This window comes from Aphelocoma coerulescens, chromosome 19 (genome assembly GCF_041296385.1).
Source record: "Aphelocoma coerulescens isolate FSJ_1873_10779 chromosome 19, UR_Acoe_1.0, whole genome shotgun sequence".
Lineage (NCBI taxonomy): Eukaryota > Metazoa > Chordata > Aves > Passeriformes > Corvidae > Aphelocoma > Aphelocoma coerulescens.
The window spans coordinates 36,350-158,480 of NC_091032.1; the positions used below are offsets into that span (position 1 = coordinate 36,350).

Consider the following 122,131-nt stretch of genomic DNA (forward strand, 5'->3'; position numbering starts at 1 on the left):
TCATAGCTTCACAACAGAATTTCAGCTTTAAGCATCTCCTCTCTCTCTTCCCTCAGGTTTTCAGCTCTTCACAGCAATAAAAGGGTTAATCTCCCCTCGGCCTTGCAGCTTTGCAGCTGGAATGTTGAATTTTTCTTATCACAGTGGAGAGGGGGGAGAGCCAAGCTGCTCCGGCTGCCCACGGAAAGGCAGTGGGGGGGGTTCCACGGCTGGAACAGGCCCATGACTCCAGGATGGCCGTGGCCCAGCCCGGCCTGGCCCAAGCAGGGCCTGGCCGGGCCCGCTGGCCCCCGCATGGGATCCGCAGCCACCTGTGCCAGCACCAGAAACGAGAGAGACAGCTGGGGGGGAGTCTGTCTGTTCTTAAATGTGGATCACAGAGGTGGTCACAATTTTAAGTGGCTTAAAGAATTGTCCATATTCAAACTGGCCAGCTGATAGGTTCTATCAGGTCCCAGAGGAAGCTGTAAGCACCCCTTAGCAAGTACATCCCTTCCAGGACAATGCTTGCTAACCTATGACACCCTGTCAGTCCATTCCCTAAAAGCATAGAAAAGTCAGGGTTTCCTTTAACTGATACCATTGAAATTGTAAGGCAAGGGCATTCTACATCAGTTTGAACACAGACAATTATGGAAAAGGAATTTTTCCCCCTGAATTTAAACCCCTTTTCTCCTAATAACCCCTCTCTTTTCTGGCGGCACTGTGAAGGGACTGACAAAATGAAAGGAGAAAGGTGAAAGTTTCCCCCTGGCACCCCACATGCTGCCCCACCTGCTCAGGTGCTGCCCCTTGGCACGAGGGCTTTTCCCTCGGCATTTTCTTGAAGCAATGCTCTGTGCCCAGATGCATCTGGCTGCTCCCCAGCCCCTGCTGGATGCTCCAACTATCGTTCCTGGAGGGACGCTTGGGATATCCCCATTGGCCTCTCTGGACTAGCAGCTCCCTGCACAGGTGTCCCCGGGTAACCCTCTGAAAGCAGCTGGTCACACCTGGAGCTGCTGCACCTTGGAGCGGGGCGTGAGGTGGAGAAAGGTCCTGTTTGTTGTTTGTTCCCTTAACACAGCCCATATTCTGCCCCTGAAACAGAAGTGGTGGAGCTGTGGGGATGATGGAGCGGGAGCTGCGGGCGGTACCCGCGGGGGCGGGGCCCCGGGACAGGCGCAGCACCGGGGGCTGCGGTTCCGCCCCTGCCCTCCCCCGTGTCCGCCAGAGCGCGCCCCGCGGCGCAGAACATGGGGGTCGCTCTCCTTTGGCTGTCCTGTTCCTGCTGTGCCAGGGGCAGCTGCGCCAGGAACGAGCTGTCCTGAGTGAGTGATGGGGAAAATCCTCTTGGCTTGGGCAGCTGTGGAGTCTGCGTCCGAAACTCCGCACTCTTCGCTAAGACCATGTTGAGCCACCACATGAGCGGCTCAGGGTACTGGGCTTGTTCAGGTGGGTAAGAGATTGAGCAGAGAACTCTTTAGGGTCTGCAACTTCCTCCCGAGGGGCAGCTCTGATCTCTGCTCTAAGTGACCAGTGATAGGACCCGATGGAACAGCTGGAGCTGTGCCAGGGGAGGTTTAGGTTGGATATCAAGGAAAGGCTCTTCCCACAGACGGTGGTGGGGCACTGCCCAGGCTCCCCGGGGAACGGTCAAGGCCCCAAGGCTGCCCGAGCTCCAGGAGCGTTTGGACAGCACTCTCGGGGTGCACAGGGTGGGTTTGTTGGAGTGTTTGTGCAGGGCCAGGAGTTGGACTCGATGATCCTTGTGGGTACCTCCCATCTCGGGATATTCCACGGTTCTATTCCATGACTGTTGTCAGGAAGAGGCCGGCTTTAGCCGGGATTCTGTGCCCCCACGCGACCCGAGACTGTGAATATCGCAGTCCTTTGCCCAGCGCGCTGACTCAGTCTGCACGGCTGTTCATGAGCCTGTCCCTTGGGTTTTGCTCCTCGTAATAATCCCGCAGCGGGGCTTGGGGCTCGCCGTCTTCAACATACAGCTCTGTTTGTTTGAACCACAGCTGTGTCCCACCGCGGCCCCAACGCCCGTCCCCCCGTCCCCTCCCTTCCGGGGCGGGCGGCGCAGTGCGGAAGGACGCGGGAGCAGGAGGAAGCGGATCCCGCCGGCTCCGCGGCACCGGGCGGGGCGGGCGGACCGTGAGCGGGGGTTGGGGGGGGGGGGGGATGGCTCGTACGGGCTCGGATGCCAGGCGAGATAGAGCGGGCGCTGCCAGGCGTGTCCCGCTGCGCTGTGTGGGAAGTGCCGGCCCGGCGCTGGAAGCCCCGCGGCTTGGCCGTGCCCTGAGCCCGCCCGGGCGCGGAGCGGTCGGGGAGAGGCCGGAGCGGGAAGTGCGTGTCCGCTCTGGAGGTCAGGGAGCTGCCGAGAAGGGAGGGCAGAAAGCCGCGCTCCGGAGCAATTCTCCTTCGCTGAGTTTTCCCGAGCCTTAGCACGGAAAACTTGGCTGCTCTCGCATTTGTTTATGGTTTGTTACAATATGCGCGTTTTGTGGGTTTTTATTAGGATCTCACTCGTGTGTGGCTGGCGGGCGGCGTCACCAGTACGACACCGCGATGTTTCAGCCGCCGCAGGGCAGGGTTTAAATCCAAACCAAACCCTGCTTTGGTTTAAAAAAGGAAAAAAAAAAAAAAAAAAAAAAAAAAAAAAAAAAAAAAAAAAAAGGAAAAAAAAAAGCCGAAAATATGTTGCCGTTTTTGTACGATCCTTTAAAATATATAACCTTCTTTTCTTTTCTTCCCCCCCCCCCCCCAAGAAGAAATCTGATTTATTAAGTACTGGGAAAGAAATTGCTTTAAACTAAAAGAGAGTGGGATTAGATTTAGGTATGTTCCCTGAGAAGGTGGTGAGGCCCTGGCACAGGCTGCCCAGAGAAGCTGTGGCTGCCCCATCCCTGGAAGTATCCAAGCCCAGGTTGAATGGGGCTTGGAGCAACCTGGGACAGTGGAAGGTGTCTCTGCCCGTGGCAGGGGGTGGAATGAGATGATCTTTAAGGTGTCCCTTGCAACCCGCCCATTCTATGAACGGCAGCAAAGGGTTGATTCAAAGAGATAAAGTTTAAATAACAGATATGGTGAAGTTTTGGACATTTATGAGGAAATTGGGGAATTTCTCTTGTTTGTAGGGCCTTAAGGACGAGTCAGACAAGTACCTGCCAGGAATGACCTGGAAAGAATCACTTCTGCTTTGGAAGAAAATGTAAATCTGTAGTTCAATGTAAATCTGTGGGGATCAATAGACCACACAGATTTATTAGTAGGTATATCTGTAGATCACCATGCATCTGCATCAATAGATCTGTAGGTCACTAAATGTGAATCAGTATATCTGTAACTCATTATAAATGTCTGGATCAATAGATCTGTACCTCACTGTGAATCTGCTTGGATCAATTGATGTGTAGCTCACTATAGATCTGTCTGGATCTGTGCAAGCTACTCTGGTTTCACAGACACATCTCCAGTGCCTCCTGGTGGCACTTGCACCTTCTATTTCTCCCCTTTCACTCCTAATGCGCTGAACCAACAAAGCAAGACCCACCCACAGAGCTGCACATTCCAAACATGAGTTCTGGAGTCAGACCAGTGGATCCAAGTCCATGGCAGGGGCTGGAATGAGATGGTCTTTATGGTCCCTTCCAATCCTGTTGCCTGGGAGAAGAGACCAACCCCCACCTGGCTACAGCCTCCTTTCAGGTAGTTGTAGAGTGATAAGGTCACCCCTGAGCCTTCTCTTCTCCAGGCTAAACAACCCCAGTTCCCTCAGCCGCTCTTCGCAGGGCTTGTGTTCCAGACCCTTCACCAGCCTTGCTGCCCTTCTCATCCAGTCCAACTCCTGGCCCTGCACAGACACCCCAACAATCCCACCCTGTGCCTCAGAGCGTTGTCCAAATGCTCCTGGAGCTCTGGCAGCCTTGGTGCCATGACCATTTCCTGGGGAGCCTGTTCAGTACCTGACCACACTCTGGGGGAAGAACCTTTTCCCCTGACACAGCGCCAGCTGTTCCCTGGGTCCTGCCACTGGTCACAGAGCAGAGGTCAATGCGTGTCCCTCCCCACACTCCAATCTATAACCTCCCTGTACAAATCTCTTCCTTCATTTTCCTCTGCCTCAGGTACTTCTGTCACCAGTCCAGGGATTTTCTCTCTCCCAAGGCTCATTTTCTAGCTGGAGGCTTTTCTGATCCTCCCCTGACTTGTGTTCTGGAGAGACACCTGTGACCCAGGTGTGGGACATCCCCTCCCAGAGTGGGGTTCCCAGAGGATCCCCACAGTGAGGGATGGTGTCCATGGGGTGCTGACTGCTGTGACCCACCTGGGGACAGTGGGCACAGCTGCTGAAGGCACCTTCTGGAACACACAGAGATGATGTCACAGTCCTGTGCAGAGCTTTATCAGGCAATAAACATTAACATTCCTCAGCCCCAGCTGCCAGAGTGTTGCTGGAATGGATTTGTTACTTTTATGAAGGAGAAGATGAAAGACTGGTGGGAGAGAAGGCCCCAATAACCTGGATACCACCTGACTGAACACCCACATCCTCCCATAAAACTTTACCTCAAATGAGAGTGTTTTATACCCAGCCCTTTGTTGGTTTTGTGTGATCCAGCCTCAGGAACCAGGATCTGCAATTTCCCCTATTTCACACAGAACAAACATTATTCCTGCCATAAACTCTTTGAGGCAGGGCTTGTGTTTTATTTGCATTCATTTGTCCAGCCTCTTTTCCAAGCCAGCTGTCTCCTGACATCATGTACTCACAAACCCCACAAGTGCCTCTCAGAGATGCCAGTCCCTGACTGATTTAACTGATAGCTTTTTTGATGCTGCTCCTCATAGGGAGGTGCAGAATCTGGGACCTCAGCAGAGGCAAGGCTGCCACAGGCCCACCAGGCTCAGCAACACTGTGTATCTCCAGTAGCTGCACATCAGCCCAGTAGCTGCTCCTGGATCTTCCCCGTTGGCCCCTCCAGACTCCAAGATCTTTCCAGCAATTGGCCAGGCCCCTCTGAGCCTCTGGCAGTCAAATCCTCTCGTTTTCACATCCTTGTGCACATGCAGACTCCTGGTTCCCAAGGCTCTTACCAAGCTGGTCAGCTCCTCTGGCTGGACACTCCCTGTAATCACATCCCCACACACCCACGCAGATCTGCCCCTGGTACTCGAGCTGTTCGCCTACAGTCCCACACTGGAGGTGGGGGGGGGGGGCTCTCAGACTTCCCTTCAGAGGGAATAAACAGTCTCTGACCCAGGAGAAGATTTAGGAGTGGAGGTTAATGAGAAGCCAGGTCACAGTGTGCTGATCAGGATCACTCTACCCAGTGAGCTCTTTACATGGCACTGGCCACTCTTGTCCCCTGGGCCTTATTTTTAATCCTGTGTTTGTTCCTCTCCAAATTCCATCAACCCCTCCATTTCCCCACCTTTGGTTCTTCCCTGAAACTTCCTATAGTAAGTGTAATGGGATCCTGAACTTCCCTTCCCCTACACTTCAGAATGTTTCCTATAAACCTATGCAGGGAGAAAGGGAGAAGAGAGAGGTTGATTGGAGGGACCTTAAAGGTCATCCAGTCCCACCCCCTTCCATGGGCAGGGACACCTTCCACTATCCCAGGTTGCTCCAAGCCCCATCCAACCTGGGCTTGGACACTTCCAGGGATCCAGGGGCAGCCACAGCTTCCCTGGGCACCCTGTTCCAGGGCCTCACCACCCTCCCAGCCAAGGATTCCTTCCCAATATTCTATCTAACCCTGCCCTCTGGCAGTGGGAAGCCATTCCCCCTTGTCCTGTCACTCCAGCCCTTGTCCAAAGTCCCTCTCCAACTCTTCTGGAGCCCCTTTAGGCAGTGCAAGGGGCTCTGAGCTCTCCCTGGAGCCTTCTCCAGATGAACACCCCCAGCTCTCCCAGCCTGGCTCCAGAGGGGCTCCAGCCCTTGAAGCATCTCCATGTCCCTCAGAGGCCTTTGTTGACTGGCAATGACAAAATTTAGGTCACATCTTCAATGTGCATGAGACGTCCAGAGTTACTGCAGGACACTCCCTCGGCACAATCTATTTTGCTCCTGGAATGCAACAGGAAGAGAATCCTTTGTGTGATGTTCTGTGAATTCCCCTCTCTCTGGTGATGAGTTATCTCAGCTGGTGACTTACCAGGCTTCAGACCTTCTGCCCTTCCCAAAAACAACCTGTTTAACAGTTGGATTTCCAGAGTGTATAACCCTTTGTTATTCCTGCAAGTCCCTGTTGTTCTCTGTGCCTTTGTGTGCTCACTCACCCACATCTGCTGACTTCATTCAGAGCTACCACAAGAGCTCTGCTGAAGGTCTGAGTCAACAAGAGATAAGGAGCAGTTTTAGAGCACAAAAAGCCAAATGGTATCAGGCAAGGGGAATTTAGCTAAATGATCAGGCAGTGGGTTCAGACTAATCTTAAATATTTCTTTTTCACCAACAAATATGCACCACACTTGGTACAAGCTTCCAAAATAATAAAAAACTCTTCCAGAGCTATTAAAACCCAATGTGGCTTATGAGGAAACTGTGACATGGATCCTTGGAAGTGTCACAGAAGTGTCACTGGATGTGCCTTTCTGAAGGATCTGGAAATAAGAGACTCTCCATGATTAACCTGTTTCTCACAATTGCCCCCTTCACCCTTTTCCCCTCCTCTCTCCCAGATTAAAGAAGTTCATTTCCCCCCACCTGATGTGCCACAGACCCCTCACCACCTCTGTCACCCTGCATTGGATTTTCCAGTTTTTTTCACAGGTATCTCCCAGGAGAGGGGTTGGACATCTACCAGAAGATATCAAAAAGTCAAAGTTGTCTGGGCTAAGTCACCTGAATGACTATTCCCAGCTGGGAGACACCAAACTGTGGGGTATTTGCTATTTAAAGCAGACAAATGCTAACAGGGATATTGGGATTCACTGTGTCACCTCATCCACTGAAATGGCAAAGCAGAATATTTACTGATCTGGTCAAAAAGTGTCTCACCATGACAGGAATGAAAACAGTAATAAAATACTTTTATCAGCAATTCTGATTCCAGTGCCTGATAGTGCAAATATCCCAGACAGAGGAGAAGATGGGATTTGTCTTTCAGATTCCTGGAAAAAAAAAAAAAAAAGTTAAGATCCTGGAAAGATCTAAAGATCTAAGAGTGTTTCTATCTCGACGCTGATATTTTTTATCAGAACATGCAAAATATTTAATGCAAATTCTCCTTGGCTGTGCCATTGCTTTTACGGACTTTTTATTGCTTATAAACCAAATCATGTCATCGCTGATACTTTCTCTGACCCTTTAGTTAAAATGTTACCCCAAGGACAATCATATCTTTGTGTGCTCAGTTTTTGCTGAGTACTCCAGGATCCTTGGATTTGCATGAGGTGGGAGCAGAGGCCCACCCAGCGATAAGACCAACTCCATCAACACTGCCTGCAATCATTCTGCATTTTTGCCATGAAAAGCATTGAAATTTCCTCCATAAAAGCTTCATTTGAAATTAGCAAAAACTTCTGTTCTTCTGTTTCCTAGGTGGGGGCAAGTCAGAAATTCACTGATATTAAACAAAAAGACAAAAAGAAAGGTGACTGAGCACTGGAATGGACTGCTCAGGCTGTGGAGTCTCCATCCTTGGACACATCCAAAAGTCATCTGGAAATGGTCCTGGGCACTCAGGTCCCAGGGAGGTGGGACTGGATGACCACCAGCATCCCTTTCAACCTCAACCACTCCAGGATTCTGTGAAGAAATGGGTTTGAGCCTTCATATTTTTGTACATTTGAAAGGAAGAAAATTTTTTTGCTGCAAAACAACTTCTTTTTCTGCTCACCTCAAACGCTGTCTGGATTTATCCCTTTATGGAAAATTAAAAAAAAAAAAAGAGGGGAGGAAAAAGCAAGGGTTAACAAACATTCTGAAATACAGGAAGAATATGGGCAAACCAGGACATGATAATCGCTGGATGGGTGGGAAGAATGTCATAGGTTAGCAAGCATAAGACACAGGTTAATGGGAATAGAAGCAGATAAACACAACATTTCTGGATAGAAGGGATACAGGAGAGGGATTAGAGGGTAATGTGGGCGGAAATTGGAAAGAAATGATGGGATTAGTATTTTAACAGGATCTAAAGCTGGTTGGTTGAGAACACAGGTGGCTAGGCCGCCCACCCTAACGCTAACCTTAACTTCTGCCCTCCTCCATTGCCACTGCTCTACCACTATTGTCTCCATCCTAGGAAGCACCACGGTGAGATTGCACTGCACGCAGGAGGTCCAGGTCAAGGTCATGCTCAGGCAGGCTGGAAAACACCTTTCTGAGGAGAGAGGTCTTACCACAATGCAATTTTGCATTCTTTCCCAAACTGCATTTGTGGCCTGTCACCATCTTTGGAAGGACAGCTTGACTCGCATGCCCTTGCTGCCCTCTTGAGTGTATCTGTAGGTACTTCTGGCCATGACTGCCATTTTGAGTGTGGCATGATGCAATTTCTGGTAAACACTTGCCATCCTGAGAGTGGCACTATGAGTTTGTTCCAGGTCCACCATCTTGAGTGTTATGGCACATGACTTTCTGTCACAGTCGCCATCTTGAGAGTGGACTGATGCCAATTCTTGGCTCCTCTACTGTCTTGAGCACATTGCCACGTGACTTACTGCAGCCAAAACCCAATGGCACTCAGCAACAACCCTGCTCCTCCTTTGGCTCACTGCAACCCTCGTCCGCCACTGTCACTGCAACTGGGTCCTGCGCTTGGTGCTCCTAGGCACCGTGCATGCTCCAGGGCCAGCAGGAGGCTGCGACAGGCATAGGAAGCGCCACAGTAACACTGAAAGATCACTGTGCGTGCCCACATTTTTTAGTTGCAGTACTTGTTTTTAGCTGCAGGTGGCATCAGCAAGTCGTTTAAGTCATGGTACATATGCCCGTTTATTACCGCAGGCCTGGTTCCTGGGGTACATCACCGTGTCCCGCAGCCATAGGGAGGAGGAGGAGGAGAAGATCCAGCAGGCAGGAATTGTGCAGCAAGATTGATTTATTTAATTATTTTACAAACTCTTTTATAGACTTTTTTCTTCATAGTCTAATTGGACAAAGGACCAGCCCCCCCCCCTTGGGGGTGATTGGCTAAAATCCTAAAACATCCATTGTCAAAATATTTTCTACTAGACCATAAACAAGACTTTTCAAGGTTGCAGGTGCCTTGGTTGTTTACATTCCCTGCCACCTCTTCTGTGAGAGAGAAAAGGCTCTCACGGACTTAGAAAATAGCAAGAAAATTCTCGCTAGCAGCATTTTTGTATCTACACCTGTTTGTCGTGGGTTGACACTGGTTAGGCACCAGCACCACAAAAAATCTATTCACTTACTTGCCCCTACTGTAGCTAAGCAGAGAAGAGGAAATTGAAACTTCATTTTTATGAGGTGAAATAAGGATTATTGAGGAAAACGGAAAACCTTCAAGGCAAAACAGGCTCAAACATACAGTAGAATAAAGACTATTTATTACTAACAGAATTAAAAGTGAAAAGAATAATGAGAAACCAAAGCAAGCTTCCAGAACACCTTTCTCTTCCAGTACCTTCCTCTTTCCACCAAACTGCACAAGGGAAAAAAACATGGGTTTTGGTCAGTGTTTCACTTCTTAAGAGTTTTTATGTTTAAGGAAAAGAGTTTCTCCTGATGTGCTGTGGGATTCTTCCCACAGAAGATAGTTCTCTGCAAACTTCTCCAGCGTGGTGTCAAAACTTTGTCACAACAGTCCGCCCGAATCTGCTGCAGTGAAAAATATCCCTCCCGTGAATCTTGCAGTCTTCCCACACTGCCTTCATGGGTCATAACAGTCATGGGGTTTTAGTCTTTTAAGGATGAGCTATTCCAGCCTGAAAGCAAAGGCTATCTTCTTCAATCTCTAAAAGCCTTTCACGGCATCTATAAGCTATGGCACCTTCTTTTCACGAGCTGCATGTGGATTTCTGCATCCCCCATGTCCTTCATCTCATGAATTATAGGGGAAACAAATTACTCTATTATAGTCCTCACCACAGCTTGTAAGGAGAATTTCAGCTCCAGTGCTGGGGGTGCCTCCTGTCCCTTCCCCCACTGATCGTGGCACGGCCATGTTGGCCTCTTCTCACATGATCTCACTTTTCCATTCTCTCTGACTCGGAAGAAAGTTGGTATCAGTTAAGTTGCAGCTGAGAAGTTGACCTTGTCTGGGCTCTGCGTCAGGAAAGACTTGTCCTGTCTCTCATTGTCGGCTGCATGCTTTTTTTTTTTTTTTTCTGATTCAGCGTGAGCCACGCCGGCTGCGGGGAGGGGCCCACCGGCCCTGGCTGGGCTGCGCCAGCTGCAGAGATTGGCGCTGCACGGTTCGGGCTGCGCAGCTGCTCAGGGCTGTTCTTGGCTGCTTGCAGCTCCGGGTGGTTTTCTCCCGGCAGCCCGGCCCCGCACCGCAGTGCCGGGTGGGGTGGGCGGCCCAGGCCTGTTCCGGGATGGGGCTCGGGGCCCCCTCCCCCGCCAGCCCTCGACGGGGAAGCAGGAAAACGGAACTTCTCGCGTTTCCTCGTCTTTAAATATGTACGTCACGGAGGCATTACCAGCTTATTTACCTGGTCTAACGACCTGTCTTATCAACCACAGGCTCTGTGCCGGTCACAGAAGGTTTTTACAAACGGCTAAACCACACCATTTCTTAGTTGCAGTACCACTTTTAGTCTGCAGGTGACACTACTGAGTCATTGAAGAGTGTATATGCACAGTATCTCGTGCTTATCACCAGGTGGCAGCAGCGATTTAAGTGCCAACCAAGATCTCAGCCTTTGTCTTAGTGACACACAAAAAAGCTCTGAATACACAGAGCTATTTCCTGTTGCCTTCATAGAGATCATCTTTTCACCCATTCTCAAGCCCTTTATTGTTTAATTTACATATACAAAAGTTACATTTGTATTTTCAAGCCCTAAATATCTTGATTTTCTTTTTGAATTTTGAATTTCTTATACTCTAAGATCCTGCATATAAAACAGTGGATACAGGGTTGTATTTGGAAATAAATTTTTATAAAAATTTATATATATATATATATATAAAATATAATAAAAATTACCATTTTTAACTACCCTAACTACTGCCCTAACAATTACCCCTTACAACTACACCTAACCTAGCAACTCAGTGTCTCAGGGGCAGTTCAGAGGCAGCTCCCAGGAGTCCAAAGCCAGCCAGTGCCATAGCTACTGGCAGCTTTCATCTTGTAACAATCCTCCGACATTCACAATTTTAGGAGGCAGAATCCCACTTTTAGCCCCAGGAGCATGACAGCTCTTTTCCACAGGAAGGAAAGCCTTGCAATGCACTGTCTCAGGGGCACTTGAGACACAGTCCCTGGGAGTCCAAGGCCAGGCAGATCCTGGCAGCTTTCATCTGGGAGTAATCCTCCAATGTTCACAAATTTAGGAGGCAGAATCCCACTTTGGGACCAGGGCACCTGACCACGAATGATGGCCCTTTTCCAGAGGAAAGAAAGCCTGGCAATCCAGTTATCTCCTGGGCAATTGAGTTCCAACCCAAACCACTCCATGATTCTATGATTGGTAGTGCTGCAAGAAGTCCTGTTGAACGGGTTCAGGGATAGAGGTGCCACTGCATGCCAGTAACTGCACCATCATCCTGGTTCCTGTGGCTGGGCATGGATCAAAGGGCCCTTCCTAGGTTTGGTGAGAACACCCAGAAAACAAGTTGATCTTTCCTCCTGAACATTCACAGCACAATACAGAAATGAAGTTGACACTAACATAAATGAAGGTTTTATCTGGGTCTGCAGCTGTCATGAGCTCCACCCATTTCCTGATGCTCAATCTTTTGGTCAGTGCCTGGTCCCAGTCCCCCACACTCTCCTCCCTGCCCCCACCCAGCACCATCCAGGATTGAGGGTCACCACTGAACACAGGGCAGCAGGACAGTTCAATTCGAACAGCATGGGCATAGCCCTGTGAAAAGCCTGCTTGGTCATAAACACCCAGGATGTGTATCTGGAACTGCACACCAGACCCAGAGCCACAGATGTGATGGGCAGACATTGAGCCAATGGTATTGGCCACTGTTTGTTCTAAGGCTACTTTCACCACGTTAGTGTGGGCTCCGGTGACTTTACCGTCGTCATCCACACCAAAAAATAAATATCCACCCTCAGTGTTTGCAAAGGCAGAGACATATTTAGGAAGGTTTTTTCTTATTTATTACAAGGTATTCTTCGTACTGTATTCCTTAAATTCAGTATGTGTTGCCTCTGTGAAAGCCAGAACCTCCCCAAATAGCACTTCATCTCTCTTTCTAAACCTGGCCACGGCCTCTTGGGTATTGTGCTCCTGGATGTTCAGAGGAGTCTCTCTTGCTCCCCCATCAAAACTCAGCTGAGCTCTCTTGGGGCTCAGTCCATTCTCATTGCGGCACTTGGCAGAGTTTTTCCTCCTCAGGAATTCAGGGGCTTCTCTGGAAGTCACAGGATAAACCAAAGTGCCGGACCTATAAAACAAATCAGTGCTCGAGCTGCGGAGGTGCGGCTTTGTGGCTGCAGCTCCCTGTTCCGGGCTCCACAGCTCCATGTTTTAACAAAAAACAGCAGGTGACTCCCTGCTGCATCCATGCAAAATATTCAGAGGCCTTTGTTGCTGCCAATGCAACCCTGAGGCTCGTCTCTTATGTTAGTGTCACAAATGCCACGCTCCCAGAAGCAGTAATTCCTGTCCTCATTCTCCATCCTCACTATTCGTCCTCCTGAGTTCAGCAATGCACACACTGCTATGGAAAAGACCTTTTGTTCTGTTTTCTGATTGCTGTACTTCTTCCTTCTGGAACTCTTTCCTAAAAGAATTAACTACAATCAATAACCAATAACTACATCACATCAGGATAGCTTGTGTTCAAATCAATCAGCAGCTGCCCCTCCTGGCTGGCCATCCTGATCCTGAAAGGATACATTATTAAAAACACTTAATGATTATCAGAGAATCGTTACAGTTAGGAAAGCCCTTTGAGACCATCAAGTCCAACTGTTCCCACAGCACTGCCAAGGCCACCGCTAGCCCATGTCCCCAAGTGCCACATCTACACATCTGTTAAATCCCTCCACAGATGGTGATTCTACCACTGGCCTTGCAGCCAGAGCTGGACAACCCTTCCACTGAAAAAACTTTTCCCCAGTATTCAACCTAAACCTCCCCTGGGACAGCTCGAGACTGTTTCCCCTCATGCCACTCCTTGTTCTGTGGGAGCAGAGCCCAACCCCCACCTTGCTGCACCCTCCTGTCAGGGAGTTGTGCAGAGCGAGAAGGTCCCCCTTGAGCCTCCTTTTCTCCAGACTGAGTTCCCCCAGCTTCCTCAGCCGCTCCTTATCAAACGTGCTTCGGACCATTCCCCAGCTCCATTACCCTTCACTGGACATGCAAAGAAGGGGACACGCACGGTATCGGGACCAAGAAAACCTGGGAAAAAAGGAAACATTGGAAAATGAAAGTGAAAATGAAAATCATTTATTGCAAGGACAGTCAGGTCCGAGCGGGCTGGTGCGGAGGCCGCGGGTTAATGATGGGAATTGCTGGGGCGCTCTGGCACTGCCCTGAAGTCACGTCCAAAGCACATCCCCGATCCCCGCAGCCGCGGCCGATTCCTTCCGGCCCCCGCAGCCCCTGCGGGCGAGGAGCCCCGGGCCGCGGGCAGAGCCGCCCGGGTGGGCGGGGACGGCTGCGGAGCGGTCAGAGCCCGGGGCCGGGGCCGCGGGCAGAGCCGCTGCTGCACAGGGCGGAGGGGCCGCCCCGGGCTCCTCTTCCCACCCGCCCCGAGCCGGCCCCGCCGGGCGCTGCTGCCGCCTCGGCTCGGGGCCGCCCCCGCCCGCTCCGGACAGCGCCGAGCACCGGCAGGGAGGAGAGGGTGGGGAACCGGGACCGGGCGCGCTGACCGAACTTCCCGGGGAATCGGGCTCCTGGCCGGCTCCGAGTGCCGGCACCGGGCCCCGTTTAGCAGAAACTTCCCTTGCGTTCCCTTCCCTTCTCTTCCCGCACTGCACAGCCCTTCCCCACCCCACCCGGCCCTGCCCGGCCGACATCGTGCTCTGCATCTGTATTTCAAATAGTTTAATTTTAAAAATATTCTATTCAGTGCTAAAATAACTTTCCACTTCCACGCGCGGCCGCGCCTTCGGCTTCACCAGGCTCGATCACGGACTCGGCGGGACATGCAGTGGCGGCGGGGAGGAGAGTGGGGCTGGGGGGGGCAGCGGGTATTGGGAGGCGGCAGAGCCCCAGGGCGGGAGCACTTCCTGGGGTTCCTTCCCCTCCTACCCTGCCGCTTCCTTCCCCGTCCCGGGGATAGCGGGTACCTAGGCCGGGACAAGGACCCCCAGCACAGGGCAGCGGCTCCCCCTGCTCTGCCGGCTCCCGGGGTCTGCAGATCCCATGCAGCTGGAGCTGTGCCCTGCGGCAGAGCCGAGGCCAGCCAGTACCTGCCCTCCGGGAGGGGAAAGCGCTCCCCTCTCTCCCAGCATGAATGGCTTAAACTAGCAGCTTATTGCACAGCGTCCCAGTGGGTCCTTGCTGGCCTCCCCTCACTGCCCCCCACACCCACCACCACCTCCTCCCACAACCGAGTGGACACATCACCTGGAGCAGGTGGAAGGTGGCTCTCCCGTTCCCAGCACCCAAGGGAAGGGCAGGCACGGGAGCCACAAGCAGGCAAACAGCATCTGCCAGTGTCCTGGGGACCGTGGAGAGCAGGGAGCCCTGTGGAGAACCCCCCCACGCATGCAGCCCACCCAGCAGAGAACCCCCAGCTCTAGGGCAGGGAGCAGGGAGAGAGGGAGCCAATAAATAGAGGCAAATTTGCAGGTACTGGCAGCAGCCCCATCCGTTGGGCAGGGCAGCGCAGGGCAGGGAAGGGCGCACTGGATGCAAGTGGTGGGAGCCCCAACGCTGGGGAAGGGGCAGGCTGGAAGGAAGCGCCGGTCCTGGGAGGTCCAGGTGGCTCTGCAAGGGGCTGGCGAAGGTGCCGGGCCAGGCAGGTTAGCTCTCCGAGGCCGTGTGGCACACAGAGTTCTGGTCAGCACAAAATCTCTTCAGAGGCGGCGCACCGGAGTCCTCCTCCTCTTCAGTTACCTGCAAGAGCCAGAGGTCACAGGCAGTGACACTGAGCGACGCACACCTAGACAAGGCTGTGACACACCATGGGGACACCCCAGGCTGTCACCTGTGCACAGACCCCAGGGCACCAGGAATGGGAACCCACTCCAGCCCTGGAGCCTGCCAGAATTGTTACTTTCCGACAGCCTCACATCATTCCCTCACACTTCACTTGATCTGAACCAGGAAATAGCTCAGGAAACCAGGAAGGTTCCAGGAGCTCCCAGGGGGCACTTCGGGACTGCAGAGCAAGTCCCTCCACCAAGACGTTCATGCTACAAGGAGCAGCAACAAGGGTAAAAGGGCCAAGGGCACATTTAGAAGTGGTTTCAATTCCCCTCCCCTTACCTGAGTCTCAAGGGGGACTGGCTCTTCCTTTGTGAGAGTGGGAGGCTCATCTGCCACTTCCGAGGAAGGCAGGGAGGGCTCTGGGGAAAACAGGTGGGTCAACAAAGATGCAGACCGAGCACCCAGCTCAGTGCTGAGTCAGGACAGAACGTCCAGCAAAAGAAGTGCCCACTGCCCTGTCAGCTTCCAGCAGTGCCAAGTCTACCCACCAGACCACCAAGAACCCTGCAAGAGCCTTCCCTGAACCCACACATATACCTCCTCCCTTCCCAGCCCAGCACCCACCTTCCAGAGTCTCCTGCCCCAGGGTGGGAGGCTGCGAGTCGTCCGTGCGGAAGTCAGACGTGTGGGCAGGACTCATGGACTCACTCTGCTGGGGACTGGGGCTGGAGTTGGGGCTGCTGTCCACCTTGAGCTGGTACACGTCAGACAGGGAGCTCTGGTTGCTGTTCTCATCTGCAGAAACAGCACCTGGTGAAGAAGAGCACCTTGACCCAGGGGCACAAGCAGCTGAGGGCAGCACTGCAAGCTGGGGTCTTGCTGAGAGCAGAGCACAGTCAGAGAGTTAAAGAGGGGATTCACTGTTCCACATCAGCCCAAGGAGGGCTGTCAGGCACAGGACTGCCCTCCAGAACACAGTGGGAATCACATACACAACTGGCCATGGGAGAGGGAATGCTCCTGCCATGTACCAGGGCTTTGTTCCTCCTCTTTGAAGCAACACCAGGATTAGTGCTCAGCACCTGTCTCCCAATGAGGAGGCAGGCCTGGCACACACCTTTTCAAACTGCAGACCTGCAACATAACCTCACCGCATCTCCTGGAAATGCCAGCACACTCCTGATTTTCCTTAGCCACACGAAGAGCAGAGGCTGGGCAGGAGTGTACAGTGTGCTCCAGCAGTGAGTCCGGCGCTGCCGGAACCTCTCGTGACTGTATAGCGCTCGGACCAAGAGCAAGGCCAGAGACATCCTTTGCCCCTTCACACTAAGGTCCATGGAGATTAACTGCTGGAAAAGCAAGCTTGGCTGCAGGTGGCTACTAGCCTCTCCCCAGCAGAGACTGGAAAGGGGGGAGCAGGAAACCCTACTCCTTCAGTTGGCTGTGAAGCTTCCCACAGAAGATACCAGAAACAGCCCGTTAAGACTCTCTGATAACAAAAATGAACAGTTTGGGCAGGGACAATCCAGAAGTGGATCAGCCCAACTCCCAGCTACTGTAAAGCCTTGGAGTCTTTCTCCACATTGAAGGGAGCTCAGCCAGACCCACCTTGGAATTCCAGAAGGAGGGAGGAGTTGGCAGAGGTGTCAGCTGGGAAGCCATTGGGTTCTCGGACAGTGCTGCTACTTGATTTGGATTTCTCTTTCTTGAGGACAGAAAGAAAAGCACAAACACAAGGTCAGAGAAACACAGGCTGCTCCAGAGGAGCCATTCCCCTTTCTGTCTCCAGAAGCCCAGAGGGATGTGCTCAAGCTGGCCTTTTCCCTTGGCTTTGGGGGCACATTTCTAAGTGAGAGGCAAAACTCCATCTGTGAAGGGACTAGGTGGAGCTTGGGTGGGCTCGGGGGGGCTCAGGGCACCTCAGTAGGGCAGGGGGGGCTCGGCGGGGCCTTAAGGGTGCTCAGCAGGGCTGGGAGGGCTCAGCAGGGGCTCGGTTGCTGGCTCGGGGAGGCCTCAGCGGTCGACTTGGAGGGGACTCAGGAGGGTTTGGAGGCGTTCGGCAGAGCTGGGGGGCTTGGAGGTGGCTCGGGGGGCTTCGGTGGTCGGTGGGGCTGGGGGGGCTCGGCAGAGCTGGGGGAGGCTCAGGGGTCAGCTTAAGGGGAGTTGTTAAAGGGGCTAGGCTGGGCTGTGAGCGGTGGCTCCCGGCTCGTCTCCACGCGCGGTACCCACCTCCTTACTGTCCGCCACCGGCACCCACTTGAATATCCGCAGGGACGTATCGCCCACCGTCACCCACTTCTTCTCCCTGCCAGACACAACGCTGACAGGCCGGGCCGGGCCTGCGGCACCGTGGCAACAAACCCCGCCACCCCGCCCCGCTCCGGTTGGCCCAGAGGAGCATCCATTCAGCAGCCCGCCGCACGCGCCCCCGCCCGCCGCGCTGTGACTGGGCCGCACCAACCGCCCATCACGGCCACTTCCGTCCCCCCCGCCCCGCTCCCATTGGCCGCCGCCCCCCCGCCCCCGCCCGCTGGTTGGGCGCGCACTCCCGGGTCGCACCCCGCCGCGCGGTGATTGGCTGCGCGCGGGCTGCGGGCCCTCCCCCCCGCGGGCCCGCCCTCACCATCTGCGGACGCGCTCGATGGCTGCCATCACCTTCTTGATGTCATCCTTGGCGCGGCTGCGGGTCTCGGCCCGCACCGAGCGCCCCGACATGGCGCGCGCAGCCCCGCAGCACCGGCCCCGCTGCACCCGCCGCCGCACCCGGCCCCGCGCACGCGCCCTGCGCGGCCCGCCCGCGCGCTGCGCGTCCTGCGTCACCACGCCGGACACGCCCCGGTTGCTGCGCCTGCGCAGGCGTACCCGCCCCTCCGCGGGCGCGGAAACGACGCGCAGGCGAGGCGACGGTGCGCCGTCATCTTCCTTTGGGGCAAGTCCCGCTCCACGCCCCCCTGAGACCACCCTGAGACCCCGGGCCGGGGGAATGGGGCCACCTTAGGTCCGCTGCACCGTTACAGCACTGCCCCGTCCCCTGCAGCAGAAACCCCAGCATTTAGCATCAAAGATTGAGCTTAGGCAGCGCCCCTGGAAAAAAACCGACCCAACCAAAAAACCTACCCCAAATCCACAAAAATCCCATTTCTAAGCTCAGGAAAACTCGTAGGCACTGCCTTAGCAATTACTCCCATGGGATATTGATGATCCAAGCCCGTGGGAGAAAACAACACAAGACTGTGACACTGTGAGTCCCCACTGTCCCTAGCCCAGCCCAGCCCAGCCCTGCCCCGCCCGTCACAGAGCACACAAGGAAGGACTGGACACTCTTTTATTACTGCTATTCACAGTTATTAAAAAAAAAATCCCCAAATGCAGAGCGCAGCTGCTTCCTGCTGTACAGATAGCTTAGTGCTTCTTGCCATAGATGGCAGCCAGCGCTTTGCGAGCGCTGGAGATCTGCTGCTCCAGCCTCTCCCGCGTGGCTTTGTTCCCAGTTTTTTTCAGCATGGCCTCCATCTCCTCCACCACAGCGCGGTGCCCGGCAGTGTTGTGGAAGACACAGATAGCACGGTCCCCACAGGACACGAGATAGCGGCCGGTCGTGTCAAAGGCAAGGTCGGCGATACGGTGGCTGTGCACGCCAAGAAAACGCTCCTCCTCCTCGCCGCGCCGTGTGTTGTACACCACGATGTCTGTGCCACCTGCCACAGCGACCGTGCGGCTGTCAGGGGACAGGGCAACACGGCACGGCTCCAGCACCGCACACTGCCCTGTCAGAAGCAGGTATGGGTCCTGCTGCTTCTTGTACTCCACATCTGTGTCCCAGAACTTCCACGTGCCATCCTTTGACACGGTCGCCATCCTGCAGCCACGAGAGAGCACGGTGAATGCATGGAAAAGGGGCGGCACCTCTTACCCTGCCCCACCCATGAACCAGGAATACTCTGTGGAGAGAGATCTGTTCAGAAGGGTGAGTCTGTACACACGTACAGTCTGCATTCTTTCCAAAGCAAAAAAGCCTTCCACTAGACCAGGCTGCTCCAAGCCCCTTCCAGCCTGGCCTTGAACACTTCCAGGGATGGGGCAGCCGCATCTTCTCTGGGCAACCGGTGTCAGGGCCTCACCACCCTCACAACCAAGGCTTTCTTCCCAATATCCCATTTAACCCACCCTCTGTCAGCCTGAAACCATTCCCCCTTATCTTGTCACTCCAGGCCCTTGTAAATAGTCTCTTTCCCATCTTTCTTGTCAGCTCCCTTCAGGTCTTGGAAAGCCACAATTACATCACCTGAAGCCTTTCTCTTTTCCAGGCTGAGCAATCCCAACTCTCTCAGCCTTTCCTCACAGCAGAGCTGCTCCATCCCTCTGATCATCTTGATGCCTCCTCTAGACTCATTCCAGCAGCTCCATGTCCTTCCTGTGCTGGGACCCCAGAGCTGGAGGCAGCTCTGCAGGTGGGGTCTCACCTGAGTGGGGCAGAATTCCCCTCTCCCCTGCTGCCCACGCTGTGGGATCAACCCAGGGCACGGGGAGTTTCTGGGCTGGGTCATGTCCAGCCCTCACCCACTAGCACCCCCAGGCTGCTCTCCATCTGTTCATCCCCAACCTGGATTGATACTCGCGGTTGCCCTGGTCCAGGTACAGCATCAGCATTTGGTCTTGTTAAACCACATGAGATTCCTATGAGCAGCGAATACACAGGTGGCACGAGCCAGATTTGGCTCCCCAGGGCAGTGTTTTACTCCCCACAGCTCAGTGATACAGCTGGTACACCCTGGAAGAGATGGGCTTACATGTCCTGAGGGTAACTCAGAACGGCTAACACACACATACCTCCTTGAGTCGTTGGAGAAGGAAAAGGATTGTACACCAGCAGTGTGGCCTTTCAACTCAAAAGCCCTGGTCACCTCCCTGAAGTCTCCGTTCTTGCCAAAACACACCTCCCACACCTTCACATCGGGGGTAAAGCCACAGGATGCCACAAACCTGCATGAAGGAACAAGCAGAGACTCTCGAACAAGGAGTTGCCCCTTACACAGGACCTGAGCAAGGCAGGGCCGCAGCTCTGCAAACCTGTCCTGACTCCTGCACTCAAGTCTGGTCAGCTGAATTTCCACTTTTCCCTGAAACCTGGCTGGTAAAGGGAACACTAAGGAAGGGCACCAGAACAACTCAGGAATGAGAAACTCTCTGGTCAAAGTAAAGGAGCTAAATGCTTTTGATCCCCAAACTCCTCACACCAGGAGCAAGGCAAATCATCCTGTAGCTGCAAGTGATTTTCCCGATTAACAGATCTCCTAGAAATAAAACCTTTAATTTTATAATTAACCTTTAAGAGGTCACAGACAAGTTCAAAGTGCTGTTTTCTTTGCATAGGCCATTTGCTCTGTCCCACCTCTGCGACCTGAGGCCAAAGCTGTTCTCGGGTTACCAGAACAGCAGCACTGAGGCAGGATGGCAACACATGAGTGCCTGAGCCCACCAAAATACCTTTTTAAACTGTGGAACCCTCAGAAAATTGCATTACAATAAAACTAACTGCCGATGGTCTGAACTGGTGCTATCTTGTGCAAAGGAGCAGCCTGGAATCCTGCCTGTCACTCACCTTCCACAGGGTGAAACTGTGGCATAGGCATTGTTCATCTGGTTTGTGTTAATGCTGGCCAGGACTTCTCCCTTTGGGCTCCAGATCAGGATGGTGGTGTCACTGGATGCTGTCATGATAAACTTCCCTGGGGAAAAAAGGCAAAGATCAGGAGAGCCCCCAGACCTAACACTGCCATAGTCTTATGGAAGCCCCAGGACAACTTCTCCCCGCAGCTGGAGAAAACCAACGGCAGCACCAAAATCCAAGGAGTGTCAGCCTCCTGGGACAGAGTAAAGAGCAGTATCAGAAGACTCAGTTCCTGGTTATGCCTCAGTACTCCCCTGGCTCCCGAGCAGACAGCAGGCACTGAGCCCACGTGTGCCCTATGCTCAGGACCCTGAGCCCCACATGCAGAACTCAGCACTGGGCTGTGCCATAAACAGGCACAAAGCACACTCCACCTGACCTGCATGCCCAAAATCAGCTCGAGAATAAGCACCTTTCAAGCTGTGGATTGCAGGCAGGCAACTGAATCCCAGTCACACCACCATGATCCATGGTTGCTGGTTGTGCCCATGCTGGACTCCTGCTTGTTTCCCACTTCCCCTTTGCCATCTCAGCCCAGGCAGGGAGTTGCCTGTTTACCTTCCAACTAAAGGCAAACCTTGTTGCAGGTTTAAGTTTTCACTTTCACAGCTCCAGTCTCAGTTAACATCTTCCCTGCTCTCCTATTACAGAGGTGAACTCGTATCCACCTGCTTCCAACTGCCCACTGGCACATACCTGACAAATTAATCCATCAAGCCCTCGCTGCTAACACATAATTTCCACCCACCCACCCCCACCTCTGTTCTAGATGATCCCAGAAGTTCAAGATAGACCATTTGAACTCACTAGAGAGATTTCTGACTGGTTAAAGAGAGACTGGCGGCCCAGAGAACAGCGATCCTCTCAATATTGAGACCAGACCTCTTTGCAACAGCATCCCTGAAAATGTAAATTAAGAAACTGTGCATATCGGGGAGCTGGTTACAGGGACATTATCGGTGTGAAAATGACACCTTTTGGTTCAGTCACTAGTAAATTAAGTAAAAAAAACCTAAGAGACTACAGAGTTCAGTAGTGGTGCTGTACACAGCCTTGAGAATGCCAAGAACGCCAACACTTTGAATCCAGTAGCTTCACAAGGAAATCAAAGCTGATCTGGAGAGGTGAGCAGCTCATTTCCATACCTGTCTCTGCAATCCCTATGTTAATGACAGGAGCCTTGTGCTTCTTTGGGAAGTCCCCAGAAGTTGCAGTGAAGGTGAAGCTGCCATCATCCTTCTTGGTCATCTTGTAGACACGAATAGTCTCAGCATTGGCCAGCCAGACAATGAAAGCCCTGTGGAGGGACAGGCTCTGAGCCTCAGCTCAGCCCAGGTCACTCAGGGGCACCTGGGAAGAGGGATACGCTGGCAGGTAAAAATATTTACAAGGGCAGCAAGTTCTCTCCCTGTGTTGGCTCGACTGCAATACTGAATGAAAAAGAACAGAATTTATTACCCACACCAGGAAACGAGATCACTTCCTCTCTTTCTAAAAGAGGCCACTTCAAAAAGTCAAAACACACTTTTCCACCAAATTTCCCACCCAGCAAGAGCTCCCCCCGACCACCGGAGAGGCTCAGCAGCACATTCCAGCTGCAAAGTCAGCTGGCAGAGACCTCAATAGACACCTTCCATGGGTACAGCAAGCTCGGGACTAGGATATTTGCCCTGAAAACCATATTAACCCACCAGGAGCTGGACTAGATGATCTCCAGAAGTCCCTTCCAACTTGAACTACTGTGATTCTGTGATTAAGTGCCAGCTGCTTTCAGGAAAGGCCACGGATCAGTGATACCGTGATGACCCAGTGAGAGATGCTGCCTGCACCCATGCCAGAGCAACACCACTGATCCCACCGCAGCTTGGCCGTGAGACTGGTGGCTCTGCAGGACATCCCGGTGCCGGTACAAGGTCCGGCCGTACCGTGAGTCGGGGCTGAGGCGGACGAGCTCGGCGTGGTCCAGCCCCACGTTGGCGCGCAGGCAGCGGTGCTCCCGCCCCGCCAGGTCCCGGGTGCTCCACAGCCGTACCGTGCGGTCCTCAGAGCATGACGCCAGGTACTTGCCGTTGCTGCTGAAGTCCAGGCAGGTGACCGGGCTGCTGTGGCCCTGCGGACAGAGAGTGGTCAGGGAGGACGAGGGAGGAGGGTGGGGAGGGGGAGAGGGGGGTGGGAGACGGAGAGAGCGGGGTGGGAGGGGGACGCGGTGGGACACCAGTACCGGGGTAGGAGGCGGACAGTGGCACCGGGGGGAGAAGGGGAACACCGGCACAGGCGGGACACCAGTATCGAGAGGGACACCTGCACCGGCCCCGGCAGGACAACGGCACCGGAGGGGACACCGTCACCGGGGAGACACCAGCCCGGGCATCGAGGGGGACACCGGCCCCGGGCACACGCGGTACCTTTAGGGCAGCTACCAGCAGCCGGTGTGCGAAGCTGTGCTGCCGCTGCTTCTCCCTGCGAGCCCTCGCCGCCGGCTTCGCCTTCCGAGCCTCCTCCGGCCTGGCATGCCCGTTCGCCCTGGGCCCTGCGGGAGTGGAGGGGCCGGTGGGTCCGGTTCAGCTCCGCTCCGCTCCGCGCTGCCCGGCGCCCCACCGTCCGCACGGTACTCACCGTCCTGCGGGGCGACGGGGGTCTCCCGCGGAGCGGAGCGATGCAGCGTGGCCGCCAGCAGCAGGACAAGGACGAGGAGGATGAGGACGATAAGGGCGCCCGGCAGACCCGACCCAGCCAGCGCCGCCGCTGCCTCCATGTTCCCGCCGCCGCGTCAGCGACCGGCACCAGGAGGGGGGGAATTCTCGTGTGCGCATGAGCAGCCCCAGTGATCCACGTAGGGCGGCCCCTAGTGGTGGACTGTAACCCCTCCCCGCCTCGGCCGTCCACCTTTCCAGCCACGGACACCCCCCAGCTCCTGTTCTCACCCCCTGCCTCCCATAAAGCCCCCTCAACCCCCCAGACCCTCTTCTAACACACCCACTCCAGCTCCAGCTCCCCTCATCCCACCCCCAGCTTCTACGTTCCCCCCAGGCCCTGCCCGCATGCTCCCCAACCCCTCCAGTACCTGCTTCCCCCAGCCCCGGCCATCACCCCCCGCCAGCTCTTACCCTAACCCCGCCACCACCAGCCCCTGCCCGCACCTCCCTTCACCCATCACCCCCCCCCCCCCCAGCCCCGGACCACCCCCTCCCCCCAGCCTCTCCCCTCACTTGCCCCCAACCCCGGTTTCCCTCATCCCCCCGAGCCCCTGGCCCCCTCCCAGTCCCGGCTCTCACCCCTTCCGGTCTCACCCCCCTCACGTCCTGGTCCCCCTCCGCCCTTCCCGGCCGTGCCCAGAGCGGCCCCGGGACTGAAGAACCACAAGGGGTCCGTGGGACAGCAAGTTCTTTATTGCAGGGGTACGGGGGGGATGGGGGGGGACAGCCCTCGCGCAGCCCGGGCTCCCCACGCAGGTGCCCGTAGGACACCCCGGAGCAGTCAGGAAGAGGAGGAGGAGGAGGCGCCGGGGCGTCCCAGCGCCGCCACCGCTCGCGCCGCCTGTTCGGGGACACGGGCCGGGTCGCTGAGGATGGAGGTGGAGATGCTCAGCTGCCGCAGGGAGCTCAGGACGGCTGCGGGGACAGGGGACAGGGCTGGAAGGCGTGACCCATTCTGAGGAAGACGGCGCTGCCCGGCCCCGCTCCAGCCCCCGGAACGGTGGGACTGTGCGCTCCCGTAGCCCCAGTAGACGCGGTGAAGGGAAACCCACCCAGAGGGGCTTTGGGGAGCGCTGAGCCTGCCCTGCCAGGACACGGGGTTAGGGTAGGGCACTGCCGGCTCAACTGGGGCGTGGGTGTGACAGGAGCACGGGAAAGCACTGAGCACGAGCCCCAGGACATTCCACAGATCAGCCCTGCCATCCATCAGGACACCCCTGTCCTTTTCCCCTGTGCCTTTCCCTCAGTCCATGCCAACCCAACATGCACGGAGTGCCACAGCCAGACACAGGGCCACCTACTTGGCCGAAGCGCTGGGAGGGAGCAGTGCTGGTCCAGCCAGGCGAGGGATGTTTGGGTGAGGCTCTCCATGCTGGCTGTGGACACCATGCCATTGAAAGACTCAAAGAGGGGCCGGATGATGATACTGAACTGGTGGGATCAGAGGAATTAAGGACCAGCTTTGCCATGACGATGGTCTTACTCCTCCCAGGTGTGGGCATCACCCTCCTATGGCAGCAGGACAGACTTTCTTGTCTGGACATGGAGCAGAACTGCTGGGGCTGCAGGACGGGCCATGGAACAGGCCTGCTGGGTGCCTTCCCAGCACAGCACCACACCTGGCACTAGCCCCAACTGCTGGGATGATGGCATGAGTGTCACCTGGGTAGTCGGTGGAAGAGATGCAAAACCCCTGTCATGGCTGGGGCTGCCAGAAAAGGTTGCCAAGACAGAAGACATCTCTTCCAGAGCAGGTCAGGGAACCAACTAGCAAAGTGCTCAGGGGCAGGGCAGGACACCAGTGTGTCCCATAATCTACCAGCCTGCAGGGACCAGCCTGGTGATTTTATGGAGGCAGTAATCCACACAGATATCTCCACCACAAGCATGTCCTGGAGCCCATGTTGGCTTTATGATACCCCATGTCTTGAGGAAGGAGCTCCCCAGCTCTGCGTCGGAAGTCACCTCTGCCAGACGTCCTGTGCCGGATGGGACCATGGGCAGCAGTGCCTTTCATCCCTCTGCCACATGGGATTTCACAGACCTCACAGGCTCTGCCAGTGAGTCCCAGTATGTCTAATCCCTGCTCACAGAGGAGCAGATCCAGCCCTTTACCCACGGGTTCCTTGGCCCTTGATCCTCTCCACCCCTGTGTTTCCAGGGTATGCCATGCAATCACCAAGACCAAGCCATCATGTCCCTAGCTTTGTGTCTGGACCTTTCCTAATCCATGGCTACTGCCTCTCAGAGCCAGTTCCCATGTCATCAGGGGCAATTCCCTCTGTAAGCTTAGCTCCACTTCCCTTCTCCCTGAGGACCATTTATCCAACTGTTTTTGATCCTTTGTAGCAGAATATCCCTCCTAACCACAGCACCTCAGCGTGTTGCTACCATGTGACCTTGGCTGGGAAACATCTCCCTGGGGTCTCCAAAGCCCTTAAGTCCTCCGGAGCTTGAGGGACCCCAAAGACCCAGTAGTAGCAGCATATGAACCAGAGCACCTTGTGTCTGGTGGAGGGTCAGAGGGAGCAGCGGGCACAGGCCCCAAAGGATACGATCCAGAACTTCCAGTTCTGCAGTGTGGAGGAGCGAACGTACTCGTCGAACATTCTGCGCATGTGGTCAAAGCGCTGGCGCGTGATGGGCACCCCTGTGGCCGGCAGCTGCTCCTGGCACAGGCTGTGGGGCACAACCAGTGTTGTGGGGCTGTGTTTGGGAGGCTGAGAGCCACGGAGGCTCAGCAGGAGTTGCCAGCCAATGTCCCCCTCCCAGCACAGGTGTTGGGACCTGGCCCCACTCCAGGGGCATCAGCCCTCCTGCAGAGAGGGTTTGAGGAGGGACAGTCAGCTGGGAGGTGTTCCAGGGAGACCTCCTGTGTTCTGCTTCTGTCCTGGCACTGCTTCTTGCCATGCCTGGCAACCCCAAAGCAGGCAGTGCTCCCCTATCTCCCTCCGCCATGGCCCCCTTACTTGATGGAGCCATTGAGCTCCTCGATCTGCTCCCGCAGATGCTGCGCCTCGTCCTGCAGAGCTGCCCGCTCCTGCTGCAGCTTGCAGATGTACTCGGCTGTCTTCTGCAGGGTGGTGGCCTTGCTGACCTGGAGGGCCATGGGGTGAGAGGGGAAGGGGGCCCAGACCACCCTGGCACAGCCGCACTGTGCGCCTGCTGTGTGCTCCAGCCTCCCACACCATAGGCTGGGGCATAGGGGAGGAGCTCTGTGCTGTGGGTCACAGCAGGGATGCAGTGTCTCCGGGTGATACGCCATGTCCCTGCATGCCCAGAGCTGGCCGTGGGTGCTCACCTTGATGCTGGGCTGAGCACTCAGTGTGCTCACCAGGCTGTGCAGCATGGTGAAGCCCAGCTTGATGTTGAAGCGTCTCTTCTGCTCAGCAGAGATGTGTGTGATGCGGCGGCTCTCCAGCTGCAGGTCAGCACCGTCAGGCACCTCCCAGCAGTGGGGACAGCCATGGGCCACCAGCCCCACTGGGGACAGGCTGGCCCAAAGCTTTCAGTGAGGGTGGATGGTGTCTTGGGGGCGAGGAGGAAAGGAGGGTGCATATGGAGCTGGCAGCTCCTGCCATACCTTGCTGGACTCGGGCCTCCCTGGATGGGACATGGGGTGGTGCAGGGAGATGCTAGTGCCCAGCCTTGCAGTGGGTCCCGGGGAAGCCTGGCTGGGCTTGGGCCAGTCACTGCCTGAAAAAGGGAAGGTGCTGCTATGAAGAGAGGGATAACAACAGCACTCATGACAAGGTGACACCAGGGTCCTGCACTGGGATGGGCAGAGAGGGGCATCCCACAGTGCTGCCCTCACCCCAGGACAAGCCACCCCACTCAGCTGATGGGGATGCTCCACTTCAGCCTCCAACCACACATTATCCCAAATCCCACTCATTTTACAGCTGCTCAGAAATGGGAACATCTGGGATTTGACATTTTAAATTCCCATCATTTCTTGGGCTGCAAATCGCCTGGAAAGAGTCGTGAGGGCAGCAAGGTTGTAGTGTTCAGCACCAAACTGAACTGGGAACAACACCAGAGCCTGGTTTCCAGCAGCCGTGCTGGTTTCTGCGGGTGAAAGCGGATGCTTCTTGCTCCAAAACCAGGCTTCGGGGTTTCAAAACCACAGTCTGACATTTTGCTCCATTTTTGTCTTTTCCTGTTTCTGCTTTTGCTGCTGGAGAAAGAGGCAGGTGAAGGGGCACAGAAGGAACCCTCCGTGCTCAGCTGCATAAATGGAAATAGCTGGGATTGAAATGAAAATTCCCACAATGTTTGGTCCAAGCTCTCTGCAGGAACCCCAGTGCCCTATGGAGCTCCTTGGGGTGCTCCAGACTCACCACAAGCTGAGGTGGGGGACAGCTGCTCTGTCTTGGGGACTCGCAGGGGGCCCGGCTGCGTGCCTACTGTGTGCAGCACCACTTGGGAAGGGCTGGAGCCAGGAGCCAGTCCTGGGCTCATCTGGGCCATTCTGGAGAGGAAGGTGGCAGGGACTTTGGGGACAGTGTTCTGCTGCTGGGAGAAGGCAGAGGGAAAGGGATTTGGGGGATCAGCACCCAGGTCGGCCATTGCGCAGGCACTGGCAGCCAAACCCCCACGAGGGGATGGGGAAGGGGGATGTGCAGCCCCATGCCACCATCTGCAGGGGCAGCCCCAGCCCCAGGGCCCCAGGAAAGGGGTGCTGCAAGCAGGATGTCGCTCACCTCTGCCTTGGTTCTTTTACAGGACAAAAAACTCAGGCAACTCCTGCCACCCCCAGCCACCCAGCCACGTGCCCCCTCCTTCCCTCCATATCTGTCCAGCCCACAGCAAAGTGTGACCCCCAGAGCCCATCTCCATCCCTTCCCCAGCAGCAAGGAGAAGGCAATTCCCAACCCAGGGGGGTGGTTGAGTGCTTACCGGGGAGACAGGGGCCGTAGGCATGAGTTCTGCATCCATCGGGCGAGGGGTATCCAGCGCCAGGTCCTGCTTGGCTGAGGGGGCAGGGAGCAGATGGGTGCTGCTGCATGGGGCTGTTGGGGCTGGGGTGGCCTTTCCTGCCCCAGGGGACAGCCGGCCCCTTACTGCACCAGAACTGCTGGATTGCCCCAGAGAACAGGGATGCACCTCTGGAGGGAGGAGGTGCCTGTTCTCTTCACAATAGGGATGTTCTCAGGAACCTTGTGCAGGCAGGGAGCCCCAGCTCCTCCTCAAGCAAGCAGAGGGACATGACAGTGCCCATCACACACCCATGGGCAGCATATCAGGCAGGACACCAGTGACCCTCTAACCCATTGTGCCAACAGGGCCATAGAGACCAGACTGGGGACACAGGAACTTCCCATCTGTGCCAAGTCCTGGGGCTGGGCCTTATCTCCCTCTGAGGCCATTGAAGCCAGGGCGATCCCTCAGGCACGGCTTCACCCCTGGGTTTGGAACTACCCCATTATGGGGACCTCCATGTGCCCTGCCCAGTATTCCCTGTGTCCCAGCCCCAGGGAGAAACGGGGTCCCTGCTCTGATCCCCACAATAGCATGCCCCCCACCTCACCCCTGTGTCCCCCCACAGCCCCCCAGCCCTGTTACCTGCAGTCAGCAGCTGGCTCGGGCAGGGGTTGGGCTCGGGCAGGTGAGACAGGGGGTGTCCTGGCAGCCTCCTTGCCTTGGTGCCACTGGGCTTCGCCTTGGGCCGCCCACCCCCACCCTGGGGCAGCCCCTTGTGGGGGGCAAACCTGGGGTTGCCCAGCAGAGCAGGGGGCAGGAGCTGGGAGGCAGCAGGGCTGGGGTACCCCTGGGTTCCCATGCCTGTGGCACAGCCCAGCCCTGGGATGTAGGGGGTGAAGCAAGGGCTTGAGAGACGGGAGGCAGGGTGGGTGACAAGCGAGGGGTCAGGTGAACTGGCGTAGGGGAACTTAGAGCGGGGGGCGGAGGCAGGGGAGAAGGGGGGTTCTGGGCTCAGCAGTGGCGCCCGGGGGCATTGGATTGGGGGGACATAGTGGGGTGCTGGTGGCTCCAGGCTGAGGCACTTGCCAGGGAGGTCGTACTGCAGTGTGGGCTTGTGTCGGACCTGGGGGCTGAGGCTGCTGGGTGCCACGTCGGGGGGTTCAGGGGGCAAGGGGGCCAGGGGCTGCTCAGAGCCCAGGAAGGCGCTGTGGAGGCTGAGCTGGGAGGCACCACTGGGCTGCAGAAGACATGGCAGGGTCAGGGCAGGTGACTGGGACACCAGTTAGCTGTGGGCTACAGGCTGGGATCCCACTCACCTGGAGAAGGGTGCCAGGTAGGAGCTGGGCCTCAGGGCTCACAGGCAGACCCTGAGCACCCATCAGGGACGCCCCACTGCTGAACAGGGGCTCGGCCGTGGGCAAGAAGCAGGATGGATCCTGGTAGCCTGGTTGTGTCTGAGATGGGGGTGGCCGGTGGCTGGTGAACATTTCTGCAGGGCCAAGTGGAGACACAGTGACCGGCATAAGCAGACCTGCCCAGAGAGGAGGAGGACACCCTGGGGCATGAGGGGTGGAACCACACCCTGTTACTGGCACTCTGCACTTTTTGGGGCCAGGGCAGCTCCAGCAGATTTGCACCCAGGGCCGGCATTGCCACATGCATAGGGGCAGGAAAACCCACCTGGAATGCCACCCAAGTGTGGGGACCCCATCCCTGACACCCAGCTGAACTCCACGTGCTCCAGCCCCAGAGCTGTTTCCAGGGGTATGTGTTGCTGTATCAGCCCCAGGCTGGGGCAGGGACTATGACACCCTGGCTGGAGGGGCAGCCACAGCGGAGGGGCCGGACAATCAGGTCACGGCATTCCCAAGCCACGAGGGTGGTCCTCTGGAGTGGTGGCAAGTTCTGTGCTGCCCGCTCCAGAGCTGCAGTGCGTGCAGCCTGCGGCTAACCACATCCCATGGCCTTCCCGAAGCCGAGCCGCGTGACCCTGCTGTGACTCCCACTCCCTTCCTCTCTCCTTCCCACAACCCTGGTTCTTCCGCAGGCCCAGACACCACAGCACAAAAGGCTGGCAGCTGTCTCCCTGGGCACATCAGCCCCATGAATGCCTTGGTGCAGTCCCTGCATCAGGGCCGGCTCTGGCACCGCCATAGGGAAGGTTTTTCATGGAGAAGATGACTGTGGGACAGGGATGGCACTGCTGGCTGCTTTCCTGTAGGATGGATTCACTGGGTTTGCTGCCTGGCAGCTCCTGGCACAGGCTCAGTGCCTGAGCAGCCACCAGGAACAGGCACTCGCATCTCCTCTGGGAAGCACCCAGCTGTGCTCTCCAGCCCTTGCCTGGCACTGGCAGTGCCACCTCCAGGCCCTACTTCCAGTTCTGCCTGTTCTGCCTGCCTGGTGTGCACAGCCATGCTCAGAACACTATATGTGGTCCAGGCTCCAGCACCTGGGGTGCCCTGGCTGGGACCCACAAAGGCCTGAGACCCTGCTGAATCTACACCAGAGGAGCAAACATGCCAGCACTGTGAGATGCCACAGGACTGGGCACAGTGATGATTCCAGCATGCCATGCACTGCCATCTGAGGGGAACACTGATGTGAGACAGGACATGGCCACTGCTGAGATGTCCCAGTCAGCCCTCAGACTGCCCCTTACCCCTGCCACAGCCATGGTGAATCCCTGACAGCATGGCAGGGCCATCCCTCCCCCTTCACAGGCCAGCACTCTGTGTGTGCTGCAGTACTGCCAGGCAGGAGCTTGGCCTTCCTGGGATGCAGTCCAGCCCCACATTTCCCCCACCTCAGCCATACCCACACCAAGATGTCCCTGCCACCAGCACCGAAGCTCTGCAGGTATTTATAGGCATTTGTGGTACCTAGCCTGTCAGATTTGATTGTGCCTCTCACTGTCACTGTCAGACCCTCTTGTGCCTCTCACTGTGTAACAGGGATGGAAGATAGTTGGCAGTCCCTGGGAGCCCTGTCCTCCCTTTCTCCTGCCCCTTCCTCAGCCCATAGCTCTTGCTCATGCTTCTCCTCACTGTCGTATTGCCCTGTTTCGCTCCAGGCAGTGTGGCATGGCCAGGGTACAGCCCTGCTCAAGGCAGAAGAGCCTCTGCATGGTCAGCAAACCACACCTTTGGTGTCCTGTTCAAACCTGGGGATGCTCTCCAATGTGATTGGGCCTTCCCAACCCAAGGACCCCCCAGCACTGGTCCCAGGCTTTGGGGAGAGCCCTGCAGTGTAGCAGGGCATTGCCACCCTATGGGACGGACAGCCCAGCCCCAGTGCCCAGCACAGATCCTACCTGGAGCATGGTGGCAGCAGGGCACAGGGCTGAGCTGCTCCCTCGCCTCTGCCATCAGGACTTCTCCATCTGCCTCATACCACACTCCAGCACCCGCTGCAGACACGAGATGCTTCCTCATTTGGGGATTGGTTTGCAGGCACTGACTGACAGGCACTGAGCTCTGCCACACCACCCGACACAATGACAGCCCTGTGACCCCAGGGTGCCCACCCCGCATGCCTGCCCTGTGTAGCTCTGCACGAGGCTGCTGGGTGATCCTTGCTCCCAAGCCATGAAAAGCCATTGCCTGCCCTGCTGAAAAAGTGACATTTTGGGACATAATTGGGTTGGCTGGCACCCAGCATTCCAGTCTCCTCTCCCCACAGTCCCAGGGGTACATGACGTGTGCAGTGCTCAGATGTAACACATCACCCAGGGAGCTGCTCTGTCCAGGACAAAACTCACACCGACAGGTCTCCAGGCACCCCACGGGATGCTGCTCTGTCCCAGGACACACTAGCCTGGCAGACCAGGAGCCACAGCTGGACTTGGGACCCTCCCCAGCTCCAGCAGTGCCCCCTGGTTGAGGCACTGGACGTGGTCAGAGCAGGAAAGGATGTTTCCTTCTGATACTGTAGTCTGCAGTAAAATCCATCCCATTGCCAAGAAGCACCCTGAAGCAAAACACAGGCCTTTTCACAGGAAAAAAGCCAACCTGACTGATGTATGGGTTCAGAGAGGCACCACCGTGCTCCTGCCATCTCCTGCTGAGCATGAGGCCATGCTGGGCCCTCAGAGAGGTGCTGGAACTGCTGCTGTGACACCATACAGGACCTCTTGGGGTAAGAGACACTTATCAAGGGTCAGTTTGACCCACTCGGAGCTGTCACACCTTCCAGCAACTGATGCCCGCTTAGGGCACCAGGGGACAGAAGGTGAAGCACCAGCCATGGTAACAGACCCTCTTCCCAGCACGGCTCACCCTGATGGGGTCTCTGGTTGGAATGAGTTGAGAGGGTGCTGGCAGGAGTCTTCCCACCTCATCCATCCCAAGAGCATCCATCCCAAGGGCATCCATGCCACCACCTGCCCTGGCACACAAAGTGCCCAGCCTGCTCCCCGCCAGCATCTGGTCTTGCAACACCCTGCAGCTGTATGGCGCAAGTACCCTTTTTTCCTCCTCCTGGAGGAAGTGGAGACGGGCCATGGAGCTCCAGGGTGCTCACAGAGGGGTCTGGAGATGCTGGTGCTGTCTGAGGCCACTAGCTATAGCTGGGTAGCCACCAATCCCCACCGGCTCCCACCCTGCACAGTGTGCACAGGCCACCAGCTCTGGCATGTTTGAGGGCAAAGCTGGTCCCCAACAGTGCCTTACCCTGGCATATGGGGACACTGCTGGGACCAGGACATGTCCCAGCTGACTGTCTGGATGCTCACAGCTCAGAGCCTGCATGGCAGCATGGGGGAGTTTGCCATTCCCACTTGCTGGTGTTCCCTCAGCAGCCCCCTGCCCTCCAGCTGGACACCTGTGCCAGGTTTGTCTCTGGGAAGCCTGGCAGGGACAGTGACTTGTCCCCAGGGGATGTAGCACAGCCCAATGCAGGGTCCCAGCTCCAAACCTACTGCCCAGGGTGTCTGGGCAGTGGGGTGAGGAGGGGACTCAGCAGAACCTACTCTCTAGAGGTTTCCTTTTCCTCTGGGGGACAATTGTCCTTCCTCTGTCTGCAGCCAAAAAGAGGGGCTTTGGCACTCTTGGAAATACCCTCTTTTTGTAGAACTCCCCTCCCACAGCTCCTGGCCAAGCCCTTTCTGTCCTTCTGTGGCTCTGTCCAGGGGCAGGCAGGCACACCAAAGCTCTGCCCTCAGCCCCTGCCCATCCATGCTGCTTTTCCCGTGCCATTGGATGTTGGTTCTTTCTGCCTGCCTCAGCAGCTTCCACTGCTGCCAGGCCAAATCTGTGACCCCCCCATTTTAGGCAGTCACAGGGTGCAGGGCTGGGTGGGATGTGGTATCGTATCCGGGCCGCCTCATACCTGATATGTCCATGTCGTCTAGGCTGGGCTGCAGGGGTGCCAAATCCGGCTGTATCATGTCAGCATTCCCAACATACGCTGGAAGAGGGCAGAGCTGGAACATCAAGGCCCAGCCACAGCATCCTCAAGACCCACCTTGAGTGCTGCTCCCACCACTGCCCTGACACCTGGCTGGCTGCCACACCTCTGTGTCACCCCAGAGTCACCCTGTATCACTGGGCAGGGAGATAAGTGCCTACCCTGTGGAGAGCCAGGGCCATCCCATCCCACCACTCTGTCCGTCAGCACCTCAAGGGCCTCATCCAGTTCCCAGAACCCCAGTGAAAGGCTGATCCTTGGCACAGGACTTGGCTGGAGCTGCAGATGCCCCAGGGACATGGCCAGGTAGGGACAGCAAAGAGTGGTCATGGAAGCAGGATCTGCCCTGGGGGCTGGGGCAAAGTCCTTCATGATGCCGGTAGTCCCTGGGGAGCTCGGCCCTGGGACAGCGTATGCTGATGCATAGGGAGCCACAGGAGAGGGGGATGATCCCACCCTGCCCAAACACCCCTTGAGCATCCCCTCCTCTGGTGGCTCCTGTTTGGAGCAGGACAGGAACATCCACTCCCCCTGCCCCAGCAGGGCAGATGCCAGGGGACCCTGCCTGCCCAAAAGGACATGAGCTCTCAGGGGCTCAGCCAAGAGGCAGAATCCAGATTCCTTCTCCACATCCTGCTGAAGCATGGTCTGGGGCACCTACCATCCTCGGGGAGTGCCTGGTGAGTGCTGGGCATCTGTGTCATGGTGAAGAGGGTGTCAGATATGTCCGAGAGGAAGGTGTCCAAATCGAAATGCTGCCTGCTCCCGCGCTCCTCCTCCTCATCGCCAAGCAGCATGGGCACTACGTTGCAGAAGAGCTGGTTGCACCATTTCTCCGTTGGCCTCCAGACATCCTCGTCCTGCATGAGGCAGAGCAAAGGAGCTGAGTGGACACCTTTCCAGGGTAGGGTCCATGTCTGGCTCCCCGGCTGCTCCCCCTGGCAGCTCTCATGCTCACTCCTTGCAGTGTTTGCTCCCTCCAAACCTTAACACCTGGGACATTGCTGCTTCCAGTGAATCCAGCATCCCAGATGCTTAGCATCCCATTCCAGTGGGCTTATCATGCCCTGGGCTTTTCTTTGCCCTTCTGCCCAGTGCAGGGGTCCAAATTGTGCTCTCTTTTCTCCCATTTCCCACCCTTTCTCAGCAGACTCACCTGCTTTGGACTGGAGATCTCTCCCTCCCGGGTGGACTTTCGGAGCTGGAAGGAGAAGACAGCCTATGTCACCCCCCAGGCAGGGGGGGCCTGGTCTGGGGAAGGGCAAAGGGGGCAGAGCTCAGGGGATGAGCTAGCATCCCCCTCCCATGCTGGCAAGAGCCTGTCACGTCCTGCCCTGTCAGCCACGGCTCCAGGTTGGGCACACTGTGTTTCATCCCACTGCTGGCACTGCCACAGGATGGGGAGCAGCACGGGCAGAGCCACTCACCCGCTTCTTATAGTAGATCCTCCACTTGTGGTACTCCCTCATCACCACCTCGATGCGGCGTTTCCAGTAGTTTCCCTCCAGCACAACAGCCTGGGGGGCAGGACAGGGGGTCATGGCTGAGCTCCCCGGCCCCAGCACCCCACAGCCAGGGCTGCTTTTCTTGTACCATATCAGAAACACCTTTTCCAGCAAATCTGTGAAATGCAACGTGTCCCCAGATCCCGACTGTGCCACACAGACCTGCTGCTGCCCCAGAGAGCTGCAAGGGACCCTGCCCTACCTCTGGTTTTCGGTGCTCATCAGCCTCCATGCCCTCCAGAGGGGTGATGAAGCCACACACAGGGTTCTTCCTCCGCTCCACATCTGCACAGGGGAGAACACAGCTGGCTGTATCCATGTCCCATCCCTATCTCTGCACCTGTACACGGTCGTTCCACTGCCAGCCCCATCTCACTGGCACAGCCTGGCATCTGGCAGACAGAGTGGGGTCTGACCCATACTCACACTGGATGTACCATGCTCTCCATATCACGTTGTTGAGTCGAATTTTATCCCAGCAAAGCAGCCGCAGCCCCTTGAAATTCTTCCACTTTGGAGACACTAGCTTCCCACTGAAACACCAAGCAAAGGGGAAGCTGAGGAGCACCATCTTGAAAGATGCCCAGGGGCCACCAGCCTGGTGGCAAGTCAAGAGCAGGTACAGCCACGTGGCTCCGCTGCAGGTGCTTGCCAGGCTCCTGGGGGAGCACCCACAGGAGCATTCCAAACTCCTGCACACCCTGGGAGCAGCACAGACCTAAACCCTGAGCTTCACAGACCCACAGGAGGCTTCTCAAACCCCTGGATTAAAGCACAGCACACTGAGGCATTGATTCCTTGATGTTTGAACCCCAGCTCTGAGGCAGGATCCTGCTGCCCCCACCAAGCCAGCTGTGTCCTGCCCCTGGGGGACAGGAAGGGAAGTCTTCTGACCAGGTGAGATGTGTGGTGACACATGCTGTAGTGGCTCTTGCTTCATCACAGTGTTTGGGCAGCTAATTTTGACCCTCCCTTTAATGCCAGGCAAGGCTTGGAAATGCTGCCTTCAGCTGGGGCAGTCAGGGGCAGCCATCGTGGTGGGTCTGGGAAGGCAGGACAACACTGGAGGATGTTCAGGATGTTAAGGGACACTTGCCTGTGCCCCAAGACAGACAGAGAGTGACACCAGCCTTGCCCTCAGCCAGAGCTTCCCTGGCATCTTCTCAACACCCACCCCTGCAAACCTGCCCCCCCACCCCAAGCTGGGCTCCCTGCTTCTCATTTCCCGGTTCCCAGAGGCAGCTGTGTTTGTTCTGCAGCTCATCATGGTGGTGGTGGTGATGCCCCTGATGGGACCTGCAGTGCAGGCAGCCTCATTTCACTCCTTGTCTTGCTTCTGTCCAGCCAGGGGACACAACCCCTCATATGCAGCCCCCTAGGAGGTTCTGAGAGTCCTGCTGCCCCAGGAGCTCTGTGGGGGAGGCCAGGGTCCCCTGCCTTACTTTGGGGTCCATTTTACCTCTCTGGCTCTCCCAACAACATGGCATGGCCTCGGGGCAATGCCAACTGCTCCAGGGGTACCATTGAAAGCCGGCTGCAGGCTGCATGGCCTGGAATGCTATGTCCCTCTCCAGCAGAGAGTTTGTACCCTAAAGATCTAAGTGCTGCTTTGACTCCAAATTTTCCTTGGTACATGCATGGAGCAGGAAAGGTGGAGGCTGAGCTGGTGTCAGGGTGCTGTATCCCCTCTTCCCAGCCCCTCCAGGTGCCACCAGTCCGTGTCCCCAGGGAGGTGCTGGGGATGAGAGCTTGTGAAACCTCTAAGTGCTCTCAAATAATGATTTTGGTGGGTTCTGTTTTGACCTGCCTTGAAATCTGCTTCTGGCAGAGGTGGAGAACTGGGGACCCCCCCAACTCCAGAGCCTGATGCAGGGATGTGTCTGGGAGCAGGTGCAGGAGTGGATGGGGATGATCTCCCGTGGGAGACCTAGCCTGACACACAGCCCCAGGAGCTGGGGAAGGACCTGTGACTCCAGCCTGCAGAGAGTTAAGGCTGACACTGACCACTCTGCTATCACCAGGATTTTGAACTTTCCCCAGGTGCACAAGGCAAACAGCAAGATGGTGCCAAGTGGAGGAGCCAATGGAAGGGACAGGATTCCTGGGCACATGGCCAGATCTTGCTGGTCAAGGCCACATTCCTCACTCACAGCCAGCTGAGAGGAGCAGCCTGAGCCTGTGGGACACAGGAAGACACCTTGGCCACACGTGAGGCCAGTGGGCCATGGCTAGGAGTTGCTGTGGGGCCTGGAGGCAGCAGGGAGATGCCTTTTGGCTTTACCACCAAATGCCTTTTTTCCCCCTTAATGATCCTTTCAGTTTTGGGGCTTAACAGGCTGATCTTTGTTCCCTGTTTTGCCTTGAAAAGGGCCCCACCCTTCCCTGGGAAGATGGATGCAAACTCCACACTGAACCATGGGAAGGGTATAGGGTGCCCCAAACAGGTTTGGGAGTCCTGCTGCCCTACACTGTCACAAGGAGGGGGACACAGATCCTGCCACTGGCTACAGGGTGTTTGTGGGATGGGGTGAGGTGGCAATAGGGCCCAGCCTGGTTCCAACACCGGCATGGATCCAGCAGCACCTTGCTTGGTCTGTGACTCATTTATCCATCCAGCAGTTTCACGTGTTGCAGTCCCTGATTTCATGGCAACACGGGTACTTTCCTCTTCATCAGCAGCAAGAGGAGCAGGGAAGAGAGGAGTGATCTGGAGAGATGCAGGGCTGCACAAAGAGAAATGGGCAGCAGCTGAAGGGGAACAGCTGAGCCGAGGGTCTCCTGGCAGGGGTAACCCTGATCATCCCTTCCAAGGAGCAGCATCCCCATGAGGCCATCAGAACCCCGCTTTGTTTCCTGGGCTGTGGGACATGGCTGGCAGAAAGACAGTGTTCCCTGCAAGTCCTGAACACTCATCTTCCATTTCTCAGAAATTTTACTACCAAAGGCTTTTCTTGAATTTTTATGTTTTGAAATCCAGAGTCCAGCAAAGAAAGTTAAAAATCTCACCACAGTTTTCCTTTAAACTGTCCCTTAAGTGAAAAGTGGCTCTCTTCAAATCCACCTTCAAACTCTGCCATCTAAATGAGCTGGATTTTCACCGTGGATGAAACAGCCACTGCTCCAGCTCGGCTGCCTCCTGCGGGAGTTAGCTCAGTCCCAGGGTGATTTGGGGATCGTGTTGAACAAAGGTGTTGACAGACTGTGCTGGGAGAGGGACCCGCTCTGTGTGTGTACTCCCAGCAGGAATGCTCTGCCTCTGAGACAGACATTTATCTACCTCCATGCAAAGACAGCATGAAGTGCCCCGGCTGAGAAGGGAAGGCATTGAAATCCTCTTGTAAAGAGTTGCCTGGGAAGCCAGAGAGAGCTGCAAGCCAAGCCCCACCTCCACAGCCAGTTATTTTGGTGGTCTCCAGAGATATGATCCCTCTGTGCATGGGAACACCAGCACACCAGCCCAGCCCCTCTGCACAATCCTTGAACAGGATCAGCCCCAAAACCTTGGAGAATGACAGAAGAAAGGAGCGCAACTCTCTGCCACCAGTGACAGCAGAGCCACAGTGCAGCGTCGGTGGGTTTAACATGAGCATGAGTCTTTCCCACTCACCAGACCCCCTAGAATGGAGGTCTTCTGCCAGAAAAAATGGGGTTGGATGATGAACTCCAGTGAGTGCGTCCCTGGAGTCTCTGCCTGGTGTTCACTGCCCCGTGTGAACATTTAAGGCACTGTGAATTAGAGAATCAATAGCAGCAATTCCACCTCTCCCAGGGGAGACACAGGCTGCCAAGAGGATGAATTAGTATGGAATTGGCACATGAGATGCCTTGTTTTAAATCACAAGAGGGGCTGAGTGGATACTCCAAGTCACTTCCCAGTCTGAAGAGGAGGTTAATCTACATCACACTCTGGGAACAGCTTTGGGAAGCTGCTTCTGGGGCACGAGACAGATGTTGCCAGGTAAGATCATGAGTGACTGCACTTTGCATTTGCCAATCTGCCCCCAGTTTTCCTTTCTTCAGGAGGATGTTCCCCAGGTCAGTGATTCCCAACAATAAGTCACAGGAAGGGGTGTGAGCCCACCCAGGACACTGCGCAGGTCACACTGTGGTGATGGAGAGGATGAGCCTTCTCGTGCTAAGGCCAAAGTATGAGCAGCTACTGAAGAAGCTCAGCTCCACCCTCAGTTTTTTTGGGTGATGAGACACAGTCAGGTGGGCTGCAGGCAGAAACAACATTCTACGGAAGGATTCAAGGAATGCAGGATGTTGTAGGAGAAGGAGTGGAAAAGGATCATTAAACAGGAAGCTGCTGTAAATGACCTGGAAAATAGGTAGAAAGGAACTGCTTCATCCTAGCCTTAGGAGGAAGACCTCAGAGAGAAGAGTTGCCTCTCTTTGGGGGGTCTGAGGGAACAAGTTACTGCTGGAAGCAAACCTTGATGTGGAGAGAGTATTTCTTTACCAGCGAGAAGTGATGCACAGTCCTGACTATGGAGGGAAGATTAGTCAAATCCCCAGGATGATTGCTCAGGCTGAGACAAGACTGCTACAATGTCTGTGAAATGCAAAGCAGGAATGCTGGAGAGGGGAGGAATTCCAGCTATAGCCATTGAAAGATATTTAGGGAAAGTTTAGTGAGTTGCCTTTGAAATGGTGTGAGCCCAGGCAGCAAAGGATGGGTGGCTGCAGTAGTCACAGCTCACCAGGAGACAGGATAGTTTTCTGCTCTTCTCCACACTGTTATGGCCAAGTCTGGACACTGTGTCCAACAGACAAAGAGGGAGGTTCACAAACTGGAGTGATCCTGGAGGAGGATATCAAGGTGGTTGGGGACTAATATACATGACAGAAGAGGAGTGTGAGGGATGGGTTTGTTCAGCCTGAAGAAGGTGAAGAGAGAATTACTACCATCAGCTGTCCAAAGGAGGAGATGGAGCCAGGCAGTTCTCAAACATGCAGTGAGAAAGGCCAAGGGGAAATGGACATGAGAGTTGGAACAGGTAAACTCCAAACTAGAGCCATGGAAGGCTGTGGGAGAGGGGCAGACCTGGGCAGGCTGGGCAGGTGATGGGCTCACTTCTTAGGGCTCCATCCATAAGAGTGATGGCCCTGAGCAACCTGACCTGGCTTTGGATCTAGCCCTGACCTGCATGAGGGTTGGACGAGGAACTCCACAGGTGCCTCCCTTACCACACCTTACAGTGTTTTCTCCTTGGTTAGGAAGTTAGTCTGAACTTAACTGTGGGTGCTCTCCTGAGGGCTGGAGAGTATTGGGCTGGTGACCCCAACTGAGGCTGTGCTGCCTCTGGGAACCTGGCTGGGAGTGGAGGTGTGAAATGGTAGGTGGTGCGGAGAAGTATCGAATCAGATGTAGAAGTGCACCAAGAGCCTTTAAACTCCATTTTCCCACCCTGATACCTTTGTCCAGCTGCTACCTACAAGTGTGTCAAAAATGTATTAGCAAAGGAAAGGCTGAGAGAGCTGGGGTTGTACAGCCTGGAGAAGACTCCAGGGAGACCTTAGAGCCCCTTCCAGTGCTTAAAGAGGGTCCAAGAGAGCTGGAGAAGGACTTTGGACACAGGCCTGGAGTGACAGGACAAGGGAGAATGATTTCACAGTGCCAGAGGGCAGGGCTAGATGGGATACTGGGAAGAAATTCTTCCCTGTGAGGGTGGGGAGGCCCTGGCACAGGTTGCCCAGAGAAGCTGTGGCTGCCCCATCCCTGGAGGTGTCCAAGGCCGGGCTGGACAAGGCTTGGGTAAGTGTCCCACTACATAGGAGCCAGTGTCTGCACTGCCATGCTCAGTGCAGGAAGGAAATGAGCCATTGAGAGTCCAAGGCGCAGGGAGAACTGGAGCAATGGAGCCCTGACTGCAGTGGAATGGCCAGCCCTCAGTCACACACTGTACTCCAACTGCCAGAGCCCTTGTACCCTGTCTGTTTCCACTCTGCCTGGGAGCTCCAGAGCCCAGGGGGACACTGAAACTGGCCTGCACCTCAGGAGTCAGTAGTTTGAGCACTCTGGTGTGACAGTGTCTGCTCCTCGAGCCTCAAAGATGCAGGGCTCAGGTATGGAGAGAATGGGACTGGGAGAGGAAAAGAGAGCGAGGCCACCAGTGTCTCTATGTTCCCTGTTTGTGGCACTCAGGGGTGCCCTGCCTGACCAGGAAGCATGATCCTCACCTGGGTCACCCCACGCTGAGGCTCCCTGTGCTCCCACAGAGCACTGCCTTCCCCAGCCCCTTGGAGCAGAGCTGTGCTGTGCTGGCTGCTGGCAAACTGGGATGATCCCAACCGCCACCTGGGATATGGTGACGGGTCAGATGTATACAACTATGTGGGAACAGGTACCCTTGGAGTGCTGTTTCTATGCCCAGCATCCCCAAGCATGTCCCGGCAGTGACCATGTCCCCTATTGCATCGAGTGCTCAAGGACTTCAAGGCAAACCTGAGAGATTCTGGATGAGGCAACCTCTTCAAGGCTGCTTTTCTGAGGATTTGCTTTCACATGGTAGGACATCATCATTCTAGGTTTTCACATTTGGACGTTTTGGGAAAGCTATGCAAGCAGTTTGGCACTCCAGCAGAGAGCAAGTCATGCTGATGCCATGCTGGAGAGAACTCAAAACCCTGGGGCTTGGCAAAGGAGGGGAGCTGCCTCCAAGAATGTGGACCGTGAGTGTAGGGGACACGTTGCAGTCTGTCCTGTTGTCACTAAAGAGCTGTTACTGGTCTTAGGCAATTTGGGTGGCAGGGGAACAATGCAGTCACCCATCTGATTTTGCAGGAGAGAAGGAGAAAAGCTTTCAGGAGACCTTGGACAAAACCCATGCAGTCATCCAGTCTCAAGTGCTGCTGCATGCCATGGAATAACCTCAGGACATGGGGACAGAGTCAAGGACGGAAGGCAGGACTCCTGCTCTGGGCTGGATTGCCAAAGAACTGAGTGTTAGCTGTCCACAGGGTCACTGCTGCTCTACAGAGTGTGCTAGGTCTGGCCATGGGGGAAATACAACCAGGCACAGTGACACCAGATCTCATGGGAAAATGGAGGAGAGTCAAGCTACATGTGAACAGAGGAGAAATTTCTCACCTGGTTCCATAGCCAGCAACCCAACATCAGCTCTTTTTCCCTGAAACTTTCCAGGATGGCAATTTCTGAGCATATGGCACATCACAGCCCATGGAGAAGAGGAGGAGGATGTCAGATGGAAACAAATTCCTGGCTGGGCAACAGGGCTCAGCTAGCCTCCTGCCTTCAGCTAGCTGGGAGTCCGTAAGACACATGCAAGGGCTCTGAGACTCACCTGTACTCCAGGCTCATGCACTCAAAGAGCCGGGTGAGGGTCGGGTCGATACTCCGGGGATCAGCTGGCTCGGGCTCAGCACGGTGGTGCCGTCGCCGGGGCAGTGAGTCGCTGTGCGGGGATGACACCATGAAGTGGCCACTGTGGATGACCTGGGAGGAGTTCTGTGCCCCAGCGCTGGGTCCTGTGCCACCCACAGCTGCATCCTCTGAGTCAGAGTCAGAGTCAGAGACGGGGCAAGGCCCAACGGGAGGCTCCAGGAAAGGTCCTGGTAGTCCCACCTGAGCTCCTGCCATTCCTAGTGCCTACTGGGGAGCCCTTATGGATCTGACCCAGCACTGTGATCCACGTCCCACTTGAGCCGAAGCCCTACAGGCACTGCGTTGGCATCGAGCACATGCTGTTGTACAGTACAGGAGCACAGTACAGGACACCGGCACCACACCTCCTCCTGGGCGCCTCCTCCACCCAGCCCACGCCGTCTGCTCCACTCTCCAGGGTTCAGTGGTTGGTTTCCCAGGGCGGATTTGCTGCCAGCCCTATTTATAGTGCTGGTGGTTGATCCCGCCCATGGCACACCATCAGCAGGACACGTCCAATGGCCATCAGGCACCGGGCACCAGCCACCAGAGCTTCAGCTTCAGGCCACCATCCTGCTCCAGTAGTGTCCTGACAACTCCAGCTTTTAAGTGCCCCACACACCTGGGGAGGAGCACTGCGGGTCCCCTGTCCCCCCTTGCTGTGGCCAAGGGTTGGCTGGCAGTCGGCTCTGTTTACCCAGAGTTAATCGCTGATCCCGGGTGCCGGTGGAGTGACGAGCAGGCAGTATTTACCCAGTGCCTCTGCTTTAATGGCTCTCCCTGCACTTTCAAGGGAACAAATACAGATTAAGGGACACAAACAGGTAAAATTATAGCAACGGGCACTCAGCTCAGCACAAAGCAGGCCAAGGCACTGAGCCAAATGCTGAGCTGAGAAACAGCCCCAGGAAAACCTGCTCCAAGGTGTGACCCAGCAGGAGACGGGATGCAAACAACAAATGTGAGAGAGAGCAACTATGATCTTGGGTATGGTGGGATTTACACACCTTGTAGTCATGCAGTCCTTAAAATCACAGAATCATAAAATTTTACAATGGTTTGGGTTGGAAGGGACCTTTAAACTCACCTCATTCCACTCCCCTTCCACTAGACCCAGGACCCCTTCCACTAGAACAAGTTGCTTAAAGCCCTGTCCAACTTGGCCTGGAATACTTCCAGGGACAAGGAAAACACAGCTTTTCTGGGCAACCAGTGTCACAAGCATTTGCTCACTGACCTGAGCCACAGAGGGACACAGCGGATATACTTTCAGACTTAAACCACTTTTTTTCTCTCTAGTTCCTGGCAACTTCTTCCCCAGCCCCACATCCTGGATGGAGCACACATGCCTGGAGAGCACCCAGGCACAGGCACCCAGGTACCTCCAATGGAGATACAGTATAAATGGATGGGATAAACCCGACATAGATAGCTGCAGGCACTGGAACCCTAATCCAGTTTGTAGATGGAGCTGAATACTTTCCATACCACCTAGGTGGGTCCAAGAAGGGTCAGCAGCTATCCAGGGTATTTTCCAGAGCTGAAAGAAGAATATGCACAAAAAGCTGTTTTGTACAGCTTCTACACTGGTTGTTGCAAACCTCCTTTTGGAACCGTTTCTTCATTTAAGAACCATTTATTCATTTTCCAGCCAGATTTCTGTGGGTCTGTAGCTTTTTTTTCCCCCATCTGTGATTCTTTACAACCACCTCAGCCTGTCCCAAGCTGCCTGTCAAGATGTTGAAGAGAGAAGTAATTTTAAAAGTACTCTGCATACATTTTAAAGCAGTAATGGGCATGTGAGTGTCCTGGGAAACTAATAATTAGGCAAGGCACAAGGAAACAAACATGTCAGAGATACAGATACGGGATGCTCCTGGGGACAGGGTGGGATTTTGGGGGTGTCCTGTGCAGGGCCATGAGTTGGATGATCCTTGTGGGTCCCTTCCAACTCGGGATATTCCATGAATCTGTGATTCTATAAATACAATAAACTGAGGAAGAGTCAACACAGTTTTTAGAGGAATGTTGTGACTCAGAAATCTGTTCCAGCTGTTGCAAGAAGCGGTGGTGTGTGTGGACAACAGTAACCTCGTCAATATAATGTCATCCAAAAACACTTTGAAGAAGGTCTATGATAGAGTTTTCAGAGACACTGAGCTGTAACAGATCAACAGCTTGCAAAGATAAGGCAAATTGGTAAAAATGCAGAGATTTCCTCTTGGATGCTACAAGCATCTCCACTGGGGCTGGAATTTTCAGCGTATTCATGATATGGAGAAAAGGCTGCAAATTAGATGGTGACAGCGTTTCTGCTACAAAAAATAGTTTAGAACTGTCACAGGTAAAGGTGGCTAGAGAGCACTGCAGAAGTATTTCAGGCTATAGAGCAGGTGGGTGATAACATCAGAAATTAGAGTCAATGTTGATAAGGATAAAGTGAAGCACATCCCTCACTGTACACCAGGGGACTCTAAATTAGATGAATGCCAGTCAAGAGCTAAAGGTGACTGTAAGCAGTTCCCTGAAAACATCAGCTGAAGGCTCAGGAGTAATTGAAAAGTAAAAAAGGCTCCAGATATTGCAAGGAAAATATCGCTTGCCCCCGTATAAAGCAAGCTCACAAGTGTGTGTGGCTTTGGTGCCTGGCTCAGAAAAGATGGAGAAAAACTGGAAAAGGTCACCGTCCTGGTTTGAGACCAAGTCGGAAGAACATCCAAAATGAACATCCTCTGATGGAAGGCAGGTTTCAGCCATTCCTTCCCCACCAGGTTCGGGAAAAAAGTTTTTCCTCGGAGGAGAGTGAAAGGAAAAAAACTATTTATTTAATAGACACAATGCACAACGGGAAAAGAATAATACTGGAAAATAAACCCTCTCGCTGTGGAGAGAACCTGGTAAATTTCCAGAGTCCTTTGGGGGTGTGGCTTTCTCCTCTTCGGAGCTGGGTCGGCTTGGGCCCCTCCGGGCCGAGCTGTAAGGTCTCCCGCTGTGTTCTGGTATTGCTGAACAGTCCAGAAGAGAAGAAGAAGAAACCAAAGCCCCAGGACAACAAAGGAGCTTAACTTTCCATCTCTCTCTTCCAAGAAAAGGAGCCAAGAGCCGGGAAAAGCAGGAAGGTGCTTGCCTCCACTCTGCAGCAGCAGCTGTCTCTGTGTCCTTGGAGCACAAACTGCTTTGAAAAATTTGTCTGGCTTTTTTTTATCTCTCACACCCAGTTTTAAAGGCACAGAAAAGCACAGGAATCATGTCTGGGCATAGAGCAGCGATAAGGGATACACATCATAAAGTACCCCAAAAGAGTCACGGAGATGAAGAAAATGGGTGGTCAGAAGTGGGAATGGCACCCCTGCAAGAAAAGGGATCAGGACTGTTAGGAAAGAGATGAATGAGGTGACAGGCACTAGCAGTGTAGACATGGATGCAGTAGGAACAGGGAATGGTTAGAGGTAGTTATTCAGCACTTTTCAGAGCTGGAGGTTGGAGTGGATGATCTCCAGAGGTGCCTTTCAACCCTAACTGTTCTGTGATTCTGTGTTTCTGGAGGCAGCAGGCAAAGGAAGGGCTGGCACGGCATATTCATCTCAGGATGTTGTGAAACCAGAAGTCTAATCAGTCTTAATAAGGAATTGGATAAACTGATGGAGGACTGGAACTATTAAAATTCTTTGTGTGTCCAAAGCAAAGCTGACTGATGGGAGCTCAGGACACAGGCACAAATTCACCCTTGGCCTCCCATTGCTCAGGCAGGTGTTGTTGGGCACAGAGTGAGATCTTCCAGACCCTCAGGGTGAGAGGCATCCCCAGCTTGTCAGAGCCACCTAGGCATCTGTTCCTCAGGCCCATGCAAGAATGGGCAGAGAAAGTCTTTGTACTTTCCATCTTTCACTGCAGATGAATAAAAGATAAGAAAAAAAGAGCAAATTATACCTTGTGCAAGCTCACCATGTTCCCTAGGAAACAATTCTGAAGTGCTTATTAAATCCTTTGAGAAAGGTTGAAAAATCCTAGTTTAGGGAAACATGTATTCTCTCTGCCTGGAAAGAAATTTTCTGCTGTGTATTTTCTGCTTGCCCAGAGAAGCTGTGGCTGCCGCATCTCTGGAAATGTTCAAGGCCAGGTTGGATGGGGCTTGGAGCAACCTGGTCTAGTGGAATGTGTTCCTGCCCATGGCAGAGGGGTGGAACCAGATGAGCTTTAAGATCCCAAACCATTCTGTGAGTCCATGATTCTATATCTATGCAATGAGTTTCTTGGTGCTTTTTTTCCTTGGATGGCCTGGCTCTCATTCCCTGTTTGAGCAGCTGGTGCTGGCAGGATCTCAGCACTCCATGCAGCAGCAGGACAGAGAAAGGAACATGGAGAAGAAAATTGCAGCCTGCAGCTAGACTCCTTATAGAATATTTCTGGGCTCTCGTTGTCAGCCAAACTTCCTTCCCATAGGAAGCTGAGTGGCAAACCCTGGGCAAGAGCACCCTCTGGGGACCAGCAGAAATGTAATGGTGAGATTACACTTCTCAAATCCCTTCTTTTCACATTGACGTTGCATTTTAAGCGGGTTTCACGATGGTGATGTGTGCTTAGTGGTTTTGCCAAGAAAGTGGAGCCTGCTGGGGAGGGCTAGCTCACCACACCCCATCTCTGTTACTGTGGGACAAGCTGAGCCTCCCTGGAGAGAGCAAGAGAGGCCTGAAGACACACAGCAGCCTTGGAGCTTGTAGGATAAGTGAGGTATCACTTCAAAAATCACAGAATGGTTTGGGTTGGAAGGGACTTTAAAGATATGTCATTCCAACCCTACTGCCATGGGCAGGGACACCTTCCACTAGACCAGGTTGCTCCAAGCCCTGTCCAGCCTGGTCTGGAACATTTCCCTGGGCAACCTGTGCCAGGGCCTCATCACCCTCACAGGGAATAATTTCTTCTCAATATCCCATCTAGCCCTGCCCTCTGGCAGCGGGAAGCCATTCCCCCTTGTCCTGTTACCCTAGGCCCTTGTCCAAAGTCCCTCTCCAGCTCTTCTGGAGCCCCTTTAGGCACTGGAAGGAGCTCTAAGGTCTCCCCGGAGCCTTCTCTTCTCCACGCTGGACACCTCCAGCTCTCCCAGCCTGTCTCCAGAGCAGAGGGGCTCCAGCCCTTGGAGCATCTCAGTGGCCGCCTCTGGATTTGCTTCAACAGCTCCACATCTTTCCTGTGGTCAGGACCCCAGAGCTGGAGGCAGCTGTGCAGGTGGGGTCTCACAAGGGCAGATGGGGACAATCTCTTCCACTCAACAAAAGTCACACTGGTTAAAGATAACGAGGGGACATGGTGCAAAAGAGACTTTTCTGCATCATAAGGAGACTCACCATGAGGATGGAATATCCAATGGAATTGTCTTTCCTGTCATGGAAGGAAATGCCGTGCTGGGAGCCCAGCACAGGTGGGTGGTGCTGCCCCTGAGCTGCCTCTCACGCTACCTGGATGCATGGTGGGTGCCCAACCTTGGGGGGAGGCATTAGCAGAGGGTCCCTTTAATCATACATGTCCATGTGTATCTCAAGGCAAGAGTGTTAGCCAAGAAAAAAACCCAAACATTTTCTAAATGCAACAAGAAGTTCCCAAGTTTGAGAGCCAAGAACATTTTATTTAGGTTATTGTCCCCTACACTGGGTTTAGTCTCCGTTCTGAGCTGACAGATGCCTATTCCTCCTGTCACACACCTCATGACTCACTGCAGAGGGGCAGGAGGCAGTAGGAGGCAGGAGGGAAATCCCATGTTTCAAGGCAGACATGCAGTAAAACCATGGTGTAAAAAATTGCACACAAGCATGACAAAGTAATAGAAGATTTGTTTTCAATGATTTTTATTTGCTAGCTCATGCCTCTGTATTGATGAGGAAACAGCTCTCATCTCCCTGAGCCAAAGGCACTCCAGGACTCACATGCCACTGGAGGCAATTTTAGTACATAAATACCGTGGAGGTTGGAAGCTGGAATGGGTGGCATCTGCTGAAGGGTTCTGCCTTCAAAGATGAAGATGTATCATAGAATCATGAGGGTTGGAAAAGCCCTCTAAGATCAAGCCCAACTGTTCTACCAGCACTGACTGGGAAGTAATCATAGCCCTGGCTCAGGGAAAAGCTGAGCTGCAGTGGTGTAAATCCTCTAATGCATTAACCTCTTGAGCACTTCAAAGGTCTGAAATAGACTTTCACAATTCAGATAGTTCTTTGAATACCAATTTATTTGACTATTTAACATCTATTAAGCCTTACATGCAGGAGGTTCAGAGTGAGAGGTTGACTGTGCACTTTAGTATCTTAGCAAGATCTTCAGCAAAAATTAGGTAGTTTTCCTGAAATTAAGGATGTAAATTAACTGACAAAGCCACAGAAGTCTACTGGGTTGACCATTTCACATGTTATGTGAAGCCCACAACTGATCTTGAAACTTCTGAGTTTCCAAAAGACTGTTTCTATTATTAATGTAATTTAAATGATCTGACTCTGAACTAGAGGACACAGGCACAGCTGAGAAGTAGGGGAAATCTACAGGAGGAAGAAAAATTGGAAAATGACTTATTTTCTTCAGTAGCTACATATGACCAACCTCTGCAAAGACCCCGTGGCACATCCAGTTTGGTTTTGCTTTGTTCGAATTCTTTGGAGAGCGAGAATTAGCCCCAGGTTGGACAGCAAATAAATGAAAATGCAACTAGTAGTAGGTGGTGGGTTTGATGAGGATGGCCGAGGCTCTGCAGTTCCCCTGGCACAGGCTGCCCCATGTCATGCCCCCTTTGAAGTTCAGACGCACAGAATAACACGCCGAGTACCACCACCCACCCCCAGAGCTGGTGGCACAGTTCCCGCTAGAAGTGTCCTGATCCCGATCTTTAGCAGAGAACTTCATGTTGTCGTGCATGGTTGTGGTGCCCTTGGAGGCCATGGCATCCTCCGCTGTCCCCGAGTGCGCTCCCAGCCTCAGCTGGTAGCCCTGGGACTCATCATCCAGGCTGAACAGGTTGTAGTCTGCGAACTTCATGCCATTTGAAGCATCCCAGATGGTAAACCTGACCCAGATGGTAGACCTTCTGCCTGGTGATCTGGTGGATGTACTTGGTGCCCAGCCAAACTTGGTGTTCCCCCTTCCCAAAGCCATGCTTGTAGGTGCTCCAAGACTCATTCCAGGGGATTGCTGAGCTCTGATGATTCCTCTGGATAACAGTCCAGCCCCTGTCTGCCCCATTCATCTCAGAGTACACCATGATGGGAGGCAGTCCTGTGGGTTGGATGATGTAGACGCCACTGGGGCTGCCAGCAGGGAGCTTGCTGCAGTCCCTGGGCCAGCCTGGGGCAGGACAGAGGAGGATTGAACAAGCCCAAGGCACAGACAGACCTGTGGCTGACTCTGCAAGACCAAGACATCACCAAGCCCTGCCTGCCCAAAGAGCACAGATCAGGCAAACCCCATCCTCACCTGAGCATAAAACGCCTGCGACCTCATCATGCCCACAGTTGCACTCTCCCCATGCCTGCAATGAGCACTCACTGAGGACCCTCTCCAGCCCATTGCAGTTAATGTCGTCCAGCCAGAGAGTCCCAGATCCTCTCCCAAACTGAACGCTGCCCAGGGCTGATACTGCGTTCCCCCAGCCAAGCTGCCTACACACCACAGAAGCATCTGTCATGTCCCAGGAGTCATCACACACCACTGCCCACATGCTGCTGTACCATACCTCTATCTGTCTTAAGTACTGGTTGGAGCCATTCACCAATCCTGCAAGTCCTCGGAGAAAAAGGCCTCAGGGAGCTGTCAGTGTGTGGACACAGACACCATAAACAGGCTTGAGCAGAGGCAGGTCTGAACACGACTTTAGAAAGGCAGAGTCAGCACCAGATTGAGTGTGACAAAGTGGCTCAAGGAGGGATTTAACAGGAGTTAAATGAAAAATGTTAGCCAAGTTCTCCATCCTTTTTTATCCCTTATATCCATGTAAGCATTGTGATGAGCTTCGGTACTTACCTTCCTGGTGTTGTCAACATCTGCACATCATTGTTCTCCACCTGCACCTGGCCAGGTTTGTGATGTCACCCCTTGGCAGAGAAAAAACAAGGTCACTGCAGGGACACAAGGACATTTGAGTTTGCCAGTATTAGTGGTAAAATCCACTTCTCCAAATGAATCCTTGTTATTCCAAACCCAAGGATGGAAAAAGATGACCACAGATGTCTTCCCATCATCCTGGAGACATCTTCCAAATAGGTACTTCTAACACCCTTTTACTTTAAAGCCAGTGAGTTTTTCATACGCACTCACAGCGAGTGAAGCCCCATGGCAATGCGGATGCCAGGACTCATCAGTTCAGCAAAACAGCACTCGGTTTGTGGTGCTGCAACACTCGACAACAGCATCTTCTTCCCTCTGCCCATAGCTTGGAAATATTTTGAGGTCAAGGCTACTCGTCTCATGAAATACCTTCCCAGGTGTCAGGCAGCAAAGTGACTTTTCTTCCTACCCTGTCCTAGTAATTTATCTGTGACTACAGGCTTGGCAGGTCTCAGATAGCCCCAATGACAGCAATTACTGCCCTTTCCAGTTTCCCACACCACAGGGAAAAGCCTGCAGGTCCTCTCTAAACTTTTCTCAGGAGGAATTCAGCAGTGTCGTGGTCTAGCCCCATGGCCCCCCAGTGGCAAGAAGTGATGGGTGGCCTAGGAGAGGCTCTGGTGCCTGGGGAACCTGAAGCAATTCTTCAGCAGCAACCCAGACCCCATGCCAGGAGGATGGGGTCACCAAGCTTCCCCAAAAAGGGAAAACTGATGGAATCGCAGCTTGACACTGTCTCCCCTTGGCCAGCACGGAGTGCTGCAGGGAGAGCTGTGGGATTGGGCCCTTGGATGGGCATCTCCGGCTTCTCCCAGTTCCCCAGTCACAGAAACACAGCGCACGTGAAGGCGCTTCCCTGCTCATTCCCCAGCCTAAAATAAAATGCTGGTTTTAGGCCAGAGCAATTTCTTACCATGTAGGGGACAGCAAAGAGAGGGGAGAGGACCCTTTCCCAAAGGGATCCTTGGGTACCAAATGAAAGGTGGTCTGGTCAGATGCAAAGGCCACCTCCAGGCCCAGAAGTGCCCACAGCACCCTACTTTTTGCCCATATGGGTACAAAGGAGCTCCCAGCAGATGGGAAGATGCCCCATGGCTGTGACTGACTTGAGGCAGGATTTCCCCTTGAAGACACGCAACTGCAAGCAGGTGTTTCCTACCAGGAGTTTGGGAAGATTGGAGTTGAGCTGTTGAATAGGGTTTGGCAGTTGCACACTCTTGGTGCAGCTGCCTGTGCTGCAGTGCCAGTCCCAAACCCTTGACTCAGGAGCTACCAAAATGTGCTAACAGGGATGGCATTACTGTCTCTGATAGTGAAACTGTGACCGAGAATATATAAGGATGTATATTTGCATCTGGGATGGCCATGTACTGCCCGAGCAACACCACCAGCCCAAAAACATGCTTCAGGCTCAAAGGTATGGAGTAAAGCTAGAGCCTTTTGGTCCAGTTCAAATGCTCACTGATGTTGGAAAGAAACAAGATTCCATCTGGCATCTGGATTAACTTCAGGCTGGAGCAGGAGAGCTGACTCTTGAGACACCTGGGGATGTCATCACCCGCAGCAAAGAGCATCTGCAGATGTCCCATGGAATCTGCACCTGTTGTGTGTGCTATGAGCCAGGAGCTGGACAGTGCTCACTACCTCACTGGGAGAGGGTCAGTGATGCTGGGGATGTTTGGGCACATTCCCTGGAAGCCTGTTGTTTTCCCACCCCTGAGAGCTCCTCAGGTGCTGCTCTGCCCACCCCACCAGGGCCTGCCTGGCAGGGACACGCCACCTCAGCACCAGGCAGGCCGTCAGTTCCACTGGAGTGATTGACTGAAATCAGTTAGGGAAAATAGTGACAGAAATTTTATCATAGTCTCCTTGGAATATATCAAAGCAGCATCAGGCTTCTAACAGGGTAAGTACCATAAACTGTCCTGCACAGAGGAGCGGTAATGGGATATGGTTTTATGCAGAAGATGGTTTGATGTATCTGGGCCACTGCTAACTAAATCCTCCCAGAAGTCCCCTCTCTGTGGCTCTTCCAGATCCTCCAGCATTAATCAGCTCTCCTTTTTCTCTGAAAGACACAAGGCAATAGGCTGCTTGCAGCTCCAAATGCAAAGCCCTGCAGGAGCTCCCCTCTGGGGAGCATCAGTGGGGATAGTAGGGTGGCAGCCTCAGCCACCCACCCACAGCTGTGTCCTGCTCCCAAGTCCTGTGTTATTTATGGAGGCCCTTGCCAGCACAATGCCCAGACAGCTGGCACGAAGTCTAGCACTGTGTGGTCCGGCAGGCATTGGGATGAGGGCAATCCCTGGTTTTGGATCCTGGCAGCTACCTGGGGTGAGGGGAGAGGCATATTATGACCCACATGGCCAAAGTCACATTTATGATCAAACTGACCTTGGAGCACGTGGGGCAGAGTTGGCTTCTGCTGGTTCACTAGCCCAGAGGAGCAGTATGGGGTAACTGGGAAGTCTGGATTGCCATGGGAAGGATGGGGAAACTGAGAAATTGCTTTAAGGTGTAGGAACACATGAGGAAACAGTTTTCAAGCACAGATCCCAAGAACAGCTGACAGATCAGCAGGACGCTGTGCCGAGATTGGGCACACTGACTCCCTCCTGTGTAAGTACAGAGAGGGTCAATGACCCAGAGAAGGGCTTTGCAAACCACCAGGTCAAACACCTCCAAGTGTGTTCGGAAGCTGCTGAGAAAATCATCAATGCAGCATTTCCTCAGGTGCCCTCAAGCCAGGCAAGCTGGGGCAGAAGCCAGACCAGCAGCATGGCCAGCCTGAACAGACCCATGTGTTACCTCTCCCACCACTCACCATCTCCTCACTCCTCTGGGTCACCAACTCCTCAGTCTTGCTCTCTAAACACGCATGTACCAGACTTGCAAATCTGCTTGTCTCTGAAGAGGGAAAATCTGAGAACATCCCCAGGGACGCAGCTTCATCCCCTACCTGTATTCAATTCATTTGCTCAGATAAATCCCCTTAGTTCCACCAGGGTTTAACAGAAGTGAAAGGTTATTTCAATTGAGTCCAAATGCTTCTCTTTTTCCTCTATGTACACCTTTCAACTTTAGAACAGCTCTTTTAAGTGCCAGTTCTTCTTAACCAGCCTTCAGCCAGAGCCAGGCATCAAAGGAAGGACTGTCTAGCCAGGAGAGCAGGCCACCTTTTCGTCTGCAAGTTTGCAAAAGCATCAAAAGACAACAAATTAAATCTCCAACTAATGCAAATATTTCATGCTGAAAGGGTTTTTCTACAGCATCCAGTCTGAGGAAGGTCTTGGGTGTGTGCATGGGTTTATCTCTTTGTTCATACCCAGCTGGCATCTGGCAGCTGTGATGTAAAGGCACAGGTCTTCTTTATCCACAAAGAAGTACTTGGAAAGAAGTTCTTAAGGTTGCAAACATTTGAAGAACAACAAAGTTTTCCATCCTTAAGTAGACCAAGAAATAACTGACAACTTCAGTTCAGCCTTATACAACCATAAGTATTTGCAAAGTTAAAGATCACAAAGCATATACTAAGGAACAGAATTTCAAGAGGGGCATTTTTAGAATTGCTTATGTGGTTTTAAAGAGAAAAGAGGTTCATTCCCCAAAGGAGTTTATAGCTTTACAGCATGACTACAACCATCAGTTTTTGGAATGCTGAACAGAGCATTGTGACAGCACTTTTCACTGTGAAACTCTGCTTCTACACTAAAAATAATTCCGAGAAGTTTGCTTTCCTGCTTTTAAGGTCAGACCTTTCCCTAGAAGATTCCCCACCCCAGGGATGTTCTTATTTAAGATGGTCTTTCTGGTAGGCTCTCTTTGGGCCCAGCTATCTCCAGATTTAGAAGCTCTGTTAAAGTATATCTAAGACCTGAAGCCTCTCTGCAGGTGCTCTCTGCAGCACCACTTTCCTAACACCAACACTGATGATCATCTTCTGAGTAGAACAGTAAAGGGAAGAACTTTGAAGCTGCAGCCCCAGACACCTGGGAGGTGAGGCACATCAGCTTGTGCTCAAGGTGACGTTGACTGATGTGTTTGTTTATGCCTTGTGGAGAGACAGCCGAGATGGGTTTAACAATGGATTTCTTTGATGGCTTGGACATTTTGCTTAGCAAACAGATCGTTTCCCAATCATCCCAAGAGTGAAAGCCATTCTAAGTGTCTCCTGCTCTGTAATGGCAAAGCCAAGTTTGCAGTAACCCAGATTTAGATCCCAAGTTCTTGCTGATTATCTCCAGTGACCTCTGTGAAGGGCTGAGTATTGCAGATAGCTCCAAGCACCCTTCCAGGAGCTGTGCCCCTTCCTCAGCTCCACTGTTCCTTCTTCAAGCAGAAAAATGCGCCCACTGAGAACATTACCTCCAAAAGACCAAAGGCAAATGAGTGTGGGATGGGAGACAGAGAGAGGGCACAGCCCCTGAGCTGGGCTGGGAAGAGGCCAGGAGCCCCAGGCAGGACAATGATGACTTGGGGAGGCTGGTGAAGGCAAGGGAGGATGGGAGGGGAAGGAAAAGAGCAGTTGATGGCTGTAAGTGAGAAGCAGGGGGTCCAACGGTGATTTCCATCATGCACTCCCTGCTGGAATGCTAAAGGCACCAGCCATGGCTGGGAAGAGGCAGCCAGTGGTAAGGTTTCATGACAGTGGGCTCCATCCTCACAAAGACGTTTTCACCTGGCTGTGATTAAAGCCTTCACAGCTGGAGGAGCTGAAGCTGCATGGACCTTGCATCTCCAGGTCCTCTGTGGTGATAACTCCTTGTCAGTGACACCAACCCATTGCTGGAGTTTGCACCATCAATACACACCCAGGAACACCTGCCTGCTGAGCAGATACTGTTCTCACAGCTCACCACTCCAGCTTTAGTATCTCCCAGAACAGGACAGACCACCAGACCCTGCAAACGTGGCCATTTCCCTCCCTAGCAGGGCCAAACAAGCAGCCCATGATGGGATTTTCCTCTTCAGCCAACCTCTGGTGCATCTGGAGAACAGCTGCACACACTGTCCAAATGCAGGACTGCCATCTCCTGGGCACTGGGAGACAGTATGCAACAGCCTTGGAAAATCATCCTGGAGTAACTCAGAGGTCTTGAGACTGAGAAGCTGCTGTGACAGGCAGGTACTGCCCATGAAGAGAAACCCAACTTTTGGGTGCCTCAGCAGCTGCAAGGTCAATGAAAAGCTCTCTGGTCAGTGTATGTTTAACCTGTGCCAGGAATTACACGCAATTTCCCAGCCTGAAAAATGACTGGGGGACACCAGGCCTTCACCAGTCCTGCACCGACACTAGAAGGCTGCCATACCTCAGATCCCAATGGTTTGCCATGGAGGAATAGGCACATGGCTCCACGGTGGATGTGCAGGGACAGGCAGCTCACCCTTCCATCCCTCCCTTTGGTCCTGCCTCCCTCAAGTCCCTGCCCTGCCTCGGGCTCCCCCAAGGCTGTTTCCTGCCCCAGGACTAGCCCTGTGCCTGCCATTCCCCAGGGTCAGACCCCTGATGTGTCCCCACAGTGTTGGAGCTGCAGAGGGGCCATATTCACTCAACACTGCCTTTCAGCTGAGCATGCTCTTCCCAAATTATACTGCTCCCCAAATTCTCCCTCAGTTCATTACTCCAGTTTTCCTTCTCCTCCCCCCTTTGCCCTGCAGCCCAGAGAGGCAGACATACACCACGTAGAATTTCAGCTCAGATACTCTAACAAAATAACATGGAATGAAGCCAAGATCTATGTGAAGTACCACAAGAACCTGTTTCACTGGCTGTGAGCTAACTGTGCTTTCAAGCAACTCCTACAGCACCTTACAGGGGTAATGGGAATCCTCAACAACCATTCTTACACTCACTGATGGATTTATGGCACTAAATATCTGTTCCATCTGTTATCTGGGTACTAAACAGAATCGCAGAATCATGGTATGAGATGGGTTGGAAGGGACTTTAAAGATCATCTTGTTCCATCCCCTTGCCACTACACCAGGTTGCTCCAAGCCCTGTCCAGCCTAGCCTTGGATACTTCCAGGGATGGGGCATAACTTCACTGGGAACATGTTCCATTGCAGCAAAATACTACTACTACTACCACCACCACCAATAGTATGAATGGACACTTATGTTACAGCATTACCATTCTTTCCTGCCTGTTTACAGTGCTATGGAAAATACAGTGGATTTTTGATTCCAGCAGACACTGTGCTCTGTGCTCCGTTATGCAACTGGTGTGTTCCAGGGATACTCACAGCACAAACTTCTTCTCAAGATGACAGAACACCTCAAATGAGTCTGCACCCAGGAAAGTTAAATGCTTTTAATACTTCACCAGCAGAAATGATGGGATCCTCATTCCCATAAAGCAATCTGGTAAACACACAATAATAATCTGATGATTACATCTACAATCTGGAGAATATTGTGTGAGATCCAGTTACTCTCCTATATGCTAGGGAAACGAATGACACCATTAATTTTGTTGCTCCAAAGCATAACTGGTCCCAGTTCATACATCCCCTTGGGTCAAATGACCCAGCATAAACAGCCCTCCCAACGCAGGGGGGAATCTGAGCATCCATCTGCCTGACACAGGGCACAGTTAGACCAGGTATTGGGAAAAAATTCTTCCTTGTGAGAATGGTGAGGCCTTGGCACAGGTTGCCCAGAAAAGCTGTGGCTGCCCCATCCCTGGAAGTACCCAAGGCAAGGCTGAATGGGACTTGGTGCAACTTGGTCTAGTGGAAGGCATCCCTGCCCATGGCAGGGGTTGGAACAAGGTATCTTTAACCTCCCTTCCAACCCAAACTATTCTGGGATTCTATGATTCTAGCAGTTTGCCAGGGCTGCTGCTTCTCATCCCGAAACAGCCACAACAGGGCTGTAAAAAGCAGACCTAGTCCTCAGGGCCATGAACAGCAGAAACTCAGGATCCCTGGAACACATTTGCACATTAAACACAAACCCGCTTTCACAATCCCTGGGAAAGAAGCATGAGGTCACAACTTCTGCTCTGACTGCTTTAGGCAGGCAGTGCTCGAGCTGCTGCCCCTCCAATCCCCGGTAAACGTTCATGCCACATAAAACTCCCCAGACAACATTTCTTATAAAGAAAAAATAAAACCATAAACTCACAAAACCCACTCCACAACTCTCGAATTTTTGTCTTCCCTCCAATCCCAGAAGAAGCACCCACGGCGTGGCTGGGCCTCCCTCCCCACTACCCTACAGTCCCCAGGCCGCGGTTCCCGCCTCCTCCTCCTCCTCACCCGCCCCGGAGGCCGGCCCGCCAGAGCCGCCGCTCCACTTCCCCGCACAGCGGAGAGACCCGGCGCCAAAGGGGCACCGAGGAGACGGTGAAAGGCCGCGCCGGCGGGCCCGGTCCGGGGCTTCCGGAGAGGGAGGCGGCAACCATCACACAAACCCCCACAATGCCCCGCGCCAGACGCGGAGGACAAAGCCCGGCGGGCGGCCCCGCCGCGGTACCCGGATGGGCGCGAGGCGGGGCGGTGGCCGGGACGCACTCTGATTGGTGGCCGCGGGGCTAGGGGGGCCGGAGTGCGGTTTGATTGGCCGCCGCGCGGCAGGGGGGGAGGGCGGATAACGGGGGGCCACAAAATGGAGCCGCGCGCTGCGCCGCCACTTACATAACGCGACCTCTCACCCCACCGCGCCGGCGGGGCGGGGCTAGGCGGTACGATTGACCGGCCGTGCGGCCAATCCGCAGCCGGCGGAGCGGGCGCCCAGCCAATAGACTGTCGGCGCCGCCGCGCGGAGGGTGGGCGCTGCGGGGCGGGGCGGCAGGGCCGGGGCGCGCGCGCGGGGCCGGTCCCGCCGCCCGCCGTGAGGGGGAGCGGAATCTCCCGCCATTTTTCAACCGTCCCGCCCGGGCCCCGCCGGGTCTTACCATGGCGCCGCTACTCGGCCGCAAGCCGTTCCCCCTGGCTAAGCCACTGCCGCCGGGGGAGCCGGGCGAGCGGTTCGTCATCCCCCACACGCAGGAGGCCTTCCGCACCCGCGAGTATCCGCTGCACCGGGGGCGCGGGGGGGCCGGGGCGGGTCCTGGGCCGGTGGCGCCGAACAAAGCGGTGGTGGGGCCGGGCGGGGAGTGGGACCGTAAGGGGAGCGCCGCGGGCGCTACTCCGGGCTCGGCGGGGTCGTTGTTCCCGGAGGATCTCCGGAGCAGGCTCCAGGCGGGCGGGGGAAGCGGGACAGCAGCTCCGCGGGCTGGAGCGGACGGGGAGCGGAGTTAACGGGGACCGGGGACCGTCAGAGCGGGCTGTGAGAGCGATTCACGCACTCCTGGAGCGGGTGCGGACGTTGGGGTCCCGTGGGTCAGGGGACACTGGCACCGGAGGCTTCCGTAGTCCTTAATTTCTAGACAATTAAACAGTGGCAGGAGCTCTCCCTGTGTACATCCTAGGCTTTCATTCTGAGCATATCTCTTCCTAGGCTGCTTTTGCATGAAAACCACTTTTCTTTCTTTTTTTTTATTTCTGCGTGTGACAGCCCTTGATCGCAGGAAGTGGCCGTGGGCCAGGCAGGTGACTGTCACGGAGCTGCGCGGCAGCAGAGCCACTGTCCGGGTCCCCAGCAGGGCTGAAGGGACAGGACCTCGGCGCTATAACCTGCAGACTTGCTGCTTCAGAGGCTGGGTTGGTGTTTTCTGTTACAAAGATCAGGATCTGAGCTGAGAACTAAGGAAGGGCTGTAACTGAGAGGGAAAGTATGGATATAGGAAGGAGGTGTTGGCAGTGTGGAAGACAAAGGGGCTCCAGAACTTCCACAGTCCCTGTGTTGAAGAGTGCCTTGTTTCTGCAGTGAGCAGAACAGGCAGAGAAAGCCCCGAGGAAGGATTAAGTGGCTTTTGAAGAGGAAATGCATCTCTCGAGTGCAGATAGGCATTGTTAATGCAGTCAGCCCAGTAAAACAAGGTTAGGTGGAGTGTTGGAGACTTGCTTTTTCACTGCGTTTCAAATTAAAGCATTCAGTCTGTGATGCCAACCTGCTCTTTTTGGTGTATGCAAACTGAAAGTAGCTCAGTCATCCACCTGACCAGGCAGTTCTTTCTCTTTCCCTGTGAGGACTGATCAGCGATCAAAAAGACAAGAGTTTAAGCCTAAATACTACTTTTGCAAAAGAAGATGTGTCTTTAAGGGTCATCTGCCTTGTTGGAACAGCACAGGGGAGTTCTGAGAGCACCGTTTTTTTGGGTGGCTCCTGTGGATCTTGTGAGTAAGTGGAGGACATGTTTCTGCAAACACTTGGGTGGTATTAAAATTAAGGGGAAAAAAGGATAGTTTCTCATCCTGAGGGGGGGGTGTTAGCTGTATGATCAGAAGGAAAGAAGAAACAAAGGCAAGCACTGAGGTTCTGGAGAGATGCTCTTCTCTTGGAGGAAGTACTTCATGGGGTGCTGTGGGAGGCAGCCTGGCATGTTCTAGAAAGTTCATCTTGGCAGACAGACGTCATGAAGCTAAAAAGAGAAACCAAGCAATGCTGGGTTTCTGTCTTGCCTTGTTGACTGTGTATAATATATGCTAGGCCAAAAGTGGAACAGAAAATTGCAAATGAGCCAGTAAGCTGGAAGGAGATGTTACCCAAGGAACACTTGGAGGGTTTTTTTGGTCACTTCTATTTATCCTACATAGTGTTGGGGAGGAGTGCCTCTGGAATATGGGAAGGGCCTACTGAGTGTGTGCCAGGAGGTACCTGAGTCTTCACCCAGTGTTACTTATGCCAAGACCTGGCAGTATATATTCTCCTGAATTTTTTTCTATCTTGTGAAATTATTGATCAGCTCTTCCCCTAAAGACTGTGCAGGTTCTTATAACTGCACAACTACAAGTGAGGCATTTGAAAGACATCAAAAGTTCTTAAAGCTTTTTTTTGTCATTACAATTTGCAGTTCCTGCAGATTGGGTCGCACAAAAAATGGAGACTATGGTGGTGTGCATGAGGAGAGACATCTGCCCCTTGGGTGTGTGTTATGGAAGTGTCTGGCAGCAGTAGGAGCGGAATAAGCTGGTCAGCAGAGCTCAGGTGTTTATTTGAGTCTCTTTTTCCTTCGTAGCTTTATGTGGCTTCCTTTGACTGCCAAATCCTGCAAAAACCTTCTCAGGGAAGCCCTGCTGTGTAGAGCACTTTGCATCCTGGCAAAGCCTAGGGCCCTGCTAATCATGTGGGTGTGGGGATGGCGGATCGCTGGGCAGCCAGAGATAGACTCATCCTCGCAGGAGCTCAGCGGGATCTGCTCCGAGCTACCTCAGGTGTCAGGAAAGTGCTTTGCACGTGTACGGTCCTGTCACTAGTGCAGCTGGTGCTGCAGTCTCCCAAATACCCAGTGTGTACCCTAGTGAACAGGTACAGCCCATGCTCAGCTGTGGGCATGTGGGTCTGCTGCAGCATGGTTTGGAAAACTGCTGCCAGATCAGGAGAGATGCTGAGTTCAGAGAGCTCAGCCAGCCTGGGCTGTTCCACCCAAAGTTTTCCCTTAGCTTCCAGTGCATAGTTTTGGGAAGCTGTATTGTCTCCTCCCCAGATAAAAGCCTGCTGTCTCTCTTTAGCTAATACTTCTGTATGGTGTCAGTGGAGGGAAGAAGAGGGGTTGGGCCGGGTTTGGCAGGTTAAAGGCTGCTGCTCACATCCTCACATGTGTTATTGGCCAGACAAACTCTGCCTGGAAGGTGGCAGCACCAAGGCACTGTTCTGTCACGCTCTCCAATTGCAGAAGAACTTTGCTGCACATCCAGGGAGTAGTACCTTATAAATGTACCCACCTTTCTGGCAAGTTTACCTTCCTCGCTAATACGAGTGCAGACAATTCAGATACGAGTAAAACTTTTTTTGAGTTGATATTAATGCTCTCCCAGAAATTACTAACTGAGGAAGAAGTAAACTTTTTATCTCCTCAGCAGCTCTTTTGTGCAGTGGGTAACTTGGTTACTTTTAAACATCTTTCTTTAAAAGAGTCCCTTGTTTCTACTGTAATTTTGTTTGTACTTTAATTTTGCTGCCTTTCAGCATTAAGTGATCTGCAGTGGGATGCAAACAGATGTGATGTATTAACAGCTGTGCAGTGGGTAGTCAGCAGTTTCATTTAAAATACACGTTATTCATAGGTTTTTGGGGAATGTTCACAAGTAGCTGGTGTCCAGGGTTTTTTTATTTATTCCTGTGTTGGGAATTTTTGGCAGTGGCAGCTCCAGCTGTGTAGAGGGATGGGTTGGTTATAGCATACCAGGGGCGTGATGACTTGCAGTCCTGGATCAGACCTGCTTAACAATCGGAAATTTCTTGGGTTTGTTTCCAGTCTGAGTGGAGAAGACAAACAGCGTATATGTAGTGGAAAGTTTGAGCTATAGTAAACTTTGCAAAAACATCCTCCTGCATTTTGGCTTTGTGCTGGCCCCAGGAATTCAAAGCAGGACCTGACCTGGAGGTTCTGGCAGAGCACAAAGGCATGGTCAGTGCTGTGGGATGAGTCTGGAGCCCTGGGTAAGGAGTGTGTCCAGGGTCAGTGTTAGATGAGCTGACCAGCTGGAGGTAAAATTAAATTGCATGGAAGAGACAGATCTGAGCTGAACAGGGAATTGCCATTATCTGTTGCTTCTAAATTCCAGGCTGGTCTGGGAAATGTGAGTCCTGATATGGTGAGGTTAAAGGTTAAGCCTGTTCTCATAGATGTGTAGAAGGAGGGGAACATTCATAGGGAAGAGTCTCTTGGATCTCCCATATCTACTGATATGGGAAATGATGTTAGGGGAGAAAAATGTGTCATTCAATTATGTTTCAACTGGAGATCAGCATTTATTTGCTCTCCTTGCTGGAAGGAAAGGAATCTCTTCACAGGTCTAGATAGGAGGAAGTTGATAAATGTCGGGGGGAAGCAGACCTTAATTTTATTTTCCAACTGTATATTAAATGTTTGATTGTAGTTAGACCACTGAAGGTTTTTTCTAAGGCCATGCTTTGAACCCTTAAGAAGTGTGTCTTTCCTTTAGTACTCATATTGTGGCTACTGTAAGTCCTGCATGCCTAGGTGGTGTCCACAGATGCATGGAAGGAAACCGAGGGGGAAATGCAGAGGGATTGTTGGATGAAGCTGGAGATGACTGCTGCTCCTGCATTTAAGCTCCTGTCTGCTGTGAGGATTGGATTTGGTTTTAATGCTGCTCTTTGTGGGAGAGGCACAGGAATAAATAGTATTATGGTTGCAACTTAGTCATTATTAAAGTGATTAATTGAATTATAGAATCTCAGAATGGTTTGGGTTGGAAGGGACCTTAAAGCTCATCTCGTTCCACTCCCTGCCATGGGCAGGGACACCTTTCACTCGACCAGGTTGCTCCAAGACCTGTCCAACCTGGCCCCAGGGATGGGGCAGCCGCAGCTACTCTGGGCAATCTGTGCCAGTCCCAAGTTGCTGTAAATTCAAAGAGGATTCCTAGTTTCTTGTTTGATTTTATTTTTTATGGTTTTTTTCTCTCCTAGCTCAGCATCACTACAATAGGCATCAGAGTGACACTCCTGGGCTGCTCAGTGTGGCTTTGCAGATGAGCTCCCTGTGAGCTGTGGTTTTTCCTTGGCTCTGCTTCACCACCGTGATTACACTTCCTGCCCCCTGCCCCACAGCATCTCTTGTTTATTTGGAAAATTTAGCATCTTTTAAACCCCAAGGAGGGTAGGAATGGACCAGAGAGCTCGAATCATAGTGGGGTGATGACTTGTCAGGTCTGTTCTGCTGAGGAGCAGGAGACTCCACAAGTAGGATGAGCTGGGACACCATGGGATTTCTGCTGGATTTTGCAATGTGCTTCAGGAAAGGGGAGTACTGTGGCAGACTCTTCTGGAGTTGGCTCTGTTCCTGGTTAATATCCTTGCATAGTGCTACTTGCTGTGGCTGCAAGTTACTTGTACATCAACATCCATAATGCAGCTGCTGTACCTCGTGCTTTACCTTGGGGCTGTGAGGAAGCATCTAAGGAAATTTGCTTTGCTGGAGTTGTAATTCCTAATAGGAATCTTAAAAAAAGGAAAAAACCAGGCTGGTAGCACTAAAACGTTCTTGAAAGACAAAACACGTGTGAGACACGCTGAGCGCTTTGCTGTGGCTTGTGGGTCTGCCTGTGCAAGAGTGTAGAGCAATCTGCTGTGCCCACAAGACTCTGAGAATCGCTGCTGGTGTGGCAGTGGGCTGAGCTGTGGCTGTACCCAGTGTGCCTTATGCTTCATGCTGGCTTTGCCACTGTAGAGCATATGCAGGAGGAGCAAAAGGTGCTTTTCTTGCTTCTCTTAGAATTTCTCCTCTTAACTTCCCATTGGAAGGCATATGGCAGCTTGATCACAGGGCAGTTGGTGTGGATTTACACCACACTGATAATTGTGCCTGTGCATCTTCTGTCCATAGAGAGTGTGAAGTAGCTGCTCTCTGTTTACCTTGACCGTTAACCACCACTCAGGTGGAGCAGGGAGAACAGCCAAAGATGCTCACAGCAGAGTGGCTAACCCCTGTGACTTGCCCAGGCACCCTTTAATCATGTAATTCCACCTGGAATAACATAACCTTGAGGCAGGTTGTGGCACAGGAGTGTCAGCACCTGAAGGGAGCCAACAAGAAAGACAGGGACTTTTTACAAGAGCATGAAGTGACAGAACAAGTGGGAATGGATTCAAATTAAAAGAGAGTAGATTTGGATTAGGTATTAGGAAGAAGCTCTTTGCTGTGAAGAGGGTGAGCCCCTGGTACAGGTTGTCTAGAGAAGCTATGGAAGTGTTCAAGGCTGGGTTGGACAGGGCTTGGAGCAACCTAGTCTAGTCCCTGCCCATGACAGGGGGTGTGGAACGAGATGGACTTGTAATGTCCCTTCTGACCCAAACCATCCTGGGATTCTGGGATTCTGTGATTCTATGAAACAGGTGATGGAGTTGGTGAGGGAGATCCTCATGTCGGAATGCAGAAGGCTGGTCTTGTCGGAAACCAAAGGGAAAAATGGCCGTTCCAGGAGTTCCAGTTTCAAATGGTTTAGGTTTTTTCTTCAAAAGATCGGGGGTAATGGGTAGCCTGGTAATTTGCATCTGGATTTTGTAACACCACCATAAGGCATTGGTAGCAGCAGTGCCCCAACAGTTATTGTCAGGGATTTAGTAGCAATCCCTGCTGTATGTCCTGCGTGTGCCTGTAACATTGATTGTGCTGTTTTCCAGTGTATCAGACTGGAAAAGCTGAAAAGTGAGTTAGCAATGCCGTGAAACCTTCAGCCATCTGTGTTCCCCTTGTGCAGTGCAGCTGAGCTACTGGTGGTGTGGAACCTTCTGTGCCAGGATGAGCAGGACAGGCATTTTGGCCTTAGAAAGCACCGGTGCACTGGATTTAGCACAGCATCCTCATGGTAGTCATAGGGTCAGACTGTACTAAAGCTCTCCTTAGCCTTTGTACACTCCAGTCATAAGAGTTTAATTAAATATTACGGTTTTGTGCTATGGTGGTTGTGCTCTCCACTGCATAAATCCTGTTTTCCTGAGCTGCCACTCTTACAGAGAGTACGAAGCACGTTTAGAGCGATACAGCGAGCGGATCTGGACATGCAAGAGCACAGGAAGCAGCCAGCTGACACACAAAGAGGCTTGGGAGGAGGAGCAGGAGGTTGCTGAGCTGTAAGTACCAGTGGAGACATGGGTTTGTGCCTGTTTTTAGGTGTTGGCATAAGAGTGGGCTTGGGAATGTGTGTGGCTAGTTTGTGAGGTGAGGTAAGGAGCTGTAAGGAGATCTGGGGATTCTGGAGTTGAAATTGAGTCCAAATTTTATGCCATCACTAATGCAGTTGGGTAATTTACTTATTTAGTGCTATATCTTGGTATTACTTGAACCAAAATAGTTCAGCATATGGCACTTGGCATATTTTAAGGCCCCTTGAGTAATGGGAATATTTCAGAGGGGAAAATAACAAATCTTGAACAATGTAAAGTAAAAATAGTCTGTTGAAGTGTTTGAGATCAGCCAGGTCCACACCTGTAATTATTTTCTCCAGATCTGCTTTAGAGTTATTGCACTAAATAAAAAAAAGCTGTAGTGAGATTTTGGAGAATCTGCTTTACTTGAAACAACAAGAGTCCTTGCTCTGTGCAGATTGTATTCCTCTGGGCTGCTGTGGCCCTGACCACCTCCTCTAGCCCACAGGAATCCTTGGATGAGATCAGCATGGCCCTTGTTGTAGAAGTGCATTTTCTGTAAAAGTGCAATTCCTTGTCTCAACCAACACATATAATTTACCGTGTGATTACCAAGTTGCAGGAATTATGCCAACCAAGTGACGTATTTCTCCATTCTGTCAACTGATGACTTGGACTTCTGTGACTTTTTTTTCCCCTGGATTTAAACTGCAGAGAGTGTCAGCAGTACCACCTAAGAGGTGGAACTTTCTGCTGCTCCTCTCCCTCTCCCTCTCCCTCTCCCTCTCCCTCTCCCTCTCCCTCTCCCTCTCCCTCTCCCTCTCCCTCTCCCTCTCCCTCTCCCTCTCCCTCTCCCTCTCCCTCTCCCTCTCCCTCTCCCTCTCCCTCTCCCCTTCATTGGCAAAGAGTTCACAGCCTTCTCCTAAGGAGAAATTCACCATCATTTGTGATTAGTCCCGACCTTAAAGTCAACAAATAAGAAACCCATTTGCTAATAGTCCTAATTTCTTTGAGGGGTGACACACTACTGACTTCAGGCTTTGCTCCCCGGTGCTCTTGTTTGAGAGGGCAGTGCAGAGCCAGCTCCATAAACTTACAATCCTGAGTCAAAACCCAGTGGTCTAGTGCTACTTTCTTTTGGTTATCCATGTTGGATTGATTGACCACTTCTGGAAACCTTAAGAAATGTCAAGGAAATAGAAACGGGAGATTGCTCAATAACAAATTTAGCTATAGTCTCTCTGAACTGGGGGGCAGGCAGGGGGAGAGCAGGGAAAGATTCTGTGCAATGAGATTTTGGTCTTGTCTCTTTGAAAGAGGATGAAAAGCTTCCCAGGCAGTTTGTCTGCTTTAGTACCTGACACTAAGCTGGATAAAAAAGTTCATTTAGACAGGTTGCTAAAGGAATACATTTGCTTATGGCCGTTGTAACACAGCACATGTAGCTGAGGGTTCTCAGCCACGGATCCAGGAATCTGGGAAACCAAAAGTGCTTTGGAAAAATGGAGTATTTTTTTCCTCCTTACGGTAACTTGAAACGGACTTCACTTTTTAGCTAGGAGGCTTTATGCAACATATTTCTTAGTACCCCTGTCATCTACCTGACATCAGCTTTTAGAAGGGAAAGAAGGGAAGTAATTTCGTCACAGTCCTTTCTCTTCTTGGAATGAAAAAAGTTTGAAGATCGTGATGTCGTGAAACACATATGATATTTTTCTCTGGCAAGATAATTCAATTGTGTAAACCTGCCCCTGTCTTTACTGTGCTGGCAGTCTTGTTGGGGAGAGAAGGAAATGCTTAATCTTCATCAGAATCATGGTGTTATTGGAAACAAACATTTTAAAGGAACAAGCCTCTGGATAATTGCATCATCTTGATCTATATTTAATATCTAATAGAGAAGCAGTAATAACCATCATGAAAGTGTTCACACTCAGTGCTGCTCTTCCTGAGTGTTTACAGTATTCCTTCTGGGAAGGACCAGGACAACTGGGATTTTCATGCCAGCTAACACCTGGGGGAGTGCTGGGGGAAGGGAGGGGAGCAAAAAGCCCTTGGATGTTTCCATGCTAATGGGGCATCTGCCTCAAACATTGTCCTGGCTGTTAACAGGAATTCCTGGAACTGGGAAATGGGAGGCTACTTTGCATTTGGGCTTTTATTCCCTGAATAATGAAAATTTCCGTGCTTGCTCAGCTTAAAGGAGGAGTTCCCTATCTGGTATGAGAAACTGGTCCTGGAAATAGTCCACCACAACACTGTGTCATTGGAAAAGTTGGTGGATGCAGCTTGGTTGGAGATCATGACCAAATTTGCAGTGGGAGAAGAGTGTGACTTTGAGGTAAGGATATGTTTTCCATTTTATCCTATGCTTCTGCACAGGGCTAATTCCAGATAGCTAAAGGCAGGAGATGGGAAGAATATGTTGACCACTCAAGTTATTAGAAGGGTGTGAAAATTTATTCTCTATAGAATCCCAATGATAACACCTGCTTTTGGATGGAAAATGGTTCTGTAAGCCATACTTCTAGTGGAAGGTGTCCCTGTCCATGGCAGGGATTTGGAACTGGATTATCTTTTAAGGACCTTCCAACTCAAGCCATTCCAGGATCCTGGAATATTACCAAGAGAAAAATGACTGATCTATGTGTGTGCATGGGAAATAGATAAAATTGTTATGCTGCTTAAATATGTGATGGTCTGTGTATATATAAATACATAATTAAATTCAAAGAAATTAAAAATTATCATCTGTCATAATCTTTTCACCTGACACATTGCCAGAAGGAGCAGTAGTCTGAAACAAATGGAGCTTGAAGTCAAAGCCTAAAAATATCTAAGAAGGCTCTGATTTGAAAATTCCCTCCAAAACTGGGAATGTTGATGAAAACTCAAACTTTTTTTTTTTTTTAGTGTTGTGTGTGAGCAATGTTTAGGGCATAGTCTCTAAACTGGGGTTGCTGCGAACACACTTGCACCTTATGCGCATACTGTGTCCTTAGGCTGAGGAAGCAGCATTGGAAAACCCTGTGGTTGGGAGTTTTGCTTTGAGGTCATCTTAGCTCGTATTTTTCCCTTAAGCCCATTAGCTCACCTGTCTTGTTCAGGCTCAGTCTTCACCAATATTTCCATGCAGGTTGGTAAGGAGAAAATGTTGCCTGTAAAAGTTGTGAAAATACATCCCCTGGAGAAAGCTGACGAAGAGGCCTCGGAAAAGAAATCTGACGAAGCCTGCGATTCTCCGTCCAGTGACAAGGAGAACTCTAGCCAGGCAGCCCAGGACAACCAGAAGGAAGCTATGCTGAAGGAGGATGACAACAGGAGGGACAGTATGAGTAAGTAGTGAGCAGCTTGGCAGTAGGTAGCACCTGGCAGTGAGTATTGGAGTTTATGTGCATGTTGGGGCTGGGCTGTGAATGTTTAAACAGTCTTGTGTGGTAAAAATCCAGAAGTTGTCCTTGTTAGTGGTGAATTTTTGGGGCATCACTACTGTTGGCTTTCAGCTGTTCTTGCCTGTTCTAAAGCAGAAGATGTGCTGTCATTCTAAGGTGTAATACCAAAAGCAGTGCATGAAATCTGTAAACTTCTAAAGTGTAACAAGTGTATTTTAAAAAAAGAGGGGAACAGCAAAGGTTCATTCAGAATTACAAAGTTCTGCTGCAATGTTCATCCTCAGAGGAAACCTCCCTAATGCTAAAGTGTGTTTTTTGGAGTCAGAGACAAGCTCTAATTCTCTTTGTCCCCAGTAGTTATAAAAAATAAGAGGGTTATTTTCATTTTTAGTTTATTCTCTTTCCAGTTTTCATATGTCTAGACAAAATAATTTTTTTTGGTAAGAGTTCAAAATAAAGCATCATTTGAAACCTTGTTCCCCTTTCACATGTTCCTCCTTGCTGCAGAGCTAAGTAGTGGTGTCCAAGGCTTTTCTTGACTCTGAGAAGATGTTGTTGAAAGAAAAAAAAAAAACACCAAACACTATAAGCTTGTCCTGTGCAACTTCTTAAAATGGAATTATAAGATTCTTTAAAACAGATTACAAAAAGTGTTTTCAAGCAAACCAACCCCAATCCCACGATATAGTTCTAACCTGGAGAGCTTTATTTTGAAGTCTCATAAATGAATAAACTGTTGGCATTTGTAAATAGTGACTCCAGCATTTGGGAAAGTGTGTGTAATCTCCTCTGATGTGGGGAAGAGGAAACTTGGAAAATAGCCCAGCAAGCAAACAGCAAAGTCAGGAGTAGAAAAGAGGTTCTAATAAGGTCTAGTACTGGGCTTAATAATTCAGCTCTTTCTAATGGGTACTGGGAAAAGTTATGAGCTGTTCTGATTTCATTGCAGTGCTCTATATAATCGGGAAGCAAAAGAAAGGTGGTTCAGAAACAATCTGGCCTTATACACATCGTTTGAAGCAGTGGTTGTGCTTGGAGAGGGGCTAATGATGCTTTATTTATTTATACATGTATTTTTTATTGAGTGGTGGTTATCTCAAGATGCTGCATAAGAGGCGTGGGAAGTACCTTTTACTTAAAAATGCTCAGTGACCAAATCTACAGCAGCAGTTTTAGATCTGGGCGTTTGAAAAAGATTTACCACGATCCTTTGTGCATTGGTGTGCGGTATTCCAGCAGCTGTGGGCATTGCCAGTGCAGCACTCCATGATTGGATACTGTGGGAATGAGGGTTCCTGCTCCTGGTTCAGTCTCTGACTCAGTTGGTTCTGGCCTGTGTGTAGTCAGCTCTGTAAGCTGGGACTGTTCTGCTCTTTCTGGAAAAGATGAGCCTCAACATTTTCCAGCTCAAGATGCTGGCAGAGTCATAACCTAAGCAGTAAACACTCATTCTTTTAACTCTTATACATATGCTGTTACTGAAACTATATTTTATTGCTAATGCTTTTATATTCTGGGTTATAAGAGAACATAGGCTCACAGTAACACCATTGAAACAAATTATTCCAGAGTGCGTTAATATAGTTACATAGCATTTCTTAGAGTTACACAGCAGACTACAGGAGTAGGAAATGCTGGCTTGCTGACTTGCATCCACAGAGGCTGGGGGTTCCCAGTCGCACTGACCTGGACTTCTCTCTAATAATGTTCACATGTGGCCACGTGATGTGGGTTGAAGTCACTACACTAGAGTGAGTAACTGAAAGCAGTAACAAGCTCTGTATAACTGTGATGTAAGAGCGGTGTGTGCCTGTGCGCACACGAGGGGGCAGAGCAAACCTTGGCAGTTCTGTTAAAACTTGTGTCAAACTTGCTGGTTTTGTTGGAGGAGAAATGGGGCAGAGAAAGCAGTCTCTGCTTAGGAGTCTACTCTCCTTCAGAAGCTAAAAAAAAGGCTTTATACTAGCTTTGTTGCATCATTTGTGCAGTCCAAAGTGACTTTATATTTTTAGTTGCTTAGGGAATGAACTCTGGATAATCTGCAGGAGCAAGAGGAAAGGCTAGATTGTCCTGAAAATTGATGGTGAACTGAAGGCAGGTTCTGTAGCTTGAGCTGGACTTCAAACCAGTACTGCTCTGGAAAATCTGAAATAAAGTCAATTCAGGAGACAACACAATATAGATGCTTTAGAAATGCAGAATCAACTGTGTTGGAAGGGGCCTTAAAGACCCTCTCATTCCAACCCCCTGCCATGGACAGGGACACCTTTCAGTAGACCATTTTCCTAGGAGTTCCATCTGCCTGGCTTTGAACGCTTCCAGGGATAAACGTATGTTTTATTACAATACAAGGCACCAACAAATTGAGTTGGCTTTTTAAAATTAACTTTAGGATGGAATGGATAGTAATTTCTTCTTCCTCACCCAAATATCCACGTGGTGTTTGGTGGAATTCCATATAGTCATCCCTGTTTGTGGAATCTAGAAAGTAAATCACAAAAGAAGAGGTCTTGGGTTTATACCATGTTAGCTATAAGGGTGCTGAAGCTTCAGTGCTCTATTATGTGATGCTGAGATCTATATATTTAAGTTTTGTTTAGGTTTAACATCTATAGAGGAATTCCTTGTGGAGCGGGGGCATAGGATATCCCAGGAGAGATTGGGCATCCCAGGGCTGTTGCAGAAGTACCCCTGACGGGGCCTCAGGCTGAAGATAGGCTTGCAAGGCACCTTCTAGCCAGCAGCCTTGAACAGCCTTGGGAAAAGGTATACACTGGTCAGCTCCCCCGCTGCATAGAGGCTTTCTCGTGGGAATGGGGTGTGAACTTGGCAAAGTATAACTTGGTGTAAGTAAACAATAAAACTGAAGCATGATGCTCAAATCGTATTGGTGTTCGTGTCGTGAGTCCGTCTGGCTCTCCTGCACCCGGGACTGCCTCCCCCCCTCCCCCCCCCCGCTAAAAACATCTACTTGTATTCTCTGTATATTTAGTAGGTAATTACTCTAATCCCTCATCCTCGCTTTATTGTTTTCTTTGAATCCTAGGAAGAAATTCTTCCCTGGGAGAGTGGTGAGGCTCTGGCACAGGTTGCCCAGAGTAGCTGTGGCTGCCCCGTCCCTGGAAGTGTTAAGGCCAGGTTGGACAGGGCTTGGAGTGCACTAGTCTAGTGGAAGGTGTCTCTGGTCTAGTGAAGGGAGGTGGAGTGAGATGAGCTTTAAGGTCCCTTCCAACTCAAACTATTCCATGATTCTATGGTAGCCACAAACATAAAACATTTGGAGATTGCTTTCTTCTTAAGACAAAATTGAGTCAGTGATTCCTGACATGGAATTATTTCAAAGAAGGCATGGCAGAGGCAGCCTGGGCTGTTGGCAGGAGTTCCCTAAGCAGGTTTACTGGTTGGTTTATGGAACCTGTCTCCCCTTCATAAATCTTACAGATATTTTCTACCTTTGCACAGGTGGTTGCAGCTTACTGTCTGCAGAGAGATGAGTTTAAATGAAGATGGTCCTTTGTACTCCCTGAAGACAGATGTTACCTCCTTAGTTCAGAGCTGGTCAGGGCCTCCATTTCCAGCCTGTATCTTCCAGCTATTTCTAAAACCCAGTTTGGGTTATTTTCCTAATGTTCTAGTTTAACCAAACACTGTGCAGATAGCAAGAAGTAGGATGCCCAGTCCAGTGGTGGTCTGGATTTTTGAACCTTTTTATTATTTTTTTTTACTCTAACAATAAGACAGTGTCTTGCCTTCCTTTTTCAGATGATCGAGCACGTAGGTCTCCTCGGAAGCTTCCCGCTTCATTGAAGAAGGAAGAAAGGAAGTGGGTTCCACCTAAATTCCTGCCACACAAATATGATGTCAAACTGAAAAATGAAGATAAGGTAAGTTGTCTGCTTGAGTTCTTTCTCTTACAACATGAATGTGGAAGTTTAATTAATCACTGTTGGTGATTATACAGCACAATGTAGTACTTTCTTGCTGGAGTCATGGCACTGGATGTGGGATAGTTGTCTGAGGCTGAGCAGCCTGGCTGTTTCTATCTGTAATTAGGTTTTGTGCATGGAAACACTTGGTACCATACACACTGAGTCACAGATCTTTAGTGTGGTTGCTGTTAAGTGCCTCGCCTCTGGTCATGCAGTTAATGAGACCAGTGAAATCATGAGTGGCAGTTGTTGCTCTTGTCCTAACCAAGCTGCTCTGAGTTGGAGGTGGCAGTGCTTTGGGAAGCTCTGGGTAGCTGCAGCACTGCTCTATACTTTTTGTCTGCTCTTCGCTAATTTGACACATGAGGCGGTGCTGACCTCAGTGAGTACCATGTGCAGAGCTGCTCCTCTGGTCTCAGGAAAAAAATCAAGCACGAATATGTAAAAGCTTTAAAGTCAGTAGCAAGCACAAGCTGGAGGAAGGTCAGAGATAAAACAGTGGGTTTTGGCAAAAAATCTGCATGATAAACCCATGGCTTTTACTGTTTTGACTGTCTGATTCTCCTGCCAATCTCGGTGTGTCTCAGTTCTGCAAGTTCTGTTTGGTTTGGGTCTTTCCAAGAGAGCTTTGAATGAGCTTAGAGTTTTTGGACATGAAGAAGTACAATGATCCTGGTTCCTTTTAGCCATATGATCTGTATTTATATGTGGGTAGAAGTTAATCATTAACAGTGTGTCTGTTATCTCCAAGATCATCAGCAACGTTCCAGCAGATAGCTTAGTTCGTACAGAGCGTCCTCCCAACAAGGAGATCCTGAGGTACTTCATCCGTCACAATGCGCTACGTGCTGGCACGTGTGAGAATGCCCCATGGGTTGTGGAGGATGAGTTAGTGAAGAAATACTCTCTCCCCAGTAAATTCAGTGACTTCTTGCTTGACCCACATAAGGTAAGAATTCCTAAAAGTACCTGGTTTGCTTTCTCACCCGTTCCTTGGGTCTTGGCGGAGACCTCAGAGTGCTGGTTGGGTTTTAGAACCACAAAATCATTAGGGTTGGAAAAGCCCCCAAAGATCATCAAGCCTAACTGTTACCCAGCACCACCAAGGCCACCACTAAACTGTGTCCCCAAGTGCCACTTCCACATATCTGTTAAGTCCAGAGGGAAGCAGAACAGGAAAACCTACTCTTCTGAAGGTTGACCTTTTGAGAGGTGACATGGCTTGAACGTCTGAAACAGTGGTCTGCTCTGAAAATTCGAGATGCAACTGCCTTTTAGTTTTTCCAGTAGTTTGCATTGCTTGTCTACAAGTAAAGATATGATTTCCTGGTGTAACAGAAATGGGAGAGCCACAGTCCTTATGTGGTAATGTCAGGTATTGGGCACAAGAGCTGGATGCATGTGACTTTATGAGGCCTGGTTTGTGTACAGGGCTGCATTGAGTGATGCCAGATACTACAGATTTAGTATTGAATACGTACGCAGCAGGAATGGGTTCTTCCAGCCTTTTGTGCTAACCAGCCAAATATAATATTAACCAACTAAATGGTGTACTGTGAGATACGGTGTTTTAAAATACATCTTTTGGTGTAGAAAGCACTATTTTATTCATTTAGTAAGCTCATTTTTTCATGGACTCTGTCAAGTGTTCTTCTAAAACTAGAAGATAAATATTTGTTCAGGACAAGGGGGAATGACTTCAAACTCACACAGAGTAGGTTTAAGTTGAATATTGAGAAAAAATTCTTCCCTGTGAGGGTGGTGGAGCTCTGGCACAGGTTGCACAGAGAAGCTGTTGCTGCCCCATCTCTGGAAGTGTCCAAGGCCAGGTTGGACAGGGCTTGGAGCAACCTGGTCTAGAGTGAAAGGTGTCCCTGCCCATGGCAGAGGCTGGAACAAGATGGTCTTTATGGTGCCTTTCAACCCAGGCCATTCTCTGACTCTGATTATGATTGCAGAAGCCTATTACCCTTAATGCAATGAGCAATTTCATTAGAAAAAACATTAAAACATGGGCAAAAATAATTGATGGAAAGAGAGCTAGATAACCTTTATTTACCTTTCAATAGTAATACAAAATCATTCTTTCTTTAATTTTAGTATATGGCTCTCAACCCCTCAACCAAGAGGAAGAGCTCTCGGTCACCTGACAGAAAGCTTCCTAAGAAATCCAAAGCGGATGGACCTTCCCTGGGACAGCCACTGAGTCCAACCCTGTGGTGCCATGTGCATTTGGAAAAATCTATAATTGGCTCTCCGCTGAAGGTGAAAAACTCTAAGAACTCAAAATGTCCCAAAGAGGAGCTGGAAGAGGTGATGAAAATTGTGTCACCTGCTAAACTTGGTTCTAACTTTCACATTCCAAAGAGGAGCCGACTAGGAAAGGGCAACAACAAATCCTTGGACAAAAAGCAAAGAGGCAAAAGGGTTCTGAATGGGCAGAAGTCATCAGGGAAGGCAAAGTCTCCCAGGAAAGGCTTGAAGACCCCGAAGATGAAAATGAAACAAATGACGCTGCTGGACATGGCTAAAGGTACCACTAAGGTGTCCAGGGCTCCCAGGAATTCTGGAGGCACCCCTGGATCTTCCAGGAAACCCCAGAAACACCTGCCTCCTGCAGCGCTCCATCTCATTGCCTATTACAAAGAAAACAAAGACCGGGAAGACAAAAAAAGTGCTCTTTCCTGCATCATCTCCAAAACAGCTCGGCTGCTCTCCAGTGAGGACCGTGCCCGTCTCCCCGAGGATTTGCGGGGGTTGGTACAGAAACGCTATGAGCTCCTGGAGCACAGGAAGAGATGGGCCACCATGACTGAGGAACAGCGGAAGGAGTACATGAAGAAGAAAAGGGAAAAGCTGAAGGAGAAACTGAAGGAAAGAGCCAAGGAGCGGAAGGAGAAGGAGATGAAGGAAAAACTGGAAAAACAGAGGAGATTTGAGGACCAAGATCTGAAAGGGAAGACATTGCCTACTTTTAAACTGGTTGATACTCCAGAGGGACTTCCTAACACACTTTTTGGGGATGTGGCCATGGTGGTGGAGTTCCTGAGCTGTTACTCAGGGTTATTGATGCCAGATGCTCAGTATCCCATCACAGCAGTGTCCCTAATGGAAGCCCTTTGTGCAGAAAAGGGAGGCTTCCTGTACTTGAACAGAGTACTGGTCATTCTCTTGCAGACCCTACTGCAGGATGAAATTGCTGAGGATTATGCTGAGCTGGGAATGAAACTTTCTGAAATCCCACTTACTCTGCATTCCGCTTCTGAGTTGGTTCGCCTGTGCCTGCGCAAGTCAGATGTGCAAGAGGAAAGTGAGGTCTCTGATAATGTAGATGAAAGTAAGGATTCAGCAGCTTTTGAGGATAATGAGGTACAGGATGAGTTTTTGGAGAAACTGGAGACATCGGAATTCTTTGAGCTGACTCCTGAAGAGAAATTGCAGATCCTTGGAGCACTGTGTCACCGGATCCTAATGACGTACTCGGTGCAGGACCACGTAGAGGCCAAGCAGCAGGCCTCAGCTGAGCTGTGGAAAGAGCGCCTGGCTGTCCTGAAGGAGGAGAACGACAAGAAGAGGGCAGAGAAACAGAAGCGAAAAGAAATGGTGGCCAAGATCAAGGAAAACGGGAAAGAAGAGCATATGATGGGAAGAAATGAAAAGAAAAAGCACGAGATGATGAAAATAGAGCACCGGGTGGAAATCGAAGCTGATGATATGATCAGTGCTGTGAAGAGCAGGCGCCTTCTTGCCATCCAAGCCAAGAAAGAGAGGGAGCAACAAGAAATACAAATGAGAGGTAAGAAAAATTACCTGGTGAGTAGAGTGTTTGTGTGTTGTGGAATAACTTCATGGCAGAAGTGACAGCCTGTTTTCAGGAGCATTTTCTGGTTTTAAGGGATTTGCTCACTGGAGATTTATAACTCAAGTGCTGCGGTTCCTATGGCAGCTTAAAATTAGTACATTTAAGAAAAAAGAATACCTGCTTCTAGTTTCTGTGGGTGTCTTTTGTTCAGTACCTTTCTAACTATGGCAGGCAGAGGTTGGACAACACAGTATCTGTTTTGGTACAGAAAACAACCAAGAATTTCTTATGTCCAAACATTATCTAGTTCTTGGGTACAGAGGAGATATTTCCTGCCTAAAAGCAGTTCCTACTGCTGCTGCTGGCTCTGCTGCTGTGCCCATGGTCGGGTTGTTGCCAGCAGCCCTTCTCCCAGACCAAGATGTGGGCGATAAATCTCAGTTTACTGTTTCTTGCTTTAAAGAATTAGTTATGGAGCTGTATAAATATAAACTGTTCACTCAAACCTCTCTAAATCATGAATTGCAACACCAGACTTTAAGTAGTGCTGTTTGAGGAGTATGGATGTAAAGAGAGAACGCTTCAGAATTACAGTTTAGGGGGTTTATTGGTTGTAAATGTGGGTACTGGGCAGACAGAAGTAGACGGTGTAGCTCATCTAGGTTGTTATTTCCCTTCTGAAACAAGTGAGGGATAAGCATCCCTTGTGAAGCCTGGCTTTTGCACCTTAGCTGGAATGTGGGAGTATCTCTTCTGGGGGACCAAGAATCACTGAATGGTTTGGGTTGGAAGGGACCTTAAAGTTGATTGTGTTCCAACCCCCCCTTCATGGACAAGGACACCTTCCACTAGACCAGGTTGCTCCAAGCCCTGTCCAGCCTGGCCTGGCACAGGTTGCCCAGAGAACCTGTGGCTGCCCCATCCCTGGAAGTGTTGGCCGGGTTGGACAGGGCTTGGAGCAACCTGGTCTAGTGGAAGACATCCCTGACCATGGCAGTAGGGTTGGAACAAGGTGATCTTTAAGGTCTCTTCCACCCCAAACCATTCCATGATTCTGTGATATGACGATTTTTATCCAGGATTTCTTCAGCCCTCTTCATCCTTACACCTTGAGTTCTTCATTCTTTTTATATATATATATATATATATATATATATTTTTTTTTTTAAGAATGGTGGGCAGAAGGTAAACTGAAGAGTGTAAGGTTGTAAAGAATGTTAACTAAAATCCCTGATAAAACTATTTTTTTTTTTTACTCCCGTGGTCTAGTAAAATAAAAGACAATATTGATATCTGGATGCAATAAAGGAAAGCTAATGCTACTCTGTGCTGATTCCAACAGTAAGGATGGAGAAAGAAGCAGAGGAAGAAAGAATTCGGAGGCATAAAGCTGCTGCTGAGAAGACTTTCCAGGATGGAATTGCCAAAGCCAAGCTGGTGATGCGCAGGACCCCAATTGGCACTGATAGGAATCATAACAGGTGGGAAAGGAAATGACCATGGGCTTTCACCTCTGCCCTGAGAGAGGCACTGTGTCAGATATGATCCCCCAGGAAGGGATTTATAGGGAGGGCGCATGGAATTGCGGAGGAGAGAGAAGGGGAAAGTGTTTGTGTATATGGAGTGTAGTGGCTGGTTACATGCCCGGCTTTTTGAGGCCTTCCCATGGAGGTCAGGACCAGTGGAGGTTCAGGTGCTGGCATTGGGTGCTCAGGAACCTCATTAGCATTTTTTCTTTATTTTTTCATGTTTGTTGCACAGGAATGCTCTTGGAATGGATTCTAAGCAAAGCTTTTCCTCTTTCTCAGCTGTGCTAATATAAAGATATGCATGCATTCAGCTTTTAGTGAGTCGAGCACACAGAAGCTTCTCCCCTCAGTGCAAATAAAAGTGTGTGTGTATGTGTGTGTAACTAGCCAGAAAAGGAGACAGATACCTATTAATGCACATTTCTTACAGGTACTGGCTGTTTTCAGATGAGGTTCCTGGCTTGTTTATTGAGAAAGGCTGGGTACATGACAGTATAGACTACAGATTTACCCCTCCCCACCAGAAAAAGGAAGATTCGAAGAAGGACTGCAGCCCTGGAGGTATGGTCTCTTGAGTGTATTTCCTCTGCTCTGTCTGATTGTTCAAATGGAGTCATGAGTGTGAAAGAACTGTCTAGTCCGAGTGTCCTCATGGGGATACTCTGATTTAAGCCTTCTTTTAACTCTAGAAGCCTGCACACAGGAGGTGCTGGTGATACTTCCCTTCTGCTGCTACAGGTCTGGAGACTTGCCTGTAGTGTTCCACCTAAGGACTGTGGGATATAGTCTCTCCTAGAAGTAGTGAGGTTGTTGTCAGTTGATATCATCCCTCTGGTTCACCCTGACCCTGCTGAGTTGCAGCGTGCCAGACCCTTGCACAATTAGCCTGTTGTGCTGCAGAGTGTGGATGTCCATCACAGTGCTGATATTCCACTGGTGCCAAGACTCCCAGATCAGCCTGTGGAATAGTAACAAGCAGGGCAGTCTGTTAGATATGCACAGCTTTGCTGATTGAGGTTGTTTTGGCAAACATCCCTCTTGCACTTCCTCTCAGCCTGCTCTTCACCTTTGCTGAATGTGCAGGTGAGGTGCAAGGGACTTGCTGAACTTGTAGTGCTTCCTCTGTGATTTTGCCTGGCTGACGTGGAGCCTGGGTCCTGGAGCCTTGCAAGCTTGGACATGCACAAAAATCCATCTGTACAGAGGGAAACTTAACAGTTCTGTGTGGAAGTAATTCTTGGGACAGAAGACCCTGCAATAATCTGACTCAGCTGAGTTTCAATTGTGATCATTTCTTTCTTTTGGAACGTCATATTCTGGCACTGAGTCCATCTGCAGCAATCCTGCATGGGAGAGCTTATGGAGTTAGATCCAAGCCCTCACCTGGTAGGATCGTCTTAGACAAGGGACAGACTGGTAGAGGAATGGAACAGGGCAATCTACAGTGAGATCCTTCATCCAGGTGTAACTTTACAGCCAACTGTGTCTTGGTGACTGATTGAGCTGGAGGTGCATCATTCCAAGCTCCTCCATGGGTATATTTTCTTATGTGAACTCTTTCAAATACTGAACCAGCTGTGTTCCTTGCTTCCAGCTGTTTTCATCTCTCAGCTGCTGCCCCAGCCAATGGGCAGGATTTCAGCCTGTTCGTTTGGAAACTTAACAGTCAAAGGCGTAAATGAGCAGAGGCTTAAATTCATGTCAGAGTGTTCATCTCATGTCTGTGATGCTCAGAAATAAAAACTCAGGCTGCTTACACCTCCTTTGGTTCTCAAAGTGCTTTGTCAGTATACAGCTAAAAAGTGAAACTAGTTTTATCTATTTGGAATAGTAGGAATGCTGCTCAGAAATCTACCTGAGCCTTGTGCATTTCTTTTGCAGAGAAGCGGAAGAGCACAGGCAGTGACGGCCGAGGGAACAAGCTGCCCCGCTCCATGCCCACCACAGACCTGCCTGCTGAGACCACCACTCCCAAGCAGGGCCAGAACTTATGGTAACACGCACTTTCATGGCTGCAAAGTACTTCAAGTGTAGAGGTCAAGGAATCTAGACAGATTTCTTTTGCTAAACCCTGCTACAAACCTGTTTCTCTTTCAGTGCTGAGCAGTTGGGTTGGTTCAGCAGCTCACCAGGCCTCTGTTGCTGATATTATTACTGCCCTGCTAACAGGGCAGCCAGTCCAAGAGCCAGTGGAACCATCTTTCAACCTAATCAATCATACAAAGCCACTATAAATTAAGCTGTTAAGATCCTTCTTTAATGTATTGCTTTTTAAATATTTTATTCTTCCATGTTGACAACCTGTTATCCCTTTAATGCTTCCCAATTCCAAGCAGTGTCTTTAAGTGAATCAAATCTACCCTTGAGCATGTTTGATTGTAACTTGCTCCAGTAACTGGCCCTACCAGTGTCCTTAAAGAAATTCTCCTGTGTTGAATGTGTGGTAAGGAATGCTCAGCAGTGTCCCCATGCTAGAAAACCCTGGCTAAGCTTTACCTGTTAGCTGCTGTGGAGCACTGTGTATTTTTTAGATAACCCTGAGGATAACTGTCACAAAATACATGCTCCTGCAGCTCCTGTTTTAGCAGTGCCTGTCCCCCAGAGTTCCACTGCTGACGCACAGAGGGGGATTGCTTGGTCTTTGATAGATAGAGTTGAACTCATCTCCAAAGAATAGTTGCCAGTCAGAACTACTTTACTAAATGTGTACCTGCTCCCGCACCAGGAACTGTAAAAGAGGCTGAAATTGAATTGTGGGTGTCTTGATTTATCTGAGCCATCAGCATTGAGGCTGACTCTTGGTATTGCTCTGCCGCTTCTTTGTCACGGCAGCAGGTCATAGGAGATCACAGAGTTCCTGTGCTTTCCTTCACTTCCCCATCCTCCCATGACAAATCCCCACCCTGTTACTAGTTTGGGCCTTGGCACATCTTGCCACGTGGCCAAAATTCAGGCAATTGGGCTTTCCTAGGGAATGGGTGCTGCACAGGGAGTGTGATCCACAGGGACAGTGTGATCCACAGGGAAGTCCTCTGCTCTTCCTAACTGCCTCCTCTAACACCTGATCTTCATTGAGCAGAGATGGCAAGGTGTGTTCCAGGAGAAGGACCAATTCCATAAGGAAAACAGTACCTTAAATTTAGAGTACATATTGCTAACACTGAGGGCAGCATAGAGCCAAATTGGATGAGTTAATTAACACAGAATTCCTTCAGCTTGTGACTTCAGGCTGAACTTGAAAAAGCACAGTATTTGATCTGCTCAGTCAGGTTGGCAACTCCCAACAACATTCTGAGGAAGATCGGTGTGGTGACAGAGGCAAGAGTGCTGTATGGTGTAACCAGTCACAGCCTGGGAGGAGCAGCTCTTAGAACCAGGTCCTGGATGTACTCAGTGCTGAATTATATTCTGTCAGAAGAGCTGCTTTGTATGGAGTGACCATAATGGATGCTATTCTCCTTTTATAAAAGAAAGCAACAAAAAAAATTAAGAAGCTGCTTTTAAAAAAAGCTTACAGTGGCATCCAGAAGCCCAAAACGCTTTCAAAGGGATTTACCTTAGAGTTTCCATACTAAATGGTCAGAGCAAGTGCTGCCTCTTACCTTTGGAAAAAACAAAAGGGTTGAGGAACTTGGAAACAAAACTGTAGCAGCAATAACAAAACATTCTGAGTGTGGTTCACATCAGGATAAGGAAGCTGTTAAAAGTAAGAAAGCCTGCTTAAAACCTGTGGTGAATCTAAGTGAAAGATATAAAAAGAATGATAAAGTGAAATACAGACTAAGGGCAAAACAATTTTCTTTTCCCCTTGGGGAACAATCCTTCTTCACAGAATCTATTGTTACAGTGTCTGCCTTAGGAGAAGAGGGAAGCTCTTTGCATGAGAGAATAATTGGCTGAGAAATCTAAATAAATTACAGAAATACTCCAGATTTGTATATTCAGCAGGGACATGGAGAGCAATGCTAGAGGGAACTGGGGAAATCTTGTAAAGAAGTTTTCTTTGATAGAGAAAAGAGGGATCAGGAAATAAAACTGGCAAATGGCTGTTTTGAAGTAAAGTGCTGCAGCTGAGGTATACAACTGGCTGCTACCAACTGCTGTGGATCTGTGAGTTGCACCTGTTTGAAGCACTAGTGGACAAATTGCTGAGACAGGAGCTCAATGAGGAGTAGGAAGCGCAAAGGTAATTGTCCTGGCACATGGAGGAGTCCTCAAACCAGCAGATGCTGCAGTCTGAAGGGGTAGGTTGATGAACTGTCACTGCATACCTGCTCTGCCTTTTGGCCACTTGGACATCAGACACTGAGCTGAGGGGGGTGGGGCAGGTTGGGTTTTGGCCTGGCTGTTATGCCACAGTGTCCTTAATGTCTGTCCTTTCTCGTCCCTGCTAGGAAGGACTTCTAAGTGCTGACAGTCACAGCACTTGCTGTTTTTTCATGAGGGTCTCATGCCTGTGTGCACTGTTCTGCCAGGCAGGGGCAGCAGTGCAGGTGGATCTGAGCCAGGCATGGGCCTGGAGCAGGGGCACAGAGGAAGCTTCTCTGGACATGTAACCCCTTCTATTTGAGTGCTGTGCTGGCTGCCTCTCGCTGACTGACAGAGCACCCAAAGCCATGCCTGCAGCTAAGCAATAAGGTCTCAGCTGAAAGGCTTTTCCTTAAGGGTCTGGTACTGCTTAGAGTTTGTTTGCTAAGTACCTGTCTGACAGCTGCCACCATCTACATGTAAGCTTCCACAGAAAGCCAAGTGACAGGCTGGGAGCTGTTATTTCAGAGGATAGCCAGGAACTAGAACTTCCCTCTGAGGAAATCCATATTGCTATTCCTGTGTTTTCCTTTGGGGCCATTGCCATTGATCTCAAGGACTGCTCTGAGCATAAATGGTTATGGAAGAGGCTCCTCTTTGGCTGCTTTTTGCACATTGTCCTTGGACACCCTGGGGAGCCCCGAGACCACACTGAAGTCCTTGGATATCTGTATGTCCCGTTGTTTAGATACAAGGACTTGTCCAGCTGTAACTCATAATTTTGGCACGTGCATAGGAAGTTTCATTTCTTTGTGTTCTGCTTGAAGTCCTGCTGTTTGTCTGTGGGGATGTGGGATTGAGTAGCCTCACAGTGCACATAGAGCATCTTTAGCTTTACCTTTTTATGCTTTAGAGTGATGAGACGTTGCAATTAAAAACCAAATTAACTCTGAATAGTTGTATTTCACAGTCCTGCCCATTTTTCTCTTGAGGATGGGAGCTGGTAGGGCACCGATAAAGGGAGAAATAGATTTATTCTTCTATCAAGAGTTACACAAACAATATCTCAAGGAAGTGGTTCTGCTTTCAGTACTTTGTCCCCAGAAAGAAGAGGGTCCAGTGTTCTGTCCTAAAAGTGCAGAATCATAAACACTTGGTTATTTCTGTCTTCTCCAAACAGATGGATCACTCCTCTCTTCACCTTGCACTCCACTTGCACAGATGTTGATCCTTATTAAAAGTCTCCTTGTTCTGGGCACATGGGCTCTGAAGAAGTCATACTGTAGTGCTTGTGCGCTGTGTATTGCTTGGTCTTTCCTGCAAGAACCATAGGGGAATCACAGCCTTGGCAGGATATTAGCATGCAGGAGACTTCTTGCTCATCCTGGTCAGAAAGGAGTTGAATTTTGGACACAGTGGCATCTCTGCAGAGTAACTGCCATTGTTCTTCATCTATTAGGAATTCAGCATGATATGGCGGGTCCCCTCAGCAGACAATTTGAGTTAACCATGAGTGGGTGCTGACAGACTCCATTCTCGTGCCTATACTCTACAGATGGAGTTCCCTTGTTTCCACCAACCCTTCAGAGCAGGTACTGGTCCTGGGCTCCTCTAGATGTTGTCCTCTTAATTTCGTCATTCCTTAGTCCAGGTTTTAGATCTTTCTCTGTCCCTTGCAGCCTGTAGCCTGAGAACAGGTAGGAGTATTCAGCCTGAGTGAATACTGGGAGCTCCTTTTGACTTGATGCTTGTGCCATTTGTCCCTTCTATTCTGGTTGCTGAGCAGTCTGTTGGCTTGTGCTGCCAGATATGTCAGGAGAGAATCTAAGCTGTTCTTCAGGAATGCAGGATGCCCTTACACCAGTCAGGATTTCCCCCTTGTAGATCACTTTGAAGACCCCTACCTGGTCTTGATTTTCCCAGAGGGATCTTTCCCATCTCCCTCTGGACTGTGTGATTAAGCTGTGTCAGGCCACATGAAGGGCACCAGCTGTCTTACCATCGCACTCTGTAAGACTCACTTTTGCCTTCCCCATTTAAAATGCCAGCCCTGTCTTACCATGTCCATGCTCCCAGCCTGGAGGTGGTTGAGCTCCAGTTGGAGGTGCAGGTAGTTCCTACAGGTAGGGAGTGCCTAGAGCTAGTTTGGGAAGCAGGAGCTGTGGCTGCAACGGAGCAGCAAGGGGTCACTAATCAAACTAACATGATATCTCTGATGTGTTTGTATTTTGCAGATCAGGCTTTGAGTTCAGGCTTAAGTAGATCAGTTCCCTCTCCCAGAAATCCCAGTCCTTACTCTCAGGGTGAATTGGGAAGACTTAAGTACCTATTGCAGATGTTCTTCCTTCTCTGTCCTGTGTCCTTTTCAGCAGGAACAAAGTTGTGCCAGGGCTGAACTCTGGCTTTCTTCAAAGGGTGGGAGCTGCTTTCTGCAGCTGCCCAGCATCCTGTGTTGTCTTCCCACCAAAATACTGGAGTATGTAGTAGCTACATGATGACTGTTTCCAGTGCCCTTTCCTTTTTACAGTGTGATGAAACAGTGCAGTGAGTTCCCCCCTTTGATTTGTCTCCATGGGAGAAAGCAGGGAAGGCTCAGGCATGGTCATCTTGGACATTTTTCTAGCTGGATTCCATGGTGTATCACCAACAGTGTCTGATGTTGTTTCATCACAACCTAGGCAACACATCTCAAGGTGTCTGGGAAATACTCCTGTGCTGGGTATCTGTAGGGCAGGTGGTTTGGAGTGTGATTTATGCCATTCCCAGGTGGTGACAGATTCTAGTGGGTGAAGGATATCTGAAGCTGCTGTGTCCTGTTCCACAGGGAGGGGTGCAGAGAGTAGTGGTGCCCCAAGGTTTTGATCTCAGTGCAGAGTGAGGATGCTCCTCAGGGTCAGATGTACTGAAGAAGGCGACTGGCGAAAAAACATTTTCCTTCTGTTGTTGAACAGTCAATCCTATGTTTTATTAGAGTAATGAATTTCCTAGCTGAATGCAAATTGTGAGGCCATTGTCCTAGTAGTAGAACCATACTAGAATTATGAAATATTTTCAGATATGGTATTTAGTAAGTATTTCTGCCAGAAAAATAAGCATTGTGGAGACGGGTATTCAAGAGGAGCCACAACAGTATCTTTCTCTAGTTGTTGCTTGGCTCATCTGAGCATGTGCCCAAGAAGAAAGATTAGATCTGGAATCTTCTGGTAAGGATCACAGAGTGGTCTTTTGCAGTTGTTTCCATATAAGGTTGATTCTCCTATCTCCTGTCTTCCCTCTTTGAATGAGCAATCCTTTTATAGAAGATAGGGAATTAGTAATATTTTCTGTAAACGACCTCTGAAGCTCAGGTTAAATCCCCATCCCCATCAGGTGAGGAGGCTCCATGGCTTCCTGAAATAGAGTTGGAAAGAAAAGAAGGAAGGCACAGAATTTCAGGCTGTCTTAAAACTCATTTAAATGTACAACCCAGCATGCAAACGTGATTGTACTCTGGAACTGCAGAGAGAATACCTGATTTAGAGAACTCTGCAAAAGTATTCCCTTTTTAGATTGGACTAACTCCTGATGGCCATAGCTGTCCTCAAGGACTCCTGAGCAGGAAGGTTTCAAGTTAATGAGTATGGTTTTCAGATTCTGCACTTGAGCTTTCAAGTTTGGGCAAACTTAGAGAGCAGGGCTTGTGCACTTGAAGAGACAGAGCCTGCACAGGCACACAGCAGCAGCAGTTGTGGGATCAGCCAGGACATCCCCTTTTTAATCTGGGGACTTCCAGTTAATGAAAGAAAGTATGATTAAATTGCCATGCTCTCAGTGCGTAGTGTGTTAGTCTTTTCTAGTACATCTTAACGCAATATTCAGATGACTTAAATGAACTGCAGAGTAGTGAATGGAATCACTGGGGTAGACAACTAAATTCAAATGCCAACATTTTAATAAATTTAATGGGAAAATTACATCTGTAAACCAGTTCCGTGTTTATTTTGATTCTGTTTTTCTTACCCTGGAATTGGCTACATTTGGGAACCTTGAAACGAGGCCAACCTGAGTCAGAATTCTTCTACCAGCATTCCTGGAAGTGTTTCTCTGTGCTCCATGGGGTCAGGATATAGGTTACCTCTTATCCCTGCCTACTGATCCTTGGGAACTATTTAGAAGAAGAAATTGTATCCTCACAGAGATACCTTAGGTGATCTTGGTACATTTTTCTATCTTTCAGGTTTCTCTGTGACAGTCAGAAGGATTTGGATGAGCTGCTGGATTGCCTGCACCCCCAAGGAGTAAGGGAGAGCCAGCTCAAGGAGCGCTTGGAGAAAAAGTGAGCCTGCTCTTTGTTTTTCTGCATGTGCCTTCTCTGAGTCAGAGCATGTCCTCAGCACAGAAATCCTTGCCATTCCTGGGGCAGCATCCCAGGCTGGGCTTTGATTGTTTCTGTGCTGAATAGGGGAAGACATTGAGGTTGAGTAATTGCTGGTTTTTCTTGGGCAGGTTCTTGATAAATAACACTCTGAATGGTGAGGAGGTTCTGTCAGTCTTCAAATTGCTCCTTGAAACTAGGAACAAAGGCAGTGCCAATTGCTCTGAGCCAGAACTGCCACGTGCCTTCATGTGTCTTTCAAAGAACGTTCTGCACTGGTGGAGCTCATAGCTCCTGGTGGAGACCATTGTCCCAGAGCCTGCCCAGCTTCCAGGGCAGTGCTCTGCCTGTACTCAAAGGTTGGTTTGATTTTCCAGGTATCAGGACATCACACATTCCATCCATTTGGCTCGGAAACAGAACTTGGGCCTCAAATCTTGTGATGGCAGCCAGGAGCTGCTGAACTATCTCCGGAGTGATCTGATTGAGGTTGCAACGCGGCTGCAGAAGGGAGGCCTGGGATATGTTGATGTGACACCAGAATATGAAGCAAAAGTGAGTGAACAGGCAAAGTACTGAACAGAACAAGTGTGAGATGATAATTTCTGTGGAAGGTCTTCAGTCTTTTGTTCTCCTCAGACAAGAGGAGCAGGAGATCAGTTTTCTCATTTGTCCTTTAAACAATTATTTCAAGATTACACAGCTGATGGCTTGAGGTGTAGGTGGGTCATAATGTTGGAGCTGAGTGTCCTGTTCAATTGTCCTGTTTCCATATTCTCATGACAGGCTTCTTTATGGAGCAGAACTCCATAGCTGATTTTTGTCTTCTATATCAAAGCCAGCATGTCTTGTTGAGGCAGCAGCAATAGGCTCATTCCATAACCAAGTGTGGCAGGTAACCACACTGCATTAGATATCACAAGTGTCCATTTGCAAGCCCACTTCAAGCAGCAGAGAGAGTAATATCCAGCTGTTACAGGGTCGTATGCTCTTCCCAACAGGTGTACTCGCTGGAGAGCCTAAAGGATTTTGGAGAGTGTGTGATTGCGCTCCAGGCTGGTGTTGTTAAGAAGTTTCTGCAAGGTTTCATGGCCCCCAAGCAGAAGAGAAGGAAACACCAAGGAGAGGATTACATGGCCAAGGCTGAGGAGATAGATGAAGACAAGAAAATGGCAGAAGAAGCCAAGGTATTGTTCACCTCAGGGCTCTGTTTCGGTCTTGCAGTAGAACTCTTTCAGCAGTAGCAGTACATTTCATGGGTACTAAATCTTGAGCAGCTTCCTCCCATTTCAGATTTATAGTTGAGTGGGTTTGATGTTTATGGGGCCAGCTGTTTCCTGTTTATTTTGAGGAGTAAATGTATAGGGAAAATAAAAATCATAGTGAGGAGTTACTTAATTTTCTCTCTGTGAATAGGAAATGGGTCAAGTTCCCTCCATACAGTTCCTGTTAAATAAAAGTACATTATGGAGCGTTTTCACAGAACTTAACAAGAGTCATATCTGTCAGAGAGGACTGATGGTGCTTTGGTCCACAAAGAGAAGGAGAGACATGTTGAGGTTCTGGTGACTGCAAGGGAGTGAGATTCAGGTAAATACCACATTAGGCAGAGGGAGATGCAAGTTGTTGTATGTGTGGGGGCACTTGAGAGATGTCTAGGCAAACAAGCTGCGTGTGCCTCCAGAAGAAAAGTGGTATTGTGGGTCTAAATACGTATCCCTCCTAGTCAAAGGGATGGAGAAGGGCTGCAGAGGATTGGGAAGGGTGCTGCAGGCAGTTCTGCTGCACCAGTGTTTCACCCTAACAGAGGTACTTGTGTTCAGGGGTAGTTTCTGTGCACTAAGTTGAATAGGACATGAATGCCCCATGAGAAGACTTCCCACTGCCCTCAGCTCTGCCCTGACTGATCACTGACTTCAGCAGAAGCAACAATACCAGAATTGGATCAGCAGAAGTACTTGAAAGCCCCGGCTTAAAAAAAAGAAATATCAGGTGTTTACCTGAAAGAGTAGGTGGACAAGAAGGGTGGAGAGAGACTAATGTACAAGACCACATAATGACAGGACAAGGGGGAATGACTTCACACTGATAGAGTGGGGTTAGAGTGGATATTGGGAAGAAATTCTTCCCTGTAAGAGCAGTGAGGCCCTGGTACAGGTTGCCCAGAGAAGCTGTGGCTGCCCCTGCATCCTTGGAAGTGTTCCAGGCCAGGTTGGATGGGGCTTGGAGCAACCTAATCTAGTGGTAAGTATCCTTGTCTATGGCAGGGGGTTGGAACAAGATGATCTTTAAAGTCCCTTCCAACACAAATCATTCTGGGATTCTATGACTGATGCTGGGGGTAATTTTTTTGGTGTGAGTCTGTGGGGTTTTTTTTTAAAGCTTATCTCAGTACATGCTGAACCCTCGTTTGAAAATCAGGTCTTTGCTAGGCTGTGCCGTTGCTGTGTTAGCAGGATAATTTGGGTAGGCAGTAGAAATTTTCACATTCCTCAGTTCTCCTGAAGTATTTAAACTTTGCTAAATTTGAATCTTCTAAGTGCAAGGGCAATGGGAGGAGGCTGTATCCTGAAAGCTCTCAGCAGAATGGAGTGCTGTAAAAACTCTGTGAGGTCTGAGGCAGAAAGGGCCTGGACCAGCACACTTCCTGTTTCTACAGCAGCGCTGTATTGTGCCTTACTCCTATCTGCCTTACACCTGTAACCATGAGGGCTGTACCTGTAGGGCGCACTCAGGGTAGCATCAGATTTACTACAACACAGTCCCAGTGTGAGATTGTGCAGGTCTCCCCCCCTCTGATCACTGGCTTTAGTGTCATGCCAATGTCTCTGGAGCATTTATTTATGTAGTGTGGTGCTTACTTTATCTTATTCAGACTTTTCTAGACCTTTGTGGTAGTACAAGCAATGTTCAACTTTTTTGGGGTTGTTCGTTGGTTTGTTTGGTTTGGCAATTCTTTTTTCCCCTCAGTTTATCTGGAATAAGATTTCTTTTTGCCAAAGCAGAAAACCTTTACAGATAACCTTGAAAGAGCAGCCTAGCTTTCAGATACAGTTATCTGATGAAAATCCCAGACTGCCAGGCAGACTGTTCTGAAGAAGGATCTCTTGCATAGGCCAAGAATTATGAAACCTTTTGAGCACTGCACTGTGACCACATAGCAGGTAAAATGCAGCATAGCTGCACTGGAAAAACACAGTCAATGTACGTCCAGACTATAGAGGAAGAATTGCAGCCCTGTGGTATGGGTATTTCTCATTTTCCCTGTGAGAAACAAGTTATGGCTTAACAGGCACCCCTTTGCTGACATAATTGTCTGTACTAAGGGTTCCTGCTGGCTCAGCTGCATTGCTGGAGCTCACACTGCTGAGTGGCAAAGGATTGCAGTGAGACCTGGCTTGTGGCTGCTCCTGAAAATCAGGCTGGTGCCTCTGTTGATGCAAACATTCCCATTTCCAATGGCAGTAGCATGCTGGACTGTCCCAGAGCAGGACAGGGAATACGTGACCTCTTCGCAGTGTGACATTGCATCACAACAGTCTGAGCAGAGTGAAGAACATGGGTGGGTTACAGGTAGATTATTGCCCCTGTGACCTGAGTTCAGCAGTGTATGCAAGGGCAGAGTCAGTCTGCACCTGCAGGCAATCCCTCAAAGAGTGGCTTCAAAACCAAGCAATTCCAGTTTCAGCTGTTCCGAGGGATTTCAGCTCAGGTTGCCAGATGAGAGCCTTTCTATCCAGAGGCTTGTCCACCTTCATCAAAGAAGGTGTTTTCCGTTACTCTGATGTTGACATGTGACAGAGGACTTCTTTTATTTTGGGGGTTGTTTTGTTTTCCCCTGCTAGATTGCTCCTATCCAATCAGGAGGGGATTTAAGTAACTTCTTCCAGTCTCCTATTTTGCCTTGTTGGCAGCTGGAACTCCCTCGGTACTGGTGATGCTCAAATGCCACAGTCTCCTGATGCTTGGGAAACAAGGCTAGAAATCTGTTAAATTCCACAGACTTGGGGAGAAATATCTCAGCAAAACTTGCCAACAGCTTTTGCAGATTTATCTTGGCCCAGCAGTTATCCGGTATGTTAACAGCAAAACCCATGGAACAGTTCCTTGGAAAATCAATTGCACAGTATGTGAAGCACCTCAACAATGTTCTGCAAAAAAATAACACAGAGCTGTGTAACCTCCACAGTAGGCTGGGCAGCTTTCTGTTTGTCTCCAGTGGTTCTCCAGGATCCACACCAGCAACAACAGCAGGGATGTTGGCATTTCAAAACAGTTTGTGTGTTTTTCCAAGCATCTAATGTATGCTGTGCTTCCTCAAATTCAGTCAGAGGAGAATGTGCAACTCTGCAAAACTCCCGGGTTTTGTTTGGCTCCCAAATTGCTGTCAGCTGCAGAGTTTAGATTTTCCCATCTGACACTTCACTGTTTGTTTTTTCATTCTCCTGGGGTAGGAGAACATTAACTTGAGTCCTATTATGTCCCTGTTATGTCTGAGCTGTCGCCTCGTTGCAGAGCACAGGATTACCATTGGAGTGGGATATTGCTGTGGATAACTTTTGTCCTGCTGCATTTCCGATTGATTAAAATGGTATTTCCAAACCTCCTGAGCAATGGCCTTGCTCTGTGCAGACCCTGGCAGCTGCCCTGGTGCAAAGCTCAGCTTTGATGCTGTCATCCTCATTCCCAGTTTCTGGGATTTCAGATGAACTGAGGCCATCTTGTCTCAGGGAAGCAGCTGGTTTCATATTTGAGGGGTCCAAATGCCTGTGCAGTGTGATTGTAGCTGGTGGCACAGGGTCCCCTCTGCCACCTGAGCAGCTTGGGGACCACGAGGGTGTTCCTGAAGTCCAGGTGCCTCTGTGGTACCCACTGGAGGGCAGCACAGGCTGCTTCAATCCTCCTTCCACTGTGGTTGCCAGCTGTTCCCTAACTTTCATCCCACATTTTACAGTGCTAGATTTCTGCCTTTTATTTTCTTAGCCTGCCGATTATTTGTGTTAGACCTTCAGAGCAAGAATTTAGTGGAGTTCGTGTAGGTTGATTCAGCCTGACCATGAAATGCAAAACGATTGACTCTTACAAACAAACTGTCTGATCCAGGGAGGCTGGATATGGATAAACCACAACCAGGACTGCTGAGGTGACACAGAAGGGAAGAAATATCAGAATTGGGCTTTGGTTATGAAGGGCCCCAGCTAAGGGATATAAAAACATCTTTAGACTGAAATGAGCTGTGTCTGTGCATCGTTGTAAGCTGTTAGGTCTGTCTGCAGGTTGCTTCAGCCATGGAGAAGTGGAAGACAGCAATCCGTGAGGCCCAGACCTTCTCCCGTATGCATGTACTGCTGGGGATGCTGGATGCCTGTATCAAGTGGGATATGTCAGCCGAGAATGCCAGATGCAAAGTGTGTCGCAAGAAAGGTACGCATTCCTGCCCCACGGAATTCCTGCCTGTGCAACAGTTGGATGCTGTCACCTCTCTGCTCAGGCAATGTGTCCTTGTAGTCTGTCACTCTGACTGTGGCTGTATTTTAAGTTCTGAATGTCAGGAGTTACAGTCAGCAGCATTGATCTCTCAGAAACATTTGAGCCAGACTCCAGTAAACCATTCTTACGTAACCAGTATGCAGTATTGCAGAGCATTGCAGAGCTGCTATCCCCTGGATGTTTAGGGTACTTGGACAAAAGTCATCTACAAATCCTTCTGGGAATACTTGTGCCACTGTCCGTACCCTAGTTTCATTTTTGGAATGATCTTTGGGTCTCTGAGCCTTGTCAGTTAATCCTGTCTTTTAGAGAAGGAGCAAGCAAGGAGACATTGGGAAGGTTATTATGGGGAAAATGAGGGGGGATGTTCCTCCTCTGAGGCCAGAGTGGGAGCAGAACTGCTCAATGAGCTGGGGAAGTCACCAAACCGGTGATGAGGGAATACTTTCTCTGTGTGCACTGTAGAATGCTTTAGAGTCTTCCAGGTGGAGGGGGAAGTAGAAGGTGTGCCAGCATAGACGGGGTGCTGGTATTTGTTCTGCCATAACCTCTCCTGTTGGATGGGAGCCTGGAGGAAAGAGCCTGGTGATGCATTCTGCCTCACCACTTTTATATTTGCTGAAACCATAGTGGGAAATGAGGGCGGGCAGAGCTCGGGGTACTGCTGGGCAACTTTTGTTTACCAAAAGGCTTTGCCATCCACCCCTTCAGAGAAATAAGGGCTGAACCAGTGCAAAATTCGCCTTTACTGCGGAATCTCGGGTATTCCAAACCAGTGCCAAAGCCACCCTACCTGCTGTGGAGAGGAGTTTCTAGGCAGAAGTAAGGGGGGCCGGGGGGGGGGGGAGGCGCGCTCACCTGAGACTAGCACGATAGTTTCACAGAAACTAAGAGCTGAGATGTTAGAGAAAGACATGCTGGCAAAGTCCTCGGAGCACTTTCTTTTTCCACTTCAGTAAAAGAAAGCTGGCTCGGGACTGTCTCCCTGTTTCCCTTCATCAGTGGGAAGCACAGAGAGAGACTAGTCCTGCTGCATACTGATTTTCAGTGTAGCCTTGTTACCCTGAGTAGAAAGAAGATACATGGTGCAGGTTAACCAGACTGAACACAAAAGAAGTATAGCTGCATTTTTAGCTTACAGCTCTGGGGCATGTTTGCAGCAAACTTCTCTTTCCCCATGTTTGTCTGGGTGAAACCTCTTTGGTAGGTTTCTATCTTTGTCTCCAATGAAATCTTCGCAGGGCGAGGGACTTCGCATTGGTTTTGTTCGTTTTTAAGTGCTGCTCTTCATAAATATAGTGGTGGGACAGAAGGAAGGATCCCCAAGGAAGGCCATCAGAGAAAAGGTCCCTGCCCTCAGAGGGGACTCTGCATCTTTCCTTTGCTTAGTCTTGCCCTCCAGCACTGCAGCAGCTTCTGCCTCTCAGGTTGAGTGAGGCTGTGGTCTTGTTACAAGTCAGCTGCACTTTCCTAGGTGAGGATGACAAGCTGATCCTGTGTGACGAGTGTAACAAGGCCTTCCACCTGTTCTGCCTGCGGCCAGCACTCTATGAGATCCCAGATGGGGAATGGCAATGCCCAGCGTGCCAGCCTTCGACAGCCCGGCGCAGCTCACGAGGCAGGTGAGTGACCCTCCTGCCCTTAGCCTTGTCACAGCACAGTCCTGGCCCTGTTTTCACAAGACCCAAACCAGCCTGGAGCAAAGCCCCTTAAAAAGTTTTGAAATCACCCAGTTAAAGCAGGCACTGGAACGAAAGAAAAGCAGTTTTTTCAGGATGTAAGTTTAGCACACTTACGTTGTACAAGTTCATGAGTTTTAATAAATAACTCAGGTTTGGAAATGAAAACATGTGCAAAACACCCACCAAAATTAGCTGTACTAAAGATTGTTGTTTCCTTTGAGCAGCTGGTTGGGTTGTTTCTTCATGTAATTTGTGGGTCCCTGGGCTGGGTTACTGGGGTGTTCTTGTAAGCTAGAGCAGACATTACTCCGGGCTGCAGCTCAGTCCCTACTCTGCTACTACAAATCAGGCTACAAAATGCCATTCTAATGGTTTTCTGGACCTGATAACCTTAGCAAGACAGGAGCACCTTATGATGTGACAAAGGGAACATGATTTGAGGAGGTCTGGCAGATATGACTAGTTGCCTCCTGACAGCAAGGGGTTGGAATGGTTTATTTGAGTTGTAAACTGGAACTTAAGCATTTTACAGTGAGTGTCTTGTGCTGGTGGTGACTGTGCTGCATCTCCCCGTGTGTCAGTGACGTGAGGCTGTCGTGTGGCACCTGATGCAGAAGCAGCCAACAGATCCTCCCTGGCAAGAGCAGCAGCACAATAAAGGTGTGCCAGCCAGTACTGTGCAGGTGGTATATGGCCTTTAAAGTATTAGTTACTCCCTGGACACCATTTAAGAGTTCTTCAGGCTTGTACAGAAATGACAGGGATGAAAGGCAGCTGTTCTGGCCTGAGTTCATAGTTACTTTGATGTGGCAGAGTCACCTGCAAGCTGCTCAGCTCCTGGCCCAGAGCCATCAGGTGGGGAACACCTGTCCTGTTATCTGCTTCTGCTCTTGTCTTCCTGGCTGAGGTAGGAAAAGAATGTCAGCCTGGCAGATCTTTACCCCCTGTCCTGTGGAAGTTTTATTCCTTCTATTGCTCAAGATCCTCTTTCTCTAGGGTATTTAGATTCCCACAGCAGTTTTGCCTGTGTCCCCTTTTGCCTGTGCATGCTGGCTTTTAATGGTCTGAATGAGACCCTACCTGCAGTGCTGCCTCCAGCTCAGGGATCCCCAGCACAGGAGGGACATCGACCTGTTGGAGCAAGTCCAGAGGAGGCCACCTAGTTGGTACGAGGGATGGAGCACCTCTTCAATGAGGGAAGGCTGAGACAGTTGGGATTGTTCAGCCTGGAAAATAGGAGGCTTTGGGGTGACCTAATTGCAGCCTTCCGGTACCTGAAGGGAGCCCACAAAAAAGATGAAGAGAGACTATTTACAAGGGGGAATGGCTTCCTTGACACTCTTCCTTGACAGAAGGCAGGGTGAAATTGGATATTGGGAAGAGATGATTCCCTGTGAGGGTGGTAAGGCCCTGGTACAGGTTGCCCAAAGAAGCCGTGACTGCGCCATTCCTGGAAGTGATGGAGCTTGGAGCAACCTGGTCTGAAAGGTGTCCCTTCCCATGACAGGGGGACTGAAGCAAGATGGACTTTAAGGGCCCTTCTAACCCAAACCATTCTATGATTCTATGAATGATTGAACAAATACAGGTGAGAAGCCAGAATGTGCTGGGCAGGGAGTCTGGGTGGCTTCTGACTTCAGAACATGAGGAGCCTGATGTTCTGTTCACCAATCTGTTTCCCATAGTATAAGGAAACCAATCTGTTTCCGTTAGTATAGGGAAAATAGTCTAGCAGGAAGAAGACCCCCTGTTGAAACTCTTTAGGCCTGGCCTGCAGACCTGGGTAAATAGCAGATCATCCTCTCAGGGAGGAGTAATTACACAGCAGTCACAGTCTTAAAATCCGCTGCCCCATGGTCATGGTGTCTAGAATACCAAAAAATACCCAGATTCAGCTGTTGGGAATTTTCAGCCCAGACATTTAGCCAGGGAAGTGCCCTTTGAGCTGTAGCTTACAACTTGTTACTCTGGAATACAGCCAATTGCCTTGGGCTGAGCCTGGTGTTTGTTGTACAGCCCAAACAGTACCAGGGGCCTGGGGCCACCGGTGCCCAGGCTCTTGTATCACAAACATGTATACCTGCCTTTCTCCAGGAACTATGCAGAGGATTCTGCTGAAGATGAAGGTGAAGAAGGTGAGGAAGCTTCTGATGAACCAGATGCTGAGGAGGAAGAGGAGGAGGAAGAAGACTATGAAGTTGCTGGACTAAAATGTAAGGTTTTGACCATGTAGGGAAATAACAGAAAGTAGTAACCCTCTGCTTTCAGCGTCTGAAATACTGATCCTATTTGGGACTTGTGCTTTTCCTCATGCAGACCAGGTATAAGACTGGGAGATGTCACAGGGGAAGGCTGTGGCTGTGCTATGGTTACTTGGGGAGCTGGAGTGTACCCGTGGCTGTTTGTGATGGAGTCAGCACTAGCAAAGATTGAAACTGCTTGCTGCCCAGTCACTTCCTGGGAATACTGATGACACTGTCCCAAGGGCTGAGAAGGGTCAGTAGAGATTGCAGCGGGGTGGGGAGGTCAGCAGAGTCGGGTCAGCACCAGCAGTTCCTGGGATTGGCAGTCTCTGCGCCTACAGGATTTGTTGTACACTGGAAGCTGTTTAAATGCTTATGGAGCTCTCATCACAGCCCTGTCTCCTTGCTTTTCTTTTTCCCACCAGTTCATAACTCCTTGAGTGCAGGACTTTTATAGTGATTTGGCAAGGAAGCATTTTGAAATAGGAGGACTGGCACTTCATCTCTTTATTCCAGTGGGAAGGCACAATGCTCTAGGTATAGTGTGGCCTGGACCACCAGCACCCTTTGGTTGCGTACAGAGACCACGTGGGATTCATAACTGGAGCATTCCTGGGCAACTGGGAGGAATTAAAGACTATTTTCTAGACTACTCAATGTCTGCTTCTTCACCTAAACACATTTAGTATGTGTATCCACTTTGGTTTTAGGGGAGTTTGATTCAGTCTCAATTGGGCAACTTGCTGCACTGAAAAGCTCAGTCTGAGAATGGCACACTGCCAGCATTTGCTTTCTGTCAAACTGTCCTTGACTGACATAACGTTAGCTGCAGGTTGTCTTAAACAGGGCAGATGGAATCCAGGGACTGGGACCCAGAGGATTATCCCATGTTCTTTTGCAGGTTTCCATCCAGGCCTGAGCCTTTATTCCCTTGCTTTATTCTGGTTTCAGGCTCACAGATACCACGGCTATGCACACTGCTTGTTGTCCTGTGGCATATCCATGTCCACACTTGGAATGTGTTCAGCCTGTGTTGCATGGCCAAGGCAGAAGCTGAGCCAAGCTTTCCAAACAATAGCAAAAGAGGGTTACAGTCACTAAAAATAAAGTGCTAAATGCAACCCCTGGCTTTAAAGAGCATTAGCATGGAAAGGTCACTGTGGAAAACTTTTGTTTTAATAGAGAAGTCACATTGATCCTCATGGCGTTTATCCTGAGGGATCTAACCTAGAATGTTGGATTGTCAGACATTTAGCACGTGCTGCATGCTTAACACACAGGCGGAGTGACAGCAGGCGGACGTCCCAAGGTCCCGCCACACGCCCAGCACGGGGGGCCCAGCACGATGATTTATGGGACAGGGCTGGATCAGAGGCTTCAGCTGAGGTATCCAGTGTGCTGGATACAGCTTGCTCAAGGATTTGGGATCAGGTGGAAGGGGTTTGACTTAGGAAGGCAAACATATTCTCCTCATACAGAGGGTCATGGGAGAAACTTAAGACAAGGGAGTGTGTCAGCATGCTTGCATTGCCACCGGTGTGGAGCTCTGACAGGCAGACTCACACAGGCAAGTGCCTTTCTGTAGGATGTAATGCGGCAGCCCCAGTCTTGGGAATAAAATCCCATTGTTTCCCACTTGCAGCACGTGGAGCAGCTCCCAGCTGCAGTAACTCGACACTCCCCCTGCACACAGTTCCCTTCTCAGAGGCCTTACCAGCTGGCTTATCCCACTGTGTGGGCCACTTGGAAAAGTACCCATCCCAAAAACAGTGAGGAGCAAACGGGCAGCAGGAAACAGGAAACTCCAGGTTTCTGCTCCTGGTGCTTTCAGATGGTGTGTTGCAGTGCTGTTTTGAGACAGCTGTCTGTCCTTGCATTGCTTCCCTGTCTCTCCCTCAAGCCTTGATGTTGTTGGGGTCTCTTGGTGCTGCAGGCAGAGGGGTTTGCTGTGACCTGCAGTGGATGATCCAGGAGCTCCCAGGTCTCCCTCGGAGCTTGAGGATCTGCTGTCTGTGAGTACCCTTTAGCAGCAGGCTTTTGCTAGCCATGGCCTCTTCGGGCAGGAGGTGATGACCCACAGATCCCCTCTGGAGAAGATGTGAGAGCGCAGCTGACATGAGGCCGGGTGGTCCCTGGGCTCACCAGCCTGAGTGAGGCTCAGCCTGGTGTGGGAGACAAAGAGTTGGTGGTGTCTTCTTCCCCATGCACCCAGTCCTCTAAGCCCATGGCTTATCTGTTTCAGTGAGGCCCAGGAAGGCAGCCCGGGCCAAGCAGGGCTCCATGTACCCCTCGAGGCAGGGAAGGCACCAGAGGAAGAAGCAGGCACTACACCCTGTGCGGGGACCGCGGCAGCGCACAGCACCTGTCAACGGCGCAGACATCGATGAGCTGGTAAGAGCCAAATTGCTCCCTGGAGACTGCTCACATCATGAGTTATAAACCAAACAGGTGGCATGCTTCCTCCCTCCCCTTTGCAGAGAAATACCCTGAGTCCTGGTGAAAGCCCAGGCTGGGCTGGGTTAACAAAGAAGACATATCCTTAAGGGCCCGCTGCAGATGGAGTACAGATATGCCAGGCATCCCTCCCCAGCCACTTTCACACATTGTCCCCTTGAGCAGCAGGCAGCCTGCAGCTTGTTAAAGGGTTTTAAATAGTATCCATATGTCTGCGGAGAGGTGGGGGAACTGAGGGGGGTCCTGGATGGCCAGGGAATGCCAGTAATGCTGGACCCTTGCTCCCCAGCCTTGGCTGTTTTCTGACAGTTGTTGTCCGTATGGTCACTCCCCAACTTTCAGGACATAATTTGGCTGGTTTAGGTTTCACTTGACATTTAAAGAATAAAACCATAGGTTCCTGCACAGAGCAGTCTGTGCATGCTGGGCGGGGGGAACTGCAGCGACTGTCTCTGGGGAATAACATGCCATGGGGGATACGTGAGGATACTCCAGCCCCACAGCCACATCACAACACCCTGCAGATCTGCCGTCTGTCCCGTGACGAGCACTAGCGGTGCTGGTGTGTCCTGTCGCTCCCCTTTTTCATGGTCTGTGGGCTCACTGCTGTTCATGCTAGGTCTGGGGGACTGGCTTGTGGTCTGTGTTAACACACTGTAGGGCAAGCAAGCCCAGCACAGAGGGATATTCCAGTGGGGCAAATCTTACTGGAACAGCTGGGTCAGGGTCTCTGACAGCACACTGGCTCAGAGAAGAGGACTCTGCCAGGATTTATCATTTGTCCTGGGAAGAGACCAGAGCTGGGTCAGAATAGTGAGTGCCCTGTGCTGTGGAGCCTTCCTGTCATTCAATGTTTCCTTGGCAGTGATGGCCCACGAGCTGTGCTCTGCGAGCTGAGGGGATGTCCCCATGCTGGGTGTGACCTGTGCTGGGTCCCTGGGCACACAACTGACCTTGTGCTGAGCCTGCACAGGGACAGCAGCACTTGGGGCACCAGCTGCTCCCTGGGATTTGAAATGGCACAGCCAACTCTGCCGGGGCAGAATGGCAGCACAAGTGCTTCTCCCTATGCCTCGGGTGCTGCCTGCCACAAGCGCAAGAGAAGGCAGGGAGAGGGAATTCACATTGTCCATTTGCTGGTATTTATTTTTTGGCTGCTTGTTGTGGCCATATTGTCTTTGAACTTACTTTGAAAAAGCCGCCTGCCACCAGAGGAGAGGTGGGCAGTTCGTGAGCCATTCCCACCAAGCTCCTGAATGGGGCTCCTGTCCTGAACCCAAGCGGCTGCTGCATGTCATAATCACAGAATGGCCTGGCTTGGAAGAAGCCCCTAAATGCATCTCATTCCAACCCCTCTGCCATGGGCAGGGACACTTTCCACTAGACCAGGTTGTTCCAAGCCCTGTCCAGCCTGGCATTGAACACTTCCAGGGATGGGGCAGCCACAGCTCCTCTGGGAAGCCAGTGACAGCCCCTCACCATGCTCACAGGGAAGAAATGTCCTGGCTGTGCTAAGAACCAGCTCCTCTGGCCTCAGGGCTATTTGCTGAACCCCAAAGCCTGTAGCAGTTCCCTCTTTTTACCAACACCCTTTGTGTGGGCAGGTCCTTCAGACAAAGAGGACAGCGCGTCGCCAGAACCTCGAGCTGCAGAAGTGTGAGGAAATCCTTGGCAAGCTGATCAAGTACCGCTTCAGCTGGCCCTTCAGGTGAGGGCAAGTGGTGTCCTCCTCCTCTGCGGGCAGGACTGGCCACAGGCAGTGTGGGGCTGTGGGCTGGCAGTCCTGCCAGATCCACCTGGGAGACTTAGGCTTCCAAAAGCAAGTCATGTGTGGGAAGAAGCTGCTCCAGAAGAAGCCACCATGTTCTCAGTCTTCAGCTGGACTGAAGACGTGATGCCCTTCTGAGGTGGCAGGCAAGGGGCAAGGAGGTAGGTGTTCTCTGCCACCTCCAGGATTTTTGGAGCACTGAGGTGCTATGACTGAGGGAAGGTACGCACCTTCCTCATGCCTGAACCGGCTCCCTGGGCTCCTGTGCTTCCCATTCCTGTGCCATAGGGCTGATGTGCCTGTAACACATCATGTTGAGGTACTGCTTGGGCTTGTTGCACCACCGTGGGGCTGCAAGTCAGGGGTGTCACAGGGGTGAAGAGCTGGGGGGATCCCACTTCTCTGCAGTGGTGCTGGGATCGGCATTCCCTTCCTATCCCTGTGGCTCTTCCTTTGGCAGGGAGCCAGTGACCACAGAGGAAGCTGAAGACTACTTTCAGGTCATCAGCAACCCCATGGACTTCCAGACTATGCAGAGCAAGTGCTCTTGCGGCAATTACCGCTCCGTGCAGGAGTTCCTCTCCGACATGAAGCAGGTGTTCTCCAATGCCGAGCGCTACAACCAGAACGGGAGTCATGTACTGTCCTGCCTGGAGAAGACAGAGCAGTGTTTGATTGACATGGTGCACAAACACCTGCCAGGCCACACGTATGTGCGCAGGAAGCGCAAGAAGCTCTCTGCCAGGTGCCAGGGACTGGAGGAGCAGGAAGGGGACAGTGAGTCAGAGCCCCTTGAACATTCCCGGGGGCGAAAAAGGAAGAAATGAGGGATGGGGAGGCTAGGGGGAGAGCCAGAGCTGGAGCAGGCCTTCTGGTGCTGCCAGGCAGTCGGATGGGTTGTCTGGAGGGAGTTGAGAAGCAGCGGGCACTTCTCTATTAATCCAGCCTTCCCTTGGGCCCATCCTAGTTTTAATTTTTCTGCAATTTCCTCAAATATTTCGTCATTAAGTGGCGATGACTTAATGCTTCCTCCAAAATCCACAAAGCTCTTCACGAGTCTGTCCTGCCAGGAGGGGAAGGTGGGAGGGCAGGGGGAGGGCCTGGCCAAGCTTGGCTGGGCAGAGGAACACCAAGCCTGCTCCAGCTCAGGCACTGTCGGTTTCCTGGAGTGAATCGCTTCCTCCCCTCTGCAAGCAGCTGGAGCGCCGTGGGACCGTCTGCTGCCAGTCATGTGAACACACCAGCCTCAAGCTGGTGCAGGGGTGGGGTCGTGTTGCTCCACAGAAGGACTGGGTGCCATCAGGCCGATGGGCTACTTGGGCTTGTATGTATATATTTATATGGTGTTAATTCTGAGCCCTGATGCCGGGCTGCGTGGGGCAAGCAAGCACTTAGGTGTACCGCAGTCCGGCTTTCACCAGCGTCCCAACACCACTGCTCTGGGGTGCTCCTGCTTTCCCTTGGGGAGCAATCCCTGGAGGTCTCAGTCCAAGGAGGGCTCTGAGCTCAGCTCCCCACCTGTACATGCCAAGAGGAGGCTCCCTGCTCACCTGGACCTGCATGCGGTCATGCAGCCCTTTGGATGCCCCAAGTGCCAGCAGCAGACTGGAGAGTGTGACTGTCTGCACAGCCCAAGGAGAGCTCCAAGGCCAGGGGAGCAGCAGAAACATGTGCTAGTAACTTTTTAAATTAATTTTTTAGTTGAAAGTGGCTTGTTTCTAGCTGTGATCTTGTACAAAGAACACCTGTAAGATACCCTTGTCTTGCTTTGGCACATGTACAGTTTATATAAAATCGTGTTTGCTTTATATTTTCCCCCTCTTTAAAACTCATTTTCCTACTAGTAGCAGGAGTTACATCAGGGACTTTGGGGGGAGGAGGGGGGGATCCCAGTCCCTCTCAGCCACAATCTCACGACATTTTCTAGTAACACCCTTGTTCCTGTGCCATGGCCCAGCACCAGCTCCTGCTGTCCCACATGCTGACTTCTTCCCTAAGAAAGAGGTTTGTTTTCTCATTCTCTTTTCCTCTCCATCATGACAGGTTTGGATCATACAATCAGGGCTTGAACTTCTTATCCCAGAATTGTTTGATTTGGAATAAATGGGCTACGGGGCTGTTCAGTGCTGGTTTTATAACAGAGCAGAAGCAGCTGTTGTAGCTCCTGGGATTTGAGAAGAAAAGAATCATTGATTACAAATTGCAGCCTAGTTTTGTGAACTTTTTAGGTTTGGGGTTTTTTTTAAACAGGTATTTGTTTTCAGTTCTGGACTGTTGATGACTGCAGATGAGGCAGGTTTCCAGCCCCTTCCCTCTCCCCAGCCTCGCACCCTGCCCCACAGAGTAGCACTGATGTTTATATCTCGCACGTCCCTTCAGAGGCTGTTTTGTCCTGTTTCCTAGAGAACATTTCCTGCAGGTCCTATATGGTGGAACCTTTGGAACTGCACGTTTTCTAAAAATCAGTGTCATTTGGGGGGAGGGGGTTTCTGCGAAGGGCTGTACTTGTAATAAATTGGAAACTTAAGAATAAACATTATGTACTTGTGTTTGTAAACCTGACTTGTGTGAGTTCTTTGTGGGTCCCTGTGCTGGTGTGGGATTGTCTGAGATGGCTTACCTCTGCCTTCCCAGAGCTGCCATTGGACATTTCTGGAGGGCAAATGGAGCTGTGGAGTAAGGGAATGGTGAGTCAGGATCAGGTCAGCTTCTGAGACTGTGCTGGTGTGTTCTCACCCTACCCAGGGACAAGGGAACAAGGCTGTGCTCTGCCTGTCCCTGGAGTGGGGAGTAGTCCTTGTTCTTTGTCCCTTGCATGTTGCCAGTGTGCCAGTTGTCCTGCTCCATTCAGGGTGGCACTGGGTACCCCTGGAGGGACTATGAAGGGTGATGGGGAGTTGGCATGTCTGCTCTTTCACCTCCCAAAGCCTCTTCCCTCCTCTTGGGGTGTGTTTTGCAACCCGAGCCATGTTTGCAGTAAGGATTTTTGCTGCTGTGTCCCAGGCCCTCATCCTGATCTCCAGCAGCCCAGCAGAGACACCTGGAACTCCAAGGGCAGCATGGCTGGAGCAGTGATGCCCCAGTGCTCGTGACAGCTCGCAGCTGTGACAGGGTTTGGCCAAAGCTTTTCTTGTTTCTGCCAGGAGGATGAGGGTTCCTGGGTGTCTTCACCCTCGTTCTCACTCTGAATCTGAGTTGGGAGTGCTCCACCAGGCCCCATACTGCTCAGCAGGGGAAATCCTGATGGGTTTGAGGGCTTGAAGGCTCTCGGCAATGGGCAGATGCTGTTTTCCCTGGAGAAGCCTCATCCCTTCTCCACAGGAGGTGGTTTGGCTTGCTGGCCATGCAACAGGACCTGGGTGAATCTGAGTGACTGGGACATTTCCAGGCCTCAGCACGGAGATCTCGCAGCAGCATCTGCTCCAAGACCTTTTTGGAGACTTGCTTTTTATAGCAGTCCCTCCATGGCATCAGTGTCCTGTGCAGGGCTATAAATAGCTGTCCTCACACCTGGCAGGGCAGTGGGGGGGCTTGGCGGGCAGCCAGGGCCCTACTACCACCATCACCAACCCTGCTGCACCCACTGCCTGCAACTAACACTGGGGACTCCTATGATTGCTGGAGTTCCAGTGTGGCCTTGAGAAAATGAGGCCCAACTTTGGCCCCCTGGGTTTCCTCATAGCTTAATTCTCAATAATAATTAATAGTCTGGGTAATGGGGTTTTTAGCACATTCCCAGAGCACAGTGGCTTTCCTTTTGCTACTCAAACCTGGAGGGAGTGTCCATCTCTGTGAGGGTGGATAACCTCCATGGCTCAGCCAGGAGTGATGAGACTCCACTTCTCCATGCTGAGCTGGACCAGGACCTCAGGGTATCCTGGGCCCATTCTCACCCAGCTGGCAGCCCCAGCTCAGCCTCTGTAGCCATCCCATCCCACCCTCTGCAGCCATCCCACCTCAGTCTCCACAGCCACCCCAAGCCAGGGGCTGCCCTGTGGGCCCTGGGCAGGGCTGAACCCCACTTGTCTCTTGCTGGGGGGCTTCATCGGGGGCAGGTGTTTGGTGCCCTTGGGGCTGCTCTGAGGAGGATGGAGATGGGATGCAGGGATGAGCTTGGGGGTAAAGGGGGCGGGGGTACAGAGGGAGGCTGAGCCCCACAGCACGGGGTTGAATGAAGCTGTGACTAGGAGCCAGTGGTGTTCCTGGGCCAGTCCTTCCATGTGATAGCTCCGCTTTGCAACAGGCTCTGTGGAACTGTGTCCCGGCCATGCTCAGCTCTCAGGACTGGCAGCCTTCAGTGGAGCCAGCTGGGCTGCCGAGGCCGATAGTGGGCAGTGGTGGGTGCCGCTGGCCCCTCTCGGGCCCGATAGCAGGGGCCTGTTGGGACGGGTTATCTGGGTGAGCGCTCCAGAGGCAGCCGCTCCTTGGCAAGCGCTGGATGCTCAAGGGCAGCCTGTCACCAGGGGTGCCGCCAGCCGGGCACCAGCACTGGGCCGTGTGCCTGGCGCACAAGGTGAACCGAGCTGGCTCTGAGCTTAGCACCCGGGGCAGAACACAGGGAGAACATGTGGCCCTGTGCCCCCTTCCCAGGCAGCCCCCACCCAGAGCCATGCCCAGCTCCCCAGCTGGACTTTGGAGTCTGTCCCACAGCCAATATTGACTCTCCTGCCCCAGGTCACAGCCCTTTTCTCTGCCCAAAACAAACTTTCCTGTGGCAGTCAAGGGAGCTCCAGAGGCTGCAGCCCACCAGTGCTGGGGACAGGTGGGGTCCTTGCCCTGGCACCATCATCACCACCAGCCTGGGGAAGGGGCTGGATGCCCACCAACACAGCCAGGGGTACCCAAACCTGGTGAGAGACCCTCGGTGTCCCCCCAGTGACACCACATGGGCACTGGGGGCTCCTTTGCACCTTCACACCAGCTTTTCTCAGCTCAGTGACATGACTTCTCCTGCCTTCCTGGCATGCCGGAGGCGGCAGGGAGAAGATTAAAGGTGCTTCACCGCATCAGTCCCCGCAGCACAAAGCCGTGGCACAGCTCGATGGTGGGTGAGGGGTCCCTATTCCAACCCCTGCCCCCACTCCAGCCCTGGGGCGGAGTCTCGCCCCTGTCCTCCAGCCACAGTTTGATAGTCTGAGCCCTAAGGGCTTCGTCAGAACGGGGGCCGAGGGCTGTTGGGGTGAGCAGTGAGTGCCAGGTTGAATGCTGGAGAGAGGGTCCGTTGCTGGGTTGTTGCTACCTGGGCAAGGGTTGACCCTCCCTGGGGCCCAGCGCTGCCCAGACTGCAGGCTGGCTAATTAACAGGTAATGAGATGATGGACAAGTCTAAGCCTCACTAGAGCTGTGTTACCCCTACAGCTCCTGCCTGCCACAGGCGCTGTGCTGCCTATGCCCCTGTCACAGCCCTCTGCCTGCTTCTCTTCCCCAACACTGGGAACCCCCGGCACATCCCTGGGGACAGCCGGGCTAAACAGCCCCACCAAACCCCTGCAGAGACGAGCTGGCCCCTGCCAGCACCTCAGGATGTCTCGGGGAAGGGTGGGCAGTTCCCCTTCTCCGAGCCCCAGCAGAGTCACCCTCCTTTCCGCCCTGTGCCCGCCAGCTCCGGCTCCCCCCGCCAGCCCCGCCAGCACCAGCTGAGGCTTGAATTTCCCTCCGGACAATGGGGAAGGCGAGCTGGGATTGTAACCAGAGCGGGGGATAAATAAAGCTGCCCAGAAGTTTCCATTACCCGCACCTCGGGCTTCTGCGGGGGACATCAAAGCTGAGCCCTCTCTGCCCAAGGTCCTGTGCCCCCAGCCCATCTCCCTGGCCCCTGGCCTGCCCCCTCAAAGCCCCTCAGCCGGGCACCGAGGCTCTGGCAGCCGATGGCACCGACACAAATCACCTTCAGAGCATGGAGTGGAAAAGATGATTCGTAAGTGTGACAGCACAGGAAAACCCTCCTCCTCCTCCTCTTCCTCCTCCTTCTTGCCGGGAGGTAGAACCGGCCCCAGGGAAGCCACAGAGAGGAACTGGATGGAGGCACCCGCTGGTACCATGCTCCTGCCAGAGACAGAGGCATGGCCCGGTATAGCTTGGCCCGACCCGAAAGCCCCTAAACTGGGGGCGGGGGGGGGGTCCCATGGGGGAGCTCTTGACCCCCTGGAATCCCCACAAACAGCACCAGGCTCGGATCAAATAACACATCCAGGGTTTATTGTTTTTTCCATTCCTCGCAGCTAATGATCAAAACCCAAAAAATTTAAAATAAATTACAGAATTAAATAAACACGGATGGATTATTCCTCTCCCTGCCCCATCCCCACCATCCCCCAAAGAAAGCGTTAGAAGAGTCACTGGATTTGGCAACAGCAACAACAAAACAACCTCTAGGAAAAAGCAGCTACTTGTCAGTGAGTGGTGCTGGGGGGGTCCCTCAGCCTTGCCCCCCTAAACCTGGGAGTGTCCCTCCTGCCCCCACACAGCCCTTGCCCTTGCCCCTTACCCGTGAGACCACTTCCCCTGGCGTAGGAGGCAGCCCCTCCCTCTAGACGTGAGTCGGGTTGTCCAGGTACGGGTCCGTCTTGGTCATGTGCAGCATGACTGTGGGGGCTTTGTAGTGGCAGTGGCCCCCGCCACAGCTGACCCCGCTGCAGGGCTTGCCCCGCGTCCTCATGCCCAGCCGCCTGTTGCACAGGCTCTGCCAGGTCTGCAGAGTTTTAGAGCTCCACACCCACACCCCACTGGTGATGCCCACCACCAGCGACATGAAAATCTTTAGCATGAAGACAGCCACAGTGGGCACCGAGGCCTCAAGGGAGCAGTTGGCGGCACGGCGGCCAGGCAGGCGCAGGCAACCGCGCTCCAGTGCCCGCAGCGTCCAGTAATCCATGTTCAGCCGCTCATAGAAATAGCAGACAATGACACAGGTGGCGGGGACGGTGTAGAGGATGGAGAAGACCCCGATCTTCACCATCAGTTTCTCCAGCTTCTCTGTGTTGGTGCCGCCCGTCTTCATGATCTTCCGGATGTGGAAGAGGGCAACGAAGCCAGTGAGAATGAAGGAGGTGCCGATGACCAGATAGCAGGAGAGGGGGATGAGGACAAAGCCGGTGAGGGCGCTGACGTCCATGCTCCCCACATAGCACAGCCCCGTGAGCTCATCCCCTGCTACCTTCCGCATGGTGAGGATGACAATGGTCTTCATGGCTGGGATGCCCCAGGCGGCCATGTGGAAGTAGCTGCTGTGGGCCTCGATGGCCTCATGTCCCCACTTCTTCCCGGCAGCCAGGAACCAGGTGAGGGTGAGGACAACCCACCAGAGAGAGCTAGCCATGCCGAAATAGTAGAGGATGAGGAAGACAATGGTGCAGCCTGTGCTCTCCAGCCCCTCCTGGATGATGTAGAGCTCACCATTCTCCCGGTCGCAGGCGATGTTCTCGGCCCCGGCCACAGAGCGGATGATGAAGGCCACAGAGTAGACGTTGTAGCACATGGAGAGGAAAATGATGGGCCTCTCAGGGTACTGGAAGCGGTGGGGGTCAAGCAGAAAAGTGAGGACGGTGAAGGCAGTGGAGACAAAGCAGAGGGTGGACCAGACCGCCATCCAGATGAAGGCGAAGTCCTTGTCCTCCCGGGACCAATACACATCCACCCCGGGGGAGCACCTGGGTGCACACGAGAGGCTCTTCTCCACGTACTGGAACTTCTCAGGGTTGTCACAGGCCCCCAGTCCATTGGGTCCCTGTCCCTCAGTAGCTGTGCCAGGTGGCCAGGGCCGGGGGGCCACGGGCAGCATCCCCTGTCCCTTATGTGGCTCGGCAGCCGAGGCATTTTCAGGGGCCTCCATGCAGAGGGCATTGGGGTCGTTCTTGGTGGGCAACCTGCCGCAGTCAAGTGACTCAGGCCAGCCGAAATTGAACTGTTCCATGATGGGGACGCACTTGTGGCGGGCCTGCTCACACATGGGGCGGCAGGCGGGGATGCTGGCGCTCACCTGGTCAGTGCACATGGGTGCGTAGAGGGAGCAGAGGAAGAAGCGCAGGTGAACGTGGCAGCCGTACTCCACCAGCGGGGCGAACTCATGCAGCTTCAGGGCGGCCTCACGCTGGCTCTCGTGCCCCAGCAGGTTGGGCATGCGGGTCAGGTTGTACCCGATCCCCCGGCACATCGGGATGTCCACGGGCTGGCACCGCGCCGCGCGCCCCCGCGGGCCCTCCAGCCCCGCCAGCTCCAACCCGCGACCGCCCACCCCAAAATGCCACAGCACCCACAGGGCCACCCGCAGCCGCGCCGCCGCCATCGCCCGCCGCCCGCACCGGCCCCGCGGCTGCTACAGCTCCGCCATCGCCCGGCCACGCTGCCCTTGCCGCCACGGGGCCGATCGCTGCGGTGCTGGAGGCGCCGCGCCGGGGCAGCCCCCGGCCCCGGCCCGCGCCATGCGGCGGCGGCCCCGCCGAGCGCCCCGCGCCGCCCCGCGCCCGCCGACACCGGCAGCGCCCGCCGAGCGCTCCCGCCCCGCCCCGCCCCGCTGGGCGTGTCCGGGGGGGCGGACGGGACGGGGAGGGGCGGGGGGCGGGACCCACGCGGGGAACGGGAACCGGGGCCCGCGGGCAGCCCTGGAGCTCCCTGGCACTGGGGACACGCGGGCGGGGGGAACGCAGTCTCCCCCCCCCAGACACACACACAAAAACACACAGGTACAGATGCTCACGTGCGCTCTCGTGCACACACTAATAAGCACGTGTCCATGTGCAAACACACGTAACACACACCCACACGCTGTCACACATTAATACACACACGCACACACGTGTACATACACGCATGTGCACACCCTTACATTCACATGCCCACGCACACAAATATCACACATTATCACACACTAAAACACACACATATGCGCAGGCGCATGCACACACTAATGTGCACTAACACAGACCTATCTACACACTAATGTGCACACGCAGACACATATTAACACACATGTCCATACCGTGTGCACGTCCACGTGCACACACACATACACTCACATGCACATGCCCACACACAGGTACACAAGCACAAACACGTTAACACATGCACACACATACACACATACAAGCACACACATACACTAACATGCACATATACTCACAGACAGACACACGTGCACGTCCACACACCGCCAGACAGGTCCCGCAGGGACCTGCTAGTCCCACAGGGGCGTGCACTAGCACATGTGTGCACACATACACCTGGGCACAGGAATACGCGTGACCTCACCGCTGCCCAGACCCGCAGGGTGCTGCCAGGCCCCCGTGCGCCTGCAGGGTGTGCGTGAGCGGCTGAGCACACCTGGGCACACCCCAGGGGCTTGCTGTCCCTGGGGGAGGGACCCTCTCCCCGCAGGGTGAAGTCCCTCAGTTTGGGAACGCAAACTGCCGCTTTTGGTCCCGCCACTGAGAACTGGGGAACTCACAGCACGTTGCACAAAGTGCCTGTGCCCCTGGGGCTGGGGACGTGGTGGGACAGTGGGGACTCCGGGAAATGGCAGCTCCAGTGCCCACAGCATAGGACAGGAGAGCCGTGTCCCCGGCTGAATGACAATTCAGGGCAGGCACAGGGCAGAGGACAGCAATGTCACTGCAAGGCCAGGGCAGCTCCTGGGAGGTGACACAAGTCAGAGTAGTCAAGGCAGGGCTGCCAGACCCCAAAATCCAATGTCCCACTCACAGGGTGACAAATTACATCCAAGGCATAGGGAGGTGTTAAAAACGCTCTGGGGGTGACAGCACCCCTGAGGACAGGCTTTGCTGCACAGGCCACCATCACAAGCGCCACCAGCAGCCCCCCACTCCTGGGAGCTGCCCATCCCAGGTCAGCCCGGATTGCTCTGTGCCATCTCCAGCACCCGTTTGGAAGCAGCTCGTTCACCCTAGGGGTGATTCCAGCAGGGTCCCTCGAGTGTCCCGAGGGACACCTGGCATGCAGTGCCTGGCTGGCGCCAGGGGGTCCGGGCATCCCGCCATTCCCAGGCATTCCCACAGCCCTGTGATTTCTTTAGTAACAACATAACAACCTGTCAGCGCGGCCCCTAATCGCTGACACCCACTGCAGGATCCAAACATCCCGGTCCGGCGCTATACGGAAATTCCATGGGAGCTGCTTATCAGCCATGTAATGGAGGAGGAGATAAGGCGTCACCCTGGAATTTCCCTGTAACATGGGGTGTCTGCACACTGGGCTCCAGGGCTCTAGGAAAAGGGTTATTGGGGGATATTTGGGATTATCTGGGATGTTGGGAGGGCTTTGTCACCTTGGCCACCAGCTCTGAGTGGTTCCAGAAGTCACTGTCCCATGTACCCAGCAACACAGAGCAGCTTCAGCGGACTTCGTGCTGTGGGTTAGGGCCATGCGCACTACGAAATGGCTGTTTCAGGGTATTTTGTGCTGTGGTGCAGTCCTGGGGAGAAATTGTCATGCATGGCTGAGCAGCAAAGTGATGGGGATGGAGGTGGCACCCACAGTGTGCTGGGAGATTTCCCTGGTCCCTCATCCCTCCACCCCCAGACCCAGGGCATGTGTCCTGTGTGAGGTGAGGGACCCAAGGCTGCCACTGCCACCACTCCAGGGCACCCCAAACACAGCTCTGGTCACTGAGGCTTCACTTCAGTGACCACCTCTTTTTTTGTTTTTGCTAAGAGAGGTTTGCTAAGGAAAACTGGGAAGCATGACCTGGAAAACCTGAAACGTCTCTGACCCAGGCCTGGTTGCCCAGTGAGGGTCCTGGATGGGTGGTGGGCATAGGCAGGGGCTGGATGAGACCTGCGGTCTTAGCCCCACCTTCCTGGTTCACCCCCTTGGATGTCCTCCCACCCTCCAACCTGGGCTGTGAAAAGTTAAGGGGGGGGGGGGGGGGAAGAGGGCTGCACAAATAAATGTATTTTAATTTAATTTTGCTTTAATATGTAAAACTGTTGCTCTTGGCTCCTGTTACCGAAGACTGGCCAAGAGCAACACAAGGATTTTTGGAGTCAAGGAGCTCCTTGTAGAGGTGTGGCTGCCCCTCACCTCTGCCCTGCACCTTGGGGTGCTCCTCCCTCACCCCATCCCCCTCAGGTACTCCCTGGGGTGCCCAAGCCCTGCCTGAGCCTCAGGGACCTGCAGTGGCAACAGCAAAAGAGCAAAGGAACCTTCCCGGAGCTTCATCTCACCCCAGAGGTGGGCAGGGGGTACCTGGAGGTACCACCAGCACCCCAAGCCTTGCCCTTGCATTGCCCCACTGCCTGTGCCTGATAGAGAAGGGACCTGTCCCTGCCTGCCCGCACGCCGGGGGAACGCGGGGACGGCGGGGCGGGGGCGGGAGTGGGGACATCCCGGCCATGCACAGAAGCCGAGATCTCCAGCAGGTCTGGGAGCCCCACAGTGAAAACAAGAACCCCAGGTAGAGCAACAGAGAGATTTACGGTTTTGGAAGTGGCCCTGCGCTGTGGATCCAAGATCAATAGCATGAAGAAAGGGCTCTCAGAACTGCACAGGAATCCTGCCCGCGAAGCGGCCAGGCAGGCGAGCGGGACGGATCGCCGGAGCCCGGGAGCCTGTGGTTCCTGGCAGAGCTTTGCCCCATTTCCTTTCTTCCCGTCAACAGCGCCTGAAACCTGTGCGAGAGCGTCGGCAAGGGGAGTAGATGGAGGGAAAAAATACGCTGGCTGCCTGCCCCCGGGTACAGGGGGGCTGCAGCAAGTACCCCTCTGGCTAGCCATGGGAGGGGGGACGGTGTCTTCATGGGGGGAAGGGCTTGGGGGATCCCCTTGGCACCAGAGGTAGGGACAGCCCTGGCGGAAGTCAGGGAGGGGGCAGTGGAGGTGGGGAGGAGGTGATGGAGCAGAGGAGGGAGTGGTGGAGCAAGGGAGGGCATGGTGGAGCTGGGGAAAGGGCGATGGAACAAGAGAGGAGGCAATGCATGTGGGGGAGAGGGAGGGGAGAGAGGATGGGGAAATGGAACTGGGTGAGTGATGGAGCAGGGAAGAGTTATGGAGGTGGGGAGGGAGCAGTAGAGTAGAGGAGGGGGTGATGAAGTAGGAGAGGGGGCAACAGAGCCTGGGAGAGGGTGATGGAGCAGCGAAGGGAGTGATAGAGCAAGGGAGGAGATGATTGATCCAGGGAAGAAGTGATCGAGCTGGGGAGAGGGCAGTGAAGGTTGGGAGGGTCAGCAGGACAGGGGAGGGGGCAATAGGGCAGGGGAGGGGGTAATAGGGCAGGGGATCATAAGATGGAGTTGGGGAGTGGGCAATGGATTTGGGAAGGGGTGATGGAGCTGTGGCAGGACTGTGGGTGCTGCTCTGCCCAGCCTTCGCCAGAGCAGCAGGACTTGTTGCAGGGAGGTGAGGGGCTCCATGCCAGCACTGCCCTTGCCTCTGCCCTGTCGAGCCCCAGCTCCCCAGTGGTTCCAGTTCCCACCAGTGCCTGGCTCGTAGAGAGAGGCAGGGGCGGGGGTAGGGAGAAGAATACACTTTGCAAGGACAGGCCATGTCCACGGTAAGCCAGGGCTCCAGGCACCCTGTGCCCTCGCTGCCAGCTCAGAGGTGGGAGATGGCACAGTCCTGCAGGGATCTGGGAGGGATAATTTTTCCCTTCCTGAAGAATTTCACAGGAATAGCTGTGCAAAAGGCCAGTGGCTTCAGTTTCAAAGGGATGCCAGTGCCAGGCCAGATGGGCTGCTGAGCAGGTGGAGGGGTCCATCCTGGGAGCAATCCATGGGGCTGTGGGCTGGCACCCACCCGGCCAGAGAGGCAGATTACCCCCGCCCCGGCCACCATCTCCTTGGGGACACCAGGAGCACCACCAGGAGTGATCCTCAAGCCCGAGCTCCTCCTATCCCTGGGCACAATCCTGTGTGATGCCAATGCACACGCATGTGCAACAGACTGTGCTGACCACAGGGCAACTGATCTCTGTGCCCCTGGGCAGGTTCTGTGCCATGGGCAGGTGCAGTAGTGGGGGAAGATGGGGATTTTGGGATCTGGTCCCCAAACAAGCAGGTGGAGCACAAACAGTGCCCCCTGGCAGCGTCTCTAGGCAGTGCCCCAGTCACCTCCTGGCTTCTGGTTCCGTGCAGGTGTTTGTGGTTACAACCCAGCCCATGGTGCAAAGACACTGTGGCCAGGACTCAGGGACACAGGCTGACATGTGTGACATTGCCAGGGATGCTCACTGCAGTCTTGTCACCCCATCACCCTGCAGCTGGGGAGCTGTGGGTCCTGCTGCCAGCCAGCCCCCCTCCCCAGCCCTGGCCACAGGATCCCTGGGCCGTGACGTCCCCATTCACACAGCAGTGACATGAAGCAGGGAGGAGACACACGGCTCAGGGCCCTAACCCCAGGATCCCTGGGAGCCTGAGGGACCAGCACAGGGATGGGGACCACATGCAGCTGTGGGACTCAGGGGACGGGGCAGGAGGACAGTGATGTGTCCCTGGGGAGCCCTTGCTGGGAGAATGAGGAATGAGAAAGGACAATGTCCCCATCTCACCCCCAGTATTTCAGCTGGTGAGTGTGGTGGCAGCACAAGGGGCTGCTTTCAGCCTCTGGCGGCACTGAGACACTTGACACCAGCAGTGGGGACCTCTCCCATCAAAGGGGATCCGGGACTGAGCCACATCCCACCCTCAGCCACCTCGCTCACCCCTGCAGAGCCCTTCTGGGGGACAAGAGCCAGGTGAGCCCTGGCAACAGCCATTCACTCTGAACCCTAATAATGGCAGCAGCTGCAGATTGGAGCAGCTGCCTGAGAGAGGCAGGTGAAGGGCTGGGGTTCCCTTCCAGCTGGCTCAGCCCTGGGAAGAGCTGCTCATACAGCCCCATGCCAGGTCATGGGGCCACTGTGTTTCCCCCCAGCTGATCTTCAGTGCCCACCTCTGTTTCCTGGCAGCCCAAGGAGGAGGAGGTTCCTCAGCCGAGGAGGTTCCGTGTGCTGGAAGCAGGCTCCAACGTGCTCCCAGACAACATCCCAAGCCAGCACAGGAGCCCTTTCACCCCCAGCCCCACTTGACCCCTGAAGTGAGGTTTCTTCCCCAGGATGCCCCATCCTGGGGTGGGTGCCGGCACCAGGTCCCGGTGCTCACATACACACTCAGCCCTTTCTTCAGCCTCAGCCACAGGCTCGGTGCTGGCAGGAGGCTCCATGCTGCACAATGCGCCTCCTTGTTCGCCCGGCCCAGGGCTGGCTTGTGGGGAATGGCAGGGAATCGCCTCCGTTTCCTGCTGGAGTTTTATTACATTCACCGTATAAATAAATAAATACGATCCAGAGGAGAAGGGAGAAGCACGGGGCAGGCTGGAGCCAGAAAGGACGTGGGCTGGGGCTCAGCCCCACAGCACCAGGATGGGGGGGCGCCCTAGGAGGGGGCAGGGGATGCCCCATAGCAGCTGTGTCCTGGGATGTCCATGCTCCCTGGTACCTCATGCCTTTCCAAGGAGCAGCAAAATCCAGGAGGCAACCACCCGGTCAGGGACTGTGGCCACCAGCCCCGCTACTTGACTGGAGGAAAAACCTTCTTCCAAGCAATTTGGGAAGAGTGGGAGCCCCCTCAAGCCCTGCTGCCCCCTGATGAATTGCTGTAGCACACTGAATGATGCCATAGGCCAAGAACCTCTGCAAAGGTTCAGGCTTTTGTGGGCTCACAGGCTGGACACAGTCAAAGCATCCCCTGGGAAGAAGGAACTTCCTTACAGAGCTGAGCTGCAGCCCACTGTATGCTGCAGGAGCAGGGAGGGCTCCTGGAACCTGCTGGAAATGGCTTTATCACACCATTGACTTGACCAAGCTTCCCACGTGGTTGCCAAGACCAACCACATGTCTACAGTGCAACCCCAAGGCTCTGTCACCTGCCACCTCCCCTGGGTGTCCCACAGCCATGGAGGGCTTTCTCCAGACCTTGCCTGCTGGCAGTGCCATTGGTGCTGTAGTTCTCCAGCTGCATGGACCAGGAGGAAGAATCCTGACTTTTCCAGGGCTCTTGGGTTGGTGTCAGCTCCCCCAGCACAGCTCAGCCCAAGTGCAGGGAGAAGGTGGGAGCAGCCCCAGCTCATGCTCTCCTGTCTTTGATACCTCCAGGTGAGTATTTCTCTTCTTCCCAGTTACTGGACAGAGTTATCAGTGATGGGAAGCCCCATATTGCATTTCTCCCTTTCTTTCCAGGCCCCAAACACCTTCTAGTGGGTGGCATCCCAGTCTATGGCAGGAAGCTGGAACAAGAGGATCCTTAAGGTTCCTTCCAATCCAAACTATTCTCTGATTCCATGGAAGCAGCCCATGTTCAAGCATCATCCTAATGGTTCCTACCCAAGGCTGGGCCACTCCTTGCTCTGGACAAACCATCTGGCACCAGCATCCTCCTCTCTAAGCTGGTTCCTCCTTGTGTACTACCTCTTCTCCTCCTCTCCATGTGGAGAACACTAGGAGATCCTCACCTCTCACCTGGCCAGAGGAGAAAGGAGAAAGGAGAAAGTTCCTCAGACATGTCAAAGCTGTTCACTAGAGAGCTGCCACAGTGCAACAATTCCATCCCCACCTCCCCTGGGCCCTCTCTGGAGAGGAGCTGTTGTGAATTAGCTGCGGCTCAAGGACCTGAATTTCCCAGAGCCTCATTTCTCAAAGAACAGAGCCTAATGTCCTGGCAGGGCCAGCTCAAGGGACACAGAATTTTGACAAGTTTAGGGCAAAGAATTTTCTGCTCTGCTGGAGATGGACCCAGAGCCCTTCTCTCCCTCTGCCTTCCATCCCCCACATGGTTTTGGGTTCATGTCCAAATGGGAAGTTCCTGATGGGTCACTTTGCTCTTCATTGTGACCAGATGGTCAGATGGGCTCTGACACCCCTCAGGGATCAGAAAACCCCTCACCTGCCTGGCCCCCCCAAACACTCCACTGGGGAGTTCAGACCTGATCCCAGTCTCTCTGGGGGAGATGGGATTTAGGCACAGGGAATCCAAACCAGCAAAGAATTACACCCCAGATGACCCAAGTGCAACCCCAAGTGTGTTCCAGACAAGCAAGGTGACCTCTTGCCATTGCCCACTCAGACCAGTCAGGAGCATGTCAACTCTCCCACCTCCCCAGGGCACCAATCCCTTGGGGCAGCACTGGTGGATGCAGGCAGAGAGCTGGAGGGGTGCATCCCACCAGGGAAGGACTTTTTACTTGAGCAGCACCAGCGTGACCTACTTCTATCTCAAAAACATCCTTATACACCAAGATCTCTGAAAATATTCAAAAACCAAAGTTTAACAAAGAAAGCAAGCAGCACCATGGTGGGTGAGTCAGCTGCTCCTTTTCTTTTCCAAAAAACATCTTCACAAGATGGGGCAGTGCCTTGTCAGGTCCATCATCATCATCATCATCATCATCACGGCACCAGGAGCTCAAAACAGCAACCTGGAGTGGAAACCCTCAGGTATGTCAAACAAAAACACGATTCCCCATTCGCTGGCTAATCCTGTTCCCCTTGAGGGGGAAAAAACCACAAAGCTCCCAGATTTATTCAGCCAAACTCAGCACTTTTGGGTTTTGCTGATGGTGTCTAAATATAGTTTGTGAGAAACAAATAATCTTTCAGGGATTTTTGCTACCTCCGTCTCTCCAACCATCTTGTTTAAAGGTCAGCGGCTGCAGTGAGGGCTCTCTGGCATCATTGGGCAGGAGCCTGGAGGTGAGGAAATGAGCTTTTTGATGTGTCATCAAGGCTGTGAGCTAGGTCACCCATCCCTGGTCTCCTCCAGCAGTGCTGGGGTGGGCTCTGGGGTGACTCCTCTCTGTCCCCATCCCCAAGTCCAGCCTGTCCCTCTCCTGGCCCTGCAAATAGCACCAGTTTCCCCAGCATGTGCTGGTCACTGGAGGAGATGGGCAGGGAAAAAGCTATTATTGAGGAGGCTGACAGCTGGAGGTGACATCCCTGGAAATGCTCAAGGTCAGGTTGGATGGGGCTTGGAGCAACGTGATCTAGTGGAAGGTGTCCCTGCCCATGGCAAGAGGTTGGAACTGGATGGGCTTTAAAGTCCCTTCCAACTCAAACCATTCTGTGATTCCATGATCTCATCCCAGAGCAGATCCCAGCTCCCTGGGTGCCCTGCTGAGCATCTTCCTCTGATGTTCCTGCAAGTTCCTGATTTTGCCCTGCTCCAGGGTACCCTGAGTTATCTTTCCCCTCTCACCATCCCTAATCCTGCCCTGTTCCATGGGAAAAGAGCCATGGGCAGGGAGTTGTTGCTGGCTGGAAGAGCTGAAGGTCCCACCAGCTCTCCATACTCCCAGAATCCAGGGCTGGAAAACAAACATGCCTCCAGGTCTGCAGCAGAGCCTGGCCTGAGGGAACACCACATCCCATGGCCTGAGGAAATGTCACATCCTATCATCCCGCTGTGGCTGCCTGAGGGTTGTGTTGGCAGCACTCTGGGCAGAACCCAGCTGCCCTCTTAGGTGAGTCCAAGTGTCTCTGCAGCCAGCTCATGGCTCCCAGTAATACAGGTTTGCTGCAAACACCCCAGGAGCAGCAATGAGGTGTCTGAGTGGGATCTGGGATACCTGTGTGCCATGAGGGATGGCCTTGGGTGGGAGGGAGCTGCAGCACTGCAGCAAACCTATGTCCAGCTCTGTACTCCATGTTCTGGTGGGTCCCCTGGCACCTCTGTAGCATTCCCATCACATGTCAGCCCCAGGGGTGCCAGCCCATCCCATGAGAGCTGAAGGCCAGACAGCCTGTGATGTTACTCTGCTTCCCACCAAACTCTTGTCCCCAGCCACCCTGAGTGGGGACACTTCTCAGATCCATTGGGTTTTGGTGTGTGACCATGTCCATGTCCCCGCCACGGGCTCTGCCCTGGCAGGCAGGGCACATCCTAAAGCCCCCAGTGGCCCCACTCCCCTCCCCTCCCACCACATTTTCCACTCTCACTGCAAACCTCCAGTGCAGGAAAATGTGAGGCCATGGAAAACTAAGCCCGTCCCTGTCAGCCAGGCCACATTCCTCCTTCTCCTCCTCCTCCTCAGCCCCTTGATCTCAAACCACAGGTTGTCCAGTTCTGGGATCTCCAGTGTCCCACCCCAGCTGGTTGCCCACTCCCCCTGTGCAGGACTCAGAGCACCCCGAGCTGAAGTGAGCCTGTTTTGGGGCTCACTGAGGGTTTTGTGGAGCAGCCAGAGCTCCAAGGGTGAAAGTGCTGCTGGTGAAGCCCCAGTGGTTACCCCATCCACCTTTCCCTGTGTTGCTCCAAGCCCAGGCCCTGCAGCAGTTCTAGCCTTCCTGACCCCACACTTGGGACTGGTCCCTATGGCATCTGACACCAGTCTCCCTTGCCTCTGGCCTCACCAAGGGGAGTAGAGCTGGGAATCACTGTGTCCCTGACTCTTCCACACTGGAATGACCACAATCTTTCCCTTCTCATTCCTGACCCAGGTCAATATTCCACCCTCAGCTTTCAGACCTATGTGCAAAATCTGAAGTCTCCCTTTGCCCACATAACTCCAGAACCTTCTCTACTACCTTCTCCAGAATCACCCCCCAGAGCCTGTCAGGCACAGTTCCTGACTGGCTTTACACAAGAGGATGCTCCGTACTGTGGGAGGCAGGGGAGGCACGAGGATACACTGAACACAAGATGTGCATGGGAAGGGGTGGATGAACCAGCAAAACCCTGGAGAAAACAGCTCAAATCCGATTTATTTTTTCCTAAAACCTGGAAAAAGAAGTGCAGGAACATCAGAGAGCTCCCACTTCCCTGCCAATGTCAGGACCAGGTGAGAGGTTGAGGATGCATAAGCTGGACCCCTCCCAAAGAGCATCCTTACCTGGGAGCTGCATCATCCCCAGGGAGCTCCCTTGGGCCCTGCTTGGATGGGAATGCTGCTGTCAGCTCTGGAGCCACAGCTGTATTCTGAAACAAATGCTACTTGTTCCCAGTTAAGGACAGACCTTGGATACTCATCAGCGTATGGTACCAGCCCTAATGAGTTTTGCAGGATGGCTGGGAATAGGGGCAGTGGAGCTGGGGAAGGCTCCTGCTGCTGGTGTCTGCCCTGAGAGGGGAGATTTGTGTCTATGCTGCTTTCAGGGAAAGGGAAAATGAGCTTTGGGCTCCCCTGGGCTTTCACAGCAGCTCCTTGAGGGATGGAGCAGGGATGTGGGGGTCCCCAGGGATCCCAGTGCCCCATAGCAGTAGTGCAAGGGCCAGCCCAGGGGACCCTTTTGCCTTGGCCAGTGTCACCCCCACCTCCCCCTGCTGTGATTGGCTGTCTTAGAGCATCCCGAAAGTTCCTGGGGCCAGGGCTGGGATGGCACAACCCCACAGGCAGCCCCAGCCTGGGATATTCCCAGCTGGGCTGGGCTAAGGACATTAAGTGAGGGCATCAGGGGCTGCATGATCCTGCAAAACCACCCAAATATGGCAAACAACTGAACTTTGGCTGGGTTGTGGGTGCCCTTCAAGGAACTCAGGCAAGAGGGAAGCAGAGCTGTTTCCCCTGGATCCTAAAGGCTGAGCCAGGCTGGATGCTGTGCGTGTGATACCACCCTCACTGCTTCTGCAGCTCACAGGGATTTTCCCAAAGCTGGAGGAAAAAACTTTACAGAAGCTGCAAAGTCATGAAGAGCAGCAACACAAGATGGCAATATGGGGGTCCAGCTGCACCCGATGCCCTCAAATCCACCCAAGGGAGAACAAGCTTCCAAAACCTGGCAGATGCTGGAAACACTTTCAGCACTGAATGGGGACACATGGGAATCTCTGTGGCTGGGTCCCAACTTTGCTGGAGGGGTTTACACCTGGAAACACCAGCCCAGGGCACTGAGAGCCCCTGGGAGCATCTGCTCTTCTTGGTGGGGATTCCCCTTGGTGACCACAGTGTGGGGAGGTGAGGTACCCCCAGTCACCCTGTAAGCAACAGCCACCTCCTCCATTACCCAGCCAGCACTGCCAGCACGCTGGGGAAGAAAGGAATTTCTGTGTAAATCCCATTTACTGTTGGGTTTCTCACTTCCCGTCCAGTAGACAATCCCAGCCCTCAGTGCAGCACTGCATGAAGGGGCGGTTTAATGTATTTTTGGAAGGAGAGGAAAAAAAGGCCCTCTCTGAAAAGAGCCTCTTTCAGCTAATAATGAAGTGAATATTATATTAAGAGTGAAAACATATTCAGGGGAACTTACAGAGGGAGACAGAAAACCTTTTCATAACACTCTGGCCACAAACACAACTGCCAATTAAACTGGCTTCGCTCTCCGGCTGGTGCCAACACAAACGAGGGGCCAGGAGCGGAGCACGGAGCTGGCGTGTCCCGTGCCTGGTTGGGCTTGGCCATGGCTGGCAGCACAGAGGGGTTTCTGCTTCCATGACTTTCAGAGCCAGCCACTGGAATAAAAAGGTGTGAATCCCTTGTTCTGACCTGGGGGAATAGATGCCCAGTGAGGTGAGGGACTCCAGTGCCATGGGAGCTCCTGGGTCCTGTTCCAACCCAGAAGAACAGTGGGCCTAGTGACTCAAGGGGCTCCAGAACCCCAAGGAGTCCTCTGCCCCTATACCAATCCAGGGGATCCAGTGCCATGGGGACCCTTGGTCCCTGCCCACAGCCTCCCCACTGCCCTGTCAGCAGCACAGGGGTGGTGGCAGGTGCTTGAGCCCCCAAGCCCCTGGGATCAGCAGGATTGCTCCTGGCCATGGGGAGGGTGATGAGTACCCACCCAGGCTGAGCTGATGGGACCAGCATGCATGTCAGGAAGGTTTGGAGAGGTGCTGCATCTCCCACTGCAGCACCTTGTGTCTTGGAGGAACCCTGTGACCAGCCTGCATTGTAACAGGAAGTGCCACAACCTGGAGCACCTTCCAGCATCCCTATTTCACATGCCCTGGATGTCTCAGCCCAGGTTTAGCACAGCCATCCCATGTTTTGGTTGCCTGCCAGCAGTCTCAGCCCTCCCTTGTCCCTGGCAGAGCACAGCCCACACCGTGGGAGGCACAAGGACACCCACCCACACTATTCAGGATTTCTGCACCAAATGCCAGTGGAGGGAACAGGCAGGGAGTGGGATCTCACTGCCCTTATGTGTTCTTGGGGGTCAGTGGTACACAGGGGAGGACAACATGATGGGAGACGCTCAGATGACACACAGGGGTTATGATTCACACTTCACAGAGGCTTTACCTTTGCAGCCCACGGAGCTGCTGGATTGATGGGTTGAGGGTACATGACATTTCAGGTTTGGATAAACAACCATGCCAGGAAAACTTCACCTGAGATCAGATAATCTTGGAATTGAGCAAACCCGGCACAGCTGCGGCACTGCAGGTTGGTATTTGATAAACCCAAACTGGAAATACAAGACCACTGCAGAGCTGGGATCAACCCTCAGAACAGCTTCTTCGGGGAAGACACTGAAGATGTTTGTCAAAACCTATTTTATGGAAGGGGGAAAGGGAGGCATTTTGGCCAAAATTAAAAATTCCAGTAGGAAACTTTTCTCCAAGTCGGTATTTTTTGACTACAAACCCAGAAGTGTGGTTCTCTGTAGAGATTTTTGTCTCTTTTGCTCAAGGACTAATATTTCTGCTTTAATGCCAAGTCAGGATCCAAACACACCTCTGATTTTGCCCAGAGGCTAAAAGATTGTATTTCGTTCTTTAATAACACACACACACACAAAAAAAAAAAAAAAAAAAAAAAGAGCAGCTCAGGAAAGTAGTTTTTGGCCCTAACTTGGTA

General features: G+C 52.2%; 6 protein-coding genes and 1 pseudogene across 9 annotated transcripts; 1 reads left to right on the forward strand and 6 right to left on the reverse strand.

Annotated features, from left to right (window-relative positions):
- Nucleotides 1-11,368: 11,368 nt before the first annotated feature.
- On the reverse strand, nt 11,369-12,967 carry LOC138120767 (schlafen family member 12-like; annotated as a pseudogene).
- Nucleotides 12,968-13,517: 550 nt separating this feature from the next.
- BCL7B (BAF chromatin remodeling complex subunit BCL7B) lies at nt 13,518-17,972 on the reverse strand. 3 transcript variants are annotated; one of them, XM_069033474.1, is made up of 6 exons: nt 17,813-17,972; nt 17,419-17,494; nt 16,798-16,894; nt 15,814-15,984; nt 15,529-15,608; nt 13,518-15,156 (listed from the first exon to the last, which is right to left on the reverse strand). In XM_069033474.1, exons 1-6 carry the CDS (start codon nt 17,902-17,904, stop codon nt 15,064-15,066), a joined length of 609 nt encoding a protein of 202 aa, XP_068889575.1. In that variant the 5' UTR covers nt 17,905-17,972; the 3' UTR covers nt 13,518-15,063. The 3 variants fall into 3 exon arrangements, with proteins under 3 accessions (XP_068889575.1, XP_068889574.1, XP_068889576.1); XM_069033473.1 differs by having other exon boundaries at nt 15,814-15,999; XM_069033475.1 differs by having other exon boundaries at nt 15,814-15,999; nt 17,845-17,958.
- A 528-nt stretch (nt 17,973-18,500) lies between these two features.
- TBL2 (transducin beta like 2) lies at nt 18,501-23,734 on the reverse strand. 2 transcript variants are annotated; one of them, XM_069033479.1, is made up of 8 exons: nt 23,477-23,734; nt 23,266-23,390; nt 22,786-22,970; nt 22,249-22,290; nt 22,006-22,157; nt 20,792-20,918; nt 20,020-20,172; nt 18,501-19,048 (listed from the first exon to the last, which is right to left on the reverse strand). In XM_069033479.1, exons 1-8 carry the CDS (start codon nt 23,613-23,615, stop codon nt 18,592-18,594), a joined length of 1,380 nt encoding a protein of 459 aa, XP_068889580.1. In that variant the 5' UTR covers nt 23,616-23,734; the 3' UTR covers nt 18,501-18,591. The 2 variants fall into 2 exon arrangements, with proteins under 2 accessions (XP_068889580.1, XP_068889581.1); XM_069033480.1 differs by lacking the exon at nt 22,249-22,290 and having other exon boundaries at nt 23,477-23,729.
- A 501-nt stretch (nt 23,735-24,235) lies between these two features.
- On the reverse strand, nt 24,236-43,364 carry MLXIPL (MLX interacting protein like). Its single transcript, XM_069033230.1, is given in 17 exon segments — nt 24,236-24,471; nt 24,858-24,987; nt 26,112-26,235; nt 26,526-26,653; nt 26,858-26,977; nt 27,140-27,252; nt 27,897-28,068; nt 28,456-28,529; nt 29,122-29,758; nt 29,760-29,968; nt 33,808-33,885; nt 34,547-34,745; nt 35,042-35,086; nt 35,313-35,402; nt 35,593-35,675; nt 35,817-35,923; nt 42,698-43,364. Coding segments are annotated over 17 exon segments (2,739 nt in total). The 5' UTR covers nt 42,994-43,364; the 3' UTR covers nt 24,236-24,337.
- A 5,621-nt stretch (nt 43,365-48,985) lies between these two features.
- LOC138120768 (fibrinogen-like protein 1-like protein) lies at nt 48,986-58,769 on the reverse strand. Its single transcript, XM_069033742.1, is given in 5 exon segments — nt 48,986-49,833; nt 49,835-50,106; nt 50,531-50,643; nt 58,129-58,248; nt 58,558-58,769. Coding segments are annotated over 5 exon segments (1,077 nt in total). The 3' UTR covers nt 48,986-49,473.
- BAZ1B (bromodomain adjacent to zinc finger domain 1B) lies at nt 58,654-102,978 on the forward strand. The gene is made up of 19 exons (XM_069033626.1): nt 58,654-58,880; nt 65,399-65,515; nt 67,727-67,871; nt 68,667-68,865; nt 72,685-72,806; nt 73,603-73,800; nt 74,952-76,647; nt 77,996-78,134; nt 78,613-78,743; nt 80,064-80,175; nt 86,647-86,745; nt 87,162-87,339; nt 87,786-87,971; nt 92,061-92,208; nt 93,749-93,896; nt 96,051-96,169; nt 98,442-98,590; nt 100,258-100,361; nt 100,882-102,978. Exons 1-19 carry the CDS (start codon nt 58,768-58,770, stop codon nt 101,246-101,248), a joined length of 4,470 nt encoding a protein of 1,489 aa, XP_068889727.1. The 5' UTR covers nt 58,654-58,767; the 3' UTR covers nt 101,249-102,978.
- A 3,619-nt stretch (nt 102,979-106,597) lies between these two features.
- On the reverse strand, nt 106,598-108,866 carry FZD9 (frizzled class receptor 9). The gene has a single exon (XM_069033389.1). The coding sequence runs from the start codon at nt 108,703-108,705 to the stop codon at nt 106,951-106,953; it is 1,755 nt and encodes a 584-aa protein (XP_068889490.1). The 5' UTR covers nt 108,706-108,866; the 3' UTR covers nt 106,598-106,950.
- Between the last annotated feature and the right edge of the window lie 13,265 nt (nt 108,867-122,131).

What these genes read in the sequence shown, in the direction of transcription:
- TBL2 (XM_069033479.1), bottom strand. Translation starts at nt 23,615, where the DNA reads ATGGAGGCAGCGGCGGCGCTGGCTGGGTCGGGTCTGCCGGGCGCCCTT. An exon ending in CCCCGTCGCCCCGCAGGACG is followed by an intron (nt 23,391 to 23,476) that starts GTGAGTACCGTG and finishes CCACTCCCGCAG; the next exon opens with GGCCCAGGGCGAACGGGCAT. An exon ending in GGAGAGAACTTGCTGCCCTT is followed by an intron (nt 22,158 to 22,248) that starts GTAAATATTTTT and finishes GTCCCTCCACAG; the next exon opens with GGCTTTCATTGTCTGGCTGG.
- BCL7B (XM_069033473.1), bottom strand. Translation starts at nt 17,904, where the DNA reads ATGTCGGGGCGCTCGGTGCGGGCCGAGACCCGCAGCCGCGCCAAGGAT. An exon ending in CGGTGGCGGACAGTAAGGAG is followed by an intron (nt 16,895 to 17,418) that starts GTGGGTACCGCG and finishes TCTGTCCTCAAG; the next exon opens with AAAGAGAAATCCAAATCAAG. An exon ending in CCTCCTTCTGGAATTCCAAG is followed by an intron (nt 16,000 to 16,797) that starts GTGGGTCTGGCT and finishes CTTCTTCACCAG; the next exon opens with GTGCTGTTTCTGCAGATGAG.
- FZD9 (XM_069033389.1), bottom strand. Translation starts at nt 108,705, where the DNA reads ATGGCGGCGGCGCGGCTGCGGGTGGCCCTGTGGGTGCTGTGGCATTTT.
- BAZ1B (XM_069033626.1), top strand. Translation starts at nt 58,768, where the DNA reads ATGGCGCCGCTACTCGGCCGCAAGCCGTTCCCCCTGGCTAAGCCACTG. An exon ending in GAGCAGGAGGTTGCTGAGCT is followed by an intron (nt 65,516 to 67,726) that starts GTAAGTACCAGT and finishes GTGCTTGCTCAG; the next exon opens with CTTAAAGGAGGAGTTCCCTA. An exon ending in TCTTGCTTGACCCACATAAG is followed by an intron (nt 73,801 to 74,951) that starts GTAAGAATTCCT and finishes CTTTAATTTTAG; the next exon opens with TATATGGCTCTCAACCCCTC.